Source organism: Aulostomus chinensis, chromosome 2 (genome assembly GCF_037954235.1).
Source record: "Aulostomus chinensis isolate RoL2024-O1b breed Wild chromosome 2, RoL_Achi_v1.0, whole genome shotgun sequence".
Lineage (NCBI taxonomy): Eukaryota > Metazoa > Chordata > Actinopteri > Syngnathiformes > Aulostomidae > Aulostomus > Aulostomus chinensis.
The window spans coordinates 19,390,765-19,512,660 of NC_141321.1; the positions used below are offsets into that span (position 1 = coordinate 19,390,765).

At 40.5% G+C, this 121,896-nt stretch overlaps 8 protein-coding genes across 17 annotated transcripts in view; 2 read left to right on the forward strand and 6 right to left on the reverse strand.

Moving 5' to 3' along the window:
* dennd2b (DENN domain containing 2B) overlaps positions 1-16 on the reverse strand; it is a 46,260-nt gene extending 46,244 nt beyond the window's left edge. The window contains exon 1 of the mRNA XM_086182926.1: positions 1-16. This exon is cut by the window's left edge and continues 190 nt beyond it. The gene's annotated coding sequence lies outside the window, so the exon portion shown is untranslated.
* A 5,308-nt stretch (positions 17-5,324) lies between these two features.
* tmem9b (TMEM9 domain family, member B) lies at positions 5,325-10,782 on the reverse strand. Its single transcript, XM_086182941.1, has 5 exons — positions 10,565-10,782; positions 9,556-9,647; positions 9,355-9,463; positions 8,594-8,728; positions 5,325-6,617 (listed from the first exon to the last, which is right to left on the reverse strand). Exons 1-5 carry the CDS (start codon positions 10,634-10,636, stop codon positions 6,462-6,464), a joined length of 564 nt encoding a protein of 187 aa, XP_086039067.1. The 5' UTR covers positions 10,637-10,782; the 3' UTR covers positions 5,325-6,461.
* A 587-nt stretch (positions 10,783-11,369) lies between these two features.
* Positions 11,370-31,541, reverse strand: scube2 (signal peptide, CUB domain, EGF-like 2). 3 transcript variants are annotated; one of them, XM_086194518.1, is made up of 23 exons: positions 31,276-31,541; positions 30,801-30,920; positions 30,439-30,564; positions 29,959-30,093; positions 29,142-29,267; positions 28,899-29,015; positions 27,481-27,570; positions 26,014-26,130; positions 25,776-25,898; positions 25,147-25,263; positions 24,910-25,032; positions 24,515-24,631; positions 22,856-22,945; positions 22,593-22,715; positions 21,750-21,917; positions 21,227-21,430; positions 16,618-16,788; positions 15,279-15,446; positions 14,599-14,760; positions 14,313-14,510; positions 13,504-13,656; positions 13,313-13,392; positions 11,370-12,524 (listed from the first exon to the last, which is right to left on the reverse strand). In XM_086194518.1, exons 1-23 carry the CDS (start codon positions 31,361-31,363, stop codon positions 12,378-12,380), a joined length of 3,063 nt encoding a protein of 1,020 aa, XP_086050644.1. In that variant the 5' UTR covers positions 31,364-31,541; the 3' UTR covers positions 11,370-12,377. The 3 variants fall into 3 exon arrangements, with proteins under 3 accessions (XP_086050644.1, XP_086050636.1, XP_086050653.1); XM_086194510.1 differs by having other exon boundaries at positions 21,227-21,433; positions 30,801-30,917; positions 31,276-31,540; XM_086194527.1 differs by having other exon boundaries at positions 21,227-21,433; positions 31,276-31,540.
* A 2,828-nt stretch (positions 31,542-34,369) lies between these two features.
* Positions 34,370-37,860, reverse strand: sinhcafl (SIN3-HDAC complex associated factor, like). Its single transcript, XM_086194541.1, is given in 7 exon segments — positions 34,370-34,575; positions 34,578-34,743; positions 35,517-35,667; positions 36,167-36,281; positions 36,374-36,473; positions 36,565-36,725; positions 37,764-37,860. Coding segments are annotated over 6 exon segments (690 nt in total). The 5' UTR covers positions 36,693-36,725; positions 37,764-37,860; the 3' UTR covers positions 34,370-34,545.
* A 902-nt stretch (positions 37,861-38,762) lies between these two features.
* dennd5a (DENN/MADD domain containing 5A) lies at positions 38,763-76,667 on the reverse strand. Of its 5 annotated transcripts, XM_086182951.1 has the most exons (25): positions 76,415-76,667; positions 63,855-63,926; positions 62,878-62,987; positions 61,485-62,175; positions 55,106-55,293; positions 54,126-54,437; positions 52,835-53,050; positions 52,433-52,667; positions 51,639-51,728; positions 50,650-50,800; positions 50,447-50,540; positions 50,176-50,280; positions 49,349-49,480; positions 48,762-48,914; positions 48,586-48,673; positions 48,406-48,493; positions 46,121-46,249; positions 45,535-45,656; positions 45,300-45,445; positions 43,948-44,066; positions 43,686-43,867; positions 43,042-43,124; positions 41,805-41,928; positions 41,554-41,722; positions 38,763-40,270 (listed from the first exon to the last, which is right to left on the reverse strand). In XM_086182951.1, the coding sequence occupies exons 1-25, from the start codon at positions 76,512-76,514 to the stop codon at positions 40,087-40,089; spliced, it is 4,083 nt and encodes a 1,360-aa protein (XP_086039077.1). In that variant the 5' UTR covers positions 76,515-76,667; the 3' UTR covers positions 38,763-40,086. The 5 variants fall into 5 exon arrangements, with proteins under 5 accessions (XP_086039077.1, XP_086039088.1, XP_086039097.1 ...); XM_086182962.1 differs by lacking the exon at positions 51,639-51,728; XM_086182971.1 differs by lacking the exon at positions 50,176-50,280.
* Positions 76,668-80,066: 3,399 nt separating this feature from the next.
* On the reverse strand, positions 80,067-87,797 carry tmem41b (transmembrane protein 41B). 2 transcript variants are annotated; one of them, XM_086183025.1, is made up of 8 exons: positions 87,539-87,797; positions 84,930-85,047; positions 84,064-84,192; positions 83,716-83,809; positions 82,844-82,948; positions 82,474-82,612; positions 82,354-82,389; positions 80,067-82,246 (listed from the first exon to the last, which is right to left on the reverse strand). In XM_086183025.1, the coding sequence occupies exons 1-8, from the start codon at positions 87,633-87,635 to the stop codon at positions 82,080-82,082; spliced, it is 885 nt and encodes a 294-aa protein (XP_086039151.1). In that variant the 5' UTR covers positions 87,636-87,797; the 3' UTR covers positions 80,067-82,079. The 2 variants fall into 2 exon arrangements, with proteins under 2 accessions (XP_086039151.1, XP_086039160.1); XM_086183034.1 differs by having other exon boundaries at positions 80,067-82,389.
* A 1,685-nt stretch (positions 87,798-89,482) lies between these two features.
* Positions 89,483-106,005, forward strand: ipo7 (importin 7). 3 transcript variants are annotated; one of them, XM_086183013.1, is made up of 25 exons: positions 89,483-89,694; positions 91,814-91,895; positions 96,115-96,268; positions 96,416-96,574; positions 96,655-96,811; positions 96,967-97,056; positions 97,133-97,242; positions 97,326-97,410; positions 97,513-97,647; positions 97,992-98,091; positions 98,184-98,260; positions 98,724-98,840; positions 99,103-99,192; positions 99,335-99,500; positions 99,596-99,756; positions 100,524-100,652; positions 101,237-101,303; positions 101,892-102,017; positions 102,231-102,328; positions 102,549-102,644; positions 102,787-103,007; positions 103,141-103,349; positions 103,450-103,656; positions 103,746-103,862; positions 104,092-104,283. In XM_086183013.1, the coding sequence occupies exons 1-25, from the start codon at positions 89,608-89,610 to the stop codon at positions 104,112-104,114; spliced, it is 3,063 nt and encodes a 1,020-aa protein (XP_086039139.1). In that variant the 5' UTR covers positions 89,483-89,607; the 3' UTR covers positions 104,115-104,283. The 3 variants fall into 3 exon arrangements, with proteins under 3 accessions (XP_086039139.1, XP_086039127.1, XP_086039134.1); XM_086183001.1 differs by lacking the exon at positions 104,092-104,283 and adding an exon at positions 104,946-106,005 and having other exon boundaries at positions 89,484-89,694; XM_086183008.1 differs by lacking the exon at positions 104,092-104,283 and adding an exon at positions 104,946-106,004 and having other exon boundaries at positions 89,484-89,694; positions 97,148-97,242.
* Positions 106,006-107,959: 1,954 nt separating this feature from the next.
* swap70a (switching B cell complex subunit SWAP70a) lies at positions 107,960-121,088 on the forward strand. Its single transcript, XM_086194550.1, has 12 exons — positions 107,960-108,344; positions 109,712-109,852; positions 110,735-110,908; positions 112,266-112,490; positions 113,768-113,914; positions 114,505-114,613; positions 114,730-114,911; positions 115,770-115,877; positions 117,074-117,240; positions 118,012-118,210; positions 118,470-118,566; positions 119,113-121,088. The coding sequence occupies exons 1-12, from the start codon at positions 108,249-108,251 to the stop codon at positions 119,229-119,231; spliced, it is 1,764 nt and encodes a 587-aa protein (XP_086050676.1). The 5' UTR covers positions 107,960-108,248; the 3' UTR covers positions 119,232-121,088.
* The last annotated feature ends 808 nt before the right edge of the window (positions 121,089-121,896 follow it).

Below are 121,896 nucleotides of genomic sequence, written 5' to 3' on the forward strand. Positions count from 1 at the left end.
AGCCTGCTGCGGAGTGGAAGGCAGGACTTGTTGCCATGGGAGCGAGTTGTTTGCCCCCCACTTTTGTAGGGATTTGGCCCCATGTCCTCCTCCGCCGGGCATTCAGGCGCTCTCCCTTGTTCATTGTCATGAAGGACCGAGAAGAAAGGATGAATATTCACCGGGAAAACGAAGCTGCTGATGGGTGAGACCGTGTTTCCAGCGTCGCTACATAATGTCACGCTGAAGTCTCCCTCTAGGGAATACACACATAGACACACACACACACACACACACACACACACGTCTGTCACGTCAAAGACGCAATATTATCCAGTTGTTTACATGTGAACATGATTGAGGGGAGATGTGTGTGTAGTTTAAAGAGGGGGGATCTTACTTAAAGTGGGTGATAAGTAGAAACACCATTAATTAACCTGTGGCATCTTTCGTAGAGGCAGCGTGTTAATTACTTTTTCCTATTTAGAATTTTGAACTTTACTTTAGAATACCTCACACGTTTGCATTACAAAGTCTGATTTCTTCACTGGCATGGAGTTCACAATCATTTAAACTGAATTGCAGCTGCTTTGTTTGTTTGTTTGTTTGTTTGTTGGGGCTTTTGTCTTTTCATTTGCCATGAAAAATCTACTTGACATGTAAGAGTCATTCTGCTTCTCACGTTTTTATGTTACAAATGAGTTTAAATATTAGTGGTATTTCATCATCAATCATCTGAAATAGTCCCTCAAGTGTTCCAACATTACAACTTTGACTCAAGCAAATGATGTGGAAAAATACCAAGTGTCTGACATTTCTTACACTCATCCTCCTCTGAATGTAGCTCAGCGCAAATGTAAGTTACACAAACTTTACAGGAAAATTGCATCCGATTTCATTCTCCACTTTGGAGGATAAGACATAATAGACAGCAGTTGACAGCTGGAGTTAAGACCTCAACTTTACCTCCAAATCATTAAAAGTGATGCAGTTCTATGTTAAACTGACTCTGTGGTAAGTGGTTAGTTAGTCCTCCCACCACTATCACTTTTATGACATTTACATGTTAATGTAACAGTGTACAGCAGTAAACTACGATACTTAAAATGTGTGACTTTCGAAACAGCTCATTATTCTCTTAAGCTCTTCTTTATTTTATATTTACACAGTACAATATTGTCCAAAAAGTAGTTTTAAATACTTGTTACCCGGTTGAGCAGTTTGTAAAATAACCTATGCTGAAGAAATGGCTCTGAAATGTAAAAGTGCTTTAGTAAATATACTTAATAACACTCAAAACAGGTGTTACGTTTAAAAATGGAAAGGAAAAGTTCATCGTTATTATTGGCCAAGTGTACATGGGCACATTTTGTCAATAACTGTATATTTTGCGGATGAAAATGCTCTTTCAACAAAAATGGGATAGTTCTTAATGTTATATATTGTAAATCTTATACTATTGAAATGTTATCTCTGATAAATAAGCATAAACATAAAGAATACAATAACAGTAGTTTTGCTTTTAAAAAATGCTACCTGGTATAATATTGAAATGTAGGGTCACAGAAGTACAATTCATATAAAATTGAAATACTCCAGTAAAGTACATCCAGCACTGTCGCTTCATGAACTTTTCATGTCGTGCACAAGTACGATTAATACCTTAATACAGCAAATCAGACTCGACCGTCTCCTTCTCAGTGCGCTGGTTTCTATCTACTCACACACAGCGGAAACCAAAACTATCATCTCATGTGGAAGGATCATCAAAATTTAAGGCATTGAATACATAACGTTTATTCTGATTTATTCTTTTCCCTCAATGTTGGCGTGTTGTTTGATGAGTGATTGGAGGTCGAGTGAAGTTTTTTCGGTGAAAAATGTGATCCAAAGCGAGAGACACTTAAAGCCGGAGGAAGGCTGAACGATAAAACTCCAGAACAAGCGAGTTAGCGGACCTTGAATGGAGACTGTTTTGTCAGCTGTCGTTTCCAAGGTGAAGAATGACAGCGGTGCTCACTACCAAACAAGTTACCAGTATACTCCTGCTCTCTGTTCATTAAAACTCTTTATCATGGTGTTTCAGTACAGCCACTTGTAAGATCTTGACGTGGAATGTTGGAGGACTGCTCATCCATAAAGCCTTCTCCATGCATTGTCCTGGGCTGTCTTATCATCCTGCAGACCAGGGAACAGAGGAAGTTGCAAACCTCAGACATCCGTCACCATGGTTCGTAACATCAAGTCAGCAGGAAGCCTATAGCTTTGCCCCTGAGAGCCAGTGAGGTCTCATAATCATTGTCCTTCCTGAACACTAAAGACAGAGACACTGACTATGTCTTGTGGGCTATTTTACCAGAAAGTAACCACATCTTAAACTCAAGGGAGTCCCTCCATTAATGTCATCTGGATCTCTGCTAAAAAAAAAAAAAAGCAAAAGAAACCCACTTCCTGTGCTTGCATCACTCAAACATGAAAGCCTGACATGAGTGACTCAAGTCTCTGTTAAGCTCAAACCTGATTTCAAGCCCGGCTATGAGTGAATATCTATTATCTCAAATAAAATCACAGAGCCTTATGTGTGTTTGTTCAGGATTCACCCTAAAGCCCAAATCCTCTGACATTCAAGGGGATTATTTCACAACGCTCAGGAGCTTTACCCACCTACACTCTGAAAATTCATCTCAAAGATCCCAGGCTTGGGGGGGGGGGGGGGGGGGCGAAGAGGGGGGTCAAGGAAGCGTGGAAATACTAAACTCTTTTGACAACATCCTGAGATTAAACAAATACGTTTGGTGCAAACCACTCTTCTACTTATGTTCAAATACCAACCTGGAGCCTCTGTGGGAATCAGCTGAGTCAGGCTGATGTGTCACCCTGAGGGATAAAAAAAAAAAACCTGTCTGGCAAAAACATCCTCTGTTGGAAATAATAACTGACTTTAAAACAGTGCCAATAGCTTTTATTTTCTTTATGATTACATTTATCAAAGAGTTTCTGCAATTATGGAGAAAACTGGTATCGAATCCATCAATCGCTTCATCACTGATGATGGAAAACAATATGGACTCGGATCCCTCACTGTGGGGATTGTGATTCTCCCGAAAAAAAAAAGTTTTGCCTTGTTGTCTTATTATTTATTTCATTTATTTGCTTATTTTACCTCTTTCTCATGATGTAACAGAAACATTAAAGTTGACCATTTTGCTAATAACAAGAAAAGAACACCATCATCCCTGATACCAAAAAGATCTTGAGCTATTTTTTAGGTGAGTTATGGGTTAACCCTAACCTATAGCAAGAATAATTCCATATGCAAAAACTGCCTAAAATGGTGTTTAGACACCTATGATGTCATAGCTCCAGGTATTTAAAAATCCTGCACAATATTGCACCATATCAGTTTTTCCAATTCTTTGCTTCAGATTCTTATTCATCACTGCCTCAGCAGCAACTTCATGGGGCGAAAGAGTAAAGCAGTTACAATGTCAGCAAGCTGATCTGAGGATTAGACCAACCAAATTTCACAAGAACTGAATAAACCCTGTAGGAGGAGTTTAAAAAAAAAAATAAAGATTAATTTGTTTAAATAATAAATGAACAAGTCAAAGGGCGATGCTGTGTCCAGAAAGCAGATGCATTTTTCCTGTTCTCTTAATACTGTGTAGAGTCAGAGCCAAGCTGAGGGAAGTTTAGCACAAGGTCGCTGCTTTATCTCACCACATTTTAGTTCAGCAGCCACAACATCAGTTGACTCAGATACCTTGAGGGCTACTGAAGGGTGTGTGTGTCTGTGTGTGTCTGTGTGTGTAAGTGAGACAGAGAGAAGGAGAGAGAGTCAAGGGATACTGATAGATAATTAATTTGAAACATGTTGAGACGCAAAGCAAAACTGGCAAAATACTGAAGTATGCAAAGAACAACCCGAATTGAGGCATATTCAAAGGCTTAGGCGCCACCTGTAGGACAAACACTGTAAATGCAGCTCTGGACTTAAGAGATACTTTCCTCCTGAACAGCAAACTTTATGGTTTAAAACGTTAAGAAACGCCAAACAAAGTCAGAGCTTTTCTCCAGGCTTTATCACATGAATCACGTTTACATCACAACAGACTCAAGAACACACAGGGACATCCCCCTTCCTTTTTCTTCATCTGTCACAGATGCCAGAAAAAAAAAACCCTAAAAGTTCCTTAAAAGCGTTAGAAAGTGCTCAGATGTGCCTGTTTGCAGCGTTTCATGGAGACAACGAGGGTCCTACCTGCTGCCGTGTGCTGCTGAAGGGTTTGTTCACTGATCCATTCTTCTAGCAGACTGTCGCTTTCTCTCTCTGCAGACTGAAAATGCCTTTTTCTTTTTTCTTTTTCCTGCGGAAAAAATCGTCTCCTCCGTTTAGCTGCTAAGAGGGGAAAAAAGAAAAGTGGACCACAGGAAATGGTGACGCAGGGCTCTGTAAATCACTCGACTTTCTGAAAAAAATATGATGGTGATCAGATATTTAGCAGAGATGGCCTGCGCGTTGATGCGAGTTCTGCTCCAGAGGTTTTAAATGAGTTTCCCGGGAGTTTCCAGGTTTTTTTGTTTTTTTTTTTTATTTCTGGAGTGAGGAAAAGTTTCCTCAAGAAGGCAATTCTGTTAACTGCTTATTGATCCACAGAGAAGATCAAGAGTTGGAGATTTACTCGCCCACAAAAAAAATGATGTGGTCGTTTCACCTCATCGCACAAGGTTCCAGGATGATGCTGTTGGAGACATTTGGAAATAAGCAGCAACGCAAATAAAGCGTGTAATACAGGGAGCGTGATGACGCATCATTGATCTGGCGCTCAAAAATACCAATGAAAACGCTGTCATTGTGATTTCTTTCTAGTCCGTCAAGTGTTGTCTGCAATTTTCCAGAGAATCGGTCAGCTGAAAAGGTTACAGTAAAATGTGGTACAATGAAGTTATTTCATGTGTACAAGTTTTTTGAGAACAATGTGTGTGACATTATCAGGATTCATGCACATTTTACCTTTAATATCCATTAACCCTTAATAAAGTAACTCAATATTAACCATAGACGAGTTTCTCTGTTAATATTAATGTCCTATTATTTACAGGTATTTGAGATGTTAATAACTGAGGTTTCAATTGTGTTCTGGTTTTATTTTTTTTTTAATCTGTTCCTTGAAATAGCTTTTTTTCAAACTCCATGATTTTTCCAGGTTTTGTTAACTGTATGATCAAGCCAGGTAAATCCAGTTCTGTGTCCATCACATAAATAAATTCAAGTACTTGTAAGAGCAAAGTCTCTGGTTCCGCCTGTGACTGCTGTAAAACATAAATGCAAAGAAAAGCTTAAATCACAAAGATGACATCAATTTATTTCAAAGTTAAAGGTTTCACACACACAATAGTTAAGACACTTTCACTGCAGCAGCTCTTGATCCACTCAGCTCATCTATACACACCACCGGGTTCTTGGAGGTCAGAATAGCACTACTGCTGCCTGTTAACAATAAATGAATCAGAACCTTGATGAAGACACACACTCCAAATATATAGAAAATACACTTCAAACCCACAGATGAAAGCTGTGTGTCAGGCAATGAAGAAGTGAGATGTTCTTTGTCTCCTTTGACGAGCTGCGATGTGACGTTTAGTTTGACGTGTTCTGGAACACACTCGGTAATAGGAACCTCCCTTTTTACCCAAACGACTATTCGGAAGGTTGAGGAGTTCCCCTTTAATTTTAAAAAGCAGATAATGTATGAGTGTATGACATCACCAAGATATTGTGCAACAAGGTTAGAACGACTCTCAAAGATCAAACTTAATGTGATGAATTCAAAGACTAATTCAGACTCTACCAGACTCTAAATGAATGAAGGATTGAAAACATATTTATAAAAGATTTATTAGAAAATGTGCATTTCCAAGGAAAGCTGAGTCCACATCTTTTCCCCTGATAGTTACTGGAGAAAAGTTACCAGCTCCATGCTAACAGACCAGGACTGCAGTCAAGCAGTTGGGGTGAGAGGTTGGTCCTTTAATCGAGCCTGGTTGGAGTGGCTTGTAAAATTTGGTAGAACGGTCAGCGTTGGACTCCATCTGACTCTGGCAAGTTGCTAAACAGCAACTTGAAGGGTTTTTTCTGGCAATCATTAGCCTCTACCATCACATTTCCATTACAAATTTTCTGGTGACTTGGCACTTCTGCAAATTGGACCGCAGGCAAGGATAAAATTCTGCTCCTGGAAAATGCTTTTTAAGACTTTTCATTCGACAATGTGCAAAAAAAATCGACTGACTGTAATCTCTGGTGCTGCCTGCAGACTAAATAACAGTTACCAGCTTTGACCTATTTCTGCTCTACAGAGTCACACAGAACGAGATATAAACCATAAATGAGAAAGAGGAAGAGACACAGATTGAGGGCTTGGTCACAGTGGGGTTTTTTTCTTGTTTGTTGGTTTTTGCTCCACCTTGTCCAGGACAGTTTAACTGAGAACAACATGGCGGTCAAACACCGACTTCCTCTGTTCCTGGACCTGCCTCCTCCAGCGCTGCTGGGCATGCTCCACTTTGTTCAGCATATTAGGTCGAGAGTGTGAACGCGACAGGACGTTGTGTGCATTTGCAAACGGCTGCTGGTCCTGAAGATAAAGAACAAAGAACAAAAGATCGGCTTAAAAGGTTTGATAAAGTTTTATCAAAATATAGCATAGCTTAGCAATGGGCCTTTAGCATTCCTACAAGGGTAACTACCTGATAATCATTTCTGCATCTTTGTGATTTGCCTGCTTTTGTCACAGATTGGAAAATCAAATTTGTAAAATATGATCTCAAAATAGTCGCTCTTAGTAGCTTTTATAAGTGCAAAAATAAGTCAACACTGCTACTATACTCAGGTCAGAACTATGAAGGGTTGAGGATCATCATCACTGGACTGGACTCCATGACTAAATGTTACAATCCCACCATTTCTGGAGTCATAATGAAGCAGCAATACTTCCAGTTACACATCTCTCTCACTGTTGTTCTGGTTCAATGACGATTTAAAAACAATAAATCTAGTTTAACTGACATTTCCAGTTTTCTCTACTGCTTTGCCACAAAGTTTTACACATCTTCTCCCTTCCTTGTTCCAGGTAATAATTTCTTTTGTATTATTACTGTTTCCTACATTAACCTAAACAAAATAAAAACGAGCTGGTTGTTGATTTATTTTTAAAAAGACTTCCCTCATGGATGACTTGTTCTAGACTCAGGTCAGCTTCGGTTGTAGTTAATAAGCAGGCAGTGCAATTTACAACTGTACAAACAACCATAATACCATCCAGGAAAAGAAGGTTGGTGTTAATAGTAGGTCAGGAGCTGAGACTGAAGAGGCAGGACAGGGCAAAAAGAGGCAGCCAGGTCAGCACACTCGTCAGAGCCTTTCAATAGAGGAGCTGAAGATGTTTGACCTTTCCTCTTCTTGCAAACGACCACAGGTGAGCCCAAGCTTCAGATGTCTTTACTGAAGTCGGTCAGTAATTATTGTTCTGTCCTAATTCGTAACAAATTTTCTCCATCTTTATTATTATTCTCTCTTTGATATACCACCAGTTCCTGCGATACAGATGGGAGCCCTAAAATTAAATAATAACAATAAAAATAACCAGGAGCTTTATGCTTGTTTGCTTCAAGAGATTGTTTATTATTCTAAAATTCCCGCTGCCATTTAAAGATGGATTTATTTTGGACCTAATAATGTGTCGTCATTATATTCTCAATTAACTTAATGCTGTCCGAGCATGTTCTTATTTTTGATATATTTACATAAGTGCTTAAGTTTTACTTTACTCAAACTTGATTTCCCTCCACCGAAAAAAAGGGAAAAAAAGTGTCAGCTTACATGGCCCATTAGAGGGCACTCAAGGCCCACCCGCAGGCCCTGACCCAGTGGTTGAGAAACACTGGTTTAGTATGGTAAACTTAACTGATGTCACAGTGACAAGACACCTGCTGCAGCACTGCTGTTACAAAACAAACAAAAACCCCAGAACTTTCCCTGCAGAGCTGCGGCTTCCTACACATTAAAACATATCTGATGCAGCACAAGAAAAGCACAGTTTCCAACCCTCCATTTCTCCCCGTTTAAAGTTGGCTGCTTTGAAACATCGCACCAAACGCTACGTTTATTTCAGCCAGAAGATGATTCCTACAAAATTATCTGCTATGCCCTTTATGTGTAATTTGGTCATTATAGACTTTGTAGCAAAGCAAAGGACAAACAAATCCACCTCAACCACTTTTTATACAATCAGAGCCACAACCCTGTCAAACTTTATCTAGATGGGATGGATTCCATGTGACAGTGGGGTAAATAAAGTTTACTGACCCAAACGTAAACACAAGAGCAGAGGTCAGCACTTCCTCTCAGTGTCACTTAGCAACTTTCTCACAAATTACTATCTACAAATTCCAGGATTTTCCAGCTTTCTTAGAACCATATGAGCCTGTGACATGGTTCATGTGATTTTTTTAATATTAATTTACTAATTTCTTCTGTTGTCAGTGTCATGTTTACTGAGTGGAGTGAGTTATTTGCTTTTCAGAGAGTGAGAGGGTGACTCGGTGCACATACCCCAACATCATCATCACTCTGGATGAGCTGCGAGTGTCCAAACAGACGTCTCTTCAACATGGGCTCCAGGAGGGTCAGGTAGACCATGTAGAGAAGCAGCAGGCCCAAAATAGACAGGTACATTATGATGGTCACCTAAATATAACAACAATTATTTGTAATCTAAAACATTGAAAATATGCAGTAACATTTAAGAATAAGTAGAAAATTGATTGGTGATTTATTCAACGCAATCATTAAGCACAAAACCTTAAATCAGTCCATTTACTGAAAAATGAGATTTGGTTATGGATTAACCAAATCTCAAAGTAAATTTTTAGGTTTCAAAGTGATTGCACAGAAAAATCTGACACCCAACCTTGAATTAAATTTTGATGCGCATTTTATAAGAGCTGTTGTAAAGTATATAACAGATTTATTCTTCACAAAAAAGATACCATCCAATACTAAAAATGAGAAACCGATGAGAGACTATTTTTCTAAGTTATTTTTTAAATTATTTGAAAGGACAAAACACTCCAAATTTTCACTTTGCTATCACATCCTGTAAAGGTAGTTTGAGAAGCTGGAATTAGAGACAGATTACAATTTTAATAATTAACTGATAATCAGTGTATTTGCTGATAATTATTCTGTCCAATCACTAACCAATAATCAGCTTCATGTTTCAGCTCAAGCGCGTGAAATTAATTATTTCTAGTTGCCCTAAAGACCACAAATGACTCCCTCTATCTGAAGTGCGGAATTCATAATCAACCTACTTTAATGGTCCCCGAGCTTCTTTCCTCATATTTACACTCGCATCGTAAACAATATGCCTCCACGTCTTTTCCATCGACTGGCATGGGTTCGACGACATGGAGACAGTTACTGGGAAAAAAGAGCAAAAACATGTATGTAGAAGAGTACTGTTACTCAGAGAAATGTGGTCAGCACGCATGATTTGAGAACACTTCACATACCAGTCCTTGAGAGACACGTTCTGTTTGTAGATCTGACCCTCGATGTCTCTGTATGGCGGACAGATGCATTTACAGCGGATATCCTCGGAATTCTGTGGGAGATCGATCATACGCTTACACATTTCTACTGTTGTGTTAGACAGTGTTTCACATCTAAGACAAACACTCTCAGGTGGTTAATTGCAACCAAAATTCTACAGTTGAGGCAAAGATAAAGATAGTTACACTTTAAATAAATAAATGTAAAAAAAGTCCAGCAAAAGGGAAAATGGCAGAAAGATCAAACAAATAATACCCAAGTAAAATATCAGATATATAAAATATTTTATAAAATACTCATGAAAGACTTTAACAAACCCACCCAAATATCTATCTATCTATCTATCTATCTATCTATCTATATATATATATATATATTAGTATGAACCACTTACATGTAATAGATCAAGTCCGCATTGTATTCTTATTTTGCACCATTGCATTTTTTCTGTCCCGTTATTTGTACAATTTGTAATAAGTGTATGCCACCATTTATGTCATCATTTAGATTCAGCTAATTTATAAATGATTAACATAACCTTAGATAACATTGTGTAACCTAAGCAGCATACAGGTTGCTTAGCAACGGATGTAATACAGAATCCTTAATACAGTCGTTCGAGTTCATTTACTTCTACCAAGACGTAACTTCATACAGTAATACATGTACACGTAATATGCAGCTGGTATAAAATTAAGTGTAACCACACTAACCAGAAAAAGCAATAAATACTGAGCGTTGGTTGTCGTCAAAGCATCAACTACATTCTAGGAATGTGAATAAATCAATAATAATAATAATAATAATAATAATAATAATAATAATAATAATAATAATAGGGTCTTCGCCGGAAGTACCTTCAGGCTCAGGCCCTAATAAAATAAAAACCTTAAAACGGGATGAGATGTCAAACAAGGGAACATGACCCGTGTCGCTGGTCAACCTGACGTTAGCTAGCATTAGCCTTACCTTCGCTGTCACTTGGCTCCACAGTACAAAACACGCAAGGACAGAAGCCTCGAGAAGAAAAACAGACTTCATCTTCAGAAACTTTGAATTTCTAAAAAAAAACAAAACCCAATAGGTTTTGTTTCCTTAAACCCCACCAGAGATGTGATATACACTTAACAACTGACAACGTTAGCCATCAAGCTACTTCTGGGATAAACAGGTTCTCAGCAGCTGACTAGTAGTTTCCGGAGATGGCGGTCCATTTCCGAGTATGGTGCTCGATTGTGATGAAGAAACGTCCCGGCGGGCGGGCATATCAGTAATATTCAACGAAGACACCAGGGTGTTTATTGTTTTCAATGCAGTAAATGATTTATATTTCAACCATGATACTATCACTACTAATTTTAGTTCAGATCATAAAGGTAAACTCATTTGAAGGTACGCACCGCTCTGGCTAATTACGGTAGGCATTAACCGAACATACCCTATGAATCAGCTTCCTGGTAAACAGTGACGACCAAACTTTATATGAAGGGACCATTTAGGTCATTTCTTATTGTAGTGGTACAGGGCTAGTTATATGATGAAATGCATGGTATATAAAAATTTAGTAACAAGCAACTAAACAAATTATTATAGAATCATGACATATTTTAAATGTGGATCATGTAATGAAATAAAAAGTGTCATGTCAGAAATGTTTGAGATCCCACACAGATCATGTGCAGTCCTGCTGTCATTCAGTGCCCTTTAAAGTTGAAATAGATGAGGACCATGTTGAACTGTGAATGTATGAAAGACACGAAACATAAGTTTCCTATCTTTATTTACAGCATATTAGATGTACAAAACCATAAAAATATACATACACGTATCATCTACGACAGGTGAATAGCTCATTTCTATTTTACAAGACTTTTCATTTCATTTAATCTGACCTCGTATTACTGTAACTCAAAAACATTTAATCTGATGTCTTCAGTTCTCAGATGAGTTAACAGCTGTCTTTGGTTGTTGTTCACAATTTAAAAAACAAGCAGGTGATGTGTCATGAATGCATAAACAAGACGCACTCATTATTTTTGGACTCTGAAAAGGCTTTTCATGACGGTAGCAACCACTCTGATAAGAGTTGCAGTACTTCTGTACTGTCAAACATGTCGTTGCTGCCATACATTAGCATTTCATCTAAAACTTTTTACATCATATACAAAACATTCATCAGAATAATTGCTTTTGTGGTCCCACTACTTTATTAGTAGTGCTAATATTTCCAAGAAAACATTTGTGCTATCATGATCTCTTTCATTTTGCAGTATTTCTGTCATTTCAACTCTACTTGTGAAAGTAGTCTATGTTAAAACTAGATACACATTCTATACACAGTATTACTGGCTTCAGTATATGTTTGCTTAGCTACTGTATTTTCTTCTCATCACTGTGCCATTAGCAAAAGGCTCATAATGTTATAACAAACAGCTTTTAGCAATATTCAAATACATGAATACCTTTAGATGAAGATACAGAAGACTCCCCAAACAAAATTATATTGAGACTTAAAAATCTAAAAGTTATTGCAATTGTTCTATTTTTAATTGCCCCTGAGGGTGCAAGTGAATGCTCTGTGCTGTTTTATTCAAACATGTTTCCCTTTTAAAGCTGTAATCATCAGTTGCTTTCTATTTTCCCCTCAGGATCAGTTTCTCCAAGTGTGTGGTCCACATGGAAACAGATAAATACAACTTCAGCTCTTAAACTGGACAGCGGATAAAACAGATACTGAGTTAAGAATCTAGCTATTCACCAGATATTAAATAACTAGTCCATCTCAAGGACGAAGGAATCTCAGAACTTTAGAACGCAGGAAGCGGATGAAAGACTTTGGGAACATTTCTCTTGACTCTTGTGCTGTGTAGTTGAAGAAGTTCTGTGGGTGAGCGAGTACATCGAACAAGGCCTTCATGAGCTTCTTGTCCTGGTGAGAAAATATGTTTTATTAAACTTAATTTGACAAACAAAGCTGGGACAGCATGGCTCTGTGGTAGAATGGCTGTCTACTACAGAAGGATCGCTGGTTCGATCCTCACTTCCCTTGAGCAAGATACTGAGCCCCTAATTGTTCCTGACTGCCCTGCGATGGACTGGTGACCCATTCAGGGTGAACCCTGCCTCTCACCCAATGTCAGGCTCCAGAGCTGTATGCCTTTACAAATACCATGGGCGAGTGAGTGGGTATGTGACTGGTTGAAATTGAAAGCTTTAAATGTATAATGCATCTCTGTTACCAGGATCATGACTGAATTTTTGTGTATCATGGAAATTACTGGACTCAAGTGAAATAGAGCATCCTTAAGCAATACTTTGTCATTTTGAGACCCATCAGTCATTGCACAAATAAACTGCACACATCTCTATCTTGTCTGAGAAAACTTGTTGACGATTATGTTATTGATGTAAATATAAAATCTGCTTTTACATGGAATTCTGTTCATGCCTGAGTCACAGTGTAGAGCAATTTTTATTCTATGAACTTGATATTGAGGCAGAATGAGAAGTAAAGTGAAGGTACACTTGAAACATTTTGATTCAGGGTAACATCATTTTGATACAGGGTAACATTTGCACCACATCTTCAATTTCACCACAAGATATTAATTTATCCTGATTAAAAACGTTACCACAATCAGTGGCCAAATCAACAAAACAAAAACAGAAAAAGAAAATACAAGTGCTCCCTCTAAGGAAAAGCCATAAACCGCATACCTTTAGAATTTCTTGGTGATTCTCTGAAGCGTATAATCTTCCATCTCTCACTATGTCTTCTATCAACTCTTGGTAATCCTCTGAAACAAATAAAGGTCATGAAAAGCCTCTCAGTGTGACTCATCACATCACATTTGCATACAGACATAGCAATGTCACATCCATGGATGAGACCTGGCATGTTCTCTCACCATCATATGTGACATATGGGACCTGGAAGCCCTTCCCACTGTTGCCCTCATTAGACCTGAACTGTATCCAGAGCCTCTTGGAGCGGGACGTGAAAGCGATGGGACGCTCGTACGTCTGACAAGTCTCGTAGGTGGTCACAGAGTTGGAGAGAGCTGAGGAATCCCAAGCAAAGGACACGTCGTAACATTAATGTCAGCAGCTGGGATTAATCCCAGCAACACACATTACTAATACGGTAGACACAATGCGAGATAATTTAATACCACTTTCATCACACTACCACGGACACACACTCATACCTCTTCACTTGAAAGGACACTGTGACTGATTTAATGTTTGATTTAAAGGATAATTCTGATATTTTACAATCCGGGCCAGATTTTCCCAAGATATTTGCATAAAAATGATCGGTAGGGACCAAACTATTGGAACTGTTCAAATATGGATTGAGAATGCTATGATCAACAACTGCAAAATGGCTGCAATTTTATGTTATTGGTCAAGTGACAAAAAATCTGTCAACTAAAACTGTTTTTATCTCTGAGTGGTTCAGGCAACTATTAGTGTCCATTATGAGAAATATTGGAATATTGGAATATTCCTGTAAGATTAGCTGCACCCGCCCCTTCCCTACATTCATTCCTTTATATTATGAGAAAATAACATTTCAGCATTGAAAACTGAACCCTGTGTAATCTGGATTTTGCTTGTGAATACACACAGAGACCAGTGCGTGTGCGCACACACACACACACACACACACACACACACACACACACACACACACACACACAGCTATAAGACTCACAGCTTTTTCTCATCACTAAATAGTCTCCACACTCATCCTCAATAGGCAGGAAGATTTCTGGGACCACAATCAGGATCCTGCGTTTGGGCGGAGGGTTAATGGTCCACGTGCACTCCACATTGGCTGGGTAATTCCCTGGGTAGTTGGGGGACTCGATGTAGCCAGTAAAGTCTCCCAGCTCTCCACCACACTGTCGGTCTTTAAAAGGACAGAGTTGTGTCAAATAGGCTTTTTTTCTTTGTGTTTGAACAATATAATCAACGTTACTGCATATGAACACGCATACTTTTGCACTGCATGATGTTAGTGGACCCGTCAAAATCAGTGGTGGTGTTTCCAGGGCAGGCGAAACAGTAGTTCTGACCAAACTCCATTTGATAGGTTCCCATGGGGCAGCGGATGCAGCGGTGTGTGCTAGTGTTGTAGTAATGTCCCGGAGAGCACTGAACTACGGAGGTGATAGACAGGTGTTAGTCAGTAAATCCTCCTCACCATCCCAAAACATCCAATTCTGCTGATCTTCATGTGTCTGGATTACACTAAAAACGCTTTACAAGTGCAGTATATTATATAGTTACAATTCACCACCTGCAGAGGGCAGCAGAGTTCCTGTCAAAAACTAGAAAGATTTCACTGAAAGAGTAAAATGCTATTGTATAACAACAACAGCATGATAATAATAATAATAATAATAATAATAATAATAATAATAATAATAATAATAATAATAATAGTAATAATAATAATAATAATAATAATAATAATAATAATAATAATAATAATAATAATAATAATAATAATAATGTATTTTTAGGGAGTCAAAAAAATTGTTGAATTTGTTTCATGCAGGTTTTCATAAAGTTTGTTGAGGAAAAAATTAATTCATCCATCCATTTAAACAAGGAAGTATGATTTAGAAATAAGAGGCATTATGACTCATAACAATAGCAAAAAAGACAGCCACACCTTTGGTCTCACACTCTTGAAAGGTAACAGCACCACTGCGCTTGGTGATCAGGTTTCCTCCACAAGGGAAGCAGGTGGTGCGTCCCACTTCGGGCTGGTATGAACCCAGTGGACAGGGTAGGCACGGGACGAAGCCATCATGAGAGTACTGACCCGGGGAGCACTGACCTGGACACACACACATATACACAAATGCTTGCTTCAGTTTGGAAACCCACAAGCTGAACTGTAATTATCTGCGTTGAATGTGGGAAAGAGAGGATGCACCTCCTTCCCTGCAAACAGGAGAGTCTGTCGTAAGTTTAAGCAGATGTTAAAGGAACGATGCCGTGATTTATCTACGAGTGCACCTCCTCTCATACGCTAGGATGACTAATACAAACTGGGCGCCACTGGGAGTCTGCTGATAAATCTTCTTGTTTAGTCTGTCAGGGGAGATGGGATCTGGGATTTAAGCCACAAAGTGACTACGATAACAGCGGTGTAGGAGACCAAAACATGGTGGCTCCTTCAGCTTTTATTCAGAACTAAAAGAAGTCAAGTTCACCTTTTGAATTCCAACACAACATGTGACAAGGAAAGATCTTTATCAAAGCACCATCGCTTCCTGGTTGCTTCATATTCACTATTTACATTTTGAGTCACAATGTGCCTTTTCTGCTGTCCCCGTGTTCAGTTTTAATCTGTTATAGATGTTTACCCTTATCAACATTATAGTTGGTGTATTTTCAGACATTAGTTTTGAGTCCAACGAAGAAAGCACATTTCCATGGTCTTTAACTGGTTTCATGTGAGTAGGTTTAGAGCTGTTAAGAAGTCAATAACCACACATCCGTTCTTCACCAAAGAGTCATCGTTAGTATTTACAGTGAAACTACATGCTCTCACCTTACGCTGCTGATCATTTCAAGAAAAGTTGAGAAAGATTCTATATTTTTTTTGTTATTTCATAATAATTCTCAAATCAAGAACGACGGCACCGAACTCTTCCATCACCTAAAGATTTTTTGTTGCAAATAAATTGTTTCACATTTTTTAAAAAAATGGCAAAGAACAAAAATTCAATTTTAGTAAACAAATGCGATCAGCTGAGCTGTAACAGCTTTTGGCTCGCAGGATCCATGCTGGTTTTTGTCTTTTCATGGAATCTGCTGACAATAAAAAAAAAAAAGCTCCATAAATCACTGAAACAGTTATTCCAAAAAGAAAGCTAATTTGGTTCCTTAATGCAAATATCAGGATTTGAAATATTATGTCCAACAGGCCATAAAGTCGACGCTAAAGTCTATTTTGAAAAATCATATGTCAGATGTTTGTGGAATCTGTGTGCTGATTTTACCTCCACACTCTGAGATGTTTCGCGCCCCAACCACTTTAGAGACTTCTCTCCCCTCTGGTCCAGGACAGACCTCACAAGACATCTGGCCTTCCTCGTCCTGGTACGTTCCAGCTGGGCACAAAACACACCTTCCCTGGTCGCCATCGTAGTAGGTGCCAGCGCTGCAGCTCACTAATAGACAGGTGGGGAGTGACATCAGGATTTATCATCACAAAGATGAATCTCTAGAAGGAGTCACTAAACAAAACCTGCCACGCTTTGCGGTCACTTCTTTAAAAGGTGATTGTTTTGTCTTTTAGTGCTCTGGTGATTGAGTATTCAAGCCGGTGCAATTAAGTATTTTTCTAATATAAAGCAAACAAAGAGACCCCAAACTAAACATTATGTCTGCGCTTGTACTTTACATCAATTTAGCAGACAGATGAATGTCTGGTGTGTCAGGTAGCGCCCCCACTACAAATGCCACCAGACGGAAAGCCAGACCGTGTAAAGTGCAGACATGAATCAACAAATAAAGCAGTGTTCCCTGCGGCTATGCAAAATCAAACATTCCTGACCACACTGTAGATTCATACTATAAATACAGCTCTTAAAAATTAAAGCATGCAGACTTCATCGGCTGCCTCTCAAGTACCATCAAACAGGACCTTGAGACCCATAAACACAGCTCAGTATGAGCTCATCCATGACATTCAGATGAATGATCGGTCTTTGATTCACTCGCCAGGTATAACTGAGAAAGAAAAAAAAACATGGCATACAAAGCAACGTGATTAATGACTTTAAAGATACCAAAACATTTTACTTTATTACGGTTATAACTGAACAGCTCAATCTAGGTACATTCCTTCAATGAGTGGAGCTCTGACAACAACTTCTATCAAGGTTGACCACTAAATGGCTGTTGACGTCTACTCAGGAGGTTGTTTGTTTTTATACTCCTTCTGCGAGCAGGATTTCATTAAGAACTACTCAAACTATCTATGTCCATGCGAACATGACTATACTGTATACCATATCCAGGGTGCTATTGTTATCAGTATTATTTTGTCCATCCATCCAAACAGACAAACAACCATTCACACTCACAGTCACACCTACAGTCAATTTAGAGTATCAATCAGCCTCGTCCCCTCTTGATGTCTTTGGACTGTGGGAGGAAGCTGGAGTACCAGAGAGAACCCACACAGGAACAGGGAGAACATGGAGACTCCACACAGAAAGATCCTGTGCTGGAGCCGGGACTCGAACCCAGAACCTTCTTGCTGTGAGGCAACAGTGCTGACCACTGCACCACCGTGCCGCCTATTTATTTTTCATTTTATCCAATTCAATTATCTATTCTTCTTCCTTTTTGCTATATATTTTTATAGTTTTAACTTCTTTTTCTTCTACTAATTTGGTGAGAGGATGAGGGGACGGGAGGGAGAATGAGGGGAAAGGTTTGCTGCCTGATTTGCTGTAATTTGCAAACAAAAAAACGAATAAACAAACGTATAACAAAATCTACTCAAACAAAACTTGGCAGAGGGATAAAATACAGCATGAAGAGAAATTATTAAACGAATATATTTTGAAAAATACTTTTTCAAGTTTGCCTTGTTAGTGGTGTGCATTCTCAGAAAAGAGCACTTCTATTTCTTAAAATGAATGACTTCTTGTTTGGCACCACAGATGATAGAACTCAACTGTAGACAATTTTAATTTCTACTCAAAAATCACAAAGACAACCGTTTAACAACCTCTGGTCATAAATATTGCTGAAGATGAACACATGGGAAGCTGCATGTGCGTGAAGAGAGTTTATTGGGAGTAAAGCTGTGTATCACATAAAATCAGAATACATTAAAATTCAAATTCAATTAATTTATTGACTAAAAGGGTCAAAGTTGCTTGGACAGGGTCCTCAAAGATATGACGCCTAAAGATGTTAAAGTTTGGTTTTGTAATTTTTTTTGGAGTTTTGTCTGATTCTTCTTGCTTCTCAAGAGAAAAATACTTTATTGTAAACAGAAACAATGCATTTAGTTGCTACCAGCAATGTTGTTATCGAACACACTAATTGAGACTGGAAGGTCTTTCAGTTCTCTCTCTCTCTCTTGCTCTCTCTCTCTGTCTCTCTCTCTCACTCACACACACACACACACACACACACACACAATAATTAACTATCCTGGATAAATAAAGATGGACAAAAGCACAACAAGCAAAGCAAACCAACCTAAAACATTCATGAACAAACACTTCTCTGAGCTGCTTCCTACTAACACGTCATACTACTTGATGAAATATGGCTGTGCTTCAGGTAATTACTTTTAATACCACCATAAGCACCCACATCTGTTTAAAAGCAAACACAGAAGCAAATCAAAGAGAGTTTATCCCTCTTATCTCACACATTTGCAAAGTCTTAATTAAAGGGACCCGAGCACCGTTTTGCTTTGGTTCCTCCCATTCAGACTGATGCCTGTAATTAATTTGGGAATTACTGCGTCTGTCTGATAGTCCTTCAGATCCTGACTTGAAAACTGAGGCTGAACTCACACAAGAATAAATCAATGAAATCCCCAGGCCTTTGGTCCCAAATGCGCCTCAGTCGGAGCCTTTAAGCCGCCTGTAAGCAGAAAACCACCATCTCTAAAAGCTCGACACACACAAAAGCTTTAACATCGATCCATTATATGTAGCTCAGCAAATTGTTAGATTTTCCTTGAAAGAAAGAAAATGTAATTCTCTCAAGAGCAGTTCAATTTTTGAAGCCCATTGTTTACTCTGAAAGACCATGAGGAGCCATCATAGCATTGTCCTCTAACAGCTTTTATTTGACAGAGGGAAGCAGTGAGAGAAGAGACAGAGTAAAAGTGAAAGGGAAAAAAAACCTTGAAGCCTTTCAAATGCAAAGAACACTTCTATAGAGTCCTCGAATTGATGGCCCCAAAGAGGTTTAAAAGACCTTTCACCTCTATTCAAGTCCTCAGTCTTTGCCTGCTTGATGACATAGGAAAACACTACGGTATCACAGTGGTAAGGAGCTGAACCCAATAAAAGGGGTCAGGTTTCTGAATCCCCCCATTCTGCTCGGCCCAATCGCTGCTTGCGCCCATCAAGCAGAGGCCCAAACAGCTGATGCTAATTGATTCCCATGGTGTGGCTGAAGTCAATTCTCTTTAGCAGTTTAGTGGCTGGGGGTCATGCAAAGTGGCCCCAGCTGGGGGGCAGGGGGGACACAACACTCAAACTGCCAGCTTGAATCAACAGCACTTCCTAAACATCTTCAATGTTAAAACAAACACGCAAACAACTTGAGTACAACGGTGGAATAGACGGGAACAGTTTGACCAAGGTTGATCACGGCGAGTTGTCGGCCCCCCTCGTACTAGATCGACTGAAGAGAATCAGCTTTTTAATGTAGAAAGCAAAATAAAGAACGACAAATAAGTAAACTAAATAATCTACAACGTTAATCGATATTCAGGAATACGAATGAAGTCAAGCAGGAATCCTGTATGCATTAGAAAAGCTCAAAAGAGTGAAAGCAAATGAAAACTCGTTTCTCTGAAGGCATAGGAGGCTGCAGTGTTGAGGTGGAGGGATACGCTCCCTCTGAGGCAGTGAGAACAAGCCCCAAATGGGGTTTTCAATGGAGTGGGCAAACTGAAAAGAACCAAACTGCAGAGCTAAGCCAGAGCGGGGAGGTGGGGGAGGAGGGGAAAAATATAGCTCCTTTAAAGAGCTGGAGGTTAAGAATGCCTCTCAGCCCCCTCCTTCTTCTCCCAAATTACATGTCTACACCCCTGCCATGGCCAATAGAGTGCTTAATGTTGACCTGAAAGTGTAGCAGGGGAGTTAAGGAATCAGGACACTTAAGACCTGTGTTAGTGAGCGATAAAAAATAGTGAACAGGAGCAGTAGGTTCACATCAGCCCACTGCAGCAGAAATAACACTGAAGCCTGCTGATAGATGGAAACAGATAGGTTGGTTCATTACTTACAATTTAACACAAACATTATTGGGTGTAGCTAATAAAAGGGAGATTAACGCGACCATCAGCCCTATCTGTTATCAAAAGATTCAAAAATACAAAAGACCCCAAAATTGTCGTTTTGTAGATGCCCGAAACTAGGGGCGTACAGTCACAACAGCCAGAGAAAACACGAGCCAGCCTTCAGATTTCTAACACTGACAGTGTGCGGTCTTACTTAATGAACATTTTCTCCATTTCACGTTGTATATAAAACCCAGTCGAGTGGCAACAGCTACCACGGGACCTGCCATCAGCCCCTCGCTTTCATCCAGGAGAGATGCTGGAAGATCTCACAGTTTGGAGGGCCAACAACAGCCTCTCTGTTCTCCCCTCCAACTAACTCATTACAGCATGTCTACAAACCAAATAAGGCACTCATCTGGCCCACACCTGCTCTAAATCCAATCATTAAACCAGCTTGTCTAAATATATCTCACTGGCACGGGCTAGTTCATTTACTAAAGTCTACAGCGTGTGTAAGTCTAATCAGAGCCATTGCTGCCTTGCGTTCAGTATCTAATAGAGATGGAGCACATCTTGACCTTAACCTTTGGAAAACAGGTCATTACAAATACCAAACTCACCACACTTCCTGCCCACCAGCACCTGTCCTGCCACACAGTGACCCGGCAGCTCAGCGGGGTGACCCAGACTCTTCGCGAGCTCATAGTCAGAGCCAGCAAAGTGAAGATGGAACTGCTCCCTGTTGATGGACTTCCTGAGGGTTCTGATGGTCTTCCTGAGCCGTTTCTCAGACCGTCGACGTACACAGTTCAGGTCACAGCTCTCTGCTGAGAGAAGCAGCCGATAACACAGCCGTCTCCAGAGAAGAAAGTAGAACTGTGCATGCACACATGCTGACCGAGGCATGCATATAAACAAAGGCACCATCCTGTCATAGGAAAAATAACCTTTTCCGATGTTTATAAAAGATTCAAGGAAAAAAAAAACATTTCCCAATCTACAGCCCACCACCACCACCACCACCACAGAAAAGTCAAAACAGGAGATACTTTAACAGTTTTGGTTTTAAGTGACAGACAATGGCAAAAGACAGAGGTGGAGAACCAGAAGCTGCAGGCTACAGGAAGGCAGGCAGAGACCAACCTGTTACCTCCTCTAGGTTCACATCCAGCTCAAACTCAGCTGTGATGGACGAGCCGTCCTCCTCTCCCGCCTTCCTGCCGTGACGGCTGCGTGATCGCTGTCCCGATGTGGTGCAGCGGAGGCTCACGTAGCTGAACTGGACATTTTCAGTGAAGAAGAACCTGCTATCTGTGGACACGGGAGACAATCATCCCCCCACAACCACATCACATCCAGCAGACACACACAGCACACACAATCAAACAGTTGTTAAAGACAATCTCTGTATCACAATAAAATACTACCTCTACACACTCTGGTCAGTATAAAACAGCCCTCGTGTGCAATTATTTTAATCATATTTTTGCATGCAGACTGGGAAAATAAAAGAAGAGCTTATCTCTATGACAATTTCCTTTATTGGAAAAAAATGATGTGCCATTTCAGGGACTGTGAGGGAAGTAAAAGCCCATAGAAAAACCCTTTAGAGAACCAAAATAATCCTCCAAACGGAAACTCATTTGATTGATGGCTAGGTCGGACCAAACAGAGAAGCATGCTATGGCTAATTACATCCTCCCCTGTCAGTGCCAGACAAAGTGCTGTGCAGAGACATTCAAGACACCCCAAACCACATCACTTTCCACACAAATTTCTTTCATATTTGCCTTTGGTTTTTGTTTTACTTTGAAGCAGCCTTCAGGTCTGCTGTATCCTCTGAAGATTGTGGTTTGAGATGCTGGCAGCTCTCATTAAAAGCAAAGTGTTTTTAACCAGTAACATGAGGAGCTGTAATTTTAATCCTTGTCTATCTGTAATCTAACTAATCTATTTGTGGGCATTGTTGTGTGGCAACCTCTGTACCTGAGCGTGCTGAGTTCAGACTCTCCTTGAGTCGCTCTTGACTTCGTTTTAAGTTGCACTTTGTTGTGCCAGACCGGAACGTTGCGGTGGTCTTAATGCGAGGAACCCCGGACATTTCTGGACCTGCAGGACAGAGAAACCAAAGCTCTTGTCATTTTGATCAACTGAAAACATTCCAAGCCCAGGTTGTTCTTGAGTTACTGTTTTGTGTGGCAGAGCGGAAAGAGAGAGGCTGATGTAAATCTGTGATGTTTTGTACTTGCCTAAGCAATACAAGCCACTGTTGTTCTTTTGTGCGTCAGCCAAGCAGGGCAGAGGCATTCCACAGGTCACAGTGTAGGAATCCTCCGTGCCTGAAAACACACAAGAGGCCGTGACACATCGACCAATGCAGACAAAAGTTAGGGCCACAAAGTCAGTGAGAGCAAACAAGCAGCATGTAGGAACATGAAGCATCTCCACGGTGTGCTGTTGACAACTATCCACACAAGTAAACCCACAGCAGGTTGATTTATTGTTCATCCCCATGTGTTTTAATTGTTTTCTATCACTTAAAGAAAATCAACTTTTTGGGAATAATGCTTATTTGTCATCCTCCCCAGAGCTAGACAAGGATTCTCTTCCCTTGTCTATTATTGCATTAGGGAGCTGAGACCCACAGAGACCAGGTGCTGACCAGTTAGCTTTACATGATGGGCAGGTTAGCATAGCACCATCAAAACTAATCAAATACACTTTTCCTTACAATGATCTTTGCCTTCATTTATATAACTATTTTCAATCAAATAACAAAATTGCGGGATGTTGTAGATTTTTTAGAGTCAGACACATCGTCAGAACTACTTTCTTAGCATGTTCCTTTAAAAGTGTGGTGGGCTACAACTATACTCCACCATGCTGTTTGCCTGCTATCATGGCCAAAACTGAATGGTATGTATCTTAATGTCACGATTCAGACTTCCCAACTATAACTGATGAAGCCTGTCAACCACTTACACTGTTTCTAGCTTGCAATAGTGGTTAACCTTGGTGGTTTGCTTAATATTTTCTGCAGCTGCTTCCCAGTAAAAGACTTCCAGCAGCTGCCTTCTCACTTCCAGCCTGCTGTTGATCTTTGTTGAATGTTTTTGTCCCATTAAACTTTGGTGTTTAACAGGCAAAATGGGAATCAGTGCTATGATTGATGATTTCTTTTTTTTTTTTTTGTCTCACCAATTTAGCAAGATAAAAGGCGTTGTTAATGGAGGAATGATGAAGCCTGTTGACTTTCAATTTGAAACAGATGCAGGAAGTGTTGAGTAAGCTCCAAGAGTTCACTGTCAAGGCTAAACTTGTGCTTTTTCAACACTAGATTAAAGAGTTTTCTCTACTTTAAATGTAATCTGCAAGTGTTCTGCAAAAAAAAAGTCTGGACTTTTTTTGGGTGTATATCTATATCTATATGTATATCGATAAATAGATGGATATATATATATATATATATATATATATATATATATATATATATATCATTAAACTTGATATCTAAAAAAATCTCAACAGTGTGTTACTGCTGAAATATTTTTCAAAAATCTGCCGAAGGAGTTAAAAAGTAATTTCTTGAGATAAAACTATATTGTTTTACTAACAATATAGTTGGTCCATTATATTCCACTGTGAGGATAATTTTTGAGTGATTATGTTTAGTAAAATCAGATTTAATTTAACTTTTGGGGAAAGTTATCCAATCTACTTGACAAGGCTCATTTTTGCAGAGTGGAGGCGGAGAAAGGAAAAGTGTTCTTTTTGTAATCTGATGAATAACAAGAGCAGAACCAAAATTTAAAAGTAAACTATTAAGACAAGCGTGAACTTTAGAACAATACTTTTGAGAGTAGGGACAGACCTAAATGCTGTACAGAACTCTGGCTGACCCAACTCACCACTGCTGATGTGAACTTGAGACTGGCATGTCAGGAAGCAGCGATCCCCTCCCTCCTGCTTACTACAGTTCAAGGTGGGCTTAGAGGTGGGTTTTGCAGGTGGTAAACCCTCAGCCTCTAGATAGAAACCACAATAAAACTCCAAGGTAAAAAACGAACACCGAAGGAGGGAGAGGCGGATACAGATGTGACAGAGAATAAGCATCAACAACACTGTAGGGTTTGGAATATTTTACTGAAGCACGAGGAAACCAAGTGACAGGAAATTCAAGGTAGAAGAGAACAGACTTCAAAGTATCTCCTGTTTTTGTCCCCCCATGTTTTTGTCTAAGATGTGTAATACACTCTCTCTCTCCAAAGAGATAGTTTCTCATGCAGAGGAGTCATTGGCTTACCAATACAATCCTTTTTGTTCCAGTGTAGCTTATAACCAGGATGGCAAAAGCATTCAAATCCACCCAAGGTGTTTTCACAACCCTGTTCACAACCACCATTGTTCACACTGCATTCATTTATATCTGAGAGAAGAGAGGGAAGTCACTATTAGAGACCAAGCGCTGCTTTACATCAAAATATGCAGGTGGCTAACACAGGTTTCTGGAAGTGTAGCCCCTCCACCGACTGTAACTCACCTCCACAGTGGGCCAGTCCATACATGGTGTAGCCTTTGTTGCAAAGACACTGAAAACCACCAGGGGAGTTCACACACGTGTGATCACATGTCCGCTCGAAAAAACACTCATCTATATCTGTAATCAAAATTAGGCAGGTGACATAATAGCAGGGCAGTCAGCTGCCATGTTCATCAGGAGGGATTTCCCACCCACACACACATTTGCATTTGATCCTGACTCTCCCTGCTAAAGAGACGACGTGTACAGCGGGCTGTTAGGCAGCACAGCAGAAGCTTTGATAGTAATTACAGGTGAAATGAAGTGCAGCCTTAAATCTAACTGTAGTTGTGCAACAGGTCAGCAGACTATGAAGCAAAGGGGAACAAAATGGAAACAATGATGGAGGCTTCTGCCACTCTCACATTGATTGACAGGTGTTTTATAACATTTTAAATGTTTGATTACATAGGTAAATCGACAAAGGCCTTTTTAACTTCACGTTAAACCTCTTAATTGCATGTGTAGAATTATGTGATCATGGATAATAAACTGGGCCTTTAACTGTACAAGCAATCACAATAAATGAGATTTATGAATGTGACAAACATCTCCAAGTGTAATGGCACTTAGTTCGAATCTGTTTCTACCTTGACAGGAACGTTCATCTGTCAGCAGCTTGAATCCTTTTCTGCAGTTGCACTCAAAGCTTCCGATGGTGTTTCTGCAGAAGTGATCACAGCCGCCGTTTTGAAGCTCGCACTCATCGATGTCTGTGGAACAAGAGAGGAATATTCTGTTTGCAAAACTTCCTGTTCAAAAGCTGAATGGGAGCTGCATGCTCCATGTTGCTCTTTGTGGAGGTTTCCAATGGAGGGCCAGTCTGACCTTTACATGTTTTTCCGTCTGGCTGCAGTGTGAAACCGACAGGGCAGCTGCAGCGCACGCCTGTGGATGTGTCCTTACAAGTGCAGTCACACCCACCATTGTTCACCGCACAGGTCTCTGAAATTACAGCACACAACAGGATTGTATATGAAAGATCATACCGCATTTGAAAAACACTGGAAAGACAAGAACTTGACTTTCCGTGCACCTCAAAACACCTGTGAAGAGGTCACATGACACCATGGCACATTGATACATCATATGCACTCAAAAGTAAAAAAAAACTTGTAATAATGACTAAATAACTTGTACAAATGACTAAATAAATTTTCTGCTGACATAAAATATTGGTAGAAAACCAAAACATTTTTTGTAAAGTCATGTTTTATATATTTACACCTCTGTCAAGCTAAACCAGGCTCAAAATTAATCTCAAATTGTGATTTAATCTACTACATTCTTCTAGTAACAGCATTATTTGTTAAGGGATTATTGTGGATGAAAATGAATAAAATGGAATAAACATGAAATAAATGAGAAAAAAATACAATAAAATCAATGAAATTAAATATTTTGGCGCTGCAAAGATGTCCTGCTTTCACGTCATATTTTATAGAAACAAGTAAAAGGTTTTTCAATGAAATTGAGAATAACGATGTAAAAAGTATCATTCCCTGTGGTGCAAATCACATCAGTCAAAATAACAGAAATTAGACATTCTCTCTAAATCCTGCAGTCCTACTTTGCATCAGCGAGCTCTGATTTTTCAAATTATTATTTTCTTCATATGCATTTTGCCTCTTGTCACAATTATTATAATTATCATTATTATTGTTGCCAAACTTTCAATCCTGCAACTGTAAAGCATCTTTGAGCGTTTGGAACAGCACTACATCAATGTCATGTATTATTAGGATTTCTATTGTAAAAGCTAAATTGCAAGAGTTAAAATTTTGCTATTGCATTGGATCAATTCTTCTCAGAGTTATGGCCGCTACTGCATGGTTTGGTTGGACTACTAGCCATGAGCTTTGAATAAATACATATGTATGTATCATCTATAATACAGGGCCATATGATCACCATGTACTTATAAGTAACATGACTTCCATGTAGTGACCCAAAATCACAGTGCTGATAAATACTAACTATATAAGAAAAGATTCACACTCCGCCTTTCCCAAATGGAAGGACAATGTGAAATGTACCACACTGTCACAAATGCATATTTTTCAGGAGGGAAACTGGGGGTGAGAAAGTGAGTGTGTAGTCATTTCACAGTTTGCTCAAGAGACTGAGGAATGCATCGGTTTACTAGACATTACTCCTCTCTCCTGGTTAACACCCGGGTGGTTCCTGGCAGCTCCACATGCTGTCATACTCCGCACAAAATTGAGCTTTTAGCCAAATTTGGGAATGGAGTCATTCCGGTGTAAAACAGCAAGACGGTAGGAGTCTAATTTTTACCCATTAAAAGTCTTCGTTTGACTCGTTTATCCACCTCAGTGAAGGATGTGGTGTTGTGGTCTGACATCTCAGGGGTGGCTTCGTCTCGTTCTGTCAGTAACACAATAAAATCTTGTTAAATTCTAATTGCAGAATAACACAAGTACCTTGGACTCCCTGTTGGGTGTTGGTGGTGGTCAATGTTCAGTAACTGTGCATGGTTACACTTGTGATATTCAGTTGTCTGATAATGCAGCTCTTCTGGAGAGTGAGTCTACCCTGATACGGCTGGACCTCACACACACTGACTCTAGGAGGAAAGATGATATTACCTGATATCTGAAGGCTGATGCTTATCCGCCATAACCATAACTGACACTGAAAGATGTTTTCAGTCTCTGTGTTTTCATTCAGACATCAAGATAAACTTGGCTTTACTAAAGAAACAAAGTTGGATGATAAGCTGGTGCTGGCTTGTGTCCTCCTAGTTTAGTATCTTTTTTTAACCTCTGCCGTTGAGGTGCCATTTGTCTTTCTTTTAGCAGGATTACGCACAAACTATGAGGCAGGTTTTCACCAAACTTGGTTGAGCAGTGGACAACTGGCCAAGGAGGAAACCATAACATTTTGGGGCAGATCCATCTGACATAGCAAAAAATATAATTTTTTTAACAGTGGGTATGATTGGTGTCTTGAGTCTTTAAGTGCCTGGATGCTTTCTTGGAGGAGGTATGTATGCGCCCTCAGAGGCTTTTCCAGTTTTTACCATCTTAGGTTGGACATGATCATTTCATGTAAAGCATATTCTCTATCTAGTGGTGGAAAGTACTTTTCCTACTGCACTTAAGAATGGAAAATGATTGGGGTTTCTGTGCTTTACTTGAGTACTTCTATTTTAGGGGACTTTATACTTTTACTCTACATTTATCTGAACTCATTAGTTACGAGTTGCCTTGAAGCAAAGATTTTGAAAACATGGTAAAATCTGAAAAAGATGATGTAATGTTCAAAAGTGAAGCCCACCAACTCCAAGAACACAGGACTTTCACATGACCTTCACAGGTCAGTGGTTACAGCACTGAAATATGTATTCACAATTTTTGATACTTAAACTCTATATCAAATACCTCTCTACTTTACTTAAGCAGTGGTACTGTGTACATCTTCCACCACTGTCTGTATTATCTTGTTCCACCTTGACAATCACAAAAAATCCAGGATTTTGTATCTTCATCATTCCACCATGGTAATATTATAGATGCACTTTGCATGATTTCAGAGTAATTTGCACTAAATTAATCTTGATTATGTGATTTTAAAAAGAGAGTTGTGGGCTCTGTGTGTGTGTGTGTGTGTGTGTGTGTGTGTGTGCGCGCACGTGCGCGTGTGCGTGTGTCATGCGTGCGAGTGTGTATGCGTGGGTGTGGGTGTGTACTCACCAATACACGACCTCCTGTCAGGCTGCAGCGCGTACCTGACATGACACTTGCATATGGGTCCGTTCTCTGTGTCCTCGCAGGTGTGCTGACAGCCCCCGTTGCCATGGTTACATGTCACTGCCGGGTCAACAACATGCAACTATGAGCCACAGAGTCAGTGCACTATTTGAATAAGACACTATGTTTTTATGTGTGTTTGTGTCTAGGTGGGCGTAAAGTAGCTTCACACTGTTGAGCACATACAGATGCAGCCTCTCTGGTTCTTTGCCAACTCGAACCCTGGACGACACTCACAGGCTACACCCCCCTTGGGTGTCTCTTTGCAGATGTGGGCGCAGCCATGCTCTTTATTCATACAGTTGAGGCCCTCTGGGACAGAGAGAGGTACACAATAAAGCTCTCCTACAGTGACTGACCGGCTCCACACAAAGGCACAGAGAGATTAGTCTGGCCAACCTAGAGACACGATTGTTCTCACGCTTTAAACAATCCACACACATCAACCACGATGTTATTTTTAGCACTACTGGAGAGAAAATGAAATATCGCTGTTTGAAAGTTTGTTCTGTGAAAACAATGAAAACAGTCCTTGTATCTATTACACCCTAGATACTGCTTGGAGCTGGAGATGGAGGAGCGTATTTATAGATGGGTCACAGCTGAGTGGCGAGGTCCACAGGATTTTAAAAGCCTTGTCAGGGCCGATGGAGTGGAAAGCACAAAGGCGCTTCAGTCTAATCTGTGGCACAGACTACATAGACCCGAGTGTTGCAGTTATTAACTTATTTTGTTCTCTGGGACACAGACATCCTTTTCCCACAGCATGTTGCCACTGTGGATAAAAGCTTGGAGATGGAAGCCAGCTTTAAGCTGTCACCCCTCATTGTGCTGTCCATCTTACATTTGTATGAGAATGTTGTAGAATTTGCCACATATGGTTTGATAGAATTAGCACATACAAGCAAATCTGACTTCCTCAAGACCATTTAAATGCTGTTCAAGCTCCTCAATCCCTCGTGCTTCAGGTGGAGGGGGATAAGTGTGTGTGTTGTGCACTCACCCACAGAGCGGTGGATGCATGTGTGCTGGTTGTCGCTGAGGAAGAAGCCCTCTTTACAGCGGCACTCGTAGCTGCCCATGGTGTTGACACAAGTGTGCTGGCACCCGCCGTTGTTGAACTTACATTCATCCACATCTGCAGGACAGTGGATTGATTTCAAGCATTCATTCAGCCAGGTTCTTAAAAACTGAGTGTTTCACTTATGTAAATCAAATATTTTGCTGTTTTGTGCAGAGTTTTTCCTGATCAAATTTCCAACATAAATATTTATCAGTCTCATGAGTCACTGCATGAACAAAACCACAACTGTTTGTCTTAGGCTGCATTTTTTATGAGTTTACAAGCCAGGAGTGGAGTAAAAAAAATTCCTCTGAGTTTATGTGAGAATCTTCACACGGAGCCAACATAAATGTGAACACTGCCATCATGTTTCATTGAGCACCCTGTCGATCACAAAAGGTATATACTTAGTGGTCTTACCTAAACAGTTATGTCCATCATGTGCCAAATGGAAGCCGTCATAGCAAGTGCAGCGATAATTCCCAGGTATATTGTTGCAGTCGTGTACACAGCCACCGTTATACTCCAAGTCGCATTCATCGATGTCTGAGGAGTAAACACCACAAGCATCAACGTACATACGTTGAGCAACTTAAAGATTATTACATTTCACTGTCAGAATAAAAGAGTCACAGCTCTATCACTCTAATAAGAATTCAAAAATAAAGGCAAAGTCCATCGAAAACATCCCAATCACAGCCTTCATATGTGCTCAAACCCTGTAATCTCAGTTTGACACTTGGATATTTGGGAACCTGATATGAATATGGAGCAAACATTACCTTCGCAGTGTTTCCCATCTCCTTTAAAGCCTGCTTTACACGTGCACTTGTAGGAGCTCTGGGTAGTCTGACAAATAGCATCAATGTGACAGCCATCGCTTCCATCTGCACATGGATCTGCTGGACGTGTTCAAACAGTCAAAGAGTGCGTTGTTTATCATTTATTTAGCAGCAGAGTTGTCATACCCCATGAGCGTATATTAACACGCAATAATACAGAGCCAAAACATGACAACAAATCAAATCAACCAGCAGAATTCCTTTAGAAAATCACTGAAAACAAACCTGCAAGTTTAACATGCTAATTAACATTTGATCCTTACGACACGATTTTATGTATTTTATGTACGGTCTAAAAGTAAAGAAAAGTATAAACGGGAAAAGTGGACACAACAAGAGCGCACTTCTGAAAGCGTGCGTAAAGTCTAACACACATACACACATGCACACACACACGCACACACCATAGTCCCACCTCGAATCTCTGGAAGCGCTGCGCTTTGGCGACTATTTAACAAGAGCAAAAACAAACAAAAGTCCCTTGTAGCCCAAATAGCTCCCATGGTGATACGATCCAAGTTTAGAGGTCTTCTCAAAAGGACGCGTACCCACTGAAGTCGTGACCAAGCGTCCGCCTCATTTTCATTCTAGCCTGTCAATCTGCCTCACAAGGGGCTTTTCAAAAGAGAAAGGAGTGAGTAATAGTGAATGTGTGTGTGTGTGTGTGTGTGTGTGTGTGTGTGTGTGTGTGTGTGTGTGTGTTTCAGAGAGCAAGAATGAGAGCGTGCATGTGTGCGCGTACACTTGAGTGAAAAAAACGCTTCAGGGGCGAAGCTCCGTCAAGTCACTCATGGAGCTAATACAGAACCGGAAGTACAGACTCATTGGTTAAACCGTAGAGCGATTATGCACAGAGGAAGCTTTTATTTCGAAAGGTCACAACCGATCTCTCTTTTCAATAATTGGTACACTTGACCTGATTTTGTCATTGACGTCTGTAAACATTTGGCGTATGATTTACAAAGCAAGTATATCTAAATATGATTTTGGGGGAAAAAACAACTACAACATCAACATATTATACAATCACCTAATCCTTGAGATTTCGGGTGACGAGGAGTTAATTGTTATTTTAGCTAGCTCAATACCTAACTAGCTAGCCCTTAAAGATTAACGCTGGTCAAACAACGTGGTTGCTCGGCAACGTATTATCGGGGTAAACGCTTTAACATCCAAACTCGAAACTTTTATAGACTGAGCGTCATAGGCCAGATAATATGACAGTACAGACGTGTACCACTGCATGGAATCGACCGTTGCCTTAGTGTTAGTGTGTATTTACGAAAAAATATGTAATTTTCCCACTCAAACCTCTCGAAGGCGTTTATGCGTTCTTCAGATACGTGATTCCTCCGTGGTGATCCGCTTTACGTCAAATTGTGTGAACCCATCAGATCCTGAATGAGTCTAAATGAGGCTGGAACATTTGGCATCTCAGTTTGAAAAAATTGGGCGACCTTTTCACAACGTTATAGGCGAAAATATTAACTTTATCATGATTTTAAAAAAAAAATATTATTAAAGGTGGAATCACTTACAGGTTTCCAGAGACGTTTGAGTCGTTCTGGCTCAACAAACTATCAAACCATGTTCAGCGCCGAATTGCTCCAAATTAGCGGTCTTCACGACTCTAGAGCACACTCTACCGGTGGAAATAAACGTTACAAGGACAGTTTTGATCTTTTTTTTTTTCCTTTATTTTTTTTTAATAACAGTACAGCTCTACTTTGTGGTACAGTATATAAAAAAGCATTAAAAATCTACATTGCATGTTCAAATGAAGTGCACAAAAATTTTCTGAAAGGCTCTACACCAGTTATCTCAAAATTTCAGTTACAAAAAAAAGGTTTGTAATAAATAAAAAATAAATTACATGAGAGTCATAAAGACAAGGTCAGGTTATTCATTAAGGCACATCTTCCATCCCAAAATGTACCTCAACATATGGCAACTTCCTAAAGACAAAAAAAAAACAAGCTTAGTTTCCAGCTTAAAAAGGAGGCAGCAACTCTCCTTTTCATAAGAATCACAAAACATGTTCAGTATTTACCTACCCTGCCGTATAAAGTTTTGTCAAGCAACTTTAGAGAATTACCTGTCAATTCATGAAGCTTGAGCTGTTTAACTATGCTAAAAATAAGGTAAATAACTGTTATCACTGCAGTATTAATTGGAGTGAAAGCATGCACCGTGGCTACAACTGTGCAATCTGAGCGTTTCTTTAACAATGACATACATTAGAAATATGTTCAGACAAGTATGAGTTGTGATTAAGAAAATGTAAAACTGCTGAAGAAACGGATGCTTTTTACAAGTCAATTTGGCTGAATTGGGGTCTGCCACAGTGGCAGACCAGCCCTGGAGAACTTCTCACATTCAAAACGTCTGCATAGTCTGAACTTTGATAATTGCTTCTGAACACAAATTACAGTAACGAGAATCAAATACGTTCTATCCAACATCTCTCTTGCAAAAATGAAGCCGACACAGCAGAGATTATATATTTCCTGTGCGCCGTTATTGACCGCGTAATTGTCCTCCTCACCTATGCTTGCCATTCCAAACCAAACCAACAGATGTTGTGACATCACACCTACACTTCCCTGAAGTTTGTACATATTTCTATACCAAATCAAACTTAAAACGCAATGGATTTAGCTCTGCATGCACTTAAGAGAAAATGGTGGGAAAAAATGAAACAAAAACAAATGTAGGGAATGCAGATAAACTGGCTTAGCATTTAAATGTCCATGTTTTGGCACCTTTCAGAAATACTTTCTGTACAGAAGTAGTGGTTTGCCATTTGTGATTTAAAAAAAAAAAGTTTCATAGACTAAGAATGTATTTTCAAAATGAATTTGACATTTCCTCTCTTTAAATGCATCGCCATTTCATTGGTGGCTGTAAAATATAGAAACGAAATAAAGACAGATTCTTATGCCAACAGGCAGAGGAATGTACTGCATGCATCATCTATTGGTCAATGTGCTCAAACTGCTGAACAAATTAAAATGGATTGTTTCAAACTTGTGGCATGCTAAATCAGTGAAAATGTCAAAGAGATGATTATGTGTTGTCATTTCATAAGCACAATAAAACCTTATTAAATTCATACTGGTCAGTTAGATAAATGACCTCTGGTGTCATCCGCAGCCCTCTCGTATAACCCCCCCCCCCCCCCCAAAAAGACTCACATCTGCACACAAGGAGAAAAGCTAACGAGACAAAACATTGCAGCAGTATGTCCAAGAGCCATTCCAGCACACAAACAAGCTTGTATTAGAAATAGCTGGCATCTATTGTATGCACTTTGACATGAAAAAAAAAATAGAACAGTCTTGATATGTATGAAAGTGTCAATATTTACAGAATGCTGATCATTTAATACAAAATTAAAAAAACAAACCAAAAAAGCTCAGAACAGGGACAGATCTTTGACAGATTTTTCTTCCTCATACTATAAATAACACTAATGCCCTTGATTTTTTTTCTTTTTTGCTTTCTGTAAAAAAAAAAAAAAAAAAAAATCAATTCTATATAAAAGTTAAAAAATACCCATATATATAAAAAAAAAGAACATTACATAGAAAAAAAAAAAATCTAACTAACTGATCAAAGAGTGGAAATGGGAAGTCTGCCACTGGAGACAAATCCAGGTGGGTGCCATGGATAATCCCATGCAGGATTAAACAAAAGCAATCACCAGGTTTCTTTCATGTCTTCTGGGAGTTTTGGAGGAAGCGTTTCGGGGAGGTGTGTGGCCACTTGTGTGGAAACAAGGGTCTTCTGTTTTTTGGAACTGCAGCAGGGCTTGAAAAGTCGAGGATCGATAATCACTTCTCCAAACCGCCCCTTGTAGACGATCCCGCAGCACACCTTCTGCCTACAGAAACGTCAACATTGAGAATTCTTCACCAACCAGAGACAAACACAGGTACAGTGAGGTGGTGCAGAAGACAGTGCGACATCCAGGAAATAAGTTAACATTTCAAAAGGGATTTTGATGCCTGAAACAAGTCCTGTGGAAAACACTGCCTGAGGAGGAGAGTCACATGTTTTGCTCTATGGCATAAAATGGGTCTGTAAATACTACGTTTCATTTCATAGCTTCTTACTCATGACGTGTGCTTTGGCTGATCATTGAATGTTCATCTAAGATTGTAAGTCATACTGACAAGTGTGCTATGACAGTCCGTTGACTGAGACTGCATTCATTTGCAGAGAAAGTGTTAGTCTCTTCTTAAAAGCTTGACCATCACATTGTTATGATAGGTCTTAAAATCTGTGGTGGTCAACACGTGGTTAAACGGGAATACGGAAATCCTCGCACCATCACGCCAAACACAGAGGAAGGACGAAGCCAAGTTGTGATGTTTGTTCATAGCATAACGTTACTAGCCACAGCATTTAAGCTTCATAAATTATTAAAGCGATGTTCAAAACCAAACATCATCTCGCTAAAAAAGAAAAACAGCCAAGTCTCATTCACTTTTGTTTGCCAAAAAAAAAATCCCTCAACCCAAAATCCTATATCCATTGTAAGAATCTCATTGGCTCTTAGGCAAGGGAACTGCTATTCTGCGTTTGAATACAAAAAAAAACCACATCATCCCTGCAGCACTAGGAACATTATGTTGCCAAATAATCAAGTCTTGCCTCTTCCAGTAGGAACGGTCCAAGAAAGAGAAGATGGAGGGAGTGGAGCGCCTCTGCTTGGACTCGATGTCTGACCCATCATCTGACTGGTTGCTATAGCTGGGCGACTGGGCAGGAGACACACTGGACGTTGTGCTGTGAGCATCTGAGTCTGCTTAGAAAACAAAATCACTTAACATTGTGAGGAGGAGGACATGGTGGACTTCACGTCTATAATGAAGAAATCTTAACTCTTCTTTTTGTCAAAGAATACTGAAAAATTCATCATCACATTCACCAGAAGTCTAAAATGGCACATTGAAACCCTTCTGTCCATCCAAGAGCTAAAACCACAGAAAAATTGCACTGGATTTTTTTTTTGCTTTAATTTAGCCAGACAAACGATACATTTCCCCCCTATTTATGTCTAAACCCAGATGCTAGCATTTTACTCAGAGCATGCTGTAATCCAAAGAGCCACAAGATGCTGCTCATACTCATTTTTAATTCACCTCAGATTAACAGAAACATCAAATGCAGAGTGACTTAAATCAGAGCTCTGTAACCATTGTTCTTTTTCTAAATAGTCACCAGTTCCATATTTACTTAAAAACTTAATTTTCAAATGGAAGGTTAATATAGCAGACCTATATGGACATGTAACAACCTACTTTGCCTCTTAAACTTGTGAAGCTTCTTAAGCTTGCTTTTCTTCTTCCCGTCACTGTTCTTGATCTTCTTGGGTTTAGTCACCTTGAAGCCTGGCCCTGCTCTGGCATCTACCACCTGGTTGGAGATAAACCATCATCTTGCCAATATAAATTCAATTCTAAACAGGGAAGATGAAAGGGGGGGTAGGGTTAGGGTTGATGACTTACGTGGTTCCAGTTCTTCTTAGAGCCATTAGGTAGCTTCTTCCACCTCTTCACCAGTAGCACACAGGCGTTGCAGATGTCTCCCACACGGTCTTCTGACAGCCTTAATCATGCATTGACAATCAGAGTTGAAAACACTCCCAGTGTGAAAAGTGCAGCAAAACAAACACAATATGAATGACGGAATATTTTACCCAAAGCAGAGCCTGAACGTCTCTTCATATCGGCTGCTGTCTGTGAAGCGGGAACTGGAAGACTTGGTCTTGCAGATGCAGCAGCCGTCGTTACTCCGGTAGATCTTTGACTTGTGAAAGCCAAACATAGTCTCCTTGTCTGACAATGTGATGGCAAAAACCTGCAACCGTAAAACAAAGATGAGTCCCTCCCAGCTTCAGTAATAAGCGGAGTGGTGTCACCACACAGTTGCGCTTTCTATCACTGAAAGGGGGCGGTCCCCTCAATGCAACACAAACCCGTAAGAAATAACTCAAATTAAATTTTAATCTCTACGTTAAATAACGCATGAAACTCTCCGTTGAGGATATAACGCATTCACAACACACAACCAAAACACATCTAACTTTATAGAACACGGTATTATAATAATAATGAAATCACTCAAAAACAATGACATTTCCGCGAACGTAAAAGTCAATTTATTTATTTTGTTGGATACGTTAATTAACATAACATTAGATGTGGTAGCAAGCGCTGGATAGCCAACTTTAAAATGCACTGCATGGTTGGGGCAATAAATGTTACGGTCCACCCACAAATCACTCACGTTAACTGGCCTCGATGTTACTGGTATACATGGTGAGCGACACGAGTGTGGCTTTCCTAAATGGTCAGCAGAAACACCGTAAAAAGGTAGTTTATTTAAGACATTTCTTCCGTGGGACTGTTTGCGGGTCGAAGTCGAAACAATAGGGCAGCAGCAGCGTATCTCTGAAGTGAAGAAACAAAAAGCTACCCGGGGCTATTCGTTGAAATATGAGTAACACTCGTTGTTAAAGATGACATTAATATTTGTTTAATACTATTCGTTTGTATTGTCAAGATATTTTTTGTGAAATCGCAAAATGTCGCAGTGTACGCATCCCTCCCTTTAAATTTAAACTTTTGCCCGCTAGAGCGCCAAATATGGCTCATTGTTGTTAGCTGTTAGCATGCTAGCTAGCTCCGTGCGCTGCCATCACCACGCCATGCTGCCGTTCACTTCCACGTTATCCCATTGTCGGCTCGTCTTTGTGCTTCCAGCTCGCTACAACCGGAGACGCGCACGGTTGCATGGTCAACTTAAAACGCTGGTAAAGCAAGTATCGTCATACAGAACAAACAACTTTCATTAAACAGCTGAATTTTTACACGAGAGAAACGAGAGTGTACTTACTGAACAAAAACTTTGAATCGTCGCCGTTCGCTTGTCACGCACTGCGCATGCTCTTACTACGACTGCATACAGCTGGCCATTAAAATATTATTAGCATAAAAATCCGGAATGAAGGGGCTGAGCGTACAATGACCATATAAGGCGTGCAGCAGTTCAGTTTGAATTTACATTCAACCAATCGCGTGCTTTCCGGAAAAGCGGAACGATGGAATATGTAGTCAAAATAGAAAGAAAGCTGTGGCGTCACATATGGTTACGATCTCCTTTTAAACTCAAAGTACCGTAAACCACCTGGCTTAAGGCTTAGAAAAAAATCAGCTATTCGATATGGCGCGAACGACTTTGTTTACATATTTCTCAGCTGAGAAAAAACTAAAACAATGTTGAATGAACATTTTGCAGTGGTGGCTGAAGTATTTACATCGTTTAGTGTAATAAAACTACAAATGCCGATGTGAATGGGGGATATTCACATAAAAATAGCTCCTTAATCAGCAACAAATATGGTCGACAACCACCCCATTGAAACCATTGCATTTCAGTTCTTTTGTCAAAGGTGCGAAGTTTGAAGTTAGAAAAACCGTTCAAATTTATAATTTTTTTTTTTTTACAAGGGCTGCAAATAGATTTTTTTAATCGTTTAAATACTTTATGGAATGATTTTTTGTTCATATTCTTTTAAAATAGTGAAAGATTTGAATTTCTATTACCTCATTGATGTAAACAATCAAAACTCTAAGTTTACCATCAGAAGAGGTAAATATTTTTTCAGATTAACCAATAAGTAAACACTGTGATTTCAATATATAAAAGTCCAATATATTTTATACATTCATCATTCTTTATGTGTAAAATCTTATTTGAAAGTATCAGTATACTGCTGCAATAGACTTAAAAGAGAATATAACTGAACTACTGAATTTTGTAGAGGGCTCAGTTATACTTGAGGAACTTGGGTACATTCTATCGCTAATTAACAAAAATTGAGTCAAATCCACAATAACGCATTACAGATGCTTTATTCTTCATATATTTTTAAACTGTACACTGTTTCTCACTTAGTAAACACTACATTACACAGCTATGTCAATAAATGTACAACAGTATTGGAAAACAAAAATATATATCTCCCAAGATGCTCACGTGGGTCGTACACAGATGAGTACAACACAGTCATTCCAGATGTTGTTGGCACAGAAAAGAAGTCCTTCACATATCAAATCTCACGTTCTGCACAGTTAAGTCAATGTAACAGAGGAGGGCCCGGTAATACCTCAAGAGACCCCGATGTAGAATTTGTAGGGGTTACATTATTCTCTTCTGGATATTGCATAGCAAGAAACCATGAACTCAGGAGGGCAGGGGGTCAGTAGCTCCTTATGTAGCCGCAACAGACAAGCACGCGGTCCTGACGGGAAGTCTAGAAAGACACTGTTTTTGTTCAGAGATGCTGGCAGGTGTAGCGTAAGGGCTCCGATGAGAGGAGAGGGCAGGTTGGAGGTATTTACATGAAGGCTGTCATTGTGAACCTCTTTGAACCAGAAAATTGGGTCACCCGTCTCTTGGAGGAATTGGAGCACAAATCAAGAACTTGTGGCATTTCTTTTTTGTTTCGTTTTGTTTATCTAACAGAGTAAAGTGTCCATCACTGATGAGAGGCTTAAGCACACAGTCTTAATAATCATGCAGAAAGATCACAATCCTTTTTTCTGTGCTGAAGGTATTCAATGTGAAAGATTTGCATACAGTTCCCAGGGCCGAATGTAACAGCCTTTCAAGTCCTATGTAAGTGAATCATCTCCCACACTTCAACTCTCCCTCACTGTCACACACATACTTATAAAGCATACGTCTACATTTGCTTCAAGCTCTGAATTATGAAATTGGAATGAGTTGACAACAGAGCAAGCAACTTGACGGATTTAACAAAATAATACTGTTTTTCTCTGATAAAATATATTAACAGTTTCAATCCCCTGCTCTCCCTTAAATATAGCCATTGTCAGCAGTTCACTTGAACAATGAAAATATTAAGCTTTTAATAAAACATTATAGCACAAGTAGGTCATCAGTAATGTGAAAAAAATGGTTCATAATAGAAAACATATTTTGAAACATCTAATGGCAACATCATCAAGGATAAAAATAACAACATATCTTGAAAGGCTCATTGCACTTAATATATGGCAAATGTAACAGTAGCTTTAATATAAGCCAGAGGATGTCCTTTGTTGAAGTCTCTTCCTGCATATAAAAGGTTCTGCTATTCTTTTAACTGGTCCCCAGTGCTCCTGCTGCTCAGGTACAACTGGTGGGATGTTGGTTATATACCAACGCCTTTGACAAGTGATGCCTCCAGGGTGATGTTGAACTCCTGCAGAGTCTGAAGCACTCTAATCAGAGAGTTCACCAGTGAGCGGTCCTTAATCAGCGCCATGTCCTCGTACATCTGAGCCGTGATTGGACAGTCTGCGAGCAGAGCGATCCAGTGATGCAACAAATGGTCTCTGAGAGAAGCACAAACACACACACACACACACACACGCGCACACACACACAGAGTCACTACTGTCAGCCATTACTGCACACTAGTAATCATTTAAACAATGGCGGAATAAAAGAGACTTTGAAAGACAAACCACATATAATGTAAGTAAAAACCTCTCCTTCTAGAAAGATCTGATGAAAATGCTCATCATGTGTTGGCATCACTTTCAAGAAAATACTCAGCAGGTGACTGACTGAACAGTAGTTGGTAGAAGAGCAAAAACATCTTTTAAGTGATGCTATAGCAGCATCTATCCTAACCGCTTCAGGGGCCATCATTGTTGTTTTAAAAAGTCTTGCTGTCATCACACCTAAGCCACGCCGCTACCTCCCCAAAGGACACCGACTGTTTGAACCACGGTGTTTCGGACACACTTATATCTTGAAGATGGTCGTAAACTGGCTAAACGGGCTGCCTTGCAAGATTAACCTCAGCTAATAACAATTTAGATTACTGATAAATCTGTTTTTTTTTGTTTGTTTTTGTTCTTTTCCATCAACTAAAAAGCATACATATGGGAGAAAAATGTCCTAAATAATGTATCAGTCCCATCCCAAAGTCATTCACTGTACAGAGATCCAAGCACAAGGAAGTAAACATTCAACTATAATGACTGGCGAGTAGACATTTTTTCTTTGATAAATGATTTGAACACAGAAGCAGCCCTCATGTGTGTAAAGTGGCTGCCTCACTATATCGGTGGTCTGGTTTATCGGAACAGTGATTCGGGTGTTATCTTGCCATTGGGTTGGTGGTTATTTCACTAAGTATTCTGAACAAACAACCTCCACACTGGCCAGGTAGTAGCAAGCAACACCTGGAGAATGACAAGTTTTGACAAAGATTTGGATGGTTTAAAATAAAAAAAGTTGGATCTATTAGGTTATTTTTGCGATTAGTTGTAAAGATATACAACAATGTTTCCTGAATAGACTGTGGTTATTTTTCAAGGGCACCATCACTACATCCTGGACTTAACACCTTCCATGACAATTATGACTGACTTACACAAATACAAAGCAGGAGCATTTTTCCTGCTATAGCAGACTGATACTGGTTTGAGCCAGATGCCTCGTCCGTGCTGCTACAGCTCAGCAGAGGGATATCTAGCTCCTCAAGGCTATAATCTCAGCACCAGTGAGTTCACTTCATTTCATCCTTCTCCGAGACAAAGCTCTCAAATTGTTTATATTATTCGTTCACGACACCCATATCCGTTTACCACATATCCGTGTTTCCTACCTTGCACCCAGACAGATGAGCATCTGGAACTTCCCGTCCTTGCCAATGTTTCTGGACGTGCTGTTGATGGCACGCATGAAGCGACAGAAGTGGCGTACTCTGCTTTGCCAGTTTTCATCTGGAGTCACTTCCCGCTGCTCAGCACTCTCAAAGTATACTTGTGCCTTTTCTGTTAAGTTACAATTCAGTTAGGACAGAAAAGTACATTGAACCATAACATAGATAACGGTTGAAGGGCTGATTATCATTACCCAAAAAATCCCAGATGAAGACATTCTTAAAAAGTCGAGGTGATTTGAAGCCATGCTGGAAAACTTGCTCCAGAGCCCAGACGAGACCAAATTCCCCACAGAGGAGAAGAGTCAGACTGCCTCTCTATGAAGAGAAGAAAGAGTCAGATTTCTTTCAACTCACATAAAGTAAGAATTGCCTTCCCAAAGTGCATTTATACACAGTATCTTTGTTTAAAAATGGCATCTAATGTCCAAGTGTCACATTAACCCACTGTACAAACTTGTCGATAAGCAGGGAAGGAGGGCTAAAGGTGTTGGAGACAATGTGCAGCACTGCTGTCTCGCTGGTCGTGCTTACATTGGAGGAGAAAATAGCTTCTGATGGGCAACTGGTTATGAGCTTGTTTATACCACAAAAACGGAATGTTGTATTATTCTATGAGACCGAAGAGATTGACTAGATGAGACTAAGGTCAAACATGAGACTGAGTGCAAGCACGCCGTCGAGTCCGTCGGCATGACTGAAATACTGGAGTAGACATGCAGTTACACATGTTTGATATAAAATGTTCACAAAACTCAGCCTATATTAACAAAGTGATGTCACAACCACAAACAACACTAGAAAGTAAAGAGAAAGCATTTCGAATCAGCAGGGTCTTACACACAACTCTGATCTTACACACAATAGGAGAGTTTTTTTTAACCCTTAATTTAGTCTTAAAGACAGGAAGCAAAGCCTGGTGGTATTTGCAACTCCTTCGTCCTGATCTATTGTGTAACTCTGGCAACATTTAATTTTGGCCGATTGTGAGTTACAAGGGGTACACAGTAGATGTGGAGAAAGGAGTTACAAATAGCCATCAGGCTTTGCTTCCGGGCCTGTAAGACTAAACTGAGGGCTTAAAAAGGTTACCAATCAAAATAATGAAGAGGAGGATTTCCTGTTTAACTTTGATTATACAACTATTAGCTCTTAAAACTTGCATTCTACAGTGTATTCATAAATGTATACTTTGAATTGCAGTTATTGTTCCTTGTGGTTTAACAAAAGGTGATTTTCAGTTTGGGTGTCTCAATGACTCCAGAACAAAAAAAATAACAGTTATTCTAGGCCAGAATGAAACTTTAATATGTTTTAACAAAGTCAATGGCATGGTGTGGAGTCAGTGAGGGGCTGGGAAAGCCGCTTCTCCTCATTTGTGATGAATAATAGAACTGCGTGATGGAATTTGTCTAGACGGCCGTCTCTCACCTCCTTCTCGGGTTTGTGGAAGTGCTTCACAATCCCATTGATGGCCTCTCCAACTCCCTCCTGGATCTGACCTGTGTTTAACTCTGGATAAGAGAGGACAAACATCTGAGTGACTGAAAACAGCCAGATGCTGCAAACAGGCACCATGTTTTAGTTTTCTGAGACTGGGAAGATTTCCTTAACAAGTAAGGGGGCACTGCTGTCTCCTGATTTTTAGCTATCAAATGAACATGAGGACAAAAATTGCAAAAACAAGTAAATAAATTCTACATCACTCAACAGATAAAACAATATCCCATTAAATGAATCGAAAATGATGAAGAATGTATGCACTGACTAACTCATTTTTAAACATTTTGTTTGAGTTCAAATTTAATTCTGTATTTATTTAATTTTTTCTAAATTCCCTGATTTATTTTATTTGCCATTTAATTATTTTCTCTTTGCAAATAAAAAAATGTGCTTTATTTTTTTTTGGGGGGGGGGGGTACATTTCTTTATTTATTTGGCAGGTTCCCTCCTCCATAAAAAACAAGGAGTAAAAAGGAGAATCCAGGTGTGACATCTACATTTCCTTCCAGACAGAACATTCAGTATCAGACCACAACAGGATTGTTTGGCTCATTTATGTTTGTATCACTTACTTGGTTTGCTGTTTGGTGAGATGGTAACAAACCTCCTCATCATCCCTGGGGACTGCTGCATTGGGGGTGTGCGACACATCCTTTCATCATTCTCGGCGCTGGGGGTCATCAGCTCTCCCACAAGGATCCTCTCCAGGCTGCCGTCATCCACGCCCTTCCCCAGCCAACGACCGCATGGAAACCTGCGACCCCCAAAACCTCATGTTGATCATCCAGTTTCTGGCAGTCTGAGTGATAGAAGCTAATCAAAAGAGATGCTCACTTGTATGTGTGCCCTGTGATCTCATTGCGGACCATCACACACTCCACCAACCACTTAGCGTACAGCCCTGTGTTATCGTGGCCCATCTGCACTGTGGTCAGCTTGCCCAGGTTCTGACACTGGAAGACACAGAAGCATGTGAACTTCATAAAAATCACTTCAAAAAAAGAAGTTTATGATCAGTTTCATTTTCAAAAGTGATTAAAAGTCCATAGTGTTGCAAATCATGTTGACTACTATCAATGTGAGGAGAAAAAGAAGTCCAACAAGATTAACTTAAAACAAACAACTTTCACAAACCTTTTGGAAGATGCCACAAAGGCAAACAGCACATTTCCATGACCAGCAATAATCTGCTATACTTTACAACTAAGACTACTTAAAAGACTTCAACGCCACATTGATACTAATTTGTATAAACAGGAAGCAGATTGGCTACTTCGTGGTCGGATGCAGGAAATACACAGCAGTTTCAAAAACTAAGACCAGAGGATTCTTTGTTCAGACCAATGACTCGGGGGAACGCAACATGATTAAATGAGAGTCAAAGCAGTAGAAAGAGTAGACTGGCTTGTTTTCTATCCATGTTCCTAAGTGTTGTGACATAGCATGTGTTTGGTAGAGGTGGACAATAAGGTATTGCACTTGTTGGAAGGTTTCTGACTCAAATGCATGAGCAGCTTTTCAGACTCTTCCCTCGTCACCCAGGTAACACAACATGTATGCAACCTTTGTGAACTCACTAACAGATGCTTTCATCCACACGAAAGTAGTGTTTCAAAGAAGCTGAACAGGGTTGATTTTCCTCCCCTTTTTCTCGCTAACAATATTGTTCTATCAGAATCGATGTCCTGTGTAAAGTCTGTATTTAATAGCTCTGCTCCTGCACAAGTAGACAACAGTTACATTACAAGAGTCAGATTTGCTCCTAGCAAAGAGGACAATGGCAGCAACAGTCCATGTTTAACTAACTCCTCATTGCGAGCTGAAGCTCAGTTTTTGTTTGTTTTTTTTTAATGGAAAGGGTCACACGCTGGGCGGGACGAATCAGGGAAGGACCTGTCACAACTGATAAGATGCAGTCAGGATGTTGACGTCGGTGACTGTGACACTGTTTTCACTGGAGTTTTCAAACTGAAACGGGGTCATTAGTGCTTCTAAAGGTCTCAGGTTTATGGGTTTTCAACATGTCTGATACTTTAACCACTCTTGTCTCTTGCCCAATTTGATGCCACTGAAGCATTTTTTTCACAGACTTTACAAATCACCGTGGTGTAAGCAATCATGTAAGACTCAATAGAAAACCATGAGAAAACTTAAATCATCCTGAAAATCTAAATAACCTCACAAACCTCAAAAGTGATCTCTAAAGTATTCCTGGGGACCTGAAGAACCCCCGTCTCTGCCAGCTCACCGGAGACACACACCCAAGGGTTGGCTGTAAACATGGAGCCGCCCAGCTTCTTACTGGGGACCACCACCACATGGTATGGGATCACTGGGAGACATGGGAGAGAAATGTCAGTCATTCAACTGGCAGTTTATTGGTGGTGTCACTGAGCTGCTGAGCACCAAAACAGCACTCACTGATGGTGGTGAAGACATTGGTGAAACAGAAGTAGTCCACTGCATTGAAGGACAGGAGATGGTAGAGAAACTGCTCCTTCTCGTCATCGCAGCGCAGGAAGGCGTATCGCTTGTACAGTTTTCTAAAAGCGAGAATTAATGGAGAAATAAAAAGAAGTTATCGATGGACCTATGTGACTTAAGACTTCCTGGTAAAACCCTTCAAACATACAAACAGCATGGAGACCAAAGTGTGTATTGTTTGACAGATTCAAAGAAATGAGAGCATAAGGTCATGATAAAGTTAGACAGAATCCCCCCTGACCCAATTCACCATCCCAGATATCAATTATGAAGAAGGCTGTGAATTATTAATGCAGCGGTGGACTACAGAATGATGCTCTGCAATGTCAAAGGAGGTCATGTATTATCCATGATTAGATCACACGTCATCTTGATTTCATATGAGTCAGACATTTCTGCACAAGCACAGAAAGAATGTGATGAGACGAGAGGTGGGAAAGATGCTGGGTGATCTTCCTGACCAGGTCCTGCCAACTCATAATAAAGGTGAACTGTAAGATGAGCTCTGTGTCACTGTGCTCACTTTGTAAGCTCCAGATCAGACAGCAGCTGCTTCAGGTGTCTGGAGAGCAGCTTCTTCTCCATGGAGAGTCGAACCCAAGCCCTGGCCTTGCCCACGTCTGTCTTGATCTCACTTATGTTTTGAATGTGTCTGGAAATAAAAAAGACAAGGTCAGGAGTCATCGTGTAAATTTTCCCTTACAAAACAAAACATGTGAGGAGATTCATTGAAGCTGACCAGAACAGAAATACTGTTTGAAAACAATAAGAATAAAATGCAGAATTGTACTTGAGCCATTCATCCTAAATGCTGCTGCCGCACATACTCACACTGTTCATGTGATTCTTCTGTCAACAACCGGAGTGCTCAGCAAACAGCTGCGCACATCAGTTTATTACTTTATGATTCTAGACTTGATGAGTTCAGAAAAATGCTGTGTCAGCACACCAGAGGACTCACGATGATAATGCAGATAACATCTATATCCTGGAAACAAGCCCACACTGAAGCATTTAGGCCTGCTACCCATGCAGGATATGTCAAACGTTGTCTTAAAATTACGAGCCAGGAACAAATCCAAACACATTCAGTTTCCATTTGTAAACTACATGCTTAAAAAGTGTCATACAGAGAATGCCTCACTTGTACCTTTGTCAAATGACCCAAAATTAAAAAACGTTTTATGATTATCATTATTATCATTGATATCTGTTTGTACACCAGCATCCACTCATGGGTGTCCACTGGAGAAGTTACCAGTGTTGTCAAAAAAACAAACAAACATTTGTATGTGCTTTAAACTACATTTCAGTGTGTTATGACCTATTCACAAGCTGTTTATATGCTTTTATAAAGGACAAATAAGGGACTAGAATTGCTTCACCTCCACTGTACTTGTATCAGCAGCATCAGGGAATCCCTGTTATGGCTGAAATGATGACTGCCTCCGGCTCTGTAGAGGCATATTCACCACAGCCAGTCCCATGTCATCGCTCCGAGCCACTATCATGCCTCCACTGTCCAGACACATTCCCTTCCACTCCACCTGTGCCATACGCTCGTCTGCTCTCTGAGAGCTCCTAGTGCCTCCTCCTCCACCTTCCATCCCCCTCTTGGTCTCCACCCTCTACATCCACTCCAACTAACCCAGTTTCCTCTGATTATTATTGCCATAGCAACAGAGGAAAACATCTATTACGTACACTAATATCACCTCTTACCAGGAGGAGATATCTAACTAAGATGTCACCATCATCTCTAATAAGCTCAGTAATGTATTGTTGTTCATAGTCAGAAACGTCACTAAAACTGGTGTCGAGTATATTAACAATCACAGCATCAGATGATAACATGAGTGGGGAGTGGGGGGGTCTACCTATTGCTGTGTGTGTTCGACCCATACTCAGTTCTCAGCCAGGCTGGCGGGGGGTCTGGTAATTAGGCTGGAAGTAACGTGCTGTCAAACGCACACTCGCTCTGGCTTCTTCATGCAACACCAGCCCCTGACTCTTCAACTCTACTGAGTACAGCAGACACGGTGACAGCGATGCTGCCACACAAACAACCAGTATTGTGGAACTCGGGTGGGCAGTGGAACCTCCTGACAAACAGCTGAATCTGACTCTTCTTTACATTCCTCCAGTACAATTTCTGATTAAGTATTCCAATTGTATCATCCACGTCAAACACCTTGATGGCTTGCACACAAAGAGTACCGTGCATTGCTTTCCTTAATGTCTTGATTACCGGCTGCATGCGTAAAATCTGAATGACTTCACATACAATCCGGAAAGTCCATGTAACTGAAGGATGTTCCACACAGGTCTCAGGTTTTGATTAATGATGACAGTGAGGATAACACCGTGGACACGGGTTCTCTCACAAACCCCACATATAGTCACATTTTTCATGAAAGCAAAAATGTAAGGAAAGTAAATCTTTTTACTTGTGGGAAGACTGTAGCAAGAATACAACTTATAATAAGGGCAGGTTTGTATATAATCTAATTGCTATAACTGATAAATCACAGTGAAACTCAATCACTTGACTTCTTGTTTGGAAATTTCACTAGAGAGACTTCACTTTTTATTTATTTTGTTATCCACGCTGTTCTATTTTTATTCTAACATGCACTTTTTGGAGCAAATGCCATGTCACTCTATTTGTGTACTATTCTACTACCAGAGGGGTGCGGTCTTCCTCTCCTTTATTTATCTCTTTTCTTTGTATTCTCCCTTCACTTTATCTTTTATTACTATAATGACATCAACATTAGTCCCGCCGACATCACAGCCAGGTCTCCTCACCTCATGTCCTGGATCAGGGAGACTTTAAGAGGAGGCATGGCTGATCCACCACCATCAGATTTACGTCTCTCAGAATCATGGATGAGACCTGAGATAGGAAAAGGAGAGTGAGTACTTTCTAGGTGAAAAATCCGAACTGCTTTAATACATTCTGTTGAACCGATGTTGCTTTTACTGTACCTGGAGGTCCCAAACCACCAGGGGTTGCATTCTTCTTCTCTTTGCTCTCCTGGTAGTGCAGCAGGTGGGACCACAAGGCAGATTTACCCTGAAAGAAATAAAAGAAGACGCTAGCTTAACTAAATGTTTAGTTCATTCAGATGTACAGTCACAGCATCCATTTGTTTCTTCCTGACCTGTTTAACTTGCAGCCCGTGGCTCCAGATCCTCTCCAGCAGGTCACACAGGCTCGCTATCAGAGTGTTCTCCTCCACACCGGTGATGCTGACTTCGCCGTGACCCAACTCCACTGCCTCCCGACCCATCTTCTCTACCAGCATACGCTTGGTCTGCAGGGAAACACACATACATTCAAACATATTATCATTACTTTATTACTTTACTTTCTCATTACAGTTCGAAAGCAATAAAAACAAAATTGGGGATTTTTATGTTGTGATGTGTATAATGTGAACTTCATAATGAGTCCTGTTCTGGTGTTTATTTTTGGGCAGTAGAGATTTTGGATCAGTAGGACAAAAAGAGAAAAACTCATTTTGATGAGCATGAAGCCTAAAATTCATTTTTCAATGTTTCCTTGACCATGTTTACACCAAATTCTGCTTTCTGCCTGATGCATCATTTAAAATTTGATTTTGTATTTCCTTTAAATGAGCAGCAAAACAGGACAAAAAAAATCCGAATGATACTCTCATTCTGTTTGTCAACCACAAAAAAAGCAATTACAGCAAACCAACCATGCAGAGAGCGGTGATGAACAAACCTTGTTCCTGCACTCCTTCAGCAATCCCTCAACAAATTTCCAGTTTGTCTGAGCGATGACAGAAGGTGACAGGTTGGACAATTTGGGCTGTCTGATGGTTGTACCCAAGTTTCTGGCTTCCTGGATGTATTTCTGATTAAAGAAAGATGAGAAAAGTTAAGCCCTTGCCCAGGTACCACAAAAATGAAAACAAGAGACTGTCAGAGAAATCCACCCTGTTTAATGGCGAATTAACGCCCCCTAGTGAGGGTTACTACAACATTTGTTACAAGTCTAACAACACACCTGAGCAGACAGGGAATATTAGAATAACTACAAGAGTTTGAACATGGCACCTTTCTCCTTCTTTTTCCTTTTTTAAAGGTCTAACGAGTAATTAACTACAGCACTATTCTTGTGAGAAACACAAGCTTTCATCCCTCAGCATTTATAGTTTCAAATCATCCAAAAGTGATTATTCGACTGGGAAAAACTTGTAAAAACTATTTATAGGAAGGTGTGAACATTTCAAAGCCTGCAGATCTGTGCTTCGCATCATGCTCTTGTACAGTAAAATGGCAAATAATGAATCAAATCAAGATGTTATTTAGTTATTCAGGTAACCAAGTAAGTTATTTGTTGCTATCACTTTCAAACAACTTTGTGTGCATTATTTCAAACTTTTCAGCTGTCACACCCTGGAACATGATACAGCTGACATGACATGGACTCTTACACAAAGCTTAGCAAGTGGGGGAGGAAGTACAAGGAGTTTAACACCACATGGGTGGACAGGTCATGTGATCCCAGTGTGACGGCGAAAGGCCTCACAGAAGAACAACACATACCACATCCACAGTCACCGACTTTAGACAGGGCTTGAAGGACTGCGAGAGCCAGTAGTAGTCAAGAAACAGCAGGAGCTGCAGCTCCGGAAACAAACACTCTACATGCTGAGAGCGTGTGAGCGTGAGTGCAAGACAGGCAGACAAAGAGATGGTGAAAGAGGATGAACAAGGTTACAAAAGCAAAGTCAACATAAAGCAAAGACAGAAAGTGTCATGCAAAATGAACAAAGCTGAGGCAGCGAGTACATGGATGTGTAGGAATTCGAGTCACCTCTCTCTGGTCGTTGTCTAAGTAAAGGTGTTCGGCGTGCTGCTTCTGTCGATCCCGCCTCCTCCACTGGGCAGGAGCGCTCCTCTTAGTCCATCTGGAACACATGACAACATTTAAATAAGCAGCACCAGGAAAAACGATGAAACTGCTCAGGTTGAGCACCAGCAGGCAACAGTTTGACATGGAGGTAATGAAATATTCACTTGTTGCTGGTGGGCCCGGTGGAGAGCACATCAGACTGCAGTCGGGGGAAGAAGCCTTGCTCATAGCGTCCCTGACCTATTTTCATGTCCAGCAGGTGGGGGTGAAGAGCTGTGTGGTCAATCTTGGCCACTCTCATCTCAATGGCCTTTTCTGTGAGGAGATGAGAGGGGATGCATCCATCATGTCCTTTTGTTTGCTTTCACAGGGAAGACCCAATGAAAATACCTCCCAGCATCTGCTATTTTAGTCCAACATTTAGCTCCAAAAGTGTTTGTCATTTATACAAAGAAAACACAAAAATTAAGCACTATTGGGAGTTATTCTGGCCTGAATCATCAAAGTAAACACTTCCATTTCCTGTGACAGGATAAATATGATGAAGAACATCTGCTTTCTCCTTAAATAAACGTGACAACAGAAGAAAGGGGCCATGTTCCAGCCAAACAAAACATTTTATTCCCAACACCCACAGAACCAAAAGAATAAAGACCCAGAACAGAAGGAATTTGACTTGGAAAGAACACGCTCTGTCAGCCATGAATGCAGCTTTAGACAGTGTCTCTGATCATTGATTAAAAATCCACCCATACATGTTAGGTAAGTTTAAAAAATGAAACCAAAAAAAAACAGTAACTAAAGGAGTTCACCCACACTGTCTGAAGCTGTAATTCACAGGTTAAAAAAACAAACAAACAGCAATTTCCAGGAAATATTGATCAAAGATCCCCCTGCATGCTGCAAGTTCAGACGATGAAGTATGATAGCCATAGAACCTTAAGTCTTTAAAAAGATTATTTTCACCATGATTTGGAAAAAAAAACTGGCAAGTGTGCAATGAACAGAGGACCTCACAGAGGAGGAAAAACTAACCTCTAAAGCAGGTAAGAAAGTCCATCTATCCTCTGTGAGTGAACACCCATAATTCATTGCACACACACTCAGACAGCAGCCACCCAGATAAGTTTAAGATATTTAGAGCAAATATTACGGGGGTCAGTCTCGTCATTCTCGGGCGCGATGGCATGAGGTCCAGGAACGACAAAATCGACTTTTTCATATCGCTTTTTAAGCAGGGTGTCTGCAAACACGACAGCAAGAAAAAGTCACAATAAACACAACAGAAGACTTCACCAAGTCTGTCAACAGGACGCATTTAAAAACTCTTTCACCTCCACACTCACCTGGAGTCACATCAAGTCTATATATTATGGTGAACCTATTAATCTTACAATTTGGTTACAAAAAGTTTAATTCAGCATGGCATGTGCTGGTGGATGGAGCTCCAGAGAGCCGATAACTCATAGCATCCAATTTTTCAGCACACATGACAGCAGCCCTTTATATCTATATATTTTTATATATATATATATATTTTTTTTATATATATATATATATATTTATATGTATATATATATATATATATATTTATATATATATATTTTTTATATATATATATATACACAAACACACATATATATATATATACACACACACACACACACACACATATATATATATATACACACACACACACACACATATATATATATACACACACACACACACATATATACACACACACACACACACACACACACACACACACACACACACACACACACACACACATATATATATATATATATATATATATATTTATATATATATATATATATATATATATATATATATATATATATTTTTATATATATATATATCAGGCTCTAACCTTAATGTTCTGAAACTGACATGTTTTTTTCTGAACGTTCCGATCTTGCTTACCTGCCTCTTCGATGTTTGTACATTTCTGGTACATAGATGTACGCAGAGTGGGTGTGCGGACATTCAGCATGCGGATCTTATCCACACGCGTGTCGAACACTCTCAGCGTGTGCTCCTTCTCCTCATCATCATGGCAGAGGATTTTACTATCAATAAAAGAAGCAAACATCTGTGTCTCCAGGAACCGAGACAGAAACGGCAGGTAGGGCTCTGGCTGGTCAGACAGGAAGGAGGCCTGCATGTGCAAGCACACACACACACACACACACACACACATATACACACACACACACACACACACACACACACACACACACACACAAATTAAACGGAACTCATGTTGAATGTCATGTAATGGAATAGTTTATAATGTAATCATAATAATCATCTGCCACACCTCACCTTATCAAAGTTCTGCATCTGGTCTCGATTGGTGAACCAGGACTCCTTGTCTTGACTCGGCTGGATTACAAACACCTCGTAGTCTGCGAACATTTGAGTGAATCTGTTGGCAAAGACCTCGCGCACCTGGATGTTGACCTGGTGCATCTTCAGCTCCTCTTCATCACACTGAAATCGTGTGTCCTTATTGCTGCTGGCATCCTCTCTCACCTCCAGCTGATGTGTACAACAAAAACACGGGACAAATATAGAAAGACAGAAATGAGGAAAGGCCTGCGAGAGAGAGATTAGATACAGACGAGGAGCAGTATCATATGATCCAATCAAAAAGTTATCACAGGCTGATGATGAGAAAAACACTTCTTTTTTTTTAGCATGTCAGTTGGTACAATGAAGAGATGCCACAAATAGGAAGTTAAAACAACAACAAGCAGGCCAGCCGCTGTGCGTGTGATCACATGACGAGACAGTCTCTTATCCCACGCATCCAGAGTTTAGATTAGGAGTATCTGTGAGGCCTGACCTCATAGCTGGAAAACTTAAACACAGACAATGAGTTAATCCCTTCATGGAGAGCCAGTACTAGCCATCAGAGCATAAGCTGATTAGGCTGCACAAACAGAGACGTCCTATAGATAGCAGCTAATTCTTCAATTTATCAGCTTTAGCGTTATTTGAACAAACAACTTTTACTGTGTAAAATATGCCAACTTCATCTGTTGATGCAGCATTTCAGATGTAATTTTGAGTTTATATTTTAAAAGCAGAATGTTTTAAAGGAAACAGTTTGATGACAGGACACTATGAGTATCCATCTGTTCTTTTAATCGGGTGTTTATTTTTCACATCTTTACAATAAATTCATGGTCAGATATTCACATAATAACTGACATCTACAAATGTCATCAAAACAGACAGTCCTACCCATCCACGCCCACTCGTGTCTGGGTTCAGACACGTTCCAACTGCAAACTTTCAAAGCGATTTCTCTTTCAGCCTCTCTCCTTACGTTTCCTCTCATGTCTTTGTTGTTGTGATCAAATAAAGTAATGCCCCACATTTATACATTATGAGCTACTTTTAAGACTAAAAAAACAGAACAATTTTCTACCATCTTCTGTTGAATATATCTGCCTTTAATAAGAGGTGAGGGAGGGGCTCCCCCTTGTGGTTAGTGGTGATCCAATAAACAATAAGAAATATTTTTCTATTTAAGATTGATGTATTATTATTGATCTTGTTGTTACTAAAACATCTGACCTACAGATCAGTGTGTGGGTCTGTTTCCTACCTTCTCCAGACTGACGCCCGTCCTCTTGACCAGTGCCTGCAGTCTGGCGATAGTTTCATTCTCCCTCAGCAGGTAGGAGTTAAGGGGCGAGGCAAGGTTGCCGTTACGCTTGTCAGAGACCATGTCAACTGAACGAAAACATCTGTGCTTGGCCTGGCTGTCACTGGAGTGAAGATTTCCCTCTGGAGACACACCGAAGGACATGAGCACATCTGAGATCTCCTGGATGAACTCTAGTTTGTTGGGAAACTGGGGCAACTCCTCTGGCAGTTCGATGAAGTGGTTATCGATGTCCACAAAACACAAGTTAGCCTGGAGGAGACAAATGAAGACAACAATTTGCTGTAGTGTTTGCAGAAACGAGATAAACTGTCAACTGATTGTTTTATGTAACAGTAAATCTAACAGTAGAGAGAAACAGAGAGAAAGGGACGGAGGGAGAGAGTGAGGGGGGGAGAGAGAGGGAGAGAGCAAGGGAGAGAGAGAGCGAGAGAGAGAGAGAGACCTTAACCCCCCCCCCCCCCCGAACATGGAGAGGTGTGTGGTTAACATTAAAAGCCAAAAAGCTATGATATCTGGAGTAACTGGATCCTCTAAGGGGGCTTCAAAATGCAAACAAAAGAGGAATGAGAAGAGTAAATCTGTCCTCCATTAAGTGCGTCAGCAGTGCAAAGAGCCTGTCTATGCAGAACAACAGTAATGAAACTGCTTGCTGTGACTGTAAATGAGAGCAGTGACACATTTCAAGATTACAAGCGCACTTGTGTACCTGGGAAGCTTAAGCTAAGAAAAGGGAGACCGGTCTGCCTTGAACAGGAAACAACTGTAATCTATGTTAAAAGGCTGATCCAGTGTTTTTCAAGTCGAACAGTGTGGTGGACCCCTTCATGTCCATGACAGCATCATGACATTGTAGCAAGAGAGTAAAGAGGTTAAACATACTACAGAAGGATAACGCTGTGCTTATTGGTGTGTGTTACCTCCTGTGGTAGTTCTAGCTTGGTGCGGTCATCCTGTCCATTGGAGTGGAGGCCCATGAGATATGGCACAGGTGCGTCCAGGAAGTGGAGGAGGGAGGCAGGCAGAATGGGAACGTAGACATGCTGCCACTGGAAGGGGAACATTAAAGCTGTGATGCTCTCTGCTACCGTCATCAGCCTCTGGTAATCTGTTTCAAATACACAGATAAAGAGGCTCGAGTGAGGGGGTGAAACTATCCAACAACAAATGACACCAGTAGTGCACACACTTCAAATATCAGGATTCATTCTCTGGCTTGATTCAGCCCCTAAAGCCTACAGTACCGAGCGAATTAAAGATATAATACATACATAAATCTCTGCATTTCAAAATAGATGGCAATAGCGTATGTGGCGACTACCTCCGATCAGCCCGCTGCTAACTTGAGTGGTGTTAAATAATTTAACAATGTGGCTCCAAATGTTATCATACCAGATGGATCAAACTAATGAACTATAATCGCTGTTTTAAAGCCTTAAGAGTAAAGATAAAGAAGCCCAGAGTATGACGCAACATTCCGCACGACAGCTGAAAATCAGGTTGCCCAAAGTCTCAACTCTTTTTTTATCCTGAAACCTTTTGAGCTGGCTTTTCCTTTCAAACGTGTTTATTTCTCTAAAACAGAGGGTCACTAAACATCATATGAGAGATGTTGTGTAACAGCAAACTCTTTTATTACAGTGCAATTCCTGTTTTGTCTAGTTTATTTCTTTTTTCTGTGGGAGTGGAGCTGGAGCTTTGACAAGCCTTAAAAGAATTAACTGTAATAACAAATGAACCAAATTTTGGGGAGTGGATCCTTTGAATTCCACATCTGTTGACCAGAAATCCTGGGAAAAAATTGCATCTCTGGACCATCTCATTTGGGGATTTAAGACGCTCACAGACAGTTACCTGGCTTTCTCCTGGACATCAGGAAAGTATTGCTGATTCTGATTCCATTTATGTATTTTAATCTGCAAAAGTGAATTACAGAATATTGGAAGAAGCTAAATCGTTTGTTTTTTTTGAAACGCTTAAAGTGGATTTTGCGTTTTTCTCCTAAAGAGATGATGCTGATTTGTAGGAGACGGAAATATCTTTTTCAATAAATTAAGAAGAACATCCACTCACGCAGAGATTTGAGCCTGAGTTGAGGATGACTTGATGCTGTGTAGCACGTGAAATGAGGACAAAAACCAGAGCTGAAAGCAATCACTGTCCAATGTGCTTATTAAAAGTGGTAACCTTAGATAATCCTTGAGGAATCATCTAGTGTATCTAATGATGATTGCAACTGTGAACATCAGCTGATGGATACACTTTTAATAAGATTTTATATGAAGGGAATGAATGAGGAAATGAAACCATACGTAAAATATCCACATAGCTCCCAACAGACCAACTCTCTCAAGAGCAGTAGCAAGCTCACAGACAATTTGGTGTAGAGTCGAGATACATTTGAAAGAGAACCCCGATACAAGTCTCTAAACGGGGTTTCAGCTGGCTCTCTGTCTAATGTGAGATTCCTTTTTCACGACATCACACAGCCAACTTTCCTTCATATTCATGGTTTCACACTTGAGTCAACTGGTAAACATGCAAATATGCGTCCTGCCCTCCTCATCTGCGTTCCTGCTCTATCCTGTTGACACCTACAGTACATTCAGCAGCTGCTCTGCCTCTCCTATTATGGTGCCAAAATAAAAACGCTTCCTTCATTTGGTCATGTGCTGCTCCACGAGAAGAGAGTATTAACAACCCCCCACCCCCACCCCCCAACCCCAAATTCCTCTCCCAGGATACGGACAAGAATACCAACATCTCCTCTTCAAACATGCCACAATGACAAGAAACCAAGTCTGAGCACGAAACAGTCACTGTTCCTGGTATGAATGCACCAAATATTACTGTGAAGCACCGTTATCTGCATCAGGTACAACTACAGAAACAATTTAAAAATGATTTGGAATTCTGCTTATCCACACTGAGAGTTAGCAGCAGTGATACTTCCCCGCCAGGATCAGGACGGAGCGGTTATGTGATACATAAACTTGGTCTGAGCCAGAAAGCTCCGACTACCACCAAAACCCGCTGCGCCCATCACTCACACAATAACATACAACTATGGCCACCTAGCCTCCAGAAAAAGGCTCCAGGGTCACACTGGTGCTGAGGTATGTTTTGGTTTGCGTTTTGCTTTTTTTTGGTTTGGGTTTTCTTCATTGATCTTAACGTGACATTAGCAGAAGAGAGCTGTAAGGTGTGTAGTAAGTAACCCCCACCCGCTCCTCAGCTACTGTCTGGTCCTTGCTGCTAAAGATTGGGGACCTCAGCTCTAAATAGCTTTCAGACATCTGTATCGCTTTCATCAAAGATGGATTAACACTTCTGCAGAAATTTCATTGCTTCTTTATTGCACTTCCAGTGTCATAAAGAGCTGCCATTAACTTGAATAGCCTCACTTCATCTGTCTCCACTAGTTTTCCTCTAGGTTTTTATTGTAATTTGCGCCATCATCATTCATGTCAAAAACTTCAGTTCGCAATGCCTGGAGATCACATACGGATTCTCATTAGTGCCTGAGCTTATCCAACAAACGTGCCGGCCAGTTTGTGCAGTTGCCATTTTAAACTACATAACCTAACTGGTACTGCAGCCCGTACAACAAGTAGTCCTCTGACTGAGGTGAAAATGGAGATGTGGTGGGGAGTATGTAAAAGGGTTTTGGCTCAAAAAGAATGAACAGGCAGCCAAATAATCTTTTATTCAGCTGATAAAAGAGGGTGGGAAGATGAATACAATTGCCTAAAATCCAAAAAGAATAGGGGACATGTGAGAAAAACATATAGCTAAAATATCTGTGAATGGTTAAATCAGGGGTCCCCAAACTTTTTTCTACGAGGGCCACATAACTTTCCCCTTCTCTGATGGGGGGCCGGGGTCAGTTTGTACAAGAAAACAGAAAAAGTGTAACGATCGCAGGGGTGCCTAAACGTAAACATGTATTGTTTTCCAGAAAGCCACACAACCAAATAACCGTCTCTGGGTTCTTCACAGAAAAAAAGTCAGGAAATCTATAATGACACTACCAAATAACCCTCTCTGGGTTCGGGTCTAGGATTTTTTTTCTGGGGGTTGCCAGATAGGGGCACAGACTGCAGAAGGGTGGAATAGAATGTCACGCTCTCTGCGTGTATGAAATAGTTACTAACTGACTGTGTGTTCACACCAAACGGCAATGTGAATTTTCGCATCGCTTTATTCGCAAATATAAACATATTGATCCAGCGATCAAATTCGCACTGATAAAGTGACGTGAAAATTCGCGTTGCGTTTAGTGTGAACATTAGGGCTGCAACTAACGACTATTTTAATAGTCGACTAGTCACCGACTATTGAAACGATTAGTCGACTCATCGGATAATTATTAATTTTTTCTTAAATTCAGCATGAAGTTAATTTAATTATGTGGCAAATGATAATAAACAAGAAAGATGGGTACAATGAAAAATACATCTTTTATTGACCATTCATGAATTTAAAATACGTTTGTCAGGCACAGTCTGGCATAACGCTAGAGCTCTCTTTTATAGCGAAAATACGCTTATATGTACAATGTATATGTATGTATGTCATAAAAACCGTATTGGCTTGAATGTTACTTGAATCTCACCAAGGCGAGTCAGACTCCGTTTCGTTCAACTGCCCGACGGGCTTCTTTAAATGTTCCTGCATCCCCGCCATGACACGCACGGTCTGCTTTGCAACCTTTGCAAGTAGTCTTTTTATTCGCTGTATCCAGGCTCAAATGTTCCCAAACTTTAGAAGTTTTGGTACGCATACCTGATGTTGACGCTGCGTTCCTGTATGTTACCGCTCAGAGACAGAGATGCTATTGCGCATGAGCGACTCTCGGCAGAGATTATAATCAAGTGAGATGCCTCACTCTGTTGGAAAAACACGTGTGGTGACAATAGTCAACAATGGAACTTATTGTCGACTATTTCTATTATCGATTTTTGTTTCGTTGCAGCCTTAGTGAACACACCTTAATAGGTAATAATGAAAATAGTTCATAGCTAGTTATCAATTTTATTATCAAATACAAATACACATATGGAAAAAAAATCAAAATGCGTCTCTGGTATTGTTCAGGGGGCCGGGCCAAATGTGGAGGCGGGCCGTATCCGGCCCACAAGCAGGCCGTAGTTTGGGGACCACTGGGTTAAATGCTTCAAATCTTTCTTTTCAATTTTAATTGGGATCAAGCAACTCAGTGGCTCACGTGGCTCAAGATTGTGTAACTTCCTCAGCTATAACATCTCTCCTCCACATCCTGATCTCTCCCAGTCCCTCCCGTCACTCTCTACCACACAGACAAAAAGCAGAAATTGTCCATGAAACAATGCTAATGTGGCTTTAATTGCAGCATGTCACATTGGCTAGCACATGAGTTGACACATGAAGAGCTTCCCCCCTCAAAGGATCAGAAAAGCATCTCATTTTCACAGGAGGGATGATAAGAAGCATTTCTAAATCAATTATGTTTTTGTTCTATTTTTAGCACAAAAAAAAAAGGTTGTCTAGTTATTTTCACAGCATGCATGGCCTTTCACCCTTACAATCCCTCGTTTCTTCTCAGTGGAAGATTGCCAGAGCACACCCTTCACACGTCCTGCAGTGATGAGTCTCATGGGGGGGTGGGAAACAGAAATGATGTCACCGCCAACCAATAATAATCACCCTGCATCACTGCTATCCTCCCAGTCTCCAGGTTGCCTAGCAACACCACAGCTTCCCCCCCCTTAAGTGCTTCTCCCCCAGCCCCTGGCGTTTTGTAAACCCTGAGCCTCTCTCTTGTAATGGATCCAAACACCACACCAGACCCAGCAGCTTTAAAACACACACGCACACGCACACACACACACACACACACACATACACACACACACACACACAATAACAAACAATGCAACCTCTTCTGCAAAGAAAACACTGAAAGGGACTGAGCTCTCTGCAAGAGTTTGAGAATCATTCAAACTACATAAATTATCCTAAAACTAATATCATATTTAACAGGAGGGAAAGCTTGGGAAAACTCCCCACTGAAAAATATGTTCAATTTAGAAACCTAAATACACACACATGCAGAAGACCATATATAGCAACACATAGAAACCTCTCACAGACCAACAGGATGTGAATCTGGCAGTCGGAGCTGCTCCTGATGAGGGGGCCAACATTTACACAAGCTGGTACTCACTCACACTGCATCACTTTAATGGAAACACTCAACAGCTTACGTAATCTCCTAGGTAATAGTTCTAACATGCATTTCATCTCAAATGTGTAGCCTCAGGTTGTAGTTCTTGTCCCTATGAAACAACCTCCCTGAGGCACTTGTTACCCATTTTGAATGCGACCATTGCGTTCTGAACCACAACAAATACGGATGCAACAACCAACACACAGACAAAACTCGAAAATAGTCCAAATATTAAAATGCACAGTTGTAGCCGAGGTGGGCAATTTAACATAAAATAACATTAAGTTTAAGCAAAAAATAAATACTTGTTTAAAATCCCAGAGTGAGAAGAAGTGGTAATAACATAAATGGGAAATTTCAGGGTTTATGATAACATTTAAAATAAAAAAAACTCCTAACCCTGGCCATACCCAGCAACCGCTGCTCAAGGGTTAAATTTATTTTCATTTCACACACTGTGTGATTTTTTTTTGGGGGGGGGGGTGTATTTTGATTTTGGAAGAAGTAGAGGCTGCAGAGAAGTGATGATCTAATTCAGTGGAGCTCAGCAATTTTGGTTTTGGCCCCTGAAGAGTCAAGTATGTTTTGGTGTTTTCTGCTCAAAGCATTAAGTATCACTTGAACTTAAAAGGCTGATTTTATTCAGAAACTGTTCCTGATAAATACTTCGGTACAAAGATACTCACTGACAACACAAACACTATCTCCCAAGTGTTATTTTCAAAATGGTAAACATTGCTTTTAATCGTAATCTTCATCTGTACGTCACAGCCAAGACCCCAGACAACATCTGGTATACTTGTCTACCAGCTCCAGCTGCTACAGCAGATTCTCTAGAGACTCGACTGATGACCTCACTATGGCATGTCCACATTTTCAATTCCCAGAAAACAGCTGTTAATGATAATTCTGGATTTTTCCCATGCTCTCCAACTCAAGGCGCTCATGAAATTAAATGCTGCAAACATGGTACTACAGGCCTGACCTTTTGCCAGTTGCTTTTTAAAGTCTGGGTATAAAGGGTGCAAACTAGCTTGTAATTTAGGATCAGAGATTGCTTTGAGGAGGACTGAAGCAGATCAGCTACTTACGTTGTGAGTAGAGCAGGATCTGCATCTCGAGCAGGGCACAGGTGAACAGCTGAAGAACATTCTCCACCCCCAGAAGATTAAACATTTCACTGATGGCAAAGTCAAAGAGTGGCAGCTCCGATGTGCTCGGCCTCTGGCATACAACAGGCCCATAGACGCCTGAGAACTTGAGGGAACGGCCGGAGGGTGGCAGGGGGACCTCATAGAGGATGTTGTAGATGTAGCTCTCCAGGGGGAGGGGAGGGGGTTGGGGGGATGTGACGGCCTGGTGAAGCTGCTGCAGCACCTTCCTGCAGGCCTGGGCAAAGGCCATGGGTGTTATGAGGCAGATGCACTTTGACACATACAGCGTGTCCCTACTGATGTCATATGAGTTGAATCGCTGCAAACGGGAGATGGCGGGTGCAGCGTGGAGTATGGGACGAGGCTGCGAGTGTTGGTGCGAGTTTCGCTGCTCCTCAGGTCCGTGCGGGGAGGTGGGAGTGTGCAAGATATCGTACTGCTCTGCATTGTGCATGTGGTAAAGAGTCTGCATGGCACTGCAGATCTGTTTACTGGTCACCTCCTCAAAGAAGGTGAGGGCAAAGCCGTAGGTGCGAGAACCGTCCTCTCTGGTGATGATAAAGGAGTGAAACTGAGGTTCCCGAGAGTCAACCTGCGTCCTGAAGGACAAACCCTTCGGCATGCAGAGCTGTGAGAGAATGGAGGACGAAGAACATCAGAATGCGTCAGAAGCAGATTTTAAGTGGAAATATTTATAATTTAAAGGAATAGTTTACAGAAAGAGACATTTTGTTTGTATCTATGTGAGTCTTAGATGAGAAAAAGTACCAGGCTGAAGTTGAGGGAGATGAGCCCCGATTGCAGACCAGATGGCCTGGTCTGACAAGTTCTAAACGATGCCTATGTGGACCTTCCATTTTAAGTGAAGTTTTAGAGGGAGTTAAAACCAGTTTATCTTCTATGTAGGGTGGCCTGCGTGCATTGATGGGCACCTTCCCAGAAGCATAACTACATGTGGTGGCAATGCAGAGAGCAACCGCTGTCTTTCGCTCTTCCACAAGTTCATTTCCACACCTCTCTTCCTTTTGACAGATGTCTTGGTCTTCTTCTCAGGTATTTCAGTGATTGAGCATTAAGTACTTCTAGGACCAATCTCATGTCCCAAACTGGGAGACATGAGATTGATCCTATTTTCATGTATAATTTACAGATTTCCCAAAAGCTGAATTAATAATTCTATGACAACTTGTCAAAAATGTATTTGATGGTACCAGGTAGCTTTAATATGAGTTGACTGCATTACAAAAATATTAAATACTAATACAATTTTTGCTATAATGATACATGATGATGATGATACAAAACAACAGAGGAAAATAGAAAATCATACCATCCCAACTGCATCCTGGTCAAATGGATTCCACTCGACATTGTCAGGATAATGTGCTAGAACTTTGGATTTAAAGGTTCTCCTCAGTGGACTCTGCTCAAAATTCTCACCTGAAAATACAATAAAAAATAAAAATAAAAAAAAACAGGGAGGGAGAAACAAGGAGGAGAGAAACAGTCAGCAGGACACTTCGGATGGAGGTAGAGGAGCACAGGAAGAGTGAGATCAGAGGGTACGACCCCAGAGCAAGGAGCAAGTCAGCAAATTTGCCTTGAGAAGACGACTGTATTGCATCATGTAAAGCTGCCATTTGCATCCCCAGCTAGAAAATAAACAGGCTGATAATTTATGCAACCATAACTAATACTTCAGAATTATACTGAATAATCAGAGAAAAAAAGATTACCTTAATAAACAAGCCAAAAGCCAGATGTAATGATCATAATGCTTTCTGACAGCTTTAATGGCAATACAAAGAAACACATAAAATAATCAATCAGAGGAAGCACATATTAAGTTGATTTGAACCCAGAATGAAGCAGAAGTGATGCACACACCAAGGCAGTACTGAAAAGTTCATTCAGAGTGTAGGGGAAGAGTAAACATTGACCAAGCAATACCAGCGCAGGCAGCACTGGATTTGTGTGTGTGTGTGTGTGTGTGTGTGTGTGTGTGTGTGTGTGTGCGCGCGAGAAACAGAAGCAGTGATTGTCAAACATCAGCTCAATGTTCAGCTGCTGCTGAGGGATGTGAGGGACAGGGAGGAAGGGAGAGACCAGGAGAGAAATCAAGAGTGTGCAAAACAGAAAGGGCGAGTCCCCTGCACCTTTGCAGGACGTAACTAAAAACTTGGAATTTGACATAACAAAAGAGGGCTGTTGAGGAATTTCATAACAAGTGCCAGGTTAAAGGTTGAAGGGTTAAAGCTGAGCACAGGTTAAAAGGGGGAGGAGTGTGTGTGGTGGTGGGAGGGTTACCTTCGTTTGCCCTCGCCAATTTTCCTCTGGCCCCATCTCTGAATTTAGTAGCCTCTATATACTGGCATAAAGCTACACAACAAATACAAAAAATATATCATTAACAACCTGGTTCTGGATGGGTAGCACATCACTTCTCAAGTTGAGACAGCTTCTGCTCTCAAAGCTGTCCTCTGGGAGCAAGTTGCCCACACACCCAGGACATCAGGTTTCTGTCAGGTGGGTATGCAAATCAACACAGCTGGTGGGGTTATGACACAAGGACACAGGAACTTTGTGTGCTGTAGTTTCTTCTTCTTCTGCAGTTCGCGCAAATGAAACAAGCTCTGATGAGAATCGTATTCTCATCAGAGACACACAGGAAATGAATCACTTTGTGTAGGAGCCAAGTAGCAATATTTTACTTGCCTGGTGTTAAATTTGCTATTCAAAATAAACAGCTGTAAATTTCTAATATTGATTAAAAAAAAAAGTTAATCTGGAACACAATTAAAGATACATATAAATCACATGATAAATTAGGAATAATTAGATGGCGCACTTATGATCCTGACTTCAAACCTAATAAACTGGAGCTTAAGATTTAAAAGCTGGAAAGCCAAAGGAATAAGAACATTCAATTCAATAATGGATTAGGGACAGTGGATTAGGGAAAAGGTTCCCAAACTCTGCAAAGAGAACACGCTCTAGAAAAGCAAGATTTTTTTTAAGGTACTTGCAAGTAAATCTCTATAGAGATTTTACATGCTTATTCATCAGAACGAACCAAAGGTAGCATATCTAGACTGTACAAGGGCTTCATGATGAAAAAAAAAAACACTCTACAGACTATATTAAAGACAACTGGAAGACTGAAGGCAATCTTGAAATCTCAGAGGAGGAATGGTACAGTGAATGTGAATTTTAGTGGAAATGCACCAACTCACATGCATAGAGTTTGCATGGAAGAGTCTAATTAAATTCTTTGTAACCTCTAAACAGAAAGCTTGTTTTACAGGAGAGGACGCAAAGTGCTGGAGGATGTGTGGGAACCAGGACGCTAATCACTGGCATATATTCTGGGACTGACCACATTTCTGGTCAAAGATGCACAAAATATTAGAAACCATCTTTCATAAGAAAATACTATACAATTTCAAAACTTATACTCTCAGAGAAATTAACTCTCACAGGACATTTCAATACCTATTCAGATATCATGTGGAAAGAAAACCATGACCAGACACTGGTTGCATCCTGAGCCCCTACAATCGAGGAATGGTTTGCTATTGTGAAAGAAATACATGTAATGGAAATGATGACTTTATCTCTTTGTTTGGAAATGGATGCATTTCAAAGTCCTGGTCAAAATGGCTCTTTTATGTACAAAGGTCATAGCAACATTAGAGAAATTTGCTTTGTTTAGTCTGTTTTCCTACATGATTGTTATTCTTGTTATCTTTATTTTTTTCCTTACATGGACAAAAACAAAAATATACACTTTGTACCCTACTGCTAACTCGCAGCGACTGAAACTATGCAAAGTAATGTCATGCCCTCGTTCCTAAAACCACAACTAAAAGGTCACTCTGTAGAGGGCATATCTCTTCTGAGGCCAATATTATACAAAATTAAAGAAATAATGATTGGTAATAAACAGAATGGTGCATCTTCCATTCCTCCTATGAGCTCTCTACATCTGTCCTGCACAATATAACTTAGGCAAAAACTCTGCAGTGCTGCTTTCAGCCACTAGAGGCTCGCCCCAAATTCTCAATGATAACATGAAAATATTCATGATTGAATCACAAAAGAAGAAGAAGAAGAAGAAGAGGACATGTAAGGAGGAAGCTAATAGCAGGAGCAAACATGACCCTCACCTACTGTATGTCCCTTGGTAAACTAGCAAGCTGTTACTGACTGCATTATTTGCACATACACAACTGCTGTGGGTCTACAGTACATGGATGGTCTTGGTGATGAGTAACAATCACACGCATGAGGAATGTCACAGTAGAACAAACAGTTTTGTTTCACTTCATATTATGTTAAAATAGTGTAATACTCCACACATTCTCAAATCAGCAGCTCATAGTGGGCACCTGTATCGTACTACTGGCTGCTCAGCAAAACAAAAAAATGCTGCTTTAAAGAGATCTGCCAAAAAATTTAAAGTCTTTTTTCTTTATTCCATCTTACATCCTTCCTCTAAATTTTGTAAGAAATTAAATTAATCACTTTTATCCCTGGCTGCACGGTGGTGCAGTGGTCAGCACTGTTGCATCACAGCAAGAAGGTTCCAGGTTCAAGCCCCAGCTCCAGCACGGGATCTTTCTGTGTGGAGTCTCCATGTTCTCCCTGTTCCTGTGTGGGTTCTCTCTGGTACTCCAGCTTCCTCCCACAGTCCAAAGACATCAAGAGAGGACAAGGCTGATTGATACTTTAAAATGACCGTAGGTGTGACTGTGAGTGTGAATGGTTGTCTGTCTCTATGTGTTGGTCCTGTGATGGACTGGTGACCTGTCCAGGGTGAACCCCGCCTCTTGCCCAAAGGCTGCTGGGATAGGCTCCAGCCCCGCAACCCTTAACAAGAGGTAGAAAATGGATGGATGGGACTTTAATCCCTTTGTGCTGGAGCCAAGTACTTCATTACCCAATAACTAGGGCAGACTAATTTTATCGGTAATATACGTCTATTTATGGACATCTAATAGACGTCTATTTATGGACGTCTATTTATAGACAATAATTGATCATAATAATTTAAATAACCACTAATATACGTGTATATATTATTATTCATCTTCCCGTCCATTGAATGTGGGCCACTTGCTCTTCCTTACGTTCTCCGTATCAGTAGCTCTGTGTAGCGGCCGTTTCCTTGGCTCACCGATGTTAGCTTGCTACTTTAGCTCGTTGTGGTAACTGCCGCAGTTCCCGCTTGCATTACACATGTACTCCTTGCAAACTCTCTTATCCGTCGTAGCCTGGGCCCATAACCTGCTGGAAGGCTCTATTCTCCTGCAGCAGAGATGGATAACTCTCGTTTGACAAGAGTCGTACTAATCACTCCCACTCGAGCTCTCTGGACAACAACACCCGTCTTTTCTTCTTCGCTCGTCAAGGCAAACAACAAACTCAACAGTGACACCCCTGGTGGGATCCAAGTGGTAACTACAACAAACTGAAAACAGTACAGAAGCACAGTCATACACATAACATGTCCTACCTTAACGTAGACATTTAAATAACCGCTAATATATGTGTATTTATGGATGTCTAATGGACGTCCAATAGACATCTATTTATGGACGTCCAATAGATGTCTATTTATGGACGTCCAATAGACATCTATTTATGGACGTACAATAGACGTCTATTTATGAACGTCCAATAGACGTCTATTTATGGACAATAATTGATATAATAGTACTATAAATAACCGCTAATATACGTGTATGTATTATTTACTTTATTCGTCAGGATTTGACAATAAACACCGACTTAAAGGCGCATGGTGGAGCCCCGCTATGCTATTGTCACCTGCGAATTGAATTATTGGCTGCCATGGTTTATTCTTAGTTAACCTGGTGGCTAGACTGGCTAGTGGCTACCTCATATGTTCAGTATCAAGCTAGAAAAGCTGCCAAAGAAGGCCACTTGCTGCACTTAACTCTCCATTGTTCACTTTACTTTTCAAAAGCTTGCAAGCTACAATTTGCACTCAGTTTCAATAAATGAAACTAATTTTCTCACCACATCTTTGATTCATTTTGTCCAGCATTAACAAGCTGCCAGTCAGAGCCATATGTTGTGTAATTGATGCTTTCAGTTCAATTAATTCAAGCCAAGTCAATGGAACACTCACAAGATGTCACCAAATCACTTTGTCCCTTTAAATTCTTTCATAAAAGGATGTAAGTGTATCGCATTGTATTGTGAGCCAAATATTTTGTATCGTATTGTATCGCGAGATTAGTGTATCGCTACAGCCCTACCAATAACCTATCCATGTGTCAGACAGCTACCCTGGATGACATGTTCCCTCATTGATATGAAGAACAAAAAGTTGTTTATATGAAGTTCAATCACACACACCATCCTGCTGCCGTAAATACCCACTAGCTCAGTCAGCACACTAAATGTAGATTAATCTGTGACTGAAAATAGCCCACAACTGATGAACTTGAATTCCTGCGGCTGAGATCTACAGTGACGGCTGTTGTGGGAATCTGTTTAATGTTTTAAATAAATGAAGCCACTGAGTTGTGTTGTGTTGTGTCAGGAATAAATTCCACTAATTAAAAACCACCACTAAATATACATAAGTATTTACAAATAAATGGTACTACATTTCAAACAATTGTAAAATTTTGTCCTTATGATTTCAAACTAAAGCCATTTTTTTAAGTTGTGGCAAATTGTCCAAATATGAATAACTATCCGCTAGGCAGTCATGGGTTTGACCACAATGGCACTTCCTGTGTCACTGACTGGCCCATGGGCTGAGAGTGGTTACATAAGTTTTTATATAAAGAAATAAATAACTTGAAGATGCCAGGCAATGCTTTTAACGGACGTCTCTAGTTGCAATATATCCACACAAAAAAATTGTAGCTACATTTCTTGAAAATCTGTACTGTGTATAGCATCATGAAAAAAAAGACTTTGTTTAAGATTATCTACTTATAGTTGCTGAATTTTCACTTACTGTATGGACCACGTAGTTCGAGTTACAGATTATCCAGTTACATTCAGCATGCCTCAGGGTGACACATGCAGACAAAAATGATGATGACTCATTCAAGTCACCCCTGCTCAATATATTAACTCTCTTGTGATTGTTTGAAACTGTATATATTAGATTTTTGAAAGCGTTCATACTGAGTTCTAGATGGAACTTGAAGGTTTTGATTTCTCGGACCAGCAGTTTAACATCTTCTGACCACAAGAAGTCTTTCTACATCCCCTTAATTCTCCCGTCTTATCTCTCTCCAGGCCAGCAATCAATGAGATGTTGAGAAGCGACAGGAGGGGTTGAGTTGAACAACAAACAAGCTCATTAAACTCTAAAGTGAAAGGAACTCTGTCAAGGGAATACAAATCTTGAGGATTAAGGGGCTTAATCTGTTGGATACTTTCATATCCAAACTGCCTCAGGGAAGAAACTATGCCAGGAAGGAAACCTCAAGATTATGAAAACATCACCACTCAAATATGTCAGTTCGAAAGATTATTTTCAGTAGGGATGAAGAAAATCAAATAGTTCCTTTATTTTGGCATGTTTATACCACAATGATGAGCCACTTAACAATCAAATGTGGCTTTAGCTTCAAGTGTATAGATAAAATGACAAACCCACCTCCATTGTTCCTATGAATGTTTTTCTAACTTTAAATTGGAAACGGAAATGAAACACAATGTGAGTGACGCTGTTTGTAAACCTCGTCAAGCGAAAGTCATGAATTGCAGTAATGCAGCAAACAGGAAGCATCTGGCTTGAGACCAACTGGAGCGGAACCAGATTAGAGGCAACATGTTGCTTTACTTGACCAACAGTCACAGTTAATTGTTCTTTAAAGGTCCCCAGCATTGATTATATCATGAATGTTCAATTTGAAACATGAATCACAAGCAAATTTGCACTGCCTGCCTGCATAAATCTTTGTTTCCCTAAACAATTAAGCACATATACATTTACTAAATGAAAAGCATAACTTGGAAAACATGCACTTTAACTGTCGCTCAATTTGACAAGTCCTTTGTTTCCCTGAACAATCATCCATTATATGCAAAAGACATCTTATGTGTGGTGTATAGAGGGTGACTTTACCAAAGCTTATAATTAAACCAGAGTTACTGCCTTACATTTGTCTGCATCTGCCAACCAGTCCACTTACAGTTTACTTCCATGTCTGGTCAGACACATATACAACAGTACACTGCATGAAAAAAAATTTTTTTTAAGTCTTTCTTTGTTTTTATCATTTTTCCCTCAAGATATAACAGTGATGCCACTATATAATAGCCAGAAAAGATTTACAATAATATCGCAGTTTCAAGTTAGAAATTTGTATGAAGTTCTGCCATAATTAGCCTGTATACTGGTACAGTAGGAACAAAAGTATTATTTTTGCAGTCAGAGTGACTCTCTTCTCCTGCTATAACTGAAGCTATCATGGCATCCATGCTAGCTGAACAATCAGTTTCACTGTCGTCACACCTACACCACAGCCATATCTCCTCAGAGGAAGCTGACTGGACAAAACCACTTGAGGCTCAAATTCAAGTTGTTACTGATATAATACAAAAGAAACTCTACAAAGGCTTGTATTGTAAAGCGTGGCCTAATGTCAGTAGTGTTAATAAGTCTTTTTAACAATGCTGCTCAGCCTTTCATAATTGGAACCTAACTGCCTCACCTGGGACAGAACCTCAATGAGCATCTACAAACTCCCACAATAAAATGCAAGTATCTTCCTGATTCTCTAAGAAAAGGACAGCAGTCATGCTGATGATGCTGGTGCTGCTGCTGCTGATGATGATGATGAGAGCATTGACCGGTAGCAGTGGGCATCACCAAGTTCTCCCTCCACACACCATTTCCCTCATCTTTAAAGCCAGGGACCACCCACAGCCCTCCTGTGTTCTAACGCCCTCCCACATGCTCACGGCCCAATCAGCTGAGACATGAGGGCACGTACCTCTCTGACTGACTGCAGCATCACATTCATTCATGACTTGACTTGACCATCCACACCAGAACCTGGCACAGACTCTACTAACACAGCAAAAACATCAACACTTACTCACCCAGAGCATGCAGCAGTGACAGAATGACAGCTCACTCTTCCGTTTTGGTTTAATTAAAAGAGCTAACATTTCACTTCTTACAGAATAGAAAAAGATAATAAAACAAAGTTTTTCACTGAAAGCTAACAGCATTATCACACAAGATGCAAATATAGTTCTTTCAAGGAAGCTTTCTGGTTGATAGAGGCAGAAAAATGTGATATAAGGTGTCAAGGACTCACTTTAATGGAACTGGACCTGTTGCAAACACATACTTCACCTCACCTCATATACGAGACACCGAATCTAGAGTTTCTAGAGGGAGGAAGGAAGACATCCAGTGCACTACTGTAGATAACATCTCTGGTTTTACTGCTCTCATAATACTTTTTTATCTTTTAGAGACTGTGAGTTTGTCAGGACAAATCACATTTTGGCATCCAAATTTGGCAGTCTTAAATTATATTATTTTAAAATCATAATTCATTTCCTCAAAATGTTGTACATCATGATTGTGTTTTTATTATGCCACTAAATGCAAAGAAATAACAACAATGAAAATAGAGGGCATTTTGATTTTAGGATGATTTCCATTCACTTCAAGGTTGTTTATTTATTTATTTTTTTCTCTGGGTTATAAGGATAATCATCTAGTCTTAGTAGCATTCGCACTTTCTTTTCTCTTCCTGTCTCTGTGCTGTCCATTCAGGCAGTCAAACAATGGCTCTTTTACAGCTTATCTATGTCAGAACTTCAGATAGCAAATCACTGAAGCTCACACTGCTCTAGTGTTACAAGACAACCTGAAATTTAAGCTCCCAAAACATCTGTTAGCAGCCATGATGCTAAGACTGCGAACCTGACCTGCACAAAAATAAACAGTCCTGCAGACAAGAATGTGCAGGTTTAATTGCTGCGACTCAATGGGAAAGAATGCAAATAAGCCTGAGCTGCACAGGTGACTGGCTCATCATCCCAAACACAGCAGATCAATATCATAAATTCGTACACTTGATGCAGCTAAAGTAGGCGAGTTTTGAGTTAAAAGACTTATTTCCATGCCGTAGTTTACACGTGACTTAATTAGCTGGAAGGGATTTGCACATTAAATAAAGATGTATCCTTTATCACAAGTATAAAAGTAAAGAGATACCATTAGCAATGTATACGAGCACTATCAAGTGAACTGGAGGATCAATTTAAAAAAAAAATCAATAATGAAAATAACAAAAAGGTAAAGCTGTGTTAGTTCACAAACCAGATGTTCTGTTCATGGAGAGTTTCTGAATTTTTAGTCATTTTGTGTGAAACAGTCAAGATGAAGAACTCCCTAAAATGATTAACTGCACTGATACATTTTCAACTCTGTAATATGAAATCCCACATTATGCATTTAAAACCAGCTTTCATGTTGAGCCATTCATCCTCATTTGTTTGCTTAGTAGGACGGGGAGGTGGGGGTGTGCGTGTGTGTGTGTGTGTGTGTGTGTGTGTGTGTGTGTGTGTGTGTGTGTGTGTGTGTGTGGGAAGGGGGGGTTGCCTGGGAAATTCAAAAGGCTGTTTAGCATTTGAATAAGTAACGCCTGAGTGTGAATGCACTTATGTCCCTGAGTTCCCCATTTTTCAGGGCAGCTTGTGAGGCAGGGGGGTCATACGTATGCTAATCAGATCCTCAATGTTCTTACAGAAAGTTTCTGGTTATTTCTTTGTGTTTCACCGTACAATAAACCTCACTGGACAATATTACGTATATGGACAATACTGTAGTACTGCTGTAATACTAAAGAAACCCACAAAAGAGTTGAATCTCTTTCTTTTTTTTATTCATGACTCCAGCATTTATGGATTAAATCAATTCTATGGGTGGGAGCTTTGGAAGCTAGGAAAAATGTATTTAATTACATTTAAAAAAAAAAATCTAATTCAAAATGACCTACAACTCTCAGAAGTCACTGTATATTGCCAGAAAATGGTACTGCACACCAAATTTTGTCTGCTGTACCCAATCTTAGTGCAGATTAAACAACTATGAGACAGCCTGGTAATTAGAGGTCAGACTGTGTTACCTTTGGACAGATTCAGGCCAGATGTTTTCCACTTTTTATGCAAAGCTAAGCTACCTGACTGCTGGCGATAACTTGATATTTAGTGTCCAGACAGTGCGTGCACGCACACACACACGCACACACACACACACACACACACACACACACACACACACACAAACACACAAACTATGTTACGACAAATCTAATATGTGATTTGTTATGGGTCCAAAATGCTATGGCAATCTCGATTTTTTTTTTTGTGGTTTGTTTTTGTTTTGTTTTTTTCCCTATAATTTCGCAAATCCATCTGAATGGGTACCATGTTTGAACTTGAACTGGAACTGGAAGTTATTGTCAAGCCACATCATGCATTATCTTGTTGTGCAAATTCTTGTCAAGTCTGACTAGCGCTCTACGCCTTGTTGCTGATGGCAGGTTAGCGCACCACCTTCTGCTTAACCCAATGAACTAACACCTCATAGTCACACAACAGTGTTCACATTTTCTTCTAGAAAATTTCCAAACGTTTGGATAAAAAAATTGATGACATATTTGAAAAAAGACCTGACAACTGTGACCCATCACAGGAACAACAGGTGTGTTTCTTTTTTCTTTTCTGTGTAAAAGTACTAAATAGCCAGTTGTTAAGACAACATCAAATATAAAGCCAACTTATTCACATGTAACCTTTAAGAATGGACTTTCCAAGCCATTTCCTTTCTTCACCTCAAAACTGAAACAGGTGATATGAGCAAGCCCCATTGTACAGTAAACATGCAGTTAAGTAGGGCAACATCAGCGATGTGCAACCACAGAGAACCCCAGATCGTTCTCCTACATAAGGTTTCAGCCACTTGCTTTTTTGCAAAGGAAGTAGGGCAAGAAAGAAACCTTATCATTGCTTGCAGTCATTATTGGATCAAGTCTCAGTTTATTCATCTATTTCAATAAAGTGCATATTCATGGCGCTCATGTTGTAACAGTTAGTGTTTATGTCTGAGAGTGAAATGACAAATTTGATCTAACAACATACAAAAAGAAGTTTTGAGGCGTATTTGAAGCGTTACAATCATACACCAGCGTTTTCTTTGTCCACACTAATGCCAGAATGGCATTTTCAAATGCCTCTTCTTTGTTGAATGTAGTAAAAGGCTGTACTTTCACCAGTGGACAATGCATGGCTTCAGGCCATGTAGGCGCGCTGTGGATCACAAACCAAGACAAGATGCATCTCAGTTTGAACCAAATTTTCTGGTTAGTACATCGCCCCATATTTTACTCATGGTTGTGCTTAATTTGAAACAAAAACAATAGTCCACATCCTTTGATTTGCATTAATTTATAAATTTGAAGTAAAAAGGAACTTTCATGAGAGGAAGCAGAAATAGGAAGTATAGTGAGTGAGAGAGAAACCCTCCTCTGCCTGCACTCCCCACTGCTGAGTCACAACAAATCACACAAAAGAGCACGAAAGTGACCACTGAATGTAATCATCCACCGTGTCACATTTGTGTTCACAAGAATTTAAATTGATAGAAATGACTGGTCATTTGTGACCTTGTCAATTTCTTGCCAATTTCCCCACTGTGGGATGAATAAAGGGTTATCTAATCTTATCTTGTCAGCAAGAGCTTAAACACCAGTAGACTGAGTCACAATAGGCTTAAGTCTATTTCTGAAGATTTACACTTGGGACAGTTTGCCAAACTAAACTAAAACAACAGCAATCTAATACCAGAGAAAATCCATTCTTTAGATGTAACTGAGCACATTATGACTCCTCAGAATATGAAAAACATAAAAATACTAACAGTTGCACGTGAATAATGTGATAAGCACAAATTTTTAAATTTGTTTTATTGCTGTTCGTAAAGGCAGAGCTGCGGAAAACCCAGACATTTTGTTGACGAGGGAAACAAACAGAATTACCACCTTGACTCATATGTCGAGTCAGCCATGACTCCAGGAGGACACAGAAACACAAGAGTGTTCATTATTACGTCTTGTGTGCCTCTTCCTCTTACCTAAATAGATCAGACAACACCAGAAAGTGCACGTATGTCTCTTTTAAGGAAGAGACAGGCAAATCAAACACATCTCATGAACATAATCAATCAAAAATAATGACGTCACAGTCTACTGTTCACCCAATAGATACACTAGGTTTGAGCATCTTGACCGTTTGCATCTTGGATTCAGAGGTTGATGATAAATCCATGTGTCTCTCTTAGTAACACTAAACTTATTATTGGATCTCAGACACAAGTTCTTTATGCCATTGTATCATTTCTATTTGGGTTGGCAATGGCTGACAGCCGTCGACCGCTGAGCCTCCACCATCATAATCGTAATTTAAAAGCCTTCCGTATTCTCAGCAGTGTCAGCCAGAGAGTGCAAAATTGAAGGGTTTGTTATTACACCATAAAAGCTCGGAAAACCCGCCTGTCTTATTCAAACAAATGATTATGAAAGCAATAGTTAGAGAAGCACAATAGTGGATTTCTTTTGGCCAGCATCTGAAATAACAATATTTTACAACTGATCTGGCCAAAGGCTGATGTTTACTAATGTTAATATTATCTGCATTAAAACAAGTCAACATGGTACTCACATTTTGTAAATACTAAACATATGTAAACATTGTAAATTTGAAAAAGTCATATTTTTCTTTATTCCTGAAACATTTCGAAAAACCCATAAATCCTAACTTCCTTCTCTTTTACTCATTCAACTTAAACCTACGTAACTGATCCTGACATAAATGATACCCATGACATGCTGATATCATGGAGGCAATTTGAATCCCCTTAATCATATAGTTTTGAAAGATGTGAAACATATAGAAGGTGATAGTCAGTGGACATGTTTTAACCAGGAATGCTTTACAGGGGGTTACGGCACTAGCACACAGAATTCTTGCCTGGTGACCAAACTGTACATTAAACCACTGGGCTAAATTTTGACATGCAGACAAGATCTTTTAGTTTTCAATCAAGATCATGCAGGTGGAATTAAAATTACATCATTATGCTGTTGTGTGATGACTTACAATATACATACTAAATATCAAAGCCTTTTAAAATGTGAAGAGGATGTGAGTACATGCAGTGTGGATGTTGAGGGGTGTCAGGATCGATTGGAGGAGTGTGTGTGGTGTGTGTGTGTGTGTGTGTGTGTGGGGGGGGGGGGGGGGGGGTATTTCAAACCCTGAAGCATTATACTGGTTTATCCAGCCATGTGTTTCGTTCCTCTAAATAACCCACTGACAGGCCAGGAGTTACTACGACATCTTGATTTGAAACATGTCAACATGTGTGGTATAACGTTACCACCGACCAAGGCCTGAATCTACTGAAAGATAGAAATTGAACACCAAATATTTATACCTACGGTTCATATTCATTTCAGTAGCAGCAATATTCATATAAACAGAGGATGTATGTACCTTATAACCTATGAATCGAAATCTATGTCAGGGATTTGGAGACACAACATGCCAGTAATCCTCTCGCTCCACGCAGAACATTACAAACAAACAGGCTGAATACATCAGCCAGGCAGGCCTAGCATTAATGCTATACGCTGTGTATTAACATTAATAACGTTCGCTTCACGTTAAAATATTCAAATTTATGGGTTAAATCACATCAAAACTAAAAGCTAACGCTGCCCAGGTGTTACCTTCCTGGCTTCTAAGCTACACCATCAACCCGACATTACCTCGATGGCTAATGTGCTTACCGGACAGTTCGTCGGGTTCCAGCCCGCTGTCGGTGTCGAGTCCGCAGATCACAAAATAATCTGCGAACCGGCAGGAAACGGAGCTGAAGCCGGTGGTCATTTTGAGACTGGTCCGGTGGCACACTTACTCCCTCGACGGGAAGCATATTAGAGGACCTCGAAGACGTGATTTCTCTCAGCCATCACGGTTGCTGTAATACTGCGAAGCTCGAAAATCACTACGATACGAAGCTAACCAGTCTGGCTGACAGCAATAGCAACTCTACATCCGGTTATTGCTCTTCAGAATAAAACACCATCTTCATAAATTCAAAATTCCACTATAACTTAATTTTGCCCCCCCCCCCCAAAAAAAACACGATGTGGGGTTTTTTGTTGTTGTTGTTGTTTTTTTGTTTTTGTTCCGTTTTGTTTTTTGTGCTGTCTGAATCTGTAATATCGATTAAATCCATATGTATTATAAGGATGACAAAAGTAAACAAATACAATTTAAAAGGCATACATTTCAGTATGCAGACGGGAATAACGTTTAAAATAGCTGTTAAATAAATGGATAGAATAATAATTAAGATTTTAATGCTTCAGAAATCAAATACAACCCTGATGACGTGTTTTGCTGAGGGGCTATTTTGTAGATACATGCTTTTGTCTTAACATTAGAAATGCCATTTGAGATCATGACTTTGAAACTGAAGAGACAGAATAACAAAAAATTTAATTCATCACGTAATTTATTGATATTTAGGATCCTGTCTGTCCACCACCATTAAATATCTAAATACTTCCTCTTACCTCGGTTGATAAACATGGGGTATTATCGGTACATTCTGTCAGCCCAAAATGCTGAAAGTACTGAGCCACATACGTACAATTGTTAAAACTACAACACCATCTGTAAAATACTGGGACTTCTTAAAACTATCGCGTGAGTGTTAAGTTTTTGTTGTCAAAATCAAATGGTATCTTATTTTGACGGAAACCGCTTACTACCGGGGAGGGCTCTCCTTTTTTTTTTTCTTGTTGTTTTAAATAAAGCGTGTGGGGTGGGGGTAGGGGGGAGGGTGTACGTCACGCAATCAGAACTAACAACACACGTAGAGCAAAATAGCATTAACAGATACCAGGGGATTATCAAAGATTTTTTCTTTCAGACAATTAATTTCATTATGTATGAGCTGTTTGTGTCATTACATATGTACAACCAGCACACAACAACAAAAACAAAAAAAGGAATTTCTTTGTGCAATTAAATTCAGTAGCCAAGAGGTCTTCTCACCCTAACCCTAACCCTTGAAAGAAGTATTTTGTACATAAATATATATAAAATCTTATACCAATGTGTTAACAGTGAGTTGCGTAAGTGGTTAAAATGCAATCCTAAGGTGCACAGTTTGTGAACCAATGATGATGAACTCCAAAGTCATTCTCCTGTCCTACTCCTGTTCTCCTTTATCCTCTTAAATCTAAGTGGATAAAATGTGGCTAGAATATTCAATAGATGTATGATATATGCCTAGTCCTCCTTGTCTTGTCTAACAAGGACACGTACATAACATTACATTTCCACGCGAATGAAGACTGTTAGTGAAAATCTGACAGTTAAACTGGTAAATTATAGAGTAGTGGAATCTCCTATTTGATCATAACAAATTTGTGAATACATTTCCACACTGAGTAGGCCTTTTTCAAAAAGACTTTGAAACAAAAATAGGGAGAAACCTAATTGAGTGGAGAAGGGAACAGAGCTGCCAGAGCTCTGAGGTACTGAGGCACCCACACCCACCACCACCTGTCAGCTCCAGCACACCAGCTCTTGAGCAGAAAGGCCAGCCTCAGAGTGAGTTGGCAGCCACGAGGCAAAGAACTGATAAGGTCTGTCAAATCTTTCCATGATTAAATTGATGAGACAAGATGCTGAATGTGAAATGACTTACATATTAGCACTTTCATTTAACACATTTAGCACTTGTGGTGCGGTGCTAAATGAAAGCTAATTGGACTAACTGGGCATGATTGATGTTGATTTTGCAGAGTAACATTTGGTTCTGCACAGGAGTCACTATACTTCTTTGACAAGCTCTCCCATGATGCACTCTGCCACAGGCTGCAGCATCCAGAACCATCCCTGGTATCAGTCAGGCCCTCACTATCCAGGACGGAGCCTTGTGACATTTAGTCTGCCAAAGCCTTAGAGAGCAGCCACATCAGGGTTTAAGATGCTGCTGATGAAACCCAGATCTAGTCCTTCATGTCCAATCATCTTTGGAGGTTTCTGTAAAGTTACTGACACACACCATTAAACTTGTCGTTCACCAGTGTCGTACCGTGAGGTTTAGGAACACTTTATATGGGCACAGAATTAATAATACAGATATCTCTCTCTCTCTCTCTCTCTCGACCTCTGTTTTTTCACGAGAGGTTGAGACATGTTCACACCTCATGTTCACACCTCAGTAACACCAGTCTGATCTGCTGCCATTGAGCAGCTCTGCAAGAATATTTGAACACTTCAAAATGGGAATACAAGAGTAGAGGTATGGATTTACAGGTACATGTTTGTAGAGGATTTCCTTAAATTTGTCACCTCAAAAGTACAATACAATACAATACAAAGTACAATAGTGGCCGTCAAGAGGCCAGAAATGCACAATTTTACTGATAAAAAGGGTAAAAAGGGGACTGAAATGAGCACACTTGTCTCAGAAGGGTTAGCTACCACTCCTCAGTTGTAAGCATTTTCACACTTCACTTTCACACTAATACTAGTACCTCTATTTTTGAGTGTGTGGGGTTAAAGGCCTTGCACGTAGGCACCTCAGTGGTGGTAATGTGGGCAGAATGAGTGCTGCTACCTCACTTTGCCCTCTTAGATTTATCCTGCTGTTCCTGAGGTTTGAATACAAGCACAATTCCAAACTACATGCATGTTGTTGTTAGCAGAGTTGGATTAAAGTTCTGTTTCACATAATAATATGACACAAGTCACCACATGAGGGCAATGAAGCCTTCCTACTGGCCTTTAGGGTTGTCATGAAGATATGATGTAGCGTAAACAGGTAGAACTATCAAAGCAGTTAATGAATAAAATAGTTACAACACATCACAATATGATTTGGAGTGTTTTTCCTGGGGTGTGTAGTGCATGAGAGACTGAAACTCATAACTTTGAGAATTAATAAAATGTTAACTACTGTTATTTTTGTTGTACTTTCACAACCAGGCCATCTAATTATCTACCTTGCTCGGGTACCATTTGATTCTCAAATTCAGTTCTCATACTGTAACAGGGGTCAACCCTTCAATTTTTCGATTCATTATACTGAATCATTTTTGCTATATTATTCATTATATTCCGAGGTGTGCCGATGCGGCTATAAACATCAAACTTTCTACAAGTTATTTTCCTTAGTGCGTGTTGATGGATTCTACGCCTGAGTGGTTCTCTTGATCCAGCCACGAACAAGGCTTGGATTCATGTCCTTAGGCTATTAAAACAGGAGTTTTTACTGCATGTCCTGCCATTCTGATCCACATTTATGTAACTAAAATTTGCAGAAATCAGTACAGTGAAAAAGTGACTTTAATCTTACAGCATCTTTAAATAAATTGAAAAACGTTCCATCACATCATTCTCAGAACTCTCTTACTGTGTGAAGACAATTTTAATGATTTAATTCAAATATAGAAAACAAGTCTGTTAGAGAGGACAGAAAGTTGCATTATATTAACAATTTGTAAAGCAAAACATCAACGTACAAAAGAATACTATTAAGGTTTATCACAACTCTGGAGGTTAATGGAAGAAAAAAATTATACATCAAATTTGAGCATATGTTCAGTATGAGGTCTAGATTAAGTTTAGGATTTGATATTTTGGCAAACAAAGAAAACTATTAAATTTCACCATCTTTCATTTCCCAGTAAATTCAAATACTGGAGAACTCTCACAGATGCATGTAGATTTGACCTGCTTCTTGAAAAGGAATTTTGTCAGGTAAAAGTGTATTTTAGGTTAACAATTTCCTCATAATCAACAGAAAACAACCCATCCATTTGATGAAGAAAATGTATGAATCTTGATACATCAATATATATATTTATATCCACAGTCACTGAAAATCTGACTGTCATTGATCATACAGCAGTTATCTATTAAGAATAAGACATCAAACTGCCCAAAAGTAAATAGCAGAAAAAATGTCAAAATGTGCCAAACCAAATGGTTCTATAAATAACCAACTTTAAGATATGAGAAATTCTGTCCTATAAAATGTATTACCTGCATGTACATTTACTGCACAAGCATCTCTCCTTCTAGAGAGGTCATAAAGCAGCAGCAATAATTTACCGAGGTACAGTACATGACCAAAAAAAAAAAAAACAAAAACATAATTAAGGACATTGAAGTGAACAAATCAGCAAGCTTTTACAACAAATGAATCCTTCAAAAAATATTTTAAGGAACATTAACTAACAGATTAGTCAGGCAACATAACATAATTCTCATTTGAGGAAAGGAAGCAGTAAATGCAAGGCAAAGGAGGAATCCCTCACAGTCTGTTGGCAGTCTCATCGTGGTACAGTTCTATACGGGCACAGCGAGCAACATCAGGTAAGTGGAGATGGATGGGTATAATACATGTACACATGTAGAACAGCAAAATGAATCACAGACACACAACACATCTGACCAGCAGGTTCTCTAAACTAGATTTCTTAACATTTACAAATGATTGAGATGACTTAAGAAACGTGCCCATGTAGTTTTGACATCAATCATAGCGACTTCATAATTTCAGATACCACTTTGAAATGGTAAAGTTTGGAAATATTGCCTCTGTTTATGTTTTGGGTTACAGTGACTAAAGAGCTGTTTATAGGCTTTTCTGTTCAGGTGCAGCAGTGAAAATAAAAAGAGCAGGTGGTGGACTCAGGCGCCTTTCAAGGTAAAGAACATAGGAACTCACTCAAACATAAATGTTGCGCTTGCTTGGATCAGTCCAGTTAGATACTTCAGTTTCTAATCCCCCACTGGGATCTTTTTAAAACCACTCTCAACAGTGGAGTGACCATTATTGCTGTTGTGGTACATATCATTCAGTCCAGGGACACAAACATACTAAAATGTTAAAAAGGGAGTGGAATTCAAAAAGGTGCTACATATAGGACATTATAATTGATACGCTCCTGCCCAAGCATAGGTTTATAACACATCCTGTGACAGTGATAGAAACAGTTACACTTAAATAGTGCTGACAGCATCTACTCAGGGTTCAAATCAGGATGCCACAGAAAGCTGCGAATTCTACTGGCGGACAAGGTAGCCACTGTTTTAGCTATTAGAAGAAAGAGAGAAACACTATTTCCATTAAAAAGGAGGAGAAGTTTAGAAATTATGCCTGAATACTCAATATCCTACAAGTAGCACCTTAAAATATCTGGCAAGAATTTTCAAATGCTTAGCAGTGTGTTGAATAAAAACAATAAACATAAACAAATACACATAATTTCTCTGATACACACATAATCCCTCCGATCACCACAATCAAACCCATTATTCTCAGAAACCAACAAACACATGCGCAGGCAGCAGCCAGTTTAGACTTTACTTAAGGAACAACCCACTACTGCATGCATTCGGAATGCATGCTCCGTGTGCCCAGGGTCAGAGATGAGTCCACCCACAGGACAAGCAGAGCTGTGTATGAAACCGAGGCAGCAACTTGAGTGACAGCTGCGTGTTCCTGAGCAGAGGGATGGGGGATGTGGAATCAGCCAGCAGATGAGGTGCTGAGGTGTTATGTTCTACTCCAGTTTCTGCTGCAGTTTTTTCTGAAAGCAGACGGGTAAGATGGAGAGAACAGCGAGTACACCCAGCACAGCCAGAGAGTTCCAGGACACAGCTTCGCCAGCTGTGGTCAGTTTGTACAGTGTTGTACCTGCGTTGATTGCTACAAAGGATGGAGGAGCCACTCCTGTGAATGAGAGGCGCACACCTGTGAGTCGAAATTTGCAGCAAACATACCACAATAAAATAAAACCAAGGGAAAGAGACGTACCCAGAAATGTTCCGATGAAGAACACCCCTAAAGGCACATTGATGACGGGTGAGGTGATGTTGATGAACCAGTTAGGAAGAAAGGGGGTTATCCTCAAGAAGATGATGTAATTGATTAAATGATCTCTATGTTTGTCAACCTGCCAGAGGAGAATATTTCATTAGTTAGATAACCTGAAAGACTCACTAGTTTATTAGGTGCACGGTCAACAGTTGTTAGAGAAATAATGATCTGATACTTCAATTCTGAGGGAGTATGGACTAAAGAGATGTTATTCCCTTCTTAATGTTTAAAAAAAACCACCAACAACAAAAAAACAGTTTAAAATCTTAAACATAATTCTATATATCACCAGTAAGTAGCTGCTTACCTGCTGGGACCATTTCTGGGCTCTCTCTGTGAGATATTTGTAGACCATGGGTCTGCCTACCAAGTAAGACAGCATGTAGCAAAAGGAAGCACCAAGGCCAGAGCACTGGAAGAGACAAAACCAGGGTTCACACACATTTTCAACCACTATATAGTTCCAGAACTTTTCCACACTTGAGAGGAAGATTTTCATTAACATACATAGCATGAAATGTCCATTTACACATGAAAACAGAGAAATCCATCTCCAAATGTGACTGCATGCATTAAAATAAAGTTTCTTGGGCGATCTTGACTTAACTAAAATGCATATAGTTTTATTAGAACTATAGTTGGGAAGCAAATTCCCATGACTTCTAAAAATTTCTTGCTTTATTTATTTTTCAAAACCCTTTTCCAGACCTGCAATTTTGTCTTACAAATTCTATAACCTCTCCAGGTCATTCATGACTACATGAAACCTACAAAATACACGATGACTGCCCAAAGCATATGATGAGGAAAATAAAACCATAATCCAAAAGCAGCATTTTCCTCCATTTCAGATTAATTCTTGTTAGACATTAACAGACAGACTGTGTTTGGGGATTTCTTAAAAGGTGGAGTAAATACAATAGCATAGGCAATAATAATAATTTAGTTTTTTTTTTGGGGGGGGGGGGGGGTTGGCAGTAACTCCAGCACCGTCTAGATTCAAAACTGTAATTACGGTTTCACAGATGTTTGGATGGAAATGCATGCTAATGAGACAAGAGAGAGGATGTCCATCTAAATCATTTACTGCCTAAGCATAAATCATATATCTTAGTACAGATGTTTATTTATGCATTTGGTTTGTTTTTCAATTCAAAATTTCACACTGTTCCTACTCACCAAGCAGACTAAGAAAAGAGCCAAAGGGAAAGGGTAAAGATATCCAGACAGGATGCTGAGGAAGATGGATCCAGGAATTGCAAATGTCTGAAGGCTGATCGAGGTGTCAAGGTAAACATATTTTTTTAAACATGTTAAATTAAAAAAAGATACATCAATAAACTGAGGAGGAAATGCCAAATTAATCAAGGAAGTCATTATATTGATGCTTCAAGGCCGATACATCACCAGAGATGTGAAAATATTCTCAATTTGGAAAACCTGACAGAATTTGAAAAATATGATAACAAGCAGAAAAAGTTGAGATACATTATTGAAAATACTGAAGACATTTCCTAAAAAGGATACAAAACATATGTTGCAAAGTAGGCCACTAACACCTGGGAGTAGTAGGTGTCTTTGTATTTGGATAACACAATTCCCAAAGCTTTGGCATCATCCATGTCTTTAGGAATCTTGATTTTCTCCATTTCATCACTGAAAAGAATAAGAATGCAAAGGACTCGTCAGTCATCCATATTTTACATCAATACTTTCTGCTGGTTTTCATCACAATACAACATTTTGGACACTGTGACCCCAATGAAAGTGAGAAGAGATATCACAAATGCAGATAATTGCTTCGTAACGTTTCTCCATGTCACGTTCTTGACAAGCACAAGGGCTTGACAGCAGGTCTTTGCATAGAAAAAAAAAAGTCTGTTCCACTAACAATGAAGCTTTTCGAATACTTTTCTTCCATCGGCATAATGGAGGAAAATACTGCTGCTGCATGTGGACTCAGTGGAAGTCATTACAAAATATAGTCCTGCATTTTCACTGATCTGTAGTAAATGAAACAATTAGTTAAATTATAGTTGTAATTTTTCATTGATGTGTAGTAAATGAAACAGTGAGTGATATCAAAAAGTGGAGCGATCTGAAAGAAGATTTGTAGAACATGAAACCCAGAGGTGTAGGTCTGCACATTACGATACTGTTTACTCTTGGGGAACTGTTCCGTTCATTTTTCTTGACTAGCTGCTACTGAGGAACTAAGTTAAATGTCCTCCACTGGGTAACATCCAGCAGTGAATTCATTTTGGTATTGACTGTTGCATATACAGAAATTAAATTTGTTTCTATAAGTTCTGAAAGTTTATACTGAAACAAGCAGACAAGCAACACTGGAGCCTAGAGCTTACTCTGAAGTATTAATCCATGAAGCAACTTACTCAGGAAGCTCTGGGAAGTTCCTGTAGACCAGGTACATGACGGAAGCTGAGCAGGTAAAGATAGCCAGTAGAATAAGGAGTGACATTCGTGCTGAGCCCCCGGCAGCATGATGTGCCTCTGTATGGAAGGAGAAGAGGTCACATACCTCGTTATCAGAGTCTAACATAGGAACAGACACAAACAGCTAACGAGGAGTCTTACTGACTATGCATCACTTATCAAAGCTCCAGCAGGCTTCCCCACATCGCACTTGCTGAGTGAGTCTTTTGTTGTGTTTATTTCAAATTCTAAGTTTGATATTAGGTTCACGGAATATTGACTTTTAATCTAAATGAAAAATAGAAGAGTAGTCAAAATTTAACAGCAGTCTTTAAGAATGTATTCTGATCAATACAATTAATGTGCTTCATTGGATTTTTTTGTTAGGTTTTTTTTTTCGTCTTTCACCATTTTTAAACATATTGGCAATCATTTGCATCAATAAATTAAATGACACTTGAGCCCTGCTTGAAGTTATGAAAAAAACAATGCCACTGGCAGGAATTTTAAGGGCAATAATAAAACCAACAGCTAACTTGTCTGAACTGACATTTGCAGCTATGTTTCATTTGCTGCAGCCGAGGCTAATTTGTGATCTAGCCAGTGTTGTGTCAAATTCAAAAAATTCAATCCCCCTTCCGATAAGGTTCCCCCTGTTAGACCACCCCAGATGGGTGTTAGGTTACATTGGCATCAGGTTAATCAGGGTCAGGGTTGAGTGCATGTTAAGGTAAGGGGAAACAGATAGACAGGAAAAACAAGTACAACTGATGTTAATGCTTCACCTTTTCTCTGGTGAACGTTTGTCATCGATTCCTTAAACAAGCAAGATACATTTTCATGTTTGAATATTAGAATTACTATGAGGTATACATATCGGTGCACATTTCAGAATAATATACAGTACATACACTCACCACCCACTTTATTACGTATACCTGTTCACAGCTTGTTAACACATAGCTCATCAGCCAATCACATGGCTGAACTTCAAACCAGCGTTGGAATGGGGAAGAAAGGGAAATCAAGTGACTCTGAAGTTAACGTGGCACGATTGTTGGTGTCGGACAGGCTGGTCTGAGTATTTGAGAAACTGCTGATCTACTTTCATGAACAACCATCTCTAGGGTTTACAGAAAATGGTCCAAAAAGATCAAATATCCAGTGAGCGGTGGTTGTGTATACAAAAATTCCTTGTTGTCAGAGTAGAATGGACAGACTGGTTTGAGATGACAGATAGGCAGTAATAACTCAAATAACCACTTGTTCCAACCAAGGTATGCAGAATACCATCTCTAACGGCACAACACTTGGAGCCATGAAGAAGATGAGCTACAGCAGCAGAAGACCACACTGGCTACCACTCCTGTTAGCTTTGAATTCACATATGTCCAAAATTGGACAAAAGAAGATTGGAAAAGCATTTCCTGGTCTGATGTGTCTTGATTTCAGCTGCGACATTCAGACGGAAGGGGCAGAATTGGGCATAAATACCATGAAAGCATGGCTCCATCCCGCCTTGTATCAACGGTTCGGGCTGGTGAAGGTGGTGTAACTTTGGGGCCTACAGCCTACCTGAGTATTGCTGCCAAACTTGTCCATCCCTTTACGACCACAGCACATGACAATGAGTTTACTGTAATCCAATGGCCTCAATACTGTAGTTACCAGATCTCAATCCAATAGAGCACCTTTGGGATGTGATGGGAGATTTGCATCATGGATGTACAGCTGGCAAAGCTGCAGCAACTGCGTGATGCCATCATGTCAATATGAACCGAAATTTTCGAAGAATGTTTCCAACACCTTGTTTAAAGTATGCCACAAACAATTACGGCAGTTCTGAAGGCAAAAGGGGTCTGACCTGGCACTTGCAAAGTGTACCTAATAAAGTGCTGGGTGAGTGTACACTTTATATTAACTGATAACTTTGACGTCATTGTTTATGGCTGGTAAAGTAATAATTCGAATTTATAAATCTTTGTCAACAGATTGAGAGTACTTTTTTTGAGTACCTGTAGTGTAATCACATTATAGCTAACAGTTAAATGAAATGTTCCTCTTGAATGTAATAGTCCTGTACAAAGTATAAGCATACAGTTTCACAACATAAAAACATGTTACTCATTCGAGATACAAGTACCTCTCATATTGGGTATTTTCTGCGGAGTCGTCTTATAATTTAGCACATTTGTAGTACTAATGCTGACAACCTACTTCAGTAGCGCGTGCCTTGTATTCGGGTACAATCACAATAAAATATTTGTTGGTGAAACAATCAATGATAACAGCCAAGTTTTTTCACTGAGAGACATAGCTTTAGTGCTGACTAGCAGGGTATTAGCTATAGCCACTTCACGATGACAGCGTATGTTGTTCTTTGGGTAAGCTCGCGAGGTTAGCTAATGTCGGCTAGCCGGACGGCTATGTTTTAACAACCACACCAGGGCTCCAGTTGTGGGACCGACCTACAGGCGGATAAAAAAAAAAAGTTGCCACTCTGCCAGGATGACCTCATTTGCTCGCAATATATATTTACATTTATCCACCACAGTTCATCCAACGTTACCTTTCACTACTTGGGAGTCAACAGGATTCGCTTTCATCTCCTCATGTGCCGAAGACAGGCCATCGGCCTCCCGTCTATCTCTCCGCTTTCTGGCCATTATTTTCAAACGATACAGTCAGCTAAATTACTGACGGGCTTACAAGCGGGTAGAATGACACACCGGTATGGGGACAGCCTGATGTCACGTTACACAGTTTGACCTTTTACACCCAAAGCCAGCCCCTTAACCCTTTACGATCCACACTAGCGCCCCCGCTTTTCCTCTTCTTTATGTTTTGTGTCGCAGAACAATACCACTTTACAGGCTCATAGCGCCATCTACCGAACGGGAATGAACAAATGAAATAAATGAATGATATCATATTCAGCATAACAAACCGGTGTTTACCAAGAACTTGATCCGTCCCCAGAGGTTCCCTTCATCTTCATCCTTTCGTAATTGCACTTTCAAAGCCTATCTTTGCTCAGCCTCCCTCGCCCATGTTTGCAACCTAAACCTATTCTCTTTATATTTGACAGAGTACATTTTTACATGTTCAGTATTTTCAGTTATATCACAACAAGCAATCACTTGTAAATAAGCTTATACCAATGTGTATTAATTAAACCAGAGTGATTACATCTTTTTCTGGATAAAATGACCTCCTCTCTTTATGTTCTTTTTTTCCATCCCCTCCAACTTTTTCAGCCAGATAGTAATCTATTTCAATATTTTTTTAACTTGTGATTTTTTTTCACCCCACTTCCCAATGGTAGGTCCATTAAATGTCTCCCATTTAGAGATCCTTCAGTTGTCCTGTTACCAAATTCATCATCCTTTATCCCACGTGTCTATTCCCAACAAATTCAACCTCTGTATTCTAACTTAACTTCTCAAAAGAACAGCAACAGTTGTATATACAATAACAAACTGTTAAGTTTTACTACTTCAACCTGCTTAAGACAAATAATAATAATAATAATAATAATAATAATAATAACAATAACAATAACAATAACAACAACAACAAGAAGAGTGAGGGTTTTTTGCAAGCAAATTTGAGAGATTTCAAATTTAGTATGCATGTTTTAATTGAAAATGCATTTATAACAATAAAAACTGCTGTTGAACTGATTGTTCATTCTGGATATAAACAACCCTAGATTCAAATAATTACTTCCAGTCACTGGTTCTTATCAATCCCAGGATGCTCCAGAGCAGATAAAGCAAATAAATATGTAACTACCTTTCAGATTCAGATTCAGAAAACTTTATTTATCCCCTTGGGAAGCAGTTAAGGGAGCAGAGAGGGGTGCAGTTGGTTACATGAGTTACACAACAACAACAGCGACACAACAACATACATTAGCTGAAGAAGTGCAGTGGAACAGTACATACCAGAGTTAGCAGTGGTTTCCTTGTAAAGACTCTAATGTATGATCAGCCCACAAAGTGCCATTGCCAGTTGCATTGAATTCATGTTTCCAGTTTTTTTTATTGAATGTTCTTTTGAAGACACATACACAAAGCTCACTCTTACACTGGCTGTTATCATCTAAAAATATCCTGTTTGCACAGAATCCCAATATTTCAATCAATTTGGTTTGACGGTTATTACCTTTTTTGTTGTTATTATCATGCATTATAATTTAATTTAATTTTCCAGGCTTGTAAAAGTACTCCTGATTAATCTTACTGTCATGTGTATATAATAGAGCACACTTACTCATGAACTGTTTAATGAAGTTAGCATGACTCATATTCATAGTCACAACATTCGAGGCTTCATCATTGTTTGAAGAGCTTTGATAACATCAGCCCTGGAAAATATGAGGCAAACCAGTGGCTGCTTCAATGTCCCCCCCTTGCGCAGAATTTGTTGAAATTAGCCTATAAACTACAACTCCCGTGGATATGCAGGCTCAGCCGGATATTCGTGTTGCACAAATTTGGCGCTGATCTATCCGGGTACTTCATTCACTGCTTCCTTTCGCGCCGGGTAACCGGAGAGCTGTGCGTCCATGTGCGCAGTGACTGGGAATTGATAGACCTCTGAAATATTAAAATCCGAGCCGTAAACAGAGTTTTCATGATGGATCCCGAGTCTTTGGTCGAAGCCCTTCGGGGTACAATGGACCCCAATCTGCGAGAGGCCGCTGAGAGACAGCTGAACGAGGTAAAAGTTAATGGTGATGGCAGTTGTGGCGCGGTCTCGCATCAGGCCTCGGTCGTTCACAACATCAAGATGGTGCGATCACGCAGACTGGGCTCTGCCAGCTACCTTGACAAATCAAATGCTGAAATTCTCTCCTCGTCTATTATACTGTCTGTTACACTCGAATTCTTTCCCTATCATCGGTAAAGGACAATAAGCCTGAAATCAACCAAGTTAACGATTTTTGTGTGTCGAGGGGAAACTCGCGTGCTTCTATCCAACGTCAACGCTAGCTATGCAGAGCCAGCTGTGTCGCTAATGCTAAGTATGCTAACCAGTCGAGCCCCGTTGGAGAGAAAATCGTTAGCTCACCACACGCAGTTGCCGGGTGTTTTTTTTAAGTGTGTCAGAACTGACATGATGCGGGAATAACAAGGGTGGTGTGTGAAACAACAGCGGAAGTTGTGTGAATGCGGGACGTATCCTCGTTAGCGAATTATAGCTGAGTCGCAGTTTTCTAGCTGGACGGCTAATGCCAGCTAGGTAACTCAGCTAGCGGGTACTTGTTGGATGAGCTTCCATACCTCTGCTACATAGCAGCTGCTCACGTGTCACCGTGACAAGCCCTGAAGTGATGACATTCATCAACATCCTAATGAAATGTACTTAAACCTACTCCGAACCTGTCCCCCTTCGTCTCTTTTGTATTATTGTAGCGATGTCGTGGCTATGTGTTAGAAAGTTCAATTTTATGCTAGCTCATTGCCACGCAAGCTAACGATAGACATAAATATTGACCCTGTTACTCCACGTTAGGAGCACTGTCTTGATTTAGTTGGTTAAAGGATTTATTTTTAAAACATTTTCTCCATTTGTAATAATTGGGTTAATCGTTCAATTTAATTTTGGGAGGTTACAGCACTTTGTTTCACTCCTTTTGGTCTATGAAGTGGTAACATAGTGATTAGTCAGTGTTAGCATGTTTTATGGAATGGGATAGAGCTATTACAGGCGGCATGCATTTTATATTATAAATATTTACTCTGAAGGTTCCTAGTTCAGTCACAGCATGTACCTATGCCCCTTTAGCAGTACCAATGTATTCTCCCCCCCCCCCCCTGTACACTCCAGACACACTTGAGTAGCGTTAATGTGATTGTAACATTACAGACTGGAGCTGTTCAGATTGCCTTTGTCATTGCTCAAGTATTAGCAAGACTAATAGTATTCAAGGTGTTCACTGAGCTAAAAGCATGTCTTCTGGGGGAGGATGGAGTCATTCTTTTGGAGTGCATCATTTCTGAATCCCAAGCAAGGCTTTAGTCATCAACTCTTACTGGCTGTTTCATTGTAGATGGCTCGATAGTGTTTGAACAAGGCTTTACAAAATGGTAACTTGCGCTAGATAGAGAAGTTTAGGCACAGGATAGGGATGTAAGTACAACATGCATAGTGATTCCCAATACCATAATGATCTTTGGAATCCTCATCATATTTTACTCGACAAATGAACTAACTGCTGGACAACATTACATGGTGACTATTTTCCACCTCTTTATTTGTGATCAGAAATGTTCAAACATCTGCATTGTTGTTGGTATTTTGCGTCCCAGCTGTGTTTTTCTTGAGCATTTTACATTTTAGTTTATGATCCACATCATTCATGTTTGTGGGAGCTCTCATGTCAGGCTGTAATTTCAGGTTTCATGACCCACATGACCTCCCCATATTAGGTTAGAATAACTTTATTGTCCCTGAGGGGAAATGTGGGTATGGCACAGTTCATGGTTGCTTTGTAAAAACAGAACACCAAATTATACCAGTAAAGATATGCAGACATGCAAGAAGAAACATGTGAATGCTATCAAAAACATGGCGCTTAATAGTCTATGAATTAATGGGCAGGTTATAAAAGTGCAAAAATAAATTCCTTGTGTGATTACATGTTTATTGTACACTGCTATATTGCACTATTATTCAGCAGTTTAAGGGATGTAGAGACAATTATCTTAGTAATAAAGTATGTATTGCCTGAAAAATTGAATGAAATGGGATTTGCGGGATAGCATCTATATTTTGTCAGTTAAGCTATATAAATATATGAGGTTTATGCTGTTTTTTATTAATTTTGAATTTACAGGGTCACACCCAGGTAAACTTTGTATCCACTCTGCTGCGTGTCACCATGTCTGATCAGCTGGATTTGCCAGTCAGACAAGCAGGTGAGTCTAGAGTTTGACATCTGTAAATTGACTTCACAACTGGTTTGGGTATTTTTTTTATCTGCACAGTTAACTTAACTCAGTGTTATAAAGATGTTAAAGGAAAATCTAAAAGCTGAGGTGAATTTTGAGCATAAGTAAGTGCCAAGGTCACTCTGGGAGACACATATTGTCAGAAGATTTTAAAAATGGCTGAAATACAGTCTGTCAGTGCCTTAGGGCGCTTTGTCACCTACCTCGTTTGGTCCGGACTTTCGGACTTTCCAGATAGTCCGGAGCAAATTGACAGATGTGAAAGCTCCACCGGACCACGGTCCGGACTAAGGACCGAGTCTTTGGTCCTGCCTCAGGAGGTGGTCTTGGTCCGGATTATCCTGGTCCAAAGTCCGCTGCTGTGTAATGTGAAAGCATTTTACAGACTATCGGACCAAAAGCAGGATACACGTCATATTTAAACGTCTTGTTCCCACAAAAAAAACATAAACAAAGCAAAGATGAGCCGTGGTAATACTGGGAGGAGGAAATTAAATATTTCATTCAGATATGGTCAGAGGACGAAATAAAAAATGAACTGGAGAAGACCCACCGGAACTTGTGTTTTTCGGAGAGGATGGGGGGGGGGTGACAGAACAGCGGAACAACATCGCCTAAAAATGAAAAGGTTGAGGCAAGCATACACCAAGGCGCGCGATGCCATAAGAAAGAGTGGGGTGTCCACCAACGACAAAGTGAATCCGTGGATCCGTGGTTGATGGTAACTTTTTTTGCTGCGACCAAAACAAATACACCGCCAGAGCACTTCCGACGCGGTAACGTCAGACGCACGCTCATCCACAAGCCGGACCTTGTACCAGACCATTAGGTGAGAAAGCGCTCTTAAAGAAGGTCTCTGACCAAAAGTACATTTTTAAATAGATTTTTAATTGCACAGATTTGAGTGTACAGATGCTTCTTTTCTATTGTTGGTTGATGCTCCATAGCTCAAACAACTGAGCAAAGCCTCTAACAAAATGTGGCAATGCAATATGTAAAAAAAGATCCCTGAAATAATCATTTCTGTTTTTTGTGTTGCTGTGTATAGCATCCTCAGGTTTCATCAAAGCCGCTATTTGAAACTTAAGCAGTTGGTATTTCTCATATTTTTATCTGCTTCTTGAAAATGATCATGATCAGGTTTGGGTACTGAAATTCGGTTCCAAGTAGAACCGAATTGGATTTGGTGTGCACCGGGTATACATAAAAGATTATAATTTCACTTCTGCTTAATGGTTCCTAGATGTACTCATTTATAACGGCTGTTTACAGAGTTTAGACATCTTCCAGCAGGATCTGTCTGTTGCGTGTCTACATCATGCGATGCTGCATGCAGCACGTTGTCAACACAGCAGACAGAGGAGCTAGCGGGACCCATCCCTAATCATGACAATGGCTAAATTAATTTCACCTTTTTCGGAAGGATCATTACCTATAGTTTATACATCTGAAGGTAAAGGAAGCAAGATGGATAATTGAATGTTCCAGAGCATGACCTCAGCTAATCTGTCATCACTATTATGAACAGTTCGACTGAGTCTTTAAATCATGTACTTCATCCTCAAGTTTAGTACATCAACTTAATATACTCTTACTTTTAATGCTCTGATGTTGGCTGCTTCTTGAAAAGGTATTATGAATTAAAATATTGGAATTATAGATAATATGCACTAGTCTACTGATAATTTATGGGGACATAAGTACATTGTGCCTGCTAAAGAAAAATGACATGCTCACATATGTTCAAAATGCATGAATGCAGGTCTTACACGATCTTAAACACATTTAATGTAAGTTTTAAAAAAACATATGATGCAAAAAATCCTTTGATGTAAATGAGTACATAAGTTATAGGTGACATGCCCTATTTTAACACAAAAGCCGTAATGACCACAGGAACTAATATTATAACGTTCATGTACGATCCATATGGCAAGTAGACCTCAATGTATATAGTTAAGGACAAAACACACTGGCGTAACTTTTATTAAAGATGTCAAATATTACTTTATTGGTACTTAGAAAATGCCTGCTCATAACAGTTGAAGGAAGTCATGTCACAGATGACTTAAGTATAATTTGGAAAGCTTTAAGAAGCTTCCAAAATAGTTCAGCTGCTTGACCAAATTTGATTTAAATCAACCCTCTCAATAATTTTAAAATACAATGCAAAATTGTAAAATTTCCACCCCCCCACCCCTTATAAATAGTTATGATACAGTGCAGGAACCCCATCCCCCATTGTACCTCCTTGATCCAAAAAAGGTTTCTGAAACCCCCTGCTACTGTGTGACTATCCTCTACCTCCTGCACTCCATCAGATTGCACTAGATGAGAAATGTACCGAAAATTCTCCATGATCCCGAGTTAAACAGGTCACTTATATAATAGTTTTGAAAAAGATGGTTTAGTGATGATACATGATTCACACTTGTATTTTTGTGAGGCTAAAGTGCCACAGTGAAGTGCAGTGGACATGGCTAAATATAGCTTGTTTTGCTTTCAGTTCAATGCTGCTCCATAACGGTTTTCAGAGTGGGGGGTAAAAAAAAATCAATGCACAAAATGGGGCTTCAAATCTTATTGTCATTACAAATCAGTGGGATGAATATACTCTGGATTTAAAGGATTAATAATGAAGGGTCTTCATGTCAGAAAACAGTTAATATTTTATAATTTCCCAGGGTCAGGGGAGATGTTTACTTGATACATGAACACTGTCATTACATGTCATTAGATCACAGCATTCAATCATCAGGGAAAGACCAAAAACATTGAAAGGGGGGTGTGGGATACTTAGAACAATTAATCAGTCATCAAAACGATTATTGCAATTTCTGTTGAACAATTGTTTTGGCTGTCGTTGAAATTTACAATCTTAATTAGGTAGTCTGGAGTCATTCTGTGCAGCACCCCAGTATTCTACTGAGACGTAACGACAACTGATCTTGCAGGGCCAAGTTTTGGTACAATAAATTACTTTTTCAGCTATTTGGAAGCAAGTCTGACAGTGTTTAAATGCAGCCCCTCCAGGCAGCACAGAAACTTAAAGACTACGCATTTCTTTTATTTATTCTATCAAGCATCCATTTTTGGGGATACCGTGCTTTTGTCACTGCTCGCCATTTGTGTCTTCACTGTGGCCAAAGAACTGGATAACCAAATCTTATCATCTCATTAATGTCTTTAATGCATTTTGTTTATGGTTTAGTCAGTTAATAAACAAGACAGGGTGCTTCATTTGGTAAAAGTATAAGCTGAAATTTTGAGTTGGACTCTCATGGGTAAATATTTTTGTGAAAAGTAGTGTTGTCACGAGAAAATGGCCACGTGTTTTTTTTTCTCATGTTGATTCATTAATAAAACTTAAAAAAAAAAAAATTCAGAGTCAATTCTAGATGTCAGGAGTGGCGTTTTGGTGTTTGGACATTAGTGTAGTTTGGTGCTAATATGGAGAGGGGAGGGGGTTTATGCTCTGTCAGCATTGATAGGCTGGATTATGATTGCCTCGCCAGCAGTGTAGACATTTGTGTCAGCAGTCTGATGTCCTCCATTCCCTCAGATGACTCTCCCTGTGAGCCACAGCGCTCAGAGTTGGGGCCCCACACTTGATGTCAACCCGGCTTTACACCCTAGTGCCACATTCAAAGCTGCTCAACCACGGATGGACAAATTTATTTGGTGATCTTAATTTTAAATGGCTCTGAATTCACACGACTGTGCTGCAGAGTCAAGATGGTGTAAATGCATTTGAAAGAGTGCACATTTTAGTGACTGTGATACTGATTAGCAGCTCAAATGGAATCTTTTTTTTTTTTTTTTCTTTACGAGTTCAAGTGGAGGAGTTGGTTTTTTCCTAAAATTAAGATCATTAATTTATTTTAAAGTAGTCACATGTTCAAAAGGTGTATTGAGCCAGAAATGTAACTTTGGTTTGGTCAAACATGTCTAACTGAAATACATTTAAAGGGCTGTAGTTTTTTTTTTGTTTTTTTTTTTTAATGAAGCACCAAAGATTAATGGTTTCATTTCAAATTGAAGGGGAAGGGCAACAAGCAAAAAAAAACCAACAAATCTCAATCTTTCAGGGATTTAGAGCATTTTTCACTGCTCCTTTACCGTGTGTGATGGGTTAAGACAGGCGTGTATTTTGAATTTTTGTTCTTATTCTGTCCTAATGGTCCAGGTGTGATTTACCTTAAGAACATGATAACCCAGCACTGGAGTGATGGGGATGGTCCAGGCACAGAGACGGCCATCAATAACATCCCTGAGGAAGACAGGCAGTTCATTCGAGACAACATAGTGGAGGCTATCATTCACTCCCCTGAGCGTATCAGGTTTGTCTGGCTGATGAGTGCCAGAGAGCTCAACTCATCATGTATTTTCCCTGATTCACTGTTTGTCCACTTTTTTTGGTCACTTTACATATTGGTCCTAATTTTAAACCCAGCTCCATTTTAACTCTGCTCTTTTGGGTTTGTCAGGGTTCAGTTGACAACCTGTATCCACCACATGATCAAGCACGACTACCCCGGCAAGTGGACAACCATCGTCGACAAGATTGGCTTCTATCTGCAGTCAGACAACAGTGCAGGATGGCTTGGCATCTTGCTTTGTCTTTACCAGCTGGTCAAAAACTATGAGTAAGTCAGCATTTTCAATGTTTTAATCTACACTATTCATCCATGGTTGTGTGGCTAATGTAACCTTTTGTGTGGAACAGATATAAGAAACCTGAAGAGCGCCAACCACTGGTGGCAGCGATGCACATCTTCATGCCCATGTTGAAAGAGCGTTTTATTCAGCTTCTCCCCGACCACTCTAGTGACTCTGTCCTGATACAGAAACAGATCTTCAAAATCCTTTACGCTCTTTTCCAGGTAATCACTGAGCTGACATTCATTTTTTAGTGTTAATCCAGAGGGTCCTTTATAATTTCATACCTGCAAAATGCTCTGTAGTGTCCTATTGTCAACTTGAACAAATTTAAATATCTGCTCCAAACAAAGGATTTTTTTTCCTCTCGTCTTCACAGTATAACCTTCCCCTGGAACTGATTAACAGACAGAACCTGACAGAATGGATGGAGATCCTCAAGACAGTGGTGGACAGAGATGTTCCTCCCGTAAGGACACGAGAGTGCATTGCATTCATATTGTGAATAAACCTCGCAATTCCCCACCACAAGCTCACTCTGTCAGTGTGATTTTAAACAGGAGACAATGCAGATAGATGAAGATGAGCGGCCTGAGCTGCCGTGGTGGAAGTGTAAGAAGTGGGCCCTTCACATTTTGGCTCGGCTGTTTGAGAGGTGAAGATCTATCTGCTGTCCTATCCTTTTAAACTCCTCTAACACATTAGCATTATCAGTTAAATCTGAAATCCTTGTTGCAGATATGGAAGTCCGGGCAACACGACCAAAGAGTACGCAGAGTTCGCTGACCTTTTCCTCAAGGAATATGCAGTTGCCGCGCAGCAGGTAGGACCTTTTTAAGTGGTGTAATGTAAACAGCAGCTCTCCAGGGAGACAGAGCTGTATGTCTTCAGCATTCATTCATTCATTTCTTCATGTATCTACTAGGTGCTTCTGAAAGTCTTATATCAGTACAAGGAAAAGCAATACGTGGCTCCAAGAGTACTCCAACAGACGCTCAACTACATCAACCAGGGCATTGCTCATGCTCTGACGTGGAAAAATCTCAAACCACACATCCAGGTATGAGTGCAGCACGTTTGAATAGTTGGTACACAAGACACGATATGTGAGAATCCATAAATATTAATGTTATAGCATCAGTACGGCATTTACTTGGTTTTTAAGGACAGACTGCCAGGAACATGAAGGACAATTTGGATTGATTCAGCCAAATGAAAGTCATGAGTTCATGTGAAAAGGAGCCCTTATTTGTGCTCAGTTCTACTACTTAGAATGTTTATGGGCCGCTAAATGTTGTACTGCGTAGTGCTCTGAGCTTTTATTTTGAATTAACAACCCCCATGTCCTCCTCATGCCCTGATTTCTGACTTATTGTTTCTGTTGAACTTTCCTTCCCCCCCCAGGGCATCATTCAGGATGTGGTTTTCCCCCTCATGTGTTACACAGACAGTGATGAGGAGCTGTGGCAAGAAGACCCCTATGAGTACATTCGCATGAAGTTTGGTAAGCAGAAAAAGTATGTGACCGTAATCCAAGAGGAATAAAGTGAATTGGTGATAACTAACCATCCAGCCGGTCTCTGCTGGCTTCCTCAGATGTATTTGAGGACTTCATTTCTCCAACAACAGCTGCCCAGACACTCCTCTTCACTGCCTGCAACAAGAGAAAAGAGGTCAGTTTAAACACTATTTCATTTCTTTGAAATTTGACAACAGTACCAGTTAAGTTGTTGGAAAAAGTCCCTGCAATGTTGAGTGAAACAGACCCCATTCTCTTAAGTGTAATCCATAATGCAATTAGGTGGCAACATATTGGATTTCTGGGGTTGGTCAAAATGAAAAGCATTTTTATTTCACATCAGATCACTTCAAATTGTTAAACATACACGGCTAAAGCTGCAAATACCATTGAGGTACCAGTGAAGTATTTTAAGTTACGCACTGTAAAAATAGATATGAGTGCGGTATTCAGAATGAATACAAAGTAAACAGTTCACATGGGACATTTAGTGACACTGTAGTCCCTCTTCATCAGTCTTTTCCAGGTGAGAATATGAAAGTCACTGACTCTGGAGAACTAGAATGAAGGTTCAAGTTTAACAGGTGTTAAAATCAATATCTGTGTGCTCTGTTTAGGTGCTGCAAAAGACCATGGGCTTCTGCTATCAGATTCTCACAGATCCCACCTCTGACCCCCGGAAGAAGGATGGTGCCCTTCACATGATTGGGTCTTTGGCTGAGATCCTACTAAAGGTAAATGAGCCCCAACCAACTTGTTTGCACGAACTCCTCTGACAGTGTCACCTTTCTGCACTCATTCAGCAATGTGCTTTAGTTTGTGATAAAGGGGTGTCGGACGTTAACTTCAACTTCCCATTGGTGCAAACGGGAGTTGATCCCGGCAAAAGATGATTTTAAAGCAGGTGGTGGAGCTATAACACTAGCTTCTATTAATCTTTAATGTCCGTGGTGTAAAATGTGCTGCCTTCACAACCATATTCCTTTCTTTACGCAGAAAAAGATTTATAAGGACCAGATGGAGTTCATGCTGCAGAATCACGTCTTCCCCCTGTTCCGCAGTGAACTGGGCTACATGAGAGCCAGAGTAAGTCATGACGGGAACACGCGGTTGGTGTGGCTTTGAATTAACGCCAGCTTGTTTATATTGTCACTGTAATGTTGATTTATTTTTGTTAAGGAAATTTAATTTGTTCGGACGATTTATTAATCTCATTGTTTTCACATAGGCCTGCTGGGTACTGCATTACTTCTGTGAGGTGAAGTTCAAAAGTGACCAGAACCTGCAGACTGCTCTGGAGCTGACCCGTCTTTGTCTAATCAATGACAACGAGATGCCAGTTAAGGTGGAGGCTGCTATTGCCCTGCAGGTTCTTATCAGCAACCAGGAGAAAGGTACAAGTACCTCAGGGTTTTTTTGTTTTTGTTTTTTTTAAATCAGTTATCCTCAGTTTTAACTGTAATATTTGTATGGTTTGTTTGTTTTTTAGCCAAAGAATACATTACCCCATTCATCCGGCCAGTGATGCAGGCACTGCTGCACATTGTCAGGGAGACGGAGAATGATGACCTCACTAATGTCATACAGAAGATGATCTGTGAATACAGTGAGGAGGTCACTCCAATTGCAGTGGAGATGACACAGCACTTGGTAAGTGTAATCGCAGTAGAGGACATGTGTTAATGCCCTTTCAAAACCTTGGAGTCATTAAAGAAACGCCTATCACCATGGAGTAAACCCATTTGTACAAGCGATCAAGACTCGCAGAATGTCCCATAAAACAACTGAGACAATTTCCCCACAGATGTCGCATGCTGCATATCCAAATTAGGCCGCCAGGGTTTGAGATTGTCGGTGCATTGCCTTGTTGAAAATGTTGTCTTTGAGGAGTCGGCTCTCGGTGTAGTTGAGTTTTCCACTTTATGATTGCAGTGATGTTAAATTTTGCAGGGTGCCTTTCAAGGGGGACAGTACAATATCTTAATGTTCATGACCAGTTTAGAGGAAAAAGTTCATGAGGAGTTGAAACTTGTAACTATGTCAGCACAATATTGCAGGCGAGCAGAATTCTTACAAACCAGCCAGTTCACGCCTCTGCCACTAGATGAGACGGCGTATAGTTTGTCACTGGTATTGCGAGTTTATCACAAGCAGCTTTCCCACCTGCCTTGAGTTGAGCTGAGGTGGGCCGGTTTACACTGTTGCAACTTTCCCTGCATCTGTTTAATCTCTTCGTGAATATTTGGTCTAAACTCACCTTTACAGGCAGCTCGGGCCCAATTTAGTTGATTTGGGTTGTTGCGTTCTTTTGTTCCACTACCAATGTGGAGATGAGTCAGACTTCTGGCATACGATGAAATGTGTTGATACTCAAAGTCCAGATATAATCATAACGGTCTCTTTTGGCTCTTTGACAGGCTATGACGTTCAACCAGGTGATTCAGACGGGGCCTGACGAGGAGGGAGGTGATGACAAGGCTGTCACAGCTATGGGCATCCTCAACACCATTGACACGTTGTTAAGTGTGGTGGAGGATCACAAAGAGGTTAGCAGGCTGCCCACACACTCATCTCACCGTCACTTCCCCTGCGGAAGCGGCTCTGGTCTGCTGCAGCTTTTCTGCCAACACACTTCAGCCACCCACCAACTCCTTGGAACACGCTCTGTTCTCACCATGTTCAAAAAGACTCCGAGGCTGAGGCAGAGGCTAGAAATAGTGCCGGGGCCCGCTGCCACCGTGTCTGCTGAAACACAGGACTGCTGGTGCTTGAAGCCATGAGATGTGACCAAGCATTTGCTTCACAAGATGGACTAGATTGCATAACTGTTCAGCATTCACTTCTATTTCAAAGAATTGGCAATACTTTATTTGCACAGTCAAACAAGATTACAAGGAGGTTTTACTAGCGGTCCGACTCTGAAGGGCTATTCAGAGAACATAGCCTTTTTAATGGTATAACTAAATGCATGGCTTGATTCCATTCCTCCACTGTTTTCACTGCAACAAGGATATTATTTCAAAAATTACATCCTGCGTTTGTCTCTCAGATTTTTGCCAAATTGTTCTAGCAGCCAACCTGTACATAAGGGTTTGACCCTAATTGCCTCTAATCCTTTGTGGTGTTTCAGATCACCCAGCAGTTGGAGGGCATCTGTCTGCAGGTTATTGGCACTGTGCTGCAACAACATGTACTTGGTAAGCAAGACAGGTTTTTCCTGTGTAGCTGCATGTTGTTCTCATGTAAGACCTACAGTTGACACTGCAGGTCTTAATGTGTGTTTGTTTTTGTTTTGTTTTTATCAGCATTTATGTTTAGTTGACCCGTATTTGTAATCTGGTTACAGTTGCTTGATACTTGAAACAACTTTCATGTGAACATGAGGTCATGAGCCACCATCTTTGATTTCATTTTTGCTGTTTAACTGAGATGGCGATCTTTTGTCGCTATGACGTTATAAAGTATGAAGATGCGATGATGATGATGCTCTTGAATGCCATACAAATGTGCAATGACTGTGTTCTTGGATGGTAGTCACATTGGCAGATATCCGCTTAATATCAGGTTTATTTCCATGTACGATTGAGGCCTGAAAAAGATCTGAGAATATCCAGTTTCATGTGTCTTTTTACGGTTTACTCATTGGTAATACATCTGTGCCACAGCTGAGCAAAAACTTGGAATTGGGTCACTTGTACCAGGTAGTGTGATTGTGTCCTAAGATGACCTGTTGACGATCAAGGCTATACATACTTTCAGAGACTCAGTGCTTTTTTTTTCTGCAGAGTTTTATGAGGAGATCCTCTCGTTGGCTCACAGCCTGACATGCCAGCAGGTGTCACCGCAGATGTGGCAGCTCCTTCCACTGGTGTATGAAGTCTTCCAGCAGGATGGATTTGACTATTTCACAGGTTTCTAATCTAGATTTTTACATTCATATTCAATTCTTAAAATGTTTATAATGGTGCTTAGACTGTGCCATCCAAATCCACAATGTTGAAGAGAGAGAAGTTGATTTATATTTTTTCATACGGTTTCAAAATCCCACAAGTACAGCCAAGCAATAGCCAGGTTTCTAATTTCAAGATCAGCCATGTGAATAATAAAATGTCTTTCTGTTTCAGATATGATGCCCCTCCTTCACAACTATGTAACAGTTGACACAGACACCCTCTTATCAGACACCAAATATCTGGAAATCATCTATAGCATGTGCAAGAAGGTAAAACAGTGCAGCAGATGCCACATGACTTAGTACAAGGGTTTAGTGATATGACCTCAATTCAAGATCATGATTATTTTGGGATCGGTGCCACGTAGAACTTTATTTTGACATAAATTCTGCCTCAGTACACATACTTGATTGCCCAGTCCTGTGTAGACTGAGTTTGGTTTTTGAGATCAGTGTTTGGAGGGTTGATCTTGGCTTGTTGCTTTCAAAGGTCCTGACAGGGGATCCAGGTGAGGATCCAGAGTGTCATGCAGCCAAGCTCCTGGAGGTTATCATCTTGCAGTGCAAAGGTCGAGGCATTGACCAGGTTTGTGTCTGAACATTAACACCGCAATTGGGAGTGCTCAGCACTTACAACAGCGAGGGATGAGTGTATGGGACGCACAAAGCAAGTAAATACAACAACAGTATTGTGGCATTTCTTGAATGTTTGTGTATCGTCATTGCAGGTCGTGCCCTTGTTTGTGGCTGCTGCACTAGAGCGCTTGACGCGGGAGGTAAAGACCAGTGAGCTGAGAACAATGTGCCTGCAGGTGGCCATCGCTGCTCTGTACTACAGCCCCCCTCTTCTTCTCAACACATTAGAGAACCTGCGCTTCCCCAATAACACTGAGCCCATCACAAACCACTTCATCAGTCAGTGGCTCAAAGATGTTGATTGTTTCCTTGGGTAAGACTTCTCAACTTAACAAATGACTGCTGCACCTCCAACATAACGTTAGTCATCTTAATATATTTTAAAGCCACCTTCATTTGAATGCCAAAGATCCAGAATTAAGTCTGTCTTGTCTCTTGCCAACCAGCCTCCATGACAGGAAAATGTGCATCCTGGGACTTTGTGCGCTCATTGACTTGGAGCACCGGCCTCAAGCCATCAACCAGGTGGCTGGTCAGCTTCTTCCAGCAGCCATCCTGCTGTTTAACGGCCTCAAGAGGGCGTATGCCTGTCGAGCAGAACACGAGAATGACGACGAGGATGACGACGAAGACGGGGAAGATGAGGACGACAATGGTAGGCCATGAATTATTTAGTGTTCCTCCGTAAGGAGACATCGAGTGTTAAGTGAGTGATTTTCATATGTGATCTCTTCTAACCCCTGGAATCAATGTAGCTGAGCTGGGCAGTGACGAGGACGACATTGACGAGGAGGGTCAGGAGTATTTGGAGATGCTGGCCAAACACGCAGGAGAGGTCGGAGATGATGAGGACTGGGAGGAAGACGATGCTGAAGAGACGGCGCTTGAGGGCTACACTACAGCTGTAGACGATGAAGACAACTTGGTGGACGAGTATCAGATCTTCAAAGCCATACTACAGAGTAAGACGACAATCCGTCAGGGGTCAGCAGCTCACCGACAGAATACTGGTCATCGCTGTAACTGCTCATCTCACTTCCCTCTGGTGCAGATATCCAGACTCGTGACCCGGCGTGGTACCAGGCACTAACACAAGCCCTTGATGAAGAACAGGGCAAACAGCTTCAGGACATTGGCACACTTGCAGACCAGAGACGGGCAGCACATGGTGAGATTCTAGGGCCCCATCTCACTTCTCCGTTTTCTGTTTCAGCAGTTGGGTCCAATATTTATAACTACCTTCCATTAGATGTGTTCAAAGATGTTCTTGTGACTCACTGATGAGGGACATATTAAGGGAACAAATGACTGGAATGAACAGCACCACAGCCTTAGAGGGGTAATTGGTTAAAGAATGAAAATGGTGTGAGTCATTCTATGGTCTTTTCCATCACCAGATATGGGAGATTTTGGAGCATGATCGTCCCTCCAGTAGAGTTCCAGAGACCTGTAGAATCTCTGCCAAGATGCATTGGAGCTGTTCTGGTGGCCTTTGGTTGCCCTAACAACTTAATAAACACATTCTGTTGGTTTTCCTTTAATTTGTCATCTGTCTGTTACTGTAACACACTGAGCATGCACCTCTTGCCATGCCACCTCAACTATAGCTTGATGCACATTTTCTCAGTCTAGTTTCCCATCACACTGTGCAGGTGTGATGGGAAATATCACATTTAATTCCAGGAGAAGAAAAAAAAGAAGTATGTCCGATTCACATCACACACGTCCTTATTTCATTTGTGACCACATTTTCTGCACATTTATAGACCAAAAAAAAACAAAGGAAGTGCTGAGTTATTTATGTTAATGATCCAACTGAAGTGGGTAAATGTTCCCTGTTGAGCGAAAAAAGACAAGGAAGAAGAATGCTATTATTGACCACAACAATCCAATTGTGAACGTCTTACTTTGTTAAATGCACCCCAACCCAAAACCAGCAAATGGAAAAGGTCTTGGCCTGAATATCTGCCGGGTCCTCCCTGAAACTTTGACTGTTGCCTCCAGAGGCTGATCGTAGCTGATACTCAAGAGATGAATCTGACCAGTTTGTGATTTTGAGGCAATAGGAGGTTTGGGAATCAGCATTTTCCACAGGCCTGTATTTTTACCGCAACACTGGGAAGTAATGACTGTCTCTGTGCTCCCAGTTCACTCCGTAAGCTTTTGGGCAGCGGCTGGGTGGAAAGAACGGTGAGCGGCAACGTTTTGTCCTCAAGGTTTTCACCACTGTTGCTTATTATCTTAATTACAGAATCCAAGATGATCGAGAAGCACGGCGGGTACAAGTTCACAGCGCCGGTGGTGCCATCGACTTTCAACTTCGGAGGCACTGCTCCAGGAATGAATTGAGTCATCTGTTCTACTTTTTATTACTCTGTGACTGATTGTAGTGAAGTGAAAAAAAAAGCTTGTGTTGTTCCCTTAAGTAGTGGTTCCAGAACTGGTTCTTCTCAGTCATTCTTCAATCTGTCAAATGGGAAATAGCACCAGAAGATGTGGGAAAGCAACCAAAATGCAACCAATGGCTGGGGAAAACAAACCAAGAACTTGAGCACGATGCAAGAGAAGAAGCTCTGAACAACGTTGTCTTCTGGAGCCCAAAGTGGAGGGGATACCATGACGGCAACTCTTTTGTTTTTTTCCCACGTAAACAAAATTGGGGGATTAACAGTTAGAAATTGATAATGGGACTAAATATTACATTATCACTGTTGTGGCCAAGCGGCCGTAATAAGATTATACCTCTGGTAGTGGTGATATCTACGTTATTTTCTGCATAAGCGATCATGTTTATGTACATACAAGCCAAGGTTATTGATTTTTCAAGTAGCCTTGAAAAACAACCAGAGGCGTTTGTAAGGTGTCAACAGCTGTATTCATATGTAGCATATTGGATACTTCATAGCACTATGTGATGCCTGATCTCTGTAAATTAATGACTAGCACTTTCATATTGTTCAGGTCTACTAGCCTTCTGTATCAGACTGCAAATTTTTTAAATTGAAGACTATTTAAAATGAAAACAGCTGTAACTTTGTTACTTTGCAAGCGACTTGAGTAACGGCTGGTTGTCACGCATCTGGTTACAGAGTGGATTGGTGGGCAACTCCAACTATTGATTTCAGGAAAAAGAGAATGCTCTTGGTGTTCAGTACGGCTACAGGACATGTGTTTGTGAGCACTGAAAGTACAATTGGATACACTATTGAAGCATGTACAATTGGACTTGTCGTGAAGGTCTCAAGCTTTTGGTTGGTGTATGGATGAACCATCTATATAACAACATATTAAAAAAGAAAAAGCTAAGGGAATTCATGACCACGAGTGTTTCCTTATACCATCATGCTGCATTTCGTTGGTTAGAAGTTCACTTGTATCGGGTTGAAACGTTTGCTTCTTTAGGAGCACGGTGCTCTTCTTTGATTTTCTTTTTGATTATCAGGTCAGATTCTTTTGAGACAAACCTCAGCAGTTTGTCAGTCAGCCTGCAGGAGCTCCTTTCAGGTTTGTGATGCAGGAAAAAGGAGCAGCACTGAGGAGAGTTGAGAAGCTTCTGATCCAGACTGGAGCTGTTGTGACTGTGGGACGCTCCACAATTACGGCTCTCTGACTAGTGCCAAGAATTACATGCAGATATCATTTAGAAAGGAAGATGAAAAACCTTGCTGTGCACCGCTGCTGCTGATAAGATTGTGTGTACATTTGTTTTATTCCAGTACTTAACACTTAGTTACTTCCACTACGGACCTACATTTGAAGGGACTCTACTCAAAAGGAGCCATATATATGTATATATATATATATATGTATGTATGTATGTATGTATATATATGTGTATATATATATATATGTATATATATATATATGTATATGTGTGTTACTCTTTTACTTAGTTACTTTTATTCAACCAGCGAGGTTTTTCTTGATTGGAATGACAGGCGTCTCCCAGAAGATAAGGTGATATACAAGAGGCATCATTGTGGGGGAAAATAATCAGCTTTTATTTACATTTGATCAAAAAGTGATCTATCCAAAATTATCCATACCCTTTACAAACTGTCACAGTCTATGGGAAAATCCAAAGTTCTAGACCATTCCAAATAGTCCAAGCTGTTCTGTAGCATCCTAAGGACCCGATTCATCGGGAGCAGCTGTTTTAATCAGCTCAGCAGGTGAGAATCAGCAGCTCTGCCTTGGTTGGTGGACATCCATGGTTAAGACAAAGGAGCTCACTGGGAGCCTGCGGCTGCTCACATGTGAGGAAAGCGCAATGAGGTCCTATCTAAATGTTTTTAAGCTCCAGTGACTACAGTGCGAAGTATTATTAGAAATACAAGACGTTCGGCTCTGAGGAACATCTCAGAAGACGTGGTGGGAGGCCAACACCATCACCACCGTCTAACATGGTGCTGGGAGCCTCAGGTTTTCAGGGTTTTTTTCAGCCAATGGACCAGTGACCCTCATCAGGGTGAACGGCACCATGGTAAAAGGCAATACATCAAGATTCTCAACAACATCAAGCAGTCTCCAGAGAAACTTGGTCTCGGGCGCGACTGGACATTTAAGAACAACAGCGACCCCAAACACAGTAAAAGTGACGCAGAAATGGTTAGCGGACTCGAGCAGGAGCGTTTCACTGCGGCCCAGCCAGAGTCCTGATTTGAATTCTATGGAGAACCTGTGGAGGGAGCTAAAGATCAGGGTGACGGCAGGGGGACCCTCCAACCTGAAAGAACTCATCGCTGAAGATGAACGGGCAGACATATTAGTGGAGACATGCAAAAAGCTGGTCAGCAGTTATAAGAAGCGTTTGATTGCTTTAATAGCCATCAAAGGCTTTTCTATTGATGATTGAGAAGGGTATGAATGATCTTTGTTCAAATGTAAATAAAAGCTTTTCTTTTCCTCGGATGCCTCTTGTTCATCGCCTTATCCTCTGGGAGACGCCTGTGTCATTCCAATCAAGGAGAAACTCGCTGGCTGGATAAAAGTAATGAAAGCATTAATCAGCTCAGCCTCCAAAACATCCATTACTACAACTTTTAATTCTTCAAATGCATTTTTGTTCATTTCTCTCTAAGAGTTTGAGTGTGTGTGTGTGTGTGTGGGGGGGGGGGGGGTACGGCTTTATTTATAAATCACGTGGAAATTAGAAGGTTACCGTGAAAATGAGAATGAAATAATCTACAAATAAAAATAAAATAAGTGACAGTTTCAGTAACTCGGGGCCCGTCGGGGACCCATGTTAGAGAGCCCCCGCTTTACAGAGCAAATGTATTTTTGTGAGCTCTTAATTCGTTCTCCAGGTACCTGATCGGTGCTCAGGCGGTGGACGGAGATTTCAAGACGTCCACAGAAGTAAAACCAGTTGGTTTTTTTCCCCTCTGCGCCTGTGAGAGGAGCTGAGGCGTCGCTTGAGTTCACTGACAGGATTTGGCGGAGCAAGTATGGTCGCGCAGGAAACCGTGCAGCTGTGCGCCACCAAAGTTGAGCGGGCTGTATTGTGCGGAACCTAACTGATGCTCCACAAACCTTCGGGCCTCTGAGGGTCGAGATGTGGCTTCGACAGGAGCTCCTCAAGTCCATATGGCACGCTTTTACTGCCCTGGACGTGGACCAGCGTGGAAAAGTGTCCAAATCTCAGTTAAAGGTACGTTTCACTTCTGTTTCCTTTCTTTAAGTGACGTACTGTCACTGTCGCCCTGCAGCGTTTATAACTAAAGTGTGCAACAAGTAGCACAAAGTTTAGTTTGAACAAATATTCAAGTGATGTTGAGTCATGATTTCGTCCTTCTGACTTTTTCCTCTGCACTCATTTGACAGGATTTATGTAAAAGATTATCTGTAGACTTACACAATAAATTGTGTGTTTTTAATGAACTGCACCAGTATAATCTAGCGCTATTCTGTAAAACACTGAAACGAAACTCTGAAATGCAAATGGAGCTAATCTACTGGAGGATTTCAACTACTTCTGACTTAAGCGCATTTGGCTCAAAACGCCTAGTCCAAGCTGGAATTGTATCTTTTTTCACTTGAAGTACACAGATGAGTTCAAACACACCTCAGCTTTATATTGTTGCACTGATGCCATAATACCTTATTTATTTAGACCACTTACTTGTCATTTCCTCGCACGTTTTTAAATTTCCCCTGTGTGGGATTAATAAAGTGCTCTTAATATTGACGCTGATGCAGGGAGTTAGGGGGTCTGGTGCTTGTGTGTGTACGTGTGTTACCAGCCTGACAAAGGCAGTTGAAGGATTCTCCTGGGTTTTTTTTGTGTCACTCAAATGTTCTTTGAGTGCTGCTGAGAACGAAGGAGCACACCACTCTCCCCCTGCCCTGAAAGCCTGTTCATGATCTTTATCACAGTCCACCATCCTTGGGCCAGAAAACCATTGCAAGTGAAATTTAATAGAATCAAAGCTTGGTCCTTGTTGATGTAAAGTTTCACTTCATCGCTGCATTGTTCAAGAAAATAAAAGGACTTCCTTTTCTTCCTCGTGCAGCTGTACAGCAAAGCAGTAGGAGGAACAGTGAGGGAGAGGTTGCTGATCGCTTGGGCAGTAATGCTTGTAAATTTCAACGTTTTTGCATGTGTGTAACACAGCCTGAAAAACACAGTGACACCCAAATGCTCACATTCTTATTAAAGTTGCTGTTGTTTTTTTGGTTCATTGTTGCATTGTCTGTTCCATAATATTTCAGAAAATGGTGTCCACTTGGCATAAATATGGTCCAATATGTGCTCATATGAAGACTTACCACATATGAGGATGCAGCCCCAAAGATATCCAGTATATTTTAGCTTCCACTTATTATAACTATGGGACGTCACTGCTCAGTGCACTGACGTCCATCAGTTTGCAGAACACATCCAAATAATCTCTAAATTATCCCACAAATCTTTGTCACAAGCTCATTTGAAGGATGCTGAGGGCCGAGACACCCTATATATCAACATACCGCCATTTAACTGACTCTGATGTGATGGACTGACCTGTGGTCCTTTAGGTGCTGTCTCATAATCTGTGCACGGTGATGAAGATCCCTCATGACCCCGTGGCCCTGGAGGAGCATTTCAAAGAAGACAGTAAAGGGCCTCTGTCCAACCAGGGCTACATGCCCTACCTCAACATGTTCATCCTGGACAAGGTGAGCGCAGAGCAGGAGTTGCCTGGGGATGGGAGGGCCTTTCACTAGTGACCACTCCTAAGTACTACTCTGGAGTACTGCTTACCCTGTGTGTATGTGCATTGGATGATATCTTTCAATACGGGCTGCAACAGCAGTGTTGTCTTTCCACTGCCTCACATCGCTGACTCGGATCAGAATAAATATGAAAGAATGAATGACAGATGAACAAAAGAGCTGTAATCCAGAGAGACCCCACCCAGACGTGCTCAAAGATGAGATGAATTCAAATGTATTTATTTAAACTTGGCATCACTCACAGAGAGCGTTACCGTAAATATTTAATGCAATTTGTCTCCCATCTCTTTTATCTGAATCTGACTTTGCTCGTAACAAGATTTAGAGGCCTTTCTAAGCTTGGAAAAAGAGCTAGAAAATGATGCACAAACTGGGAAAATAGAACACAAATGTGAAAAGACAAAACATGAAATCTATTTTTTTCTCTGTCCAACACAGTGTGACTCAGAAAAGGCTGACAAAGACATGCTTTTCTTCTCTACAGAAGGAAACAGGTGTAGCCACTGCAGTATTTATGCCTGATTATATTCATTCATTGTACATTATAGATACAATGGCCTTATGGTTTCTAATCTTCTTGATTTTTTTTTCAAATAAAAACAGCTTTCTTTTTGACTTGGAAGCTGTTCTCTTGCCTGTCTTGTAGGCTCTGACTTGAATCAAAATGAGGCATTTAACTGTGGTAGATTTGCACTTCACATCCTGCAGACTCAAGGTTTTGAAAGGACACAAACACTAAGCTGCTTTGCATTTGTAAACACGCTCCCCTCACTGGTGCCGCCAACCATTTCTAATCTGACTGAAAGCTCTGTCTTTTAATTGCAGGTACAGCAGGATTTTGATATACTGGAGTTCAACCAGGTCTGCTGGACACTGAGTTGCAAGAAAAATTTGTGTACAACAAATCTGCTCATCACAAGAAATGATGCCTTTAAAATCTGGTGCATTTTCAACTTCCTATCTGAAGACCAGTACCCGCTTGTCATCATGGTTGAAGAGGTGAGGAGGACATTTGCTGCTGTTTTTGTTTTGTTTTTTTTAATTTTAGATTTTACCTTTATTTAATTAGGTAAGTCATGATGGAATCTTGGAAAAAAAGTTGAAGCATCTGAAGGTTAGGTGGAGAAAATTATATCGTTAAAGACAGCCACTTGAACATTCACAGCACGGGAATTAATAATAATAACAAATACAGTTGCAACAAGCATTTACATGTTGGGCAGTAAGCAGACATTTCTAGGCAAGTATGAATCAAATATTCCAGAGGGTGTGTGAGGATGGCCAGTTGACAGGAATAAAGAGTGGTGTATATTGAGGTTGATATAGAACATCCATCCTCTGAATTGCACCTTGGAAACTCTCAACTACAGATCACATCAATGTGTAGCGTGGTTCAATTAGCAGAGCAAGTGAAGGTGGAGTGCTTTCTGTCAGAAAGAAACAGATTTTAGATTAAACCTTAAACCTTAAGCTGTTAATGTGGTGTTAAAATGACAAAACACCGTGCAGACAAATAGCCAAGTATTTTATATTCAGTAACCTGTTCAACGCTTCACCCGAAACTTCAGCGGGAGGTTTATGGTGGATTGTATCTGCGAAGGGACCGATAGCATAAAGTACTGTTTCACCATTGTACCTTGAATAGACTTGCCTACTACTACAAAAAACAAACAAACAAACAAAAACAAAACAGCAATATCATTTAAATATAAGAGAATAATGTTGGACCAGAGCTGGAGCCTTGGGGTACACCCTTAGTGACAGGGATGGGTTGAAAGAGGAATTACTCAGATTTGATATGCTGCAGTCACAAAAGAAGTATCTAACTACCACCTTATTCAAAGCATCCAGACCCCTCAGGTCATCAGGGACAGGTCTACTCAGCGTCCCCAGGATCAGAACCAAACAGGGTGAAGCTGCTTTCAGCCTCTGTGGTCCACACCTGTGGAACAAACTCCCTGAAACTCTGAGGGGGGCACAAACCCTCAGCTCATTTAAATCAGGGCTGAAAACACTGCTGTTTACTGCAGCCTTCTTATAGTGTTGATTTGGGATTGATCTGGGTGGCTTGGTATTGATGGATTGATTTAATATTGATTTGTCTGCTGTCGAATTGATCTTAAATGATTTTTGAATGTTTTAATTCATGTTTTCGATTTGAAACTGATTCTAACTTTCAATTTCTCTTTCCCTCTGTAAAGCACTATGAATTGCCCTGTGTATGAATGGTGCTATACAAATACATTTGCCTTGCCTTGCCTTGCCTTATTCAAGCACACTCTCAAGGTCACCTTACAGGGCCGAGTTAGAAGCAGAAAGTACATAAAACTGCTTGTATTTTTATCCGTCTCTTTAGGTTGAGTACTTCATGAGAAAGGTGATGGAGGCTGTGGGGAGCGGATGGAGTGAGGAGAAGTTTGAAGGTTTCAAACTTCAGCTGAACAGGAAGAGCTGTCTGACTGCCTGGGAGCTGATTGAACTGGTGGGAATGGGGTACCTCAGCAAGGGCATGAACCAGCATACCCTGTCCCTCGGCATCAATGAGGTCTTCCAGGAGCTCATACTGGACATGCTCAAGCAGGTTAGCAGGCACAGCGCCAGGATTTCAGTCTTAGCTGAGTCAAAGTACTTTTGTCTGGGCCTTTTAATTACAGAAGTTAATATTGTTTCCCTCCCTGTCCCAAGCTGATTGTCTCAGTAAACCAGAAGTGGTTGACGCACTGTTAGTTTCACTATGACTCAAACATTTTTTTCAGAGGCAGATTTTGACTTAGATAGCATGTTGCTTATATTGTGTGGATATACAACACAATGCTCTTCTTTGACATTTCTTCTTTACTGTCAGTTGTGACCAACACATTCATTAATTCAAAGCAAAATTAAGAAGATCTTTGTTTGGATCATTTTAATGCAACATCGTATGATAATCGATCACAGGCAGACTTTTGGCTTGTGGACTCATCTCATCCAAACAGAGGTTCTCTATGTGGAGACTGTGATGGAGACACCTGTGAGTAGAAGGCCCAGCTAGTAGTTGAGGATTCTGGTCTCTCCTATGCTGCTAAAGGTGTGAATCAATTGAGTGATTTAATGTAGCTGCAGCCTCCATGTATATAATTTTGATGGGCCATCATCTGCTGCTGGTAGCATGCGGTGCATGAGCCAATGTGTTATGGCTGCTTCCCATTAGTCCTGACATCCCACAAGATAGTAGCTTAACAAATGTTGACATTTGGAAAGAGGAAACAATTCTTTGGTCTTAAAAAGTGAATTTTAATCATTGAAATATATCTCATTTATAAAAGGCCGGTCAATAAATGCTGCCATATTTACAATCCAGTGAGTGTGTAGCCACAGATTCACTTCAGAAAATGCGCTTTAGAACATGTCTTATCACAAGTTTCATCATTTTAATCCAATATGCTGTAACCTCATCAAACCTGAGTCTAAAGAAGGGTGTTTGGATATCGTAGCATGCTACAATATGAATGATATAGGATCATTGATGGGTTTAAAATTCTAACCACGCTTTAACTCACCTATTGAGTCACAAGCATTTAGACATTGTATATATCACACATGGCATGGATCTGCTCCCACAATATAAAATCACACCTCTGTGAGCTCACAGGAAACTGAGAATAGAAATGGATTCAGCAGGTGCCAGAATTCAGTACACACAATGGGTGAACCTCTTGAAACACTCTGTTTAATATCCCTTTTTTTTTGATAATTGATTGAATTCTTTACTTGTGAAATAATCTCGGTGGCATCAGTGGTTATTTTTCCGTCAATCGTGCGGTAATTTTTGAGGATTATTCATATTTTTTTTGCTTCACCTCCACTCTCTATATTTAGGGTTATATGATGAAAAAGGGCCACATGAGGAAAAACTGGACGGAGCGTTGGTTTGTACTTCGACCCAACTCCCTGCTCTATTACATATGTGAGGATCTTGAGGAGAAGAAAGGAGAGATCATCCTGGACCGAAACTGTTGTGTGGAGGTAAAAACACAAGCCTGGGCCTGATATGGAGGAAATACTGTTAGTTTTAGTGGAACAGAAATTGTATTTAAAGCCATTCTTTGTCTTAAAAGCGTATTTTTTCCTTCCAAGTACTCACACATAAGAGCTTTGAGATGTTTCCCCCTGCTGCATTTCATCTTTGGGACCTCAGGATGCAGAAAGAGCCAGTCATATATAGATAGCTTGATGCTAATGGCGCCAGACAGCTAACAAGAGTGAGAACTGTCCATTTACAAACTGCATAATCCTTATCCAGCCGTGGTAAGTAGTAGTTAAGCTGTTGTTTTGTTGCTGTCGCTGTTTTCAGTCAATATTAGCTTCTGGCTTCTGGCTGGCTCCTTCTGCATTCTTGAGTCACTAAGAGGTGATGCAGGAGGTTAAAAAAAAAAAGTATGTATGAGCCCCAGACACCTATTTGTGAACAATGTAAAGGAAAAGCACACTTTTTAGCTGAAACATTGCTTTGAGCTCATTTATATTTGTGCAGAAATGCTGTCAATGATGAATTGATCTGCTACAAAGCCACACAGAGACATGTATGAGTCACATCTTGCTATCCTCTGCTAAAGTCTCTGCCAGATAAAGAAGGGAAGAAATGCCTGTTTATTGTCAAGTGCACTGATAAAAGCTTTGAGATCAGCGCGTCAGACAAAAAGAAGAAGCAGGAATGGATTCAAGGTAGATTAGCATTCATCACCCACTGCTCATCATCATTGCTTTGCTGTCTGAAACTCAGTTGCGTGTAATCAGACTGTCTCGGTCTTTGATTCCTCACTCCCTCTATCTGCTGGCAGCTATTCAATCCTGCATCCAGCTGCTGAGGTTGGGACTGTCCTCTCCTCACCGTGAAGCCCGATTAAGACGTAGGGAACTCCGGCAGAGGCAGCAGGCGGAGGAGGAGGCCCTGGCAGAGAGGATGAAGCAGCTCCAGGCGGCTAATGAGAACAAAGAGAAAGAACTGGTGGTCATGAAGAAGGTAGCAACTCACTGAGAAGCAGCTCAAGTATCACCTGAAGGCTCGAAGACAAACATGGTGACAGAAGATGTCTGACTGATGTTTGCCAGGTTTATCATTTCATAGAATTATTGGGGAAAATGACAACCAACACAGAGGAAATGATTAACTATTCACAGAGGAAGCAATGTTGGCCTAATTATGCTACAAATGTGCTTTTGTGAACAAACAAATATGAAATATTTGGACTGTCATTGTCCCAAAAGTAAAGCTGTAACAGGGGAGCTTGTATAATTTTGGATATCCTGGATCTAGATCTGGATTATGTTTGATTCTAGAGATCAACATTTTGACCCAGTGTACCTTCTTCCGCATGCTCAAGAGATCTTCTCAAGAAGACAGATATCCTGTTGATGACATGATGGATGTTACTTCTTCTGACTTTGACAATGAGAATGGGAAGTAAAACCAGGCATTTAAACGACACTCAGAATCAGACGCCTGCTTCTGGTGAATGACTGGGTGTTTGACCCGTGTCCCCTCAGAGCTGCTGGAGGCAGTTATTGATGTCTCACTTCTCCTTTCACTCAACCAGATTTGCTTTTTTTTTAAAAATCTAGAACTCATTTGTCTTCTAGCCCAAATGACTGATGAATGTAGAAACTTTCTCTGAGTTTGTGGATACATTACATGAGAGAACACAAGGAAACAGGAAAGTTGTTCTTGGCTGGTTACCTAGAATACTGTCCTACCTTCGTGCCTCTAAAGTAACTAGTCCTCCTGAAAGAGACCTACATGCCTTCTTCTGTTCAGTTTTTTCTCTCGCCTGACCTGATGAGCCACATGAGTAACGTCTCTGTCCTCTACTGTGCCTCATAGAAAATGGAGGAGACCGCAGCTAAAGCAGCAACCGAGGAAGAAATGAGGATGAAGACTCAGTTTGATCTGCAGGATCGCCACAGATTGGACCTGGAAAGAGAGAAAATGGTGACTGCAATGCCTAAGTCTGCCTCTCACATCCTTACTGCACTCCTTTTTCTGGATAATGTGGGCTGATGAAGTGTTGCATGTGTGGTGACACATGGTCTTGTCAAAGGTTCAGAGAAAATGGATCCGTCTGGGGAACTGAAGCTTTCTTTTTATAAACATCACCCATCTGTGCCACAGTTCTTCCAGGAACCATAAGCTAAAAAAGTGTGAAAGAAATGGCTCACGATATTGAATCATCTTTTGTTGGAGTGTCAGAAGCACAAACTCTTATTAATCATTGTCTCTTTTGGCAGTGACTAGACTGATAAAGATTAACTTCATTCTCTGCTTGAGTGAGAGCATTGTCGCAGCAACATGGAGGATGTAGATGAAATTAAATCACAACAAATATGCCATTATAAGATAGAGTAGTTTAGCAGTGCCAAGCAAACTCATACAGTGAGGGGGCATCATCACCAGAAATAGAAGCTGCCCAAAAGACTCATTGTTTGTATTATTTTTGAATGTGGAAAGAGGAAGAAGGCATTGTTCTACCTATGGAGCTGAATTCCTACCAAAATGTTGCTGACAAATACAACCTGTTCACCTAAAAGATACTCAACATATTTTGGATATGTGGTGCTTTTAGAAACAAACTCAACACGTCTTAAAAGTACAAAAAAAAAAAATTTCACAAAAACAAAGTCTTAGCACAGGGCGGCACGGTGGTGCAGTGGTCAGCACTGTGGCCTCACAGCAAGGAGGTTCCAGGTTTGAGTCCCAGCTCCAGCACAGGATCTTTCTGTGTGGAGTCTGCATGTTCTCCCTGTTCCTGTGTGGGTTCTCTCTGGTACTCCAGCTTCCTCCCACAGTCCAAAGACATCAAGAGGGGACGAGGCTGATTGATACTCTAAATTGACTGTAAGTGTGACTGTGAGTGTGAATGGTTCTGTCTCTATGTGTTGGCCCTGTGATGGACTGGTGACCTGTCCAGGGTGAACCCCGCCTCTCACCCCAAGGCAGCTGGGATAGGCTCCTGAAAACCATATTGTGTTTGCTGGGCATTTGTAAAACTTGTTTTGGCAGGAAACGACATCCACAAACAGCTTTGTCTGTTGAGCTGAGTGTTGCTTCTGGAAAAATTTCTAGTTGTAATTTCTAAATTCTTTTGTTCATAGATATTTGGTTATTTATGTGTTTGTATGCTCATTCAGGTGCGTCAGCAGATGGAAGAGCAGGTGGCTCAGAAGTCCAGTGAGCTGGATCAGTACCTGCAGCGTGTCCGCGAGCTGGAGGACATGTACCACCAGCTGGAGGAGGCTTTAGAGGACGAGAGGCAGGCCAAGCAGGATGAGGAGGCCATGCACAAGATGCAGGCCAGGTCATACACACACACACACACACACACACACACACACACACACACACACACACACACACACACACAACAAGCTAAGGGCCAAGTAGTATTCTAATGTTATCAAGTGGCTCTTGGGCAACAACAAGCAGGAGACACACCACGATGAAGCCGTAACAAAACAGTGCTTTATTATACCAAATTATTGGAATTAAAGTGCCAGTTAAGGAGTATTTATTTCACCTGATGACAGCTGGGAGAGGCTCCAGCCACCCCACGACCCTGAGACAGGATGAGTAGTTGACGATGGAAAATGTGCAGTGTGGAAGTCGGAGTAGTCAGCGGTGCTGTATATGTGTTGAGGGGACAAACTATCTCTGGGATTAAAGCCTAAAATCTGACCAAGCTTATGTTTACCATACAGTCACACACAAAATAACACAAAAAACCCAGAATACGGTGGTAACCGCCCCCAGAAAGGCAAAGAAAACAAACACGCAGGGGCAACATCACTACAGCCTAACGGAGGAAACCGTCACTTTGTCTTTGGATCCCCACAAATAACCTGGGAAGAACAGAACAAATATGTCTACCAGCATTAGCTACCACATATGATGTGTCTCCCAATATGGAAGCCAAATAAAACAAACCAAACGTGGGCCAGGACCAAATCCGCGTTCTCAATCAGGGCATTCTTAGTGTGCAATTTATGGGAGACAAAATGATGTAATTGTCTGTCAGACCTATCACTTTCTTCTGCCCTCAACATAAACCTTGCCATGTCTTCCCTCCCAGGCTGCTGGAGGAGGAGGCAGCAAGGAGGGCAGAGCTGGAGCAGATCCACCTGCAGCAGACCAGGGCTCTCTCTCAGACTCAGGCTGAGAAGCAGGAGATGGTGGCCGAGCAGGTGGCCAAGGAGAGAGAGCTAGAGGCTGCCGTGCAGCAGCTGGAGTTGCTGGAGAAGGAGAGGCAGGGAGCACTGGAGCAGTATGAGGTCACTGATCACATGACCATTTATTCTTGCTTGTCAGGATTGTCAGAGTAAACGTGTCAACAGAAACAGCATCTCCAGACAGAATCAGGGCTGTGTAGCCTTCAGTAGAAGTACCAGGAAGATACCTGAGTCATGAAGACAGTTGTCCATACATATTCCAGTATAACAGGTTCTTTTTTATTTTTAGGAATTGCATGCAGAAAATGAAAAGTAATGAGATGCAGTTTTGTTGGTCTGCATGTATTTTGCCCGTATGTAGGAGGTGACAAGGAAGCTTGAGCGAGCAGCTAAGAAGACCAAGAAATGGAAAGACAAGGTGGCTCAACACGAGGGGCTGGTGCGTCTCATCCAGCCAGGTGACGGATCTTGTTCATTTGCTCATCTAGCAGTTAGCGAGCAGCAGCGTCGTGTCCGGATCTCTTCCAACACGTGAAGCTAGCTGCCAATGGTCTTTGCTTTCTGTCTGGTGTTAATATATATATGGGCTGCACGGTGGTGCAGTGCTTTCTGCGCCAGGTGTTAATATATATATATATATATATATATATATATATATATATATATATATATATATATATATATATACTGTATATAGCTCAGAATTATAACTAAAAATATAGCGTATTGGCATAGAGTCAGCTAGAGATTAAGCGCATGATAGGCTACACCTGCAAATGTTTTAGCACCATCTCAGATTAATTAATCTCAGTCTATACCGCTCTTGTCCCAGGTCAGAAGGTTTTTGGTGTTTAAGGGTTTGGAAAACACCAGAGAAGTGTGGATTCAAGACATGAAATGCATATTTAAATCAAATTACTGTGGATGTTGCCTTCGCCTTTAAACCAGAGAACTATTTCTCTACACTTTTGAATTTGAACCCATCCTTCTGATCTCTGTTTTAGGTCATAAAACACCTCAGAGGATCACTAACTGGGGTCCTGCTTCCTTCACTGATGTTGAGTTGGAGTTGAGGAAGAAATCATGGCAGGAAAGAAAAAACCAGGGGGCTCAGACTCAGTGAACGCTCGCCCTCACACTGATGACCAGGTCCATAATTAACCGTTCGAGTGCATGTTCTCACAGTTGTGCTCTGAGGAGGTTTCATAACATCGACTTACTGGGCCACATAAAACTGTTTCACTGACTGTGAGTCATTTTTACCTTCACAGTTTGGATTCTCTTCATTTGAGCTGTTTCCTCTGTAACAAACATGCATGTTTGATTTAGTTTAGTTGGCTTTTCTCATCTCAGACGCTGACTGTGTTTGATTTGTTTGTTTTCATATAAACCTGCTTTGACGTAGAATCATAGATGTTCATTATTGAGTGCTCTAGCTGGACTGAGAGTGTCTGTCATATCCAAAACAACACACAGCTTAAACATTTTTTTTATAATGAAAGAAGATGGAAGTGTCCTCATCGGTAAAGGAGGGGCCGTTCACGAACAATACTCTTCTACCTCCTTGTTGTGGCGTAAAGTGTCCACCAGGTGTCAGTATATGAACAGGATCCTCCGTTTGACGAGCAGGACCTGGAGCCAGAATTCTGGTGCTACAGGCGCGCATGGCAGCATCAAACATCAAGAGTTCCACCGCTTGGACAAATACTCGTGTTGACGTGCAAGAAAAACCTCGCACGGATAGCAGCTTAGCTTCAGCTGTGATGGAGCTCCAGTGGTTTACACACTTGTTCCTTTCATATGGTTCAGAGAGAGTTATGACATGCAACAAATGTGCGGTTAACAATCTGGCTGCCCTGACTGCTACATAGTCCTGAACAGAGCCATATTGTCCAGATGTGTCATGGTTCTTGTAGTTGTCACCCTGATTCTATTTATTATTTCATGATATTATGTTGTGTGGACCAGTTGTCCGTATCGCGCTTATTAACGTGATATCTCAGGAATACCTCAAGTGAAACTCTTCCAATTTGGCACAGACGTCCAGCGGTACTCAAGGATGAAGCAATCAGATTCCTGTGGTTAAAGGTCAAGTTCAAGGTCACTGCGTGTTTGACTGCACGAAAATTTTCCATTTCACACACGAACAGTTAAGCTAAGTTTGCACACAAATCTCTAGCAGCAAGATATAACGAAGTGATGACATTTTTTATGGGTCAACTACAATGTGACATCACAATATTCATGAAATCATTTTATTCAGTGTCATCACATTAATTTCTTCAGGTTCTTTTTTTGTTTTCTTTTTGTAAATCCTTCAAAGTTGTACTCCACCCCAAAAGAGTATTTTACTTTTCAAGTACTCACAAATAATTGTCTCGCAAAGATGATCTCTTTCTTCACAGCCGCGTCACTTCTTTGTGACTCCAGGATGCAGAAAGAGGCAGCCATGTATATTTAGCTTGACGCCAACAGCAACCTTCTCTACCAACACGTCATACCAACTAAACTGTCCAAAAATGTCACAAACTCTCAATTGTGGTACCTAATGCGTAATCCAGGGTTCCAGACTCACTGACGGTAGCACGGAACCAGAAGTGTCCTAGGTTCTTTTTAGCTCTAATCAAAGTGTTTGTGGAGAACTGAACGTGCAGATGGAGAAAGAAGATGTAGATTACATGACAATGCAATCTACAGACACATTTTTTGATAGTATTGCTGTTGTTGGTCTTCAGGTGCCTTTAGCTTTATGCTAAATATCTGCAGCTGGCTCTTTCTGCATTCTGGAATCACAAGTAGCTGATGCAGGAGGGAAAAATGTCTCAGTGAATTCAGGACTCCTCTCTGTTAGTACTCAAAAAGCGAAATACGCTGTTTTGGTGACGTCCACTGTCATCAGATGCTACTAAATAGTGATTGTTTTCCATTGTATTCTTTGTCTTTGTGTCACTTCACCTGGCGCTGTTCGTTGCTCCTCAAGACAGACATCAATTCATAATTATTTTGAAAAAAAAATCTTGATAGAAAAGATTCAATAAACCCATGAGTCAGCTGGGGGTGAATAGTGCTGTTGTTGGTGAGACGGATCAGTCTTCCTTATTAAATATAGTTTGTGTCAGTTCTGCCGGCTGCTCAGCGCCACAGTTGTCCTCATGTCTCCTTCCGTACGGGGAGGTCCAGGTATCAGGGTGGTCCTGGATACTGGCCGATACTCTGAGTAGACGTATCAGCCCTGGTTACCTGCCTGTTTGTAAGGCAGGTCAGTCTGTGCCAAACAAAATGACTTCATTGTTCCAGTTATCACAGAACAAGATGAATCCCACTTCACGCACGTGTGGCGCGGCCATGGCAGCGTTCCGTATCAAAACATATCAGTTTATGCAACAAAGGAGGCCTGTTCTCGCAGGAACACCTCACCTTTGTGTGCCCTCACGCTGCAGTGAAGCCGGGGCAACGTTACAGGAAGATTCTAACTGGGTGAAACAATCAGCTCTGCTGTGTCATGTCTCTGCCAGCCGCTGCGCACAAAGAGCGTCTTTACTTTCTGACGTCTCAAGCCACTTTAATTTGTCCTTCGAGAAGCAGAGAGATGGTTCATGTTGAGTTCAGAGTTGTCAGGGCAGGAGATGAGATAAGAGCCTGCATTTATACTGTGAAGGAGCAGTCTGCAGCATGCAGAGGCCGACTGATAAGATCAGATATAGAGACGCATTGCCCACTACTCTCAGCTAATATACTGTAACCAGGAATGTGGGTCACCACCTAAAAGATTGTGTAACCCTCACACA

What these genes read in the sequence shown, in the direction of transcription:
- tmem41b (XM_086183025.1), bottom strand. Translation starts at nt 87,635, where the DNA reads ATGGCCAGAAAGCGGAGAGATAGACGGGAGGCCGATGGCCTGTCTTCG. An exon ending in TACTTTGCAACATATGTTTT is followed by an intron (nt 83,810 to 84,063) that starts GTATCCTTTTTA and finishes CACCTCGATCAG; the next exon opens with CCTTCAGACATTTGCAATTC. An exon ending in CCCAGAAATGGTCCCAGCAG is followed by an intron (nt 82,613 to 82,843) that starts GTAAGCAGCTAC and finishes CTCCTCTGGCAG; the next exon opens with GTTGACAAACATAGAGATCA.
- scube2 (XM_086194527.1), bottom strand. Translation starts at nt 31,363, where the DNA reads ATGGGAGCTATTTGGGCTACAAGGGACTTTTGTTTGTTTTTGCTCTTG. An exon ending in GAACCAGAGAGGCTGCATCT is followed by an intron (nt 29,016 to 29,141) that starts GTATGTGCTCAA and finishes TTGACCCGGCAG; the next exon opens with TGACATGTAACCATGGCAAC. An exon ending in AAACATCTCAGAGTGTGGAG is followed by an intron (nt 15,447 to 16,617) that starts GTAAAATCAGCA and finishes GTGTGTGTCCAG; the next exon opens with GTCAGTGCTCCCCGGGTCAG.
- dennd5a (XM_086182951.1), bottom strand. Translation starts at nt 76,514, where the DNA reads ATGACCACCGGCTTCAGCTCCGTTTCCTGCCGGTTCGCAGATTATTTT. An exon ending in ACGGGCTGCAAGTTAAACAG is followed by an intron (nt 48,674 to 48,761) that starts GTCAGGAAGAAA and finishes TATTTCTTTCAG; the next exon opens with GGTAAATCTGCCTTGTGGTC. An exon ending in CAATGTCTTCACCACCATCA is followed by an intron (nt 45,446 to 45,534) that starts GTGAGTGCTGTT and finishes CATGTCTCCCAG; the next exon opens with TGATCCCATACCATGTGGTG.
- ipo7 (XM_086183001.1), top strand. Translation starts at nt 89,608, where the DNA reads ATGATGGATCCCGAGTCTTTGGTCGAAGCCCTTCGGGGTACAATGGAC. An exon ending in TGGAGATGACACAGCACTTG is followed by an intron (nt 99,757 to 100,523) that starts GTAAGTGTAATC and finishes GCTCTTTGACAG; the next exon opens with GCTATGACGTTCAACCAGGT. An exon ending in TGGTGGAGGATCACAAAGAG is followed by an intron (nt 100,653 to 101,236) that starts GTTAGCAGGCTG and finishes GTGGTGTTTCAG; the next exon opens with ATCACCCAGCAGTTGGAGGG.
- tmem9b (XM_086182941.1), bottom strand. Translation starts at nt 10,636, where the DNA reads ATGAAGTCTGTTTTTCTTCTCGAGGCTTCTGTCCTTGCGTGTTTTGTA. An exon ending in AACGTGTCTCTCAAGGACTG is followed by an intron (nt 9,464 to 9,555) that starts GTATGTGAAGTG and finishes CTTTTTTCCCAG; the next exon opens with TAACTGTCTCCATGTCGTCG. An exon ending in AGAGTGATGATGATGTTGGG is followed by an intron (nt 6,618 to 8,593) that starts GTATGTGCACCG and finishes CTTTATCTTCAG; the next exon opens with GACCAGCAGCCGTTTGCAAA.
- swap70a (XM_086194550.1), top strand. Translation starts at nt 108,249, where the DNA reads ATGTGGCTTCGACAGGAGCTCCTCAAGTCCATATGGCACGCTTTTACT. An exon ending in TTGTCATCATGGTTGAAGAG is followed by an intron (nt 110,909 to 112,265) that starts GTGAGGAGGACA and finishes CCGTCTCTTTAG; the next exon opens with GTTGAGTACTTCATGAGAAA. An exon ending in AACTGGTGGTCATGAAGAAG is followed by an intron (nt 114,912 to 115,769) that starts GTAGCAACTCAC and finishes TGTGCCTCATAG; the next exon opens with AAAATGGAGGAGACCGCAGC.